Here is a 128,276-nt window from a genome sequence, read left to right on the forward strand (position 1 = left end):
ATATCCCTGTATATAGGCCCCACGGAGCGGGGCCAGTTTAAACCCTAGGGCTTTTATTTGAACAAACTTTGTAGACACCCATTAGAAGATGTTTCATGCATAACATCTAAGGTCTAGCTCGTTGTGTTTTTTTTAAAGAAGATTTTTAAGTTTTTTCTTTACACATATATTTAAAAAAACAATGACACCCCTGGGGCAGGGCCAGTTTTGACCCGAGGGCTTTTATTTGAACAATCTTTGTAGACACCCATTAGAAGATGTTTCATGCTAAATATCTTAGCTCTAGCTCTTTGGGTTCTTTTAAAGAAGATTTTTTAAGTTTTTACTATATACATACAGGGAAATCAATGACCCCCTTGGGCGGGGCCAATTTTGACCCCAGGGCTTTTATTTGAACAAACTTGGTAGACACTCACTAGGAAGATGTTTCATGCCACAAATATTAAACTCTAGCTCCTTTGGGTTTTTTTTAAGAAAAATTAAATTTTTTTCTTTTTTTGGGTTTCCCTGGCAACCAGAAGTTCTGGGATGGAATTTAAATTTTTTGAAAAATTTTTTAAAGGGTGACCAAACCAAAAAGGGAAAATTTTCCCGGGGAATTGGATGAAATTGGGTTAGTTGGGTTTTTGAGGAGAAAGTCATTTAAAGTAAAAAGTTTAAAGGGTGACGGACGGGCAAAAACGATCCCCAAAAACCTTTACCCTTTTACAAAAATGAAGGTGAGTTTAAAAACATTAATCATTCATTTTCATGGGGCCCCAGAAATTCATTGGGAACATCCAAAATCATGTTTGCAAATTTTAAACCCTTTTTTCTTTTAACATACCAAATATTTTCAATTTAAACATTTTAAAAACAGTTTTTAAATAACCATCAAAGTTGTTTATATTACCTTCAAGTTTTTAAACCCAAAAATACCCATGTTTTTACCAAAAAACCCTTTTTTACTGGGACAAATTATATTTTATAACAGTTTCCATTTTATAATAAAATGTAATTAAATAACCTTCATTTTCCAGATTTAAAAATTTTGTTTATAACAAAAGATTTTAGGGAAAAGACAAAATATTAAGTTTTTAAACATAGACATCCCTATTTTTAAAACCCCTTTTAAAAGGGAAAAAAAGGTTTTGAATAAAAAATTGATTTTAGAAAAAGAAAAACTATAAATTAAAGTCTGCAAAAATTTTTGCCGCCAAAAAATAAAATTAAACGAAAGAAAAAACAAAATTTAAATCGTAAATTTACCGTTTTTTCAAAACGTAAGCCGGGGCCCTGTTTTTGTTTTTTTGGCCTTAAAAAAATCCTTCGGGGCGCGTGATGTCATTTCCCCACATCTTTAGATTCATGATAAATCTAGTTGAATCGTAAGGAAATATTAATTAATGACCAGACAATTTAATTTTCACAGGAGGTGTAGAGGAAATTTTTTATGGTTCAAAATACGTAACAATATCAAAAAAAAAAAAAAATGAAAAATAAAGAAACGTACGGCTAGCCAAAAGTTCTAGCCGTACGTGAGTCACGAACGACTAGCCAGGACGCACTGTACGTATTGTCTAGCCGTACGGCACTTTTCAAAATTATATGGAAGTCAAACGTTATAAAATTGTTGATTTTCATGCTTATCATTTGTTGTTTTATTTGTATGAATTATTAAATCATTTTTGTTAATTTTAAGCACATGGATCGAATAAAAAATGATTGGAGTGGAATAAATAAATAAAAAGAACATTGAATGAAAAAAAAAGGGTGAAATGCAAAAATAATTATATAATTTTCAAAACAGTAGATAAATATCGAACATAAAAGCACAGTCAATCAATTAATTAGCCTTGATTAAAAACCTATCCAGGGACTGACAATAGAATTTTAGAATGCCTTTCACGGAACATGCAAACTTTCCTTGATGGACAAACTTCTATACAGTACCGTCGGTAATTGTCGCAATTATCAAGAGCCTAACAACAATCATTTTCAGTGTTTGTTGTTTTTTTTTTCATATAAAAGGTGTCGAAAATTAAACTTAATGAAACAAAAAAGGATTATTATCAAAATTTTGTAAACTTGTAAACTATTTCAATTGGTGTAAATGCAAGCAAAGGCTATTTTTTTTCTCGACATCTTGCGATGACAAAGATCGATATATATAGCGATCAAGGCGATTAATCTCTAAAAAGTTAACATCCAAAGACAATTAATGCTGTTTCTTGGTTAAAATCCTCGCTTAAAGTCATAAAATAACATATGCATTTTCGACTTCCATAAAATTTTGAAAAGTGCCGTACGGCTAGCCAATACAGCTTGTCCTTGCTAGTCGTACGTGACTCACATACGGCTAAAACTTTTGGCTAGCCGTACGGGCCCGTACGCTAGCCACTTCCATTATAAAAACCCTACTAAAACGTGTTCTTAATAGTACATATAATTAATTTTTTGCAGTTTGATTCTGACTTTCAAATTTAAAGGTGTGAACATATGTTATAATTGATGTACACATTTCAAAAATATCAGCAACTGTTTTGAAAAGTAAATTGTTAACATGTCTGTCAACGTATGATGCTGCGCATCGTAATCGTAGCCTAATATTAACTGCAGGCAAATCATTTTTATTGGCTGCTCAAAAAATCTAATTTGCATAATTTATTCACACAATTGCTGGTTCTTACTACTTATGTCTAATACTGCGCATTGTCCATTTTAATTGTTCCTAATTTGCACCAAATGCTCCTGTCACACTGTGTACTGACGATTTTTATTGCTCCTTGTATGCCTCTGTGCCGACAGACCTTTTGATCATGCACAATGTTGCCCTAATTGGTTAATCACCCTTGTCAAATATTCTAATGACGAAAATTTAATAGACATCTATTTTTTTACGCTTCATCAGTGAACTGAATGACCTTAGAGGGAATTTGGTTCCACACCTGTCAAATTGTACTGTAGTAAATTACAGCACGTCATAAAATAGCAACACATTTTTTTCAGTTCCCAATAATCATTTTAAATATTAAGTAAATTTATGATTTTTTGTTTTATTGGATTAAATTTACGGTAGAAGAAATGCGTATCTGTCGGGGAAAGGAATTTGGTAAGTAGATAACGTGGAAAAAAAGCTTTGGGGAACTGGATAAACCCGAGAATATGCGTAATTGTAGGGGAATGGGCAACCTGTTGCTGTTGGTACCAGTTTTGACTGGGTGCCTAAATAACTTTACGGACAGTTTTGTTTTCATACGATATAAGTCTGGCTGCCGATTTTCCTGCGCCTTTCTCATTTTTAGCGTCAATGGCGGAAAATCGCGTCCTCAGCATATTGGATTTAGTTGATATTTTACTTGAAAAAAGATATATGACCGGCGATGTACCCTATATGGACAGCTTGTCTAGCGAAAATTAAGTACAAAATAAAAGGATATATCGTCAATTTGAAGAAGTTTCTCATAGTACCCAAAGTAAATTGATGGTTTATCTTTGAAAATTAAGCAGTCATTGCTTAAATCATGTGGTGGGATCATCAGCAAGCTTGAGTATCGGGCAAATGATAATTAATGTCGCGGCGTCTTCAATTAATTAATTAAAGCAATTCAGTTCCATATGATGTTTTCATAAATAATATATAATGTACGCAATTAAATTAATAAGTTCTTCATCAAGATATATTTCAGTTGTACCAGCGTGTACAACTATACCGGAAGTGGGTATTACACGTCACAATCTCGGTCTCGTCTGTCTCGCGAGAATGACAGAACGCCAAAATCGCGGCGCCCATGAACTTATTTCTCAAGTAAAAAATAGTGTCTTTAAACACGAATTTCTCTTTTATAGGGTTGATGTCAATAGGGAAACAGTCATGGTTCCTCTTTTTAAATGATGAATATTTATATTAGACAGACATCAATCCATCCATTCTTATTCCTTTAAGGCTAAAAAATGCAAACATTTTTTTTTTCTTTTTTCAAAAGCTTGATATTTTTTCTATCCTGTTTCTTTTTTTTTCTTTTTTTTAAAAAGTTATTCATTGGCCATAATTAGCAAAGCCATCTTTTGCTTCTTTTGTGTTTTGGCAATTAGTAAAGATATAGTGATTAATGTATTTTGTATAGGAGTCAAAATACCAGATTGTTTACATTTTGCTTCTAATATCACAGACTATTTCACATTCAGTGCTGTTTTTCAGATGTTAAGAATCTTACATCATGCATACATGTGAACTTTTTTTCGATTATAAAGTGGGAGATTATTCTTCAAAAAGAGGGAGATTCTAAAATTTGTAATAAACAAAGAAGGAAGTTCTGACATCAAAAAATAGAGAGATTTCTTTAATTTGTGGAAAAAAAACCCTTATTTTAAGAAAAATCTTTGAAAATATATGGCTGCTGAAAGTGGGAGTCTCCCGCTGAAAGTGGGAGAGTTCACATGACTGTACATGTTCTAAATCCAATGTCACAACACAATAAAATAAATGTTTGCACTTTCTATGGGAAGAAAAAAATATTCATTTCTAAGTCTTAATGCGCCTTTAATTCATGCATCAACTCAAACTTAGTCATAACAGATTATGTTACTATTTATAGAACATAAAACTATGTATATGTATATCATACTATGTTACTATTTTTAGAACATAAAACTATATACATGTGTTTAACACATGTTTACACCTATAATACATAATAACAAACTCAAATAAAAATATTTTCTACATTCTCCAACATAAAAAAGTTATCTCATTCAAAAACAGAAAAATGACCATAAATGCTAAATATAGAACAAAGAGCAATCTGCACAAGGGAGGTAACTGGGTTAAATCTTTTATTTTTCTCAAGATTTGTGTTGAAATGGAATTGTTTTAAAGTTACAGTGTCAAGAGTGTATGTTATTGTTTTAAACAGGGGTACCATGTTGTATGATATAATTATTCCCATTGTAAAGGGTATGTTCTTGACCTTTTGTTCTTGACCTTTTGTCCTTGACCTTTTATCCTTGACCTTTAACCTGCTATAACAAAAAAGTGATTAGACTTTGTTACCTAGCTGTAAATCTATGGGAGTCTGATCAGGCTCTATATACTGTTGATACATGTAGTTCAATTTTTGTATTTTGATATTGAAATCCCTGAAACTTTGAATGGACTGTTCCAAATTGGAATCAAGGCAAATTCATTATTCAAAGTCAACAGGTTAAGTGAAGTAAATTTACAGTAGAATGCTTAAAAATTCATATCAAAAACATTGTTGTTTTTTTGGTCCAAAAACTGCATTTTTCTTTAATCTAAGTATACAGTGCTTTCACTAATAAGAAAAGAAAATTAAAGTGACTGATTGTTATTACTGTGTTGATTTCTTTAAAGTGTGATCTAAATAAAGAAATATTAAAGTTCGTTCTTCAACATCTACAGCAGACTTAAATAACAGCTAGCGTAACACCCAATGTAACAGCAGACATAGCAGCACTGAGCAGACGTAACATCAGGAAGTGTCTTTTGTTAAAAATTCATGAGAAATAGAGGGAAACAGGACTGAGGGGATCTCATTAAACACAGTAAACTGTTACAGGGAGGGTAATCTTATGTCTGAGTAATATTAATTAGGACAAATAGATAAATACCAACATAATTTTAAATATCAATACAAGTTTCACTTCATTAGCTTCATCAGTTAATACATAAAGGAAAGGACGTAAATGGACCAAACATACGTCTACATTAATAGACGCCACATTTGGATAATAGGTAACTTTATGTCTAAGCCATTTTCACTTAAGTAAATAAGTTTGCGAGACAATGCAAAGAAAACCAGTTCCAATAATTTTTTTAAAATATAGTGTAAGTGGTGGCAGATTAAGATCAAGTTAATCAACTGAATTGTTAAAGGCAATCATTGCAGAAATATTTTTTATGGTTCCATTTTATTTTTTTTTGAAGTTTTGCATGCCATTGGCACTGTGAAGGTCACATGACATTGGCACTGTGAAGGTCACATGACATTGGCACTGTGAAGGTCACATGACATTGGCACTGTGAAGGTCAAATGCCATTGGCACTGTGAAGGTCACATGACATTGGCACTGTGAAGGTCACATGTCAACCCTCATAGGCACTTTAAAGGTCACATGACACCTTTCCAACATTTTCCTGGTTTGAGGGAGTGGCCTGGTGCCAAGCTTGTATTAAATTATTTTAGGAACAAGCATGCGCTTTGGCTAGAACCTTAAGATTTAAACCAAATGCTACCTGAATACCTAGCTCAAAAGAAAGCATTCAAAGCCAATGCCAGGACATTAAAACAAAGAAGTGGGGAATAAAATGTCTTGAAGACTTTGATCTTAATCATTTTCCAGCTTAATTGGTGGAGGAAAACTTGAGGAACCATTCTTTCAGACAAAAGGTGGCACACAAGTAAAGCCACCATCGTTCTGTAACCTAGCTTATTTTTTTTATTGGGTTTTATGTTGCAGTTACACTGTAGAGGTCATATAGAGGAGTAAGACCTCAGGTGCCTTACGTTCCTTATTTCAGTCACAAATGGGCACTTCAGTAGAACCACCAACATTCTGTATGCTTGCAGGATAGCTTTCACACATGAATGAAAACAAAGCCTCTAGCGGGATTTTGGAGAGCAAGTGGTTTGAAGTCAACAACCTTAACCCAACAGCCACATATACCTATCAAAAGCTAGCACAATTCTTACACACAGTAAAGATTAATAATTTTTTTTAATTTTATACAATGAACCACTTTCAATGGAGACCCAAAAAGTATTTCCATCTATGCACAATGAACCACTTTCAATGGAGACCCAATAAGTATTTCACCTATGTACTTTGGACAAATGTGTTAATATGGAAATCTTACTTTTAAGTGTAACAAACCATTTTTTCTTGTACAGTGCTGAAAGCTTGAACAGTTCTTCTGGCAATATTATGAGATATGCATGTAAAATTATGAGACAAAATTGAAAGTACTTCCCAGGCACAGAAAAACAAGAGGGCCATGATGGCCCTGAGGTCGCTCACCTGTATATAGCATCCCCCCCCAACCACCCATCGTTGCAGGGCCAATTTAACCCAAGGGCTTTTATTTGCACAAACTTGGTAGACACCCATAAGAAGATGTTTCATGCTAAACATCTAAGCTCTAGCTCATTGGGCTTTTTAAAAGAAGATTTTTTTTAAGTTTTTACTATACACATGTAGTTAAAAACAATGACACCCCTGGGGCCGGGCCAGTTTTGACCCCAGGGCTTTTATTTGAACAAACTTTGTAGACACTTACTAGAAGATGTTTCATGCTTAATATCTAAACTCTTGCTCTTTGGGTTTTTTCAAAGAAGATTTTAAGTTTTTGCTTTACACATATAAAGAAAATCAATGACCCCCGGGACGGGGCCAATTTTGACCACAGGTCTTTTATTTGAACAAACTTTGTAGACACTCACTAAAAGATGTTTCATGCTTAATATCTTAACTCTAGCTATTTGGGGTTTTTCAAAGAAGATTTTTTAAGTTTTTGCTATACACATATAAGGAAAATCAATGACCCCCATGGCGGTGCCAATTTTGACCCCAGGGCTTTTATTTGAACAAACTTGGTAGACACCTATTAAAACATGTTTCATGCTAAATATCTTAGCCATAGCTCTTTGATTTCTTTAAAAGAAGATTTTTTAAGTTTTTACTATATGCATTTAGGGAAAATCAATGACCCCCCGGGGCGGGGCCAATTTTTGACCCCAGGGCTATTATTTGAACAAACTTGGTAAACACTTATTAGAACATGTTTCATGCTAAATATCTTAGCTCTAACTCTTTTGGTTCTTTAAAAGAAGAATTTTTAAGTTTTTACTATATGCATATAGGGAAAATCAATGACCCCCTGGGGCGGGGCCAATTTTGACACAAGGGCTTTTATTTGAACAAACTTGGTAGACACCTATAAGAACATGTTTGATGCTCAATATCTTAGCCATAGCAGTTTTAGTTCTTTAAAAGAAGATTTTTTAAGTTTTTACTATATGCATATAGGGAAAATCAATGACCCCCCGGGGTGGGGCCAATTTTGACCCCAGGGCTTTTATTTGAACAAACTTGGTAGACATCCATTAGAACATGTTTCATGCTAAATATCTTAGCTTTAGCTCTTTGGGTTCTTTAAAAGAAGATTTTTTAAGTTTTTACTATATGCATATTGGGAAAATCAATGACCCCCCGGGGCGGGGCCAATTTTTGACCCCAGGGCTATTATTTGAACAAACTTGGTAAACACTTATTAGAACATGTTTCATGCTAAATATCTTAGCTGTAACTCTTTTGGTTTTTTAAAAGAAGAATTTTTAAGTTTTTACTATATGCATATAGGGAAAATCAATGACCCCCCGGGGCGGGGCCAATTTTGACACAAGGGATTTTATTTGAACAAACTTGGTAGACACCTATTAGAACATGTTTGATGCTCAATATCTTAGCCATAGCAGTTTTAGTTCTTTAAAAGAAGATTTTTTAAGTTTTTACTATATGCATATAGGGAAAATCAATGACCCCCCGGGGTGGGGCCAATTTTGACCCCAGGGCTTTTATTTGAACAAACTTTGGTAGACACCCATTAGAACATGTTTCATGCTAAATATCTTAGCTTTAGCTCTTTGGGTTCTTTAAAAGAAGATTTTTTAAGTTTTTACTATATGCATATAGGGAAAATAAATGACCCCCCGGGGCGGGGCCAATTTTGACCCCAAGGCTTTTATTTGAACAAACTTGGTAGACACTCACTAGAAGATGTTTCATGCCAAATATCTAAGCTCTAGCTCTTATGGTTTTTTAAAAAAGATATTTAAAGTTTTTTCTTTCGGTTGCCATGGCAACTAGAGTTCTGCATGGAATTAAATTCTTTGAATAATTTTAAAAGGTGACCACCAAAGGAACATTCCTGTGAAGTTTGGATAAAATTGGCTTAGTGGTTTATGAGGTGATGTCATTTAAAGTAAAAGTTTACGGACGACGGACGGATGGACGACAGATGGACGGCCGGACGCCGGACGAAAAGCGATCACTAAAGCTCACCCTGTCACTTTGTGACAGGTGAGCTAAAAACATTATAAACTTTTTGCACAGTTTTGATGGCATATAGTACTGGCAGTGTGTGGAGATATACACATAGAATTCCGAGACAAAAGTCCAGACAGTTATTACAAAAACAATCAACTTCTTGCACAGTTTTTGATTGTGTTTTAAAGTCACAATGACATTGTGAAGGTCACATGAAGACTGTATAGCTTTACTGGTGGAGGAAGACCTCAAGTGCATTCTTTAAGGCACAAACAAGCATTAATATGTAGAACCAAGGATGTTCCATAAGCTAGCAGGACAGCTTCCTTACATGAAAGAATCCAAAGTCCTTGGTGGGATTCATACCCACAGCAGTGAGGGACAAATGGTTTGAAGCCAAATAGACACCCCTCATAAGATTGCAGAATTCTTACAAACAGTAAAAGAGTTATAAATCTTATAAATACGATCTGTATACTGGCTGGACATTAAATTTTCAGACAAACATAGGGGGATTCTTCCTAGTATGTTACATGTAATGGAATATTAGTATATGGGGGGGAGAAGCAATCTGTATGGTGTAATGCATGATGGAAACATAGAGAACAATCTGTATACCTTTTCTTTATAGGACTGTAAAAATATAGAGAGAAAGATTAAAGTCAGAAAACTCACAATACAAAGAAATTGTTTAAGAAATGTATAAAAATTCATAATACAGATGAAACTGGACAATATTTTCACTTATTTGATCCATTTTTCAAATTTCTTTAAAATAGATACAAATCTGGAAGGCAAGTTTAAACAAATTCTATGGAACAGTTTTAATTTTGCCTATATGTCAATATGAAAACTTTGAAAAACGTCTTTTAACCGTTCTTTGCTAGTGGCGATTAAACGAGATCTATGGCTAGCAAAAGTCCGGTTTTAATTGCCACTTATTCGCCACCAGATTTTGACACTTTCTTTAAAGTAAATTGGTCTATAATTAAAAGTTTGTAATACAAAAAACAATTATATTGATAGTAATATAGTATATTCTAACACTCCACGTGATTTTGTCACTTATATAGACAAAGAAGGAAAAAAAATGGTATAATATACATGTATAGCAACAAACCACAGAAGAATTTTTTTCCCTAGTAATAATTTCCTAGTAATATCCAAATCATACACGTCATTTCTATGGTTTTTATCATTTTTTGAAATACTTATGAAAAATGTGCCTATTGTAGACCAATCCACTTTAAACAATTAAATTTCCCATTCATTAAACAAACCATAAAAAGACCAGAAAGTAATATAATGTTTTACCATCTATAGACACATTATAAGTATATACAGACATATCAGTTTTACAACTGTGCTTAAAATATATCCCACAAATTGTCAAACTAAATTTTAAAGGGACTCCACTGAGGTTTTCTGACATTATGGAACTGAAAATATTTTTTTCCGAGATTTGTGTACCATTTGATGAAGGTCAGGACCAATAACTTGTGTGCAAATATTTCGGACATTCACTCACCACTTTTTTTTTAGATTAATCATTTTGATTGAACAAAATGACCCAAAAATGAAAAACGTTGCAACACATTCATCACTCAAATCAGGGTAAGTATTATGATTTCTGTTATTCTGCAGAGTTTTCCATTTTAAGTGCATCTCTTGACATTTGTTAGATTTTCAAATTTCATGTTTTTAGGCCTTTGAACCTCAGTGGAGTTCCTTTAAATTTTTGAAACTAAAATATAAATATATTTTAGACATAATTGAGCCGCGCCATGACAAAACCAACATAATGCATTTGCGACCAAAATGGAGATCTGCCTGAGCATTCGTGCAGTCTGATCAGAATCCATGCTGTTTGATTTCAGTTTCACTACTTGTAATACGGCTTGTAAGCGAACAGCATAGATACTGATCAGACTTAGCGGATGTGCAGGCTGGTCTGGATCCATGCTGGTCGCAAACACATTATGTTGGTTTTGTCATGGCGCGTCTCAATTATATATTACCTGTTCCCCCCTTTCTTCTAAAACTTCATCAACTGCTGTGCCCAAATCTAGCGGTTCTGATGCAACTGAAATATACCAAATTAAAACACTGTAAAAAATAAAACAAACAAACAAAATCCATCTATGATTATTTATAATAACATTTTAACAAAAAGGATAACTGACACAAAAAAGAGTTATCATTCAAAATAAAACAGCTACTAAAGAAAGATAACTGACAAACAAAAAAGTTATCATTCAAACTTAACATCTAATAACGCAAAATAAAAACAAATACAACAAAGATATGAGCAAATTTATAGTATAACATTTAGTATTTCTTCGAGTCAAACCAAGCTAATACAATAAATGATCTAATATATCAAGCAAAACAAGCATTACTAATATTCTACCTACATGTGTATAAATTTAAGCTATATTTAAGAAACATTAAAATTGTACTGTATCAATTATCTTTTCGAGAGGGGACCTCTTTTTCGACACACATGAATATTGTACATAAACAGAAAAAAAATGTACCGAAATGTAATGCTGCTATTGTAAAATTAAATAAATTAAATGGCACTCCCCTAATACAACCCCCCTCCCCCCAATTTCAAAAATAACTTTTGCAGCAGAAACACTAATTCTACAAGTGGACAATTACACTTAAAACTATTTTTCACCATATCAACTAGTTATAATATTGATGATGTAAAAATTTTATAAATTAAAAAAGGATGGTGTAAACATTTCTTTTACATTTAAATTTAAAGGAGTTTCATGAAATTATAACTGACAAAGCTAATAAAGCAAATCATGTTTTGATATTTAAATTTGTGTTGGTTTTTTTTTATCTGTTTGTCCTATGAAATTTTTTATAACAGAATATACTAAAACAAGGTCATACAATTTTCATTTTTTTATTCAAGATATATTAATAGTTAATTTTAATAATTGTTAAAAATGGAGCAGTAAAAAGGTCAATGACACGTATGAGGACTTTGTGGCCTAAAGCCACGCACTTTTGCGTTACTTTGCATGTTACTGTATTCTGTGATTGTTATTTTACTTTACGAGATTTTTATCCAACATACGGACCGGACCACGAAGGTAGGAATTGAAAAGGCACTTTATATATGGTAATGTAACATTAAGAACTATCTGTCTGTTTTCTCTTTTACATTCTTATCTTAGCCTTGATTTAAGCCTTTAAATGCTTCCTTCAGTGACAAAATGCATGTTTTTCGTCTGAATTTGATATGTTTATCAGGTCTTGACACAAACTTTTTCAGCAGGTGGTATGCCGGACCACTGGATCCAAATTCAGGTGGTCCTTTCTGAACACAGGTGGTCCATCTTTTTTTTTTTTTAAGGAAACTTCAGATTTAGAAGAACTACACTTAAAATTGGTGACAGAGACATATTTATTATTAGATTTATAACAACTGAAGAAAACATGTATTTTTTCTATTTCAATCTAATTAGATAGTAAGTCATTGTAATCCTATTTAGTATTTATTATCTCATTGAAAAATACATGACATAACTCATACTTTGGTTAAGTGACTTCTTCCTCAACTCAAGTTAGGGAATAATGAAACCATTTGTGAATGACTTATTTCCTTACTGTTATTCAAATACTCATTGCTATTTCCTGGTACATCTTATAAGAATAATAATTGCTTTTTATAGATTAACATTTTTAATTAAACTAATAAGTTATTATACATGTATTCTTGTCTTTGAAACAATGAAATATTAATGATAAACAGAAAAATTTATTTATTTTTGACAAAGTATTTATAACCTTTTATAACCTTTTAATTATGACTAGATTTATGTGGATTTTTGTAAACATACCTGTATGTATATTTATCTTAAACAGAAATAATTATAGTACTGAACATGTACAGTTAGTATATAACATTATAATATCATTACTTTAGAATTATGGAATATTAAGCAGAAATAAATTTGACGTTCCAAACCAAAAAAGATCTAAAATATCACCATTTTTTTCTTAATAGGTAATAATTAAAGACAAACATTTGTAAGACCCTATTTTTATGTTTGACTATCTATTTAAAGTAGTGAATATGTTTCCTTCACCTAAAAATAAAAGCATTTTAATCTTCTAAAATCAGGCTAATACATGTTTGATAAATGATCTAGCATATAAAGCAAACCAAGCATGACTTTTCAGTATTGTTATATTTTTCTGGTCCTTCGGGATTATTGATGCCATCACTATTAAGTGTGTAGAATTGAGTACCGCTCAAGCCGGTGCTAGGGGGCATGAGGGATGTTGCACTTATTCATTATCCCTCATGTACAGACTCAAAAAAGCACAAAGAATTCAAGACAAAGGGGGTGTTTAATAGGGCAATAATTAAGCGCAATAATTATCAGAAATACGGTAATGTTAATTTGAAGCTGTGCTATATGTGTTCCTGTCGGTCTATATTTCTACATGTTACACTTGAATGTAGGACAAAACCCCACCAGTTAAAACCCCACCACTCAAAATTTTATAGAGTGGACAAAACCCAACCACTACATTTCATAGAGTGGACAAAACCCCACCACTAAATTTTACAGAGTGGACAAAACCCCACCACATCAGTTTTATAGAGTGGACTACACTTTCTTGTAAACATGTTAAAAAACAAACAAGTGTGCATCAGCAGAAACTCTAAATAATGTGTGAACAACTCATCAATAAGGAGTTACAGTTTGTAACACCTTTTTTGCAATCAAAACATCAATAAATAATCTGTTCTGTTCTTCAGGGATTAGGATTAAGTTTTTTGTGTACAGTTTGTAACACCTTTTTTGCATATTGCACATGCAAGATGTACATGCATTGTTAATAAAATTGTTCATTCTTATATTACACAAATGTTATATTGAAATTAAAAAATAAAATGTGAAAAATATGTGTATATTATAATTATATATTATAATTGATCAAATCTTGCCCAATAAGTGGTGGGGTTTTGTCCACTCAATGAAATTTAGTGGTGGGGTTTTGTCCACTCTATAAAATTAAGTGGTGGGGTTTTGTCCACTCTATAAAATTTTGAGTGGTGGGGTTTTAACTGGTGGGGTTTTGTCCGTCTTCCATTACACTTACGATTGTCTGTGTCATCAGCTATAAATATCATATAGTACATATACATAATCATATCTTAATAACTTGTCATCTGTGTTGGTGTTTTTTCTTTACATGCAATTTATTACAACACTATTTAAGGGACTCCACTGAGGTTAATTGACATGAGAGGGTTGGAAATATTTTTCAGAGATTTGTGTACTACTTAATGTTGATAAAGACAAATAATTTATGTGCAAAAATTCAGATCATTCCCTCACTCTGTTTTTCCAGAATCATTCTTTTTATTGTACAAAATAACCAAAAAATTAAAAGCTTTGCATGGCTTTTCACTCAAAGCAGACTAAGAATCGCCCCAACTTTCGGCTTTCTGACCTCAGTGGAGTGCCTTTAAGGTCAGGTGACATTTTCCCAGCTTTATAGGAAAAGGTTTTGTTTTGGCTCTTAGTGAAGGGACATTATGAGAAACAAAAGATGGAAGTAATAACCCCATAAAGTAGGTCTTGTAAGAATGTTAATGCATTTGTTTAGGCAATAGCTGGCACCTCAGTAAATCCACCAACCTTCCGTCTGCTAGCTGAATAGATATATTAGTATCACATATATGTACTGGTATTTAGGTTTTACAATTTCTGGCTAAGAGAGTACAGTATATGCATTTAACAACATCAATACAACAATTATTATTATGACAACATCACTTTGAAAATTACACAAGCTTGCAAAAATATTTGAGTTGTAGCTCAAAATAAATTTAATTAAATGAACATGCTACAAAAAAAGAAAATAAATGAATAAAACATAAAGTTCCATGCAGAAAATTAACACTATGAAATGAACTAGAAAGAACTAAATGTTCACAGTATTCTAGACGAAATTCAAAAATGTATTTGTTTCACACACTAGGTTTTGGTGATTTTAAGCACTTTTTACAGTCTTTTTCATTCACATAATTATAATTATTCAAAGAATTTGCTAAAAATACAATATGATGTTCAAACTTACATAAGGTTTGAAGAAATATCTGACATCAGGCATATCTATCTATCAAGTTTCTATAAACCAAATCAAAAAGAAACTTACCTGATTTTAGGAACCAGAAATCACAGTCGGATATTTTCTTAATCTGCCAGATATCCCCAGGCATTTTCTCTTCCTCTTCCCCTTCCTCCTACAGAACATTATATATATATCTAAGAATATTTTTACCTGTTTATATTTGCATTTAATTATTCAAGCAAAGACTTCTGTCCTAAGAGTTTTTTGGAAATATGAATCTTAGGATTCAAAACTCAAAATTCACATTCACTGTTGTCATTGCAATACCATCTAGTACAAGATTTCATTATCCCATGATAAGCAGAAAACAGCCAATTCTTATGTAAAAATTAGACCCCCGACTTATACATGCTCTGAGTCTTATATATGAGTAAATGCAGTAGCTAAGAGCAAATATTTGGATTTTTTTGGTTATTTTCCATAATTTAAGAACTATTCTGGGTAAAATAGAACAAACTAAGTAGGTAAATTTATTAGCTGATGCTTATATACAAAGTGCAAAACCTTTTTATTTTTACATAATTTAAGAGCTATTCTAAGCAAATAATAACAAAATCATACTTCTTGTTTAGATAGGCCAGCTGCTATAGCGGACATTGTTTTGATGGTAGCTGGGGAAATGTTCAGGATTAAATCTGTAGTTGAAACATCCATATGCGCTCCCTGATCCTTAGGTGTCTTACTGTAGAATGATATGTCACATGGGGTCAATATCTGAAATAATCACATGACACATGTGATCAATACATGAAATATGCATATGTTAAATGGGGTCAATATCGGAATTATACTCATGTCACATTAGATCATTATATGAAATATATAGTTACATTATATCACATGGGTCAATATCTGAAATATACACATGTTGCATGGGGTCAATATCTGAAATATACACATGTTGCATGCAGTCATTACATGAAATATGCACATGGTACAAATGGTCATATATGAAATATTAGGTTAAATTTGGTCACATGGGGTCAATATCTGAAAATACAAATGTTGCATGGGGTCAATACATGAAATATACACATCACATGGGGTCAATACATGAAAAAATGCACATGACACATGGGGTCATATATTAAATATTTAGTTAATTTATGTCACATGGGGTCAATACATGAAATATTTAGTTAAATTATGTCACATGGGGTCAATATCAGAAATATATAGTAACATTTTGTCATATAAGGTCAGTTAATACAATAAATTATTATCATCATGTTATGTCACATGGGTCAATTCCTGTAATATAAACTAAATATATTACCAATATGTTGTCAATATCTGAATAATATACATGTATGTCACATGGGGTCAGTTTCTGAATAAGAACATTATTAACACATAGTCAATATTTGAACAATATTAAGTCAAATGGGGCTATATTTATTTGTGAAAATATATGTAACTCTTAGTCTAAATATGAACTAAATAAACATCATATCACATGGTTTCAGGATCAAATACAAGCAATATATCACAACGACATGGGTTAATATCTTCATTATGAACAGAATTTTTGTTTCTTTGTTCTGAACATGGAACATATCTCAAAAAGATGTTGGGAATTATAAAATATTTTCAAAAGCACAAAGATCCAACATTTCTTCCTTTTTTAAACATGAATATACAAGATATATACCTGTGCCCCGGAGCCCCTACTGTTGTATTTACAGGAGACTATACCGAGGTTTTTAATGGCAGCTGACATGTCCATTGTCTCCGGACTCTGTCTCATCCTGAACACTAACTCCATCTGAAATTGTTGTAAATATATCTGTCTGAAATTCATTTTTTAAAGGGGACAGGGTAAATAAATGATGAGAGCATAATAAAACAAAATAAATATATGAATGAAAGCATCATAAAAGAATAGGGTATTAGTGTATATAATGGTATGAAATTTAAGGGCACTCTAAGCACAGGATACAGTCGACTCCCGTTATCTCGATGTCGCCAGGACCGTCCACAAAAGTCAAGATAATGAAACTTTGAGATAAATAAATAAGCTATAATAAGGGTTTTGACCAACTAGAAACTGATTTTTCTACATCAGGGTTGGACATATATCTATTATTTACATCAGATATGTACTTTTTTATTTCATTGGTCGCACAAAATAAACAGGATAACAAAACGACAAGGACAAAAGAGAACAAAATATTTGACTTAAACATCAAATTTTATTTAAGCTCGATTGGGAAACTAGTTCTTGCAACTTATATTAAACACTTCTGAGTCTGCTTCCTGAAACCAACCAGTACTGGTGTCATATGAAGAAACATGGTCCTGACCAAATTAGGGCTCGAACCAATGATCCCTGGGTTGAGAAGCAGATATCTTAATCACTAGGCCACCACTCCACTTAATATACCAAGATATTAAATAACTTACATCTAACATGAGGGCACTCGTATCTTGTTTAGACTGGTCTTCTATCATGATAATTTCTGGTCTATCTATAGAGACAGATATATTCATCTCACCTGCCACTGGTTCAGCTGGTTTTGGTTGTACCGCAGCAGCTGTTAAAATAAAAAATGTCAATAAATATATTTGATAATTTATCGCTTAAACATATATTCAGTATTAATTTAACAATTGAATAACACCAAGGCAATAAATAAATTCAAATATATACCCTATAACATGGAGATTTTACATGGAAAACTTTGATCGATTGTACTCTGATTAGGTTTTACATCAACTGACACAGTTTAGGTCATATGGCAGCTTTCCAGCTTCACAAGTGGAGGAAGACCTCAGGTACCCTTCCATGCATTATTTCAGGCACAAACAGGGGCCTGTGTAGAATCACAGACGTTCAGGCTAGCTGGATAGCTTCCTCACATGAAACAATCCAAAGTCCCTTTTGGGATTGGAACCCACATCGGTGCTGCCAAGTATAAAGCAACAATTTATTGTTTGGTTTTCCATGCATGTAGGGTAAATGACAAATTTCATTCACTTTCCAGTATTTTTTACCAAAAAAAACTATAAACTATTTTATCTCAAGAATTAAACTCACCTTTTTGTGTTTCTTTGGCAGGAACAGGTGGTGGTTCTACCTCGGGTTGTTTAGGTAGACCTTTCACAAAGAAGTCGGCTACTGACATCAGGAAATCCAGGCATACACACACATACAAACTGCTCATGTGTACATCAACTGAAAACAGTGTAATATTATTACAATTATTGACTAGCTAGCCATTGAATATGATGTGATATTCACCCGTGGAATGTCATACTGACCAGGGTGATAGGTGTTTGGACCAATGAGATTGCAGATATTTTTAGATTATATGATAAATATAATTATTTCAACACCAGGGGTCAAAACTGCTTCACCTGCTGGAGCCCATGACATGCATAGACTCCAGTTATTTAAACCATTCAGTCGCCTCATAAGATCACATAGGGATAAACGGTGGCTGCAATTCTTATGTCTCAACCATAAAAGGCAACCCCTCAGCCAAAAGGGGGAGACCTTGTTTATGTGAATGTGACGGAGGCAAATTGGTTTAAAGTGCCTCCCTCTCAACCAGGAAAACACACGTACACATCATTCACAAAATTACTAGCAGATAATGTCTTACTATTTTTGTCATTCTTCTCCTGTTTAAATGACACATCTATCATATTGAGTTCTTTCCCATCTGTTGTAGACACTTTCTTACTTCTTTCCATCATTCTGTTTACAAGAAAACAAATTTTATATACCAGTAACTTGTATGAATATTTCAGTAGAACTATTCATTTATATGAAAGAATGTTTTGAACATTTAAGTAGACTTACATGACTGAGATTTTTCTAACATTTAATTAGACCCTAGTAACTCTATACCATTTTAAGTAGCTACAATGACTGTTGAACCTGGCTACTTAAATAATAAAAGAACATGTGATGGTTTAAATACATTAAAGTAAACAAAATGACTATTTCATTGAACTTAAAAATAGTGAAAATTTGTCCAAATTAAGTCAACATTAACTAAATTAAGTCAACATTAACTGTTAAACACAATGATAAAACACAGTATGAGCTACATAGAATGAAGAAAATTCAAAGAAGAACACATAATGAGGAACATGTAATAGAAACATATACAAAGAACAATGTATTAAGGAACATATAGTGTGAAGCACATGCAATAAGGAACACATAATAAGGGACATGTAATAAGAGTAACATAAAAAGGAAAATGTAATGAAGAAAATAAAATGAGGAACATATAATAAGGAACACATAACACATAATGTGGAACATGTAATAAGGAACATGTAATGAAGAACATGTCATGAGGGACATGTAAAAAAGGAAAACATAATAAGTGACATGTAATGAGGAACACATTATAAGGGACATGTAATGAGGAACACATCATAAGGGACATGTAATGAGGAACACATCATAAGAGACATATAATAAGGAACACATCATAAGGGACATGTAATGAGGAACACATAATAAGGGACAAGTGATGAGGAACACAAAATAAGGGACATGTAATGAGGAACACATAATAAGTGACATGTAATGAGGAACACATAATAAGGGACATGTAATGAGGAACACATCATAAGGGACATGTAATGAGGAACACATCATAAGTGACATGTAATGAGGAACACATAATAAGTGACATGTAATGAGGAACACATAATAAGGGACATGTAATGAGGAACACATCATAAGGGACATGCAGTGTCTATTCTAGGAATTGAAAAATAGGGGAGATTTTCCCCCTCCATTTCAAAAAAAGGGGGCGATTTTCCAAAATCAAAGGTTGGTGCCAAATATAAACTGCCCAATTTTTAAAAAATTTTCTTTGCCCCATTTAAGGGTTTAAACCCCCCCGGGTTGAAATAATTTTTTTAAAAAGGGTAAATTTTATTTAAGGGGGGGAAGGGGGGAAGGAAGGGGTGTTTTCCCCCCTGAAATTTTTTAAACGAAAAAAAAATTATTCAGAACTGCCCGCGATTGGATTTAAAAAAGGGGGGTTAAGCCCTACAAATAATCCCAAGTTTTTTTTTTTCTTTTCACGTATAATTTGTTTGCCAAGCCTGGTAAATTTTTCCCCCCAAATTTTTCTTGGAAAATTTAAAATTTACTACACCCTTTTAAAATTTTCGCCCCAACTGTCAGGGGCCTAGCACATAGTCCCCCGGGCGTACGGAACATTTCCCTAATTTTCCCCTCAACTCACGTAAACCAGTACCATACGGTACTAAATTATTATAATTAGCTTACAGTTACCTCCCTTCGTTTTCGTGTAAATGTAAACAAAACAACCAAATATAATGCGGGATTGAAGTTTTACGGTTTTATTAACTTTTTTTATAGATGCGCCGATTTTCACGCACATGATTTTGAATTGTGCGCGATCTGTTAAATACTAGCGTGAATCGCGCAATCGCGCGTCCTAGAATAGACACTGGACATGTAATGAGGAACACAAAATAAGTGACATGTAATGAGGAAAACATAATAAGTGACATGTAATGAGGAACACATAATAAGGGACATGTAATGAGGAACACATCATAAGGGACATGTAATGGGGAACACATAATGAGGGACATGTAATGGGGAACACATAATAAGGGACATGTACTGAGGAACATATAATGAGGGACATGTAATAAGGAACACATAATAAGTGACATGTAATGAGGAACACATCATAAGGGACATGTAATGAGGAACACATAATGAGGGACATGTAATGGGGAACACATAATAAGGGACATGTACTGAGGAACATATAATGAGGGACATGTAATAAGGAACACATAATAAGTGACATGTAATGAGGAACACATCATAAGGGACATGTAATGAGGAACACAAAATAAGGGACATGTACTGAGGAACATATAATGAGGGACATGTAATAAGGAACATATAATAAGAGACATGTAATGAGGAACACATCATAAGGGACATGTAATGAGGAACACAAAATAAGGGACATGTAATAAGGAACACATAATAAGTGACATGTATTGAGGAACACATAATAAGTGACATGTAATGAGGAACACATCATAAGGGACATGTAATGAGGAACACAAAATAAGGGACATGTACTGAGGAACACATAATAAATGACATGTAATGAGGAACACATAATAAGGGACATATGAGGAATATCTTATAAGGAGCACATGTTGAGGAACAAGTAATGCAAAACAAATAGAACAAATATTTAGAAACACGTAATAAGGATCGTATAATGAAGAACATATTATGCAGAACATATAATAAGGTACACATAATGGGTGAAATGAAATGAGGAACACATAACTAAGAGCACATACCTTGTGATACCTCCTATTTTCTGAGGACGTTTATCATCCATGATCGTATCTCTCAGTATGACCTTGACATCCATGTCATTATTAGTCATCATGTGACCATCTAGACCCATCAACTCCAGTGCAAACTGACCGAGGCACTTCTTGTCATCATGTAAGTATAGACCTGATGTCTGAAAATGATAAATATTGCCAATGTTTGACATTATAACTAATGTAAAACTGAAACATATTACTTTACAAGGGAATATTAGGATTGTTAAAGGTAACTTTCTAACTTTGAAAAATTTTTATAACTAAATAATAGTACTTAAATTGAACATCAGTTATATCGACATTTTATGACTATTTTTTTTTTTCAGAAATAACAAACATTTCTTACAAAAAAGAAAAGGGGATTGTGTTCTTATAATCAAGGTATTCGCCTCTGATCTGCCACATAATGTTAATTTCAGATAGTGGACTCAAAAGTGATTAAGTTCCAAAATAGAATTTCAAAAAGTTGTTAGAACTGCGTATCATAGAAAACAATATTCAGTACAGTACAAACATAATGTATACATACCAGTTTACTCTCTCCATTATAAAGTGTTGCTGACAGTGTATTAATACAGAAATTAAACTTCAGTTTACACCATGTCTCCTGACTAGTCACTGCTACAGGGGTACTCTCTGTAGATACTGGAAAATATAACATATATCATTTACGTTATTTGATAATTATATTGACAGTAATTAATATCATACCTAACAACAAACCACAAACAAATTATATATCATAATATTATATGTTTTTTTACAATTCTACTCATGAGAGTAAAAACATTTGATTCCCACCAGTAGCTTGACCTGTGACTGTGAGGAAATTCTGCCAAGTGAGGACTTTAAATTCTGCTAAATATGGGAATATACTCTTCTAGTTTACAAAAGGTCAGAGGTTCTAAACAATTGCCATCTTAAGCCTTAAATAATGCAAATAGGGAAACCTGAGGTCTTCATAGAATAGTATAGCTTAGAGTTACCATACAAAATTTACATTGCTGGTGTTACTAAAACATATACATGTTAAAAAAATTTCACCTTGATATCCCGAAATTCAATAATGGACTGGTCCAATACTGAAAACTGGACAAGTTCATTTAAGAAATTTAGAGATTTAAGGTTAATTTTTCCCTGTACATACCAGCAGTTTCAGCAGTGACAGTTTCTTCAACATTTGTGGACACAGCGGTAGTTTCTTCCGGTTTCTCAGGTAACTGTTTCGTCTTATCCTGACCCTCAGACAAATTCTCGTTCAAAACATTCATCATAGCCGTAAAATCTCCCTGACTTATTGTCAACTGAAGTTATATATATAAGTTAGTTTATAAGTTATTATATGTATATCAGTTGGTTTAAGACATTTGAAGTACTGAATGTAAATAATGATTATTTTTCTTACAAATCATACATACATTTTTTTACAGATCATACATACAAACTCGTTTTAAATTTGGGATAAGTTTGATTAAATTCAATTATAGATAATTACTACATGAAAAAGGCATTAAAATATTTCAAATCATGAACTTAATTTTCACTTTTTACAGAGCATTATCAAATTAACAAATGGAAATGGAATAAGGGGCCATTTCTTTTGTTATTTCTCTTGTTTAATAGAGGGCCAATGGCTCCTTACTCTACGTAATGAATTCTATTGTTCTCTTTGTTCTGTTTACAATTTGATGGCCCCCTATCCCTATTTGGTAGTGCAGACAGACGGACGGACGCCAGGGGGTATAACATAATATGTCCCAAAGTCTTTTGGGCATATAAAAATACAACACAATGTCTCCAAGTTACCAACCTTAATGGCTTTGATATTTCCCGAGATGTCAATATCAGGGACGTCATGGAACCAGCTTGAAGCGATATTTCTACAGATGCCAACCGATATTTCGGCCGGTTGTAATAACTCCACCTCACTCTTCACGTACTGGGAGGCATCTACTATAGCCCTGACAAAATAATACAAATGATATATAGTAATGACAAATTATCATAACTGATCTATAGCACAGACAAAATATCAAAACTGACTTGAAGTGCTGACAAAATATCATAACTGATCTATAGCACTGATGATAACAAATGATCTAGTGTGGACAAAATATTTTATTGAGTATTGCGACTATGATGAAGGCTTGCAAAATAACATTTATATAAATGTAGCAAAACACAACAGTCTTAAGTATTGTTCTCTTACCAATTTATGAATATATTACCTCAATTCTGAAGATAATTCACAAGTTATATATCAATACAGATAGAGTAAGAAGCCATTATATAAGAATAAATTTACCTTGACACTTTCAAGTCTGTTAAAGTCACGTTCATTTTATCTAGAACTGCTGGTACCCCATTTGCTGATCTTTTCCCCGGCATCTCAAAAGCATTCTTCACAGACAAATGACCGAGATCTACCATAAGAACATTGTAAGATTTCGAACACTGCGGCATAAAGATAATGGGGGCGTTCATATCAACCGAGAGGGACAATCTTGAAGCCGTCTCCTGTAAGTTCTGCACGGCATCTTGGGAATACTCGGCCAAAGTCTCGCCGGCTTCCTTGATCTTTGCCTGAGCTGCTTGGAAGTTGTCAAGAAATCCCTGTAAAGAAATCGCTAGGTTAAATGTTAAAAATATTAAAAAGTCTGTGTGTTCAAATATTATTCTTGAAAACCACTTCTGTTCATGAATGAACCAGCAAAATCTAACTGAGTCTGCAATATTTTCAAGTTGACTCTTAAGGGCAATCTTTATTTATCTTTTATTTTCGAAGTAAAACTGGAAAATTGGCATATGACCTTGACAGTGTCAGAGTGACTTAAAACCGGACAAAGAAATATATCTTTTAAGTTTACACACTCACCAGCAAATCATTGACATATTTGTTGAGAAACGTGACCTTGATTCGCCCTAACGACACTTCAACTTTCATATCTACATTGTTCATGTTGTCATAGCGATCACCTGCTGTGTTCTCATTCAATATTGCAAGGTTCAGGGCCAATACTTCACTGCCCTGGATTTCTAGAATCTGCATAAATAAAACATAAAAAATTTATTAATTTTCAAAGCAAAACAAATGACAGAGTTTCAAAATAAATTTTCAAGCAGATTTTAGAAATGCATCAAGACAAATATATATATGATATCAATATAGGCTATAATGATGTCACTGGAAAAATATGATGACAAGTAGAAAACTCTGATATAATCCTTGACCTAACCTAAAGATATTGTTCAATAAATGAAGGTGATGTTAAAAGGAAGGACCCAGGAGAAGACAAACAAGCAAATATGTGCATCCAATATTTTTCTATTTGGGAAGCATAAACACAATTACTATAAGTAACTTAGTGATTCTTTTTAACTTATATAGGGTTGCAAAAAACCTACATTAGACTTGGCTAGTATCTTGTCCAATATAGGTATAATAGCAGTGCACTTGTCTAATGAAAATTTAGGATTGTACTCAACAACATATCATAATAACCTCAGAGTATAAATTATATTTACATTACAAAAATCAGCTTGCATACATATTTAGAATCATTCAGTGAATTACTGAAGTCAAAATTTATATGTCACCTTTTGGTATATAATAACATTTAAGGACATGTCTGGTGCTAGTATTCTAAGTACCTGAAAGGGCAGATGGACCCTCATTAAGCCAAGACTACATACAATATACTTACATTAGGATAGAATGTTTCAGGACTTGGATCTCTTACAGATATATCTTTCAGCAATGCACCAACTAAAGTCTGCCTCTCTTGAAGTGTTACATTAGCTTCTATACCTAAAATTCAAATAAAATGGTATTCGTCTTCAATATCATTAAGGTTGCAAAATCAACAAAGCTTGCATAAAACCCATTTAAGTATGGTTAAGACCAAACAAGAAGCCAATTGACCAGTATTTTACAAAAGTGTTGAAAAATGTTAATGTTTGTTCATCATGAAATTAGAGTACCTTTAATTTTGACATCTGTGATAAGTTTTTCCTCTGAGCAAATGGTGACAGAAAACATTTTCAATGCAGCTTTCACCGACATGTCTATCACCTCCGGGTCTTTGGTAAATTCCTCTGTAAATACAATAATACAGATTAATCATCATTTGGATTTTTTGTTTGTTTTGTTCTATTTGTTTCAGTTTTAACGCCAATTTTAATACTGTTTTAGTCATATCTCTGTAGTCAAGTCTACATAAACGACTTTCCTTGATAACTAACCAGTAATTACAGATTCCTCTGCAAGTGACCCACTACTTATCTCACATGATTTCTCAATGAGCAATAAGTGCCAAATGACCATTAGACCCACTGTCCAAGATCATCATCAGGACTTAAATTCCTATATTTATATTTAAGCACAAACAAAAAACACATATCTACATTGCTTTGAATATGATGTTTGAAAAATCCTTACAAAGTATATACAGAATTTCACAGTCACATCTCACCTTGGAGTATTTTCTCACTTATAATTTTGTACAAAAAGAAAAAGTTTCATAAAAGCTTCATGACGAAAACATTAATATTGTTGTTGTTGCTTTGTTTGACTAAAAGACGAGCTGACTGTTACCATTAATTTCCGACAACCTACATGCAATATAGCTTTCTATCCTTTATCCTTTAGCCTGCTGGCAGCAATAGATTCTATAGATGCAACCAGTTCAGACCAAGATACGTGGCACATCTGTGCTGTCTGATTATGGTCTACACTGTTTTTTATTCAGCCAGTACACATTTTCTACTGTCTGCTATTCATGCTATTCAGCCAATTCACATTTTAAAATTTTCCCGTAAAATTAATAAATGGTTTTGTCCAGATTGAAAGATGGACAAGTCCATTCAAGATAATTAGTATAGTCAGGGTTAATCATAAAATCACCATTTCTAATAATGTCATTTAAAACCAATGCTTACTTTTCTTGGTTGTTTTCACTTTTTTCTCCTCAGGTTTACTGTCGGCAACCTTGTTCTCCACCTCGGTAAGTTTCGGAGGTTGTATCGACTGAGCGAACACCAGTAAGTCTAGAATACTCTCCTGATGTAATAATAGTTCAAGGGCAGAGAACTCTACATTTAAACTCTGCTCCGTCTTCTTGTACGTTGTAGCAAACTCCGGACCATCTGTGTTGGCCTGAAGAAAAAAAAAATTGTGTTCATATATAGGAAGTTAAACAAGAGTGTGTTGTTATGTTGTGTTTTATTGCTTGAGATAAATGTGTATCAGTGTAAAGCTTTTTCCAATGGGAACATAGGGAGAATTTAAATAAAACTTTCTGAAGTATAGAGTACATTAAAATCCCATTAGCACAATTACAGCTTAAATCAAATAATAAGATATAATCATCAGGATCTTATTTTAGTGTAATTTTCTTCAAAGTATATACAGAATAAGTGAATATTTCTGCGTAAATTTAAAATTCCATAAATGTTGTATGAGAAAATATTAGTGAATCGTGCAGGGTAGAATTTAATGATACGTTAGTTGAAATTTAAACTAGAGGATATTTTAGTGATTTTCATCTATTCCCCAGTATTTCCACGTCCCTAACTTAACCTTTTATGCTACTTACATGTATTTTAAATACTTGCAGAATATTGATGAAATTATTTTCCATATGAATAGGTTACATACATGTACATGAACTCATGACTTGAGTTATAACAAGAACTGTCGGAGGACAGTAACGCTCGACTATTCGAAAAGTTGTCACAAGGGTGTTTCATTGAGTATAATAATGCTTACCTATATGAATACATAAAATTGTCCGAAAAGGTACAAACCCTTCAGTAGTTATGGAGATACCAGCTTACAAGCAAAAATTTACCTAGAATTTTTAAGTCGAAAAAGGGACATAATTATGCAAAAAAGTAAATCAGAGTTATGGAACTTGTGCCAATCATCTAAAATAATCACAGACAACAAGAGTGTGAAGTTTCAATCCATTCCCTTCAGTAGTTATGGAGATACCAGCTCACACGCAAAAACTTAACCAAGAATTTCTAACTCAAAAAAGAGGCATATATGCAAAAAAGCAAATCAGAGTTATGGGACTTGTGCCATTTATCTTAGATAATCACAGAAAACAAGTGTGTGAAGTTTCAATCCATTCCCTTCAGTAGTTATGGAGATACCAGCTTACACCAAGAATTTCTAAGTTGAAAAAGGGGCATAATTATGTAAAAAAGCAAATCATAATTATGGGACTTGTGCCAATCATCTAAGACAATCACAGACAACAAGAGTGTGAAGTTTCAATCCATTCCCTTCAGTAGTTATGGAGATACCAGCTTACATGCAAAAGCTCATCCAAGAATTTTTAAGTTTAAAAAGGGGCATAATTATGTAAAAAAGCAAATCAGAGTTATGGGACTTGTGCCAATCATCTTAGATAATCACAGAGAACAAGTTTGTGAAGTTTTAATCCAATCCCTTCAGTAGTTACAGAGATACCAGCTTACATGCAAAAACTTAACCAAGAATTTCCAAGTCGAAAAAGGGGCATTATTATGCAAAAAATGAAATCAGAGTTATGGGACTTGTGCCAATCATATTAGATAATCACAGAGAACAAGTGTGTGAAGTTTCAATCAATTCCCTTCAGTTGTTATGGAGATACCAGCTTACACGCAAAAACTTAACCACAGGGACGCCAACGCTGACACCGAAGCCGACAAATGGGTGACTGCATTAGCTTGATTATTCTGCGAATAGTCGAGCTAAAAAGTGTGAAAAACGGTTATTTTATCCCAATGTATGAACATGTATTTCATACATTGAAATTGACTACATTTTCATCAGCAAACTTAAAAGTTACAATAATATCTGACATACCTTCAGGAAATGTACAGCTAGAAGATTAGACTTGCTTCCTTGAGGTCTTGGTGTGTTGACAAGATTGATGGCTGGACCTCGGTCTGTATCTGTAAGAATCAGGTACCATAATATACAAATATTTCAAATTAAAACTTGGAACCATGCCTTAGTATATACACATATATTTCTCATTAAAACTTGGAACCATGCCTTAGTATCATCTTTTTCAATTTTAAATTTGATTGTCCTATTGCATTGACATGACTATTCAATCTTTATGAACCATTATGATAACTTAAGCTCTCGATCAAAATTTCTTTATCTTCTTGTATGAAGAAAAACAAGGGATGTAACTGACATACTGACTTTATACAATATGCATTAAAAAGTATATGAAATTTTTTTATATATATTTTTTTCATAACCTTACTGAAAGATAATAGACACAGAGTATCTCTGAGATTTACTATACATGTACACTGCATGTAAACAGAATAAAAATTTTGATGTTTGAGGACAAAATATTCCCCTGCTAGAATAGCAGGTTTGGTGATGAATTCATACACGTCTCACCCACTAAAATATACTGACAATTTCTTTCAATCTAGGTATTCTGAGATCAATTCAATCCAAATATGTACAAATAATTTACAATCAAGAAACAACAAATATATAGCTATCTAAAAATTCAAAGGAAAAATGTATGTTTTATTGCAAAATATCGTATTTAATGTAAGCATTTTGACTAAATACAAATATTTACACCAGTGAGATGTAAATCATATCACACATTTTTGAGACTGAGTGAAATATTAGACTTTGGTTTCTATTTTAGACAAAGAATGATAATTTCAAAGTAATGTAAAATATTGAAAATTTTCCTGACTGCAATGGCGGACATACATATTACCTTTATTTTATGCCATTTTCATAATTTCTATCTAGTTTTTATGCAAAAAAAATAAAAACAAGGAACATCGCAATGCGATGCAACCAGGTTTTCAGCAAAATATTTCACAGAAGCTTTGTCATGAAGGGGCATTTGTTTTTAATTGAATTTTTAGGAGGAATTATGGCTTTTTTAATATTCCTCAAACAAAAATGATTGAGAAATTTTATTTTGTCTATTCGCCTTTTTTCCCCAAATGTTTTAGAAAGGTAAACAGTACTTTATTTTTGCTTAATTTTTGAAGTTGCGCACTGTAGAAATTGTTCACTATATATTCTGTATAAGGAAAAAATATACAAAGGGCCATAATTCGGTCAAATATTATCCAATCACAAAACCCCGACAATATGTGCCAGGCACTTGATAACAAAGCTTCTAAGAAAGTTTGGTCAAAATCCGTTGAGAAATGTAGGAGGAGTTGCGCACAGAAGAAATTGTTCACTATATATTCTGTATAAGGAAAAAATATACAAAGGGCCATAATTCGGTCAAATATTATCCAATCACAAACCCCGACAATATGTGCCAGGCACTTGATAACAAAGCTTCTGAGAAAGTTTAATCAAAATCCGTTGAGAAATGTAGGAGGAGTTGCGCACAGAAGAAATTGTTCACTATATATTCTATATAAGGAAAAAAAACAAAGGGCCATAATTAGGTCAAATATATACCAATTGCAAAACCCTGGCAATATGTGTCAGGGCACTTGATGACAAAGCTTCTGAGAAAGTTTGGTCAAAATCCGTTGAGAAATGTAGGAGGAGTTGCGCACAGAAGAAATTGTTCACTATATATTCTATATAAGGAAAAAAAACAAAGGGCCATAATTAGGTCAAATATATACCAATTGCAAAACCCTGGCAATATGTGTCAGGGCACTTGATGACAAAGCTTCTGTGAAAGTTTGGTCAAAATCCGTTGAGAAATGTAGGAGGAGTTGCGCACAGAAGAAATTGTTCACTATATATTTTATATAAGGAAAAAAAACAAAGGGCCATAATTAGGTCAAATATTATCTAATCGCAAAACCCCGACAATATGCGCCAGGGCACTTGATGACAAAGCTTCTGTGAAAGTTTGGTCAAAATCCGTTGAGAAATGTAGGAGGAGTTGCGCACAGAAGAAATTGTTTACGCCCGCCCGTCGCCCATCCGCCCGCCCGCCCGCCGCCGACAACCTCAATCTTATAACCAGTTTTTTCCTTCGGAAAACCTGGTTAAAAATATATATATATAAATAAAGAAAACACATAAAACATTAAATGCAACATTAGGCAAAACATATAAGAATTTGTTAGTTTTGAGTAAATATAATGAAGTGGTTTTTTGGGGGGGTTTTTTTGTTCTTTTTTTATTTTGTTACTCTATTTCTTGAAATAAGTGGAATGTTTTAGGTTATTTTCTATACATTTATATATTACTGATACATGTACATATATAATATATATGAACAGATAAATATTTTGTTAGTACACATTCATGCATGTATTAATCCACTAACTATTTAACAGAACATTTGTGACCCACTTCACTTCATCTTATACTTAACTTTATCTTATGTCATCTAATAAACAAATGAAAAGAATGCTACACTGACTTCAATTCTTGTAATAAACACATGAATGAAATGTTACACTGCCTTTATTTCATGTAATAAACATGTGAACATATATGTGACATCACGGCGGGATTTAAAAAAATCCCGATATTTCAACACTGATCCCGATTCCCGATATTACAGCTTGAATTCCCGATATTTAAAAAAAAAACAACATAAAAAAAATCAAACAAAGCACCTGTATCTAAAATGTAAACCGTGCCTCCGGGCATTGATTGTTATCTGTCCATATCCAAAATTATAGCGGATTAAATGTTGAGTCGCTAATTGACAGTGAGGTGGCGTAATAAACAGTTCCTAGACCCAAAGTTATTCTCACATGTTTAACTTATCACATGTCGTGTGTCAGTCAATTGACCTCTTTTGTAATTTGGCAGTAGGAATTACACGCTACGTCATCAAAACTACCCTGTAAATTTACATGTATGAATTCGGTTCAACCTTTGATTTTCTTTGATTAGTGCCGCACTGATAAAGATAAAAGGTGAGCAGAATCATTTAAAGTGGATCATTCAAAACCTGTTTCAGATGTCTAATTAACCTATTTTTAGTGAGTGGGTAATTTTTTGTTTTGTTTAGGAATTACACAATCATCGAGGCAAAAATGTGGATTTAATTAACAGAACGATTCTTTATCTTATGTTACGTTATTTAACTGTCATAGTCTTATGTTCTGCACGTTTTCAAATAGCTTGTGTTTAATTATTGAATGACTGAAAAGACATATAATTCTTCAAACTGAAAATAATGAAATGTGAAAGTGTGACTGTTTTAGGAATAGCCTGTATGACTACAGTACACTTATTTATTTATCTATTTTTTTTTTTTTTGGTGAAATAAATTAATATTGATCAACAATAAAATCATAAAAAGTATAATCATTTAATGATTTTGAGGGTAAACTACTTTGAACCAAATGTGCCAAACACGCATTGAAATTTGAGTCGATAAACAAATCCAGTTTTGAGCCTCAAAATCCAGCTGAAAATCCAGATTTGGCCCATTTCATTTGTCACATGTATGTGTGAATGGACTGTAACACAGGCCTTACTTTATGTAAAAAGCCCATGAATGTAAATTGTTACACCTGGCTTAACTTTATGTAATAAACACATAAATATTAAGCTGGAATGAACTCATGAAAAGGAATGTTATACTGACTTTACTTCATATAAGAAACAAATGAATGGACTATTAAAGTGGATTACACTCATGAGAAAGGAATGTTATATTGGACCTTCTTCAACTAACACAATCATGAAAAGGAATGGTATACTGACTTTACTTCATTGAATGAAATGTTAAAAATTGTTTAAGTGATTACACTGACCTTGCAGCAACTTATCACCAAGTTGTGATGTAACACCATCAGAGACTGTGAGACATGCAGAAAACAGTAATAAAACATTCAATAAGCAACATAAACAATTGAAGCATTATAACATAACTGAAAAGCTATACTATTCGTGAGGCACTTATTTTCATGTTTTTTTTTTCCGTGGATATGTCAATCCACAAATTTAAGATCCAAGGAAATCTGATTTTGTTTGTGATACAATTATTCTTATAATGTTATGTGCATTTTACTTTTTCTGCACAAACATACGATCCACGAATTTAGGAAACCACAAAAACATCTTTATTTACAAAACCACGAAATTTTGTGCCCACGAAATGACATGAATTTACAGTATATAACATAACTGAAAAGCTATATAACATAAGTGTGAAGCAATAAACTATAAACAAGCATGTGAAAATGTATACATAATTATATCATTAGTAGACCATCCTGCAATATTTTGTTTTGTGCCGGATAATTCAAAGCCTCCACGTACCACATTTTTTTAATAAATTTCTATGAATGTGGAACATTTCAAACAATAGTAAAACTTTAAAGGCCCATAAGCCTTGACAGTGCTTATGTTTTTATTTAGCACATTTTTTTTTTTATTGTGGAGTCCTGTTACAGTTTCTAAAAAGCTTCTCTCTGGCCATTTACTTGACACATCCTTGGCCTCTGATGTGTTTTGGCAGTAAGTACAGTTATAGTAATTTTTTATGGAATTTAAAAATCTACTTTGTTTACATTTTTCTACCTTTATCACACATGATTTCACATTCTGTGTTTTTTGGGTATTATTTTTTCAGTTGATAAGCTTTTTAATGTTCTTCAGTCCATTCATTATTCAAACATTTAAGAACACATGTTTGCACTTTCTACATGTATGTCAGAAGGAATTTCTTCATTTCTGAGGCATAATGTGCCTTTAAATAAAAGTGACAAACCACAAATATTGAGCAAGATGGTCTACTTTGTTGACTTTAAGATGTAATGTGCAAGTTAGTAAAATAGTTATTATATATATTACATATTCTATAAATAGACATTATGTCACATTGCTATACATATATTGTACCTTTTTATCCATAAATGCAATTTTTATTAAAATGATAAATTACAAGTTAACAAATGTTATTTAATTTTTGTATATCTTAAATGCAATTGATTATTCAATACCTTACTAGCCTTTAGAAGCTTCAAAAGGCTTTCAATAATTTACCTATTATAAATTATAATCAATAATGTAGACAATTTTCCTTTATGTAGATCAGGCAGAAAATTATCTTTTACTTAAATTATTTTCCTTTTGGTTGATTGCTAATAATTAATATTAAAATCATACCAAAGAGAATTTAATTTTAAATTTCTTCAATAATACCTGTATGTTTTCATCAATCTGATTAAATATTAAAACATACTTTTATATTGTATTTGCAGGTTAAGATACATATTGTTTGTTCATACAAAATAACTAAAATAGACCATTGTCATAAATTATTTAAGTAATGATAAGAATATCCACAATTAAGATCACCCAAATTAAAACCACTTTGATCCAGTCCCGATAGTGATCTCAATTGAGGGCTTTTACTGTAACTATGTATTTTCTCCATGTATGATACATAGCTTTATGTGGATTATTTTATTTTATGTGGATTATTATCCTTTCTGTTGATTGTTTTCGTTTACATACATTATAATTTCTTTGCCCTCATTGTAACATTTCCTATCTAAGATCTATTTAAACTATCTATAAAACAAGCAACAAATATAAACAGACCTATAACCTGAAGCAATTTACAGCCTGGTCAGATATTTTTGAAATGACTTCAAAATTTAAATCAAAATTAAAGTTAAAATCAAAATTAAAACTTAAATTGTATTTTCTATGGTACGTAATTGAATAAATCTGAATGAGAAATGTGTGCGTAGCAGACACAGATGCCCCAACATTTCAATGTTTTGTCAATCTACCAACGGACAGTGTGACAGTGGGATGACAAAAGCAAGTCTATAACACAACCCTAAGTAGGGGCATAAAACAGCAATAGTACTGCCAGTAAAAGTGGCATAATGGGCAAAATTGCTGCATTGCAAAAATATCTGACATCTATTTTGAACAAGGCAAGACGAAATAGTGTGAAACATTAAACAGTTTAATACTAGACTCCAACCTGTAACATACTGGCTCCTTGGTTCATCAGCTATACACATAAAGAACATAAAATACATAAATACATATACGTGAAAACATTATGTTGGCGCTGTGTGAACATATCCATAACAGAATCTGTGTTAACACAATTATATTATTGAAACTGTGTTGACACATACACATTACAGAAGATGTGTTGAAGCATTATCATTGTAAGAAACTGTGTTAACATAGATGTGTTAACACATTATTACCCGTATCAACAAGAGCCCGGTTTGAGCCGGGTGATGCTCCCCGAATAGGTTTTGGACACAGGAAAGTACACCTCTTGTAGTTTCAGAGTTATGTCCGTGGAAAAAGTTCAAAGTGCAATAATTCCAAAATTAGGCAAGGCTGTTACAGATCTTTGCACTGCACTTCTAATCAATGTGATCTATCAACCTACAAAGTTTCTTGATAATATCTCTTATGATTTCCGAGTTATGTCCTGGACAATTCAAAAAGTAAAAATAAACAAAGGGCAATAACTCCAGAATTAGGCAAGGTAGAGTTATGATTCTTGTGCACTGCACATCTACCCAGTGAGATTTATCTACCTACAAAGTTTCATGTTGATATCTCTTATAGTTTTACAGCTATGTCCTGGACAAGATTTTCTAAAAGGGGAGATTATTAAAAAATAAGGCTTAACAGAGTTATAGTTCTTTTGCACTGCACATCTATCCATTGAGATCTATTCACCTACAAAGTTTCATGTTGATATCTCTTATAGTTTTAGAGTTATGCCCCGGACAAGATTTTTCTATAAGGGGAGATAATTCAAAAACCGGGCAAAATAGAGTTATGGTTCTTTGACACTGCACTCCCCCTCCATGCCCTCTACCACTGTATGAAGTTTCAACAAATTATCTCCAAGGGTTTTCAAGTTATGTTCCGGACAAAGTTCAAAGTATTAAAATAAACAAAGGGCAATAACTCCAAAAATTAGGACAAAAAGATTTATTGTTCTTATGCACTGCACATCTACGCATTGAGATCTATTCACCTACAAAGTTTCATGTTGATATCTCTTATACTTTTAGAGTTATGCCCCGGACAAGATTTTTCTATTAGGGGAGATAATTCAAAAACCGGGCAAAATAGAGTTATGGTTCTTTGACACTGCACTCCCCCTCCATGCCCTCTACCACTGTATGAAGTTTCAACAAATTATCTCTAAGGGTTTTCAAGTTATGTTCCGGACAAAGTTCAAAGTATTAAAATTAACAAAGGGCAATAACTCCAAAATTAGGACAAAAAGAGTTATTGTTCTTATGCGCTGCACATCTACCCATTGAGATCTATTCACCTACAAAGTTTCATGTTGATATCTCTTATACTTTTAGAGTTATGCCCCGGACAAGATTTTTCTATTAGGGGAGATAATTCAAAAACCGGGCAAAATAGAGTTATGGTTCTTTGACACTGCACTCCCCCTCGATGCCCTCTACCACTGTATGAAGTTTCAACAAATTATCTCCAAGGGTTTTCAAGTTATGCTCCGGACAAGACAACGGACGGACAGACGGACAGACGGACAGACGGACAAGGCGCCGACTATATGCTCCCCCAAAATTTTTCGGGGAGCATAATAAAACTGTGTTGACAGGAACATTTTAGAAGCCGTGTTAACACATTATCATTGTAAGAACCTGTGTAACACATCAACATCACTAAACTGTGTTGACATATTAACATTACAGAAACTGTGTTAACATAGTTATTACAATGACAGAAGCAGTGTTAACACATTATTATAATTGAAACTGTGTTCACATTTTATCATGATAGCTATGTTAACACATAGACTTTCATAGAGACTGCGTTAACACATTCATATCATTGTAACTGTGTTGACACATAATCATTATAGATGTATATAAGCTGTGTTAACACATGATAAATGTCAAAAGTGTGCTTTAACATATAGTAAACTTATACAGTATTAAAAAAAAGTACACATACTGCAATGAAATATGAAAAATGATTTTGTTAAAACGATATCATGATATTAGTTTTTTTTATCCCCATAAATAAACCACAAGGACATCAAAGTAAAGCAAAGACACTAAAAGACACAAAAGAAAGCATGAAGATATGTAGGGGTGTCAATATGTAGCGGTGTCTAATGTATCAAAAACCAACGTCAAACTGCAGCAGACGCAAAACGGCAAATAACATTTAGCTCACCTGTACACTTAAAAGCTTTCTGGTTTTCTAAAAATACACTCTCACAATTAAAATATGGTTATTTTAATGAAATACTGAAACCCAATTAAGTAAATATATAATATATATAAATTTCTCTCCGGTTACTATCATAAGTTTCATTCTTTAATTTGACTGCGCAGGAATCTATAAGCTTCAAGAATTTCTGGAATCTTTTCCCGGAACTAACCAGTACTGACCAACTAGCGTAAAGTTTCTTGCTCAAGGAAACATTGTTTGAACCTAGGCAGCTCATGATCTCTTATTTACTAAACTGATAAAAACTAAAAACTTCACCACACATCCATTTTATTCCTTGAAAGTTAAATTACTGCTTCTGTAACTTTTAAAGAATTTTGCAAATTGAAAACTGCAAGTTTAAGTCTACACTGTACTATAACTATTTGTCTCGAGTTTATATCAGGTATTTTTTTGTCTTTCTAATACTTAACTAGCCTTCATCCGGTGCAATTCTTTCAAATATTAGAAATAGCAGGAAACTTGGTAAACTTACGAAAAAGTTATCTTTAGATTTTGTTTACTGTAAGTCAATTTCCTACACATTATGTTTTCTTCCTATAAATAACCTAAACTTGTTTCATCTTAATTTCATCAAAGTAATCAGATATACATGTATATAAATAAAGCCTTAAAATATTAAAAATCTTACCATTAACTTTAAGATATTGCACTTGTATTCCACCTAGGAAAGCTTCAGCAATAAGGTCAAAGGTCCTGACCTTGACATCAGTTCCAAGGTCATTCACAGCCAGCCTCAGCAATGGGACATCCTTATTATCCAACCTCTGTGCTATATTCAAGCTTATCTGAAAGTAAAAATAAACTTACCATGAATACCAATAACTTGACCTTGACCTCAGTTCAAAGGTCATTCACAGCCAGACTCAGTAACTGGATGTCTTTTTATTCCAACCTGAGCTATATTCAAATTCATTTATCGGAATACAAAAAATTTGCGAGATTAATATTATAAATTTTAAAATTAGAATTCATCTGTTCTATCATAAACCCAATTCCGTAGAAAAAAGAATGTGCCACAGTCGGGCATAAAATATGCAAATGAGCCAAATTAAGTATGCAGTCACTTCTCTATATAGTAGAGGTCACAACAATATACTTGTTTTCTCTATTTTATTTCTGGGTTTGTGATATGATAAATAAATATGAAATTCAAATTTATGTAGTTTTCAGAATTAAATTCATTGAAATTTAATAAATCCATGTGAAGCTTGCCAGAGGCTGGTCTTACATTTTATTGGTGGTAATTAACTCTTCTTGGGTTTATAAAATTTATTCACCTTGATAAAATTAGCCTGGAAAGATGTATTACTGACATACTTTACATTCTCACTATGTCTGTACTGAGTTTCAATAGTGGACAATATACTTCATTTTTTTATCTTAAAACATTGCATTTTTTGTTAAACTGAGTTCAATTGTACCCATGTTCATACATTAGGAATCATCCGAAATATGTGGTTATAGAGATGTGCATCAATAATACAGTCTGGAATATATATTTATATATATATGTTTTTATCAGATATTTTTTTGTCTTTCTGATATTTAACTAGCCTTCATCCGGTGCAATTCATTTCAAATATTAGAAAAAGCAGGAAACTTGGTCAACTTACAAAAAGTTATCCTTAGATTTTTTATTTTAAGTCAATACCTCATTTATAACAAACTGGAGCTCTATATCAGTGTAGTTAACAAACTCCATTGATTCACTGGTCTGTAACGCTTTCTTGTCGCCCTCCTCACTTATCACTATATTCTTAGCTATCCTGTTCTCGTTCACATCCACCGTCGGTAATACACCCGGTCCCTGATATATATAATACTTGTGTTAATAATTTATAACTTACATGTGTGGATCATGATATATAAATCATAGAATTTATATTCCCAAACCAGTCCTACATATGAATTACAAATATGTAAGTCATGATTTATAAAATATATCAATACTGCTTTTACACAAATTGTAACTGAAACAGATAAAATTAATTGTTTAGTAAATTTAAATCCTAATATTATTTTAAATACAGAACTTGTCTAAGATTTACCTTGATAAATTCTTTACCATGGCTTTGACAAAAGGTTAAGTTTAATTTTTATCATAAGATAAGTAGCTATATGAAATAAAACTAACAGAATTGGTAAAGCAAGACACTGGAAAAGGAGTGGTGGCCTAGTAGTAAAGGTTTTCAACTCTAATCTGATTGACAGTTAGTTACAGTCATACTACTATAGGGTTCTCTCAACATATAACACTAGTGCTTATTACTTAAATGCACTCACTGAACTTTTGATTCTCGTAAGCTGATGAATTTCAAAACTGTTAATTATACATAATGCATTATAACCTCAAACCTACCAAAGCAACCTAATACTGTATAAATGGTTAAGTTAGCAACATGGAAATATTTGAGACTTTTTCGAATCGATGAAAATTGTTAAACTATTCTCTAGTGTGAATTGATGAAAATCGCTAAACTAGTCTATCCTCTAGCGTAAATATCACCCAACCTGTATTAAGTTTTTACGTTACTCCGAATTTGGTGATTCACGTATATTCCAACACACGTAAAGTCGCGAATTTTAAATTCGTAAATTTTTCGACATCCTACATTTGATATCCAGTTATACAAGTACAGTACAAAATACAAAGACTCATATTGCTCAGACGTACCTCGGCAAAGGGGTCGGCTGGTTCCACAGGGGCACTCTCTGGCAGGGGTATACTCTGTACCAGGGACAGAATCTCCTGTAGTCTGTGATCTGACATGTTCAAACTGAGTAGAGGTAACATACCTGCCACCTTCATCCTGTCAATATATGCATATATATATTGTATAATAATATTCCTTTTACCTTGGGCTATATTATTAGAATCTTACATTGGCTGCCGGTACAGACCGGAATATATAGCTTGAGGATGGCTGTTTACGGCCGTAACAAGGTTCAGCCGAGTTTCCGCTAAACAGTTATCCCCAGAGCTAGATATTCCGGTCTGTACCGGCAGCCGGTGTTTGATTCTTTTTCTTGCATTTTACAATTATTTTCAGAACAGAAATTATGAAAACTGATATACTCATCATGCAATGTTTTCTTATAGTAGCATATTTACTTATATATTTTGTATATTTTGTGATGGATATTATATTCCTGTAGCTTCATTACTAGATTTATTTAACCAGAGGCTTGCATAATATAGTTTTATTCAACTTGTTCAATAAATTCAGTATTGAACCTACACTCATTCAATACCCTCTATGTATATCACCACCTCTTGTTTATAATTCCTCATTTTTCTAATAAATTTCTTTTTATTAAGTACTGGAGAAATTAAGATATGGTGATTTAAATCAATAAGTAACTTTACAAATTTTAATCATTGAATAATCAACCCTTTAGTGCAGTAACAACATTAATAACCATTATAAATATCACGAGACTTACTTTGCCATTCTAGGATCTTTATCAAACATACATTTCTGTAACACTATAGATATAGAGATGGGACACAAGATGTGTAAGTTGGAATCCGACAACGACCTCGCCTTCTGCCAGTCTTCACCTTTAACATACAATAAAATAATGTTCAAACAGATAAAACAACTGAACTGTGTAATAAAAGTGATAAAATAAATGCAGATTAAAAGCAGTAACAGAACACGCATATTTTGATAAAGTTCATAAAATCATAATAGAAAACAGCTTTAAAGTCCATATTATTGTCTACAGTCCTTCCATAGAATTTATACAAGCATTGATTTTCCCATGTATTTGAACAGATAAAGATAAAAAATATTACAAACTTCTCAGATGGCATTTTTTTCCCATCTATATGGAATGTGAACAAAATGCAAAACATCTAAGATTGTGTTATTTCACATTTTTTTTATCTATATAAAATATGGAATCGCCTTGCCATAAGAATAAAGACTCAGGCCAGCTTGCATTTACATTGTACAGTAGAAACCCTACTAAATATATCCCTGGGATTAAGACCACCTCACTATTAAGACCACCTTGGTCCAGTCCTATTTGTGGTCTTAAAAGAGGGGTCTTTTTTTTTTACTGAAGTTGTAACCAGACTCTTAACTGTTGGTTGCTCATTTTTTGATAATTTAATATTTAAATCCCTTAAATTGTGAACAGACTGCTCAAAATTCAAAGCATAGAAAATCCATGGCCTAAAATTTCATCAGGTTAAGGGTTAAAATTTATAAGATAAAAGAAATTATAACAAATCAACCTGAAGAAAAGAAAACCTCTCAATTTTACCTGCATGAGCCATCAGTAACTGTACCCTATCCAGTTTTATATTGAATTTATCATAAGCTTTCAACATGACGTCTTCCAGTGACTGGGGACTCTTTGGCCCTTCACTATCATCTGTTTGGCTCTTTTCTGTACCAATCTTCAGATTACCCAGGTCTAGTACCAACTTAGCTACATCTCTGAAAATATAATATGCCAGCATGATATTAAAACCATATCTTAGACAACAAAAGCTTCTGTTAGCTCAGCTATTATCAGTGCTTGACAGTTAGGAAAGGGAAGAAGAATAACCCTGTGAAGAGTGAACTCAGAGTTATAGGACCTGTGCCCATCATATTACATAATCACAGAGGACAAGTGTGTGAAGTTTGAACTCTTTCCCTTCAGAAGTTTTGGTATCAACTTGCACGCAAAAGCTGAACGGAAGTGTAACGCTGAGGCAGACACCTTGGTGAGTACAACAGTTCTTTTTGTTCTTTGAATAGTTGAGCTCAAAACTAGAAATGTGTCCATATTAAATGGCTGCCCCACATATCTACTTTTATATCAGTCTATGGACAGACAGCTGGACAAGTGAAAATCTATATATGCCCCCACCCCCCAAAAGCAGATGGGGCAATAAGTGGTGGGGCATAAAAATTTGATTTTTTTAAAGTTTTTCAGAGAGACAGTTTCAACTTGATAATATATGTGGAATGGAATCTTAAATACATTGTGGAATGGAATCTTAAATACATTGTATACATACAGAAGTCTACTTTCCCTATAATATTCTGAAAAAATTCTATAACAAATCAGGTATTACAGACCAAACATTTGACAAATCGGTCCAAAAATGAAAGCTTAAGTTAAACCACTTAGTAATATGACTGGACTAAAGATTTGCTTAACCTGTGTGTCTATGCTTAACCAAATAATTTTTCAGGAGTGGAACTCTACGCAAATATGGCTGAAGGACAGTAGGAAGAATAGACCCTCACATACATGCTTCTTAGAATTCATATTTTTTGTCAGCATAAATTTACTTACTTATTTTTTGTCCATTTTCCACCATGAGGCACAATAACATAAGAAGGTTGTAGATCTACAGCTATCTCTGTGTACTTCTTCAGGTCTATAGCATGTTGAAGTCCTGTTGCCGACTGTTCCTTTATCTCATCAAACTTGGACATAGCCGCCTGAGATAACCTTTACAAAATAATGTTATAATACATTTATTAGAACACAAATAAGAAGACATTAATTGTTATAAAGAAAAATTCTTTGATTATAGGTTTCTGAAATATAACACTGTATGAACATGGTGATCAATATAATTTGGATAATTAGAAGAAATCAAAATAATACAGTGGTCAACTTTAAGATTCTTTTTAATATGAAGACTGATTGAGTGACACTGATACTGTAAAGGGTTTATGGGGACTTTCTTGTTTTAAGCTTTGCTATAACTACGTATACCATTATTAACCTTTTCTCTGACTATAAACTTGTACAATATGTTTAATTCTAAATAGAGGATACTGAATGAGTGTAAGTTCAATACTGAATTTATTGAATGAGTGGAATAAAATTGCCTCTGGCAAACATAATATTATTTTATTCAACCAGTTCAATAAATTTAGTAATAAACCTACACAAATAAAATATTCTGTTTATCTCATACCCAAAATAAAGACTGTTTAAAGTGATTAAAAAAAAAATTTCATTGATGCATCTATAGTGTAATACTAACATTTAGCATGTCTTTACACTAAGATTGTATAACAAAAATGACATCACGTCTCAATATATATGCAAGACGGTGCAATACCATTTTTTATGGAGTCGCTCTGGTATGTGATAAAGTTTATTTTACGATATGTTATGTTTTCCTTGTACAGGAAGACCTGTGCATTATGTCAAGCATGAAAACTCTGAAAACCTAGCTGGATAACTGACTTAAATGAAAGCATATAAAGTCACAGGCATCCCAGGTTGGACTTAGAAACCACACCAGTGAGATGCAATTGGTTCGGAGTCAGCAACTGAAACCAATCAGCCACTGTGGCCAACCTTCATATTAATATTACCCAGCTCACTGAATAATAACGAAACATTTTGTCACAAATTTTACATTGAACATTAAGTAATCAAATAACTCACTGTTTCAGCTGAATATCTTTTGGTGGTTTGAAAAACTCTGCCATCTGATTGACTGTAATCTGTTATAGAAGACAAAAATCAAACATGTTAAAAAGTTGATTTGTATAAATTTCACATACATTTAGTATCATAATTAATTTCAAGATAAAACCATGTGACTATTTACAAATATTAAACCTTATATAATATTGTTTAAAAAAAACACCTGGACTAATGGATATTACCATTCACAAAGGTGGTGAAAATAGCTTTTATTTAATACAAAAGTCCTAAAATAGCTAATTTTTGTATAAGAAATATTGAATGAAACATTGACTTTGAACTTACAATTGTGACCTTAATTTTCAAGGTCAAGTTTGAAAACACTTATTGCATTGAAGATGAACTGAGAGTACTTACTGCATCAAAGATTAATGGCACAAGTCTGCCTTTGACCTCTGAACTTACAAGTTTGACCTTGATATTTCAAGGTCATCTTTAATAAACACTTACTGCATCAAATATGAACTGCATAGGTCTGTCTTTGACCCCTGGACCTACAAGTTTGACCTTGATATTACAAGGTCATCTTCAAAAACAGGTACAACATCAAAGGTTGACTGCACAGGTCTGTATTTGACCTTTGAACTTACAAGTTTGACCTTAATATTTCAAGGTCATCTTTTAAAAATACTAAATGCATCAAAGATCAACTGCACAGGACTGTCTTTGACCTTTGATCTTACAAGTTTGACCTTGATATTTCAAGGTCATCTATAAGAATACTTGCAGCATCATAGACAATCTGCACAGGTCTGTCTTTGACCTTTGATCTTACAAGTTTGACCTTGATATTTCAAGGTCATCTTTGAAAACAGGTACAACATCAAAGGTTTACTGCACAGGTTTGTCTTTGACCTATGAACTTATAAGTTTAACCTTGACATTTCAAGATCATCTTGTAAAAATACTTACAGCATCATAGATAATCTGAACAGGTCTTTTGTTTGACCTTTGAACTTAAAAGTTTGACCTTGATGTTTCAAGGTCATTTTTTTAGAATACTTACAGCATCATAGATAATCTGCACAGGTCTGGTGTTCACTCTAACTCTAGTGTCACACTGTCCATCCAGTGGGTTGGTCTCAAACAACACATCTAGCAATGATAGCGCCTGTAGGAAAAATAATATTTCATTATCAAAACTTTCAAAATTTATAAAAATCTGGAAAAAAGTAATCCTTTGTAAGCAATGTAAACATCAAAATTAAAATGTAAAATTGCAGACTTTGGTTTGATAAGGACTGTTTATGAGGGAAAATGGAAAAGTGCAACACCTCACACTGTCTGCAAATCAACATTGGACAAAACATTCTCAGTTTGATTAGGCCTGTTCATGAGAGATAATGAAAACAAAGCAACACCTCTCCCTCCTTACGACCTTGAGAAAACTTACCGAACACTGAATCCTTAACCCTTTATCTGCTGAAATTTATTTTTATAAATTTTTGCACAAGGCATTATATTTCAATTATTTCTTTAACGTTTAAGCAAACATCCATGCTATATTTCTAACAGAATTAAAAGTAGAAATTTGTGAATTGTTAAGTGACATGGCTTTCTTGTTACCTAGCTATTTTGTTATAAGTTTTGCTAACTGATTTTTAGGGTTGCCATTTAGTCCAAAATTTTTAAAAATAAAACATTATCATAATTTACAGTATATTTTATATTAAATTTATATGTAAATGTTAGTCTGACCTGTTGTGTTGCCTCTGTCTGAGTGATAGAAGTGACCATCCTAGGTACAAACTCTTCCTGCTGGGTGCCCAGTAATGTAAACTTGTCCATCTTTAAATCTACCCTGTTAAAATAATACAGTAATGTTCAAAATTCGTAAATTTTGATTTAGAAAAGTTTCTTTAACTACAGAAGCAAAATTGCATGATTTCTCAATTAAAATCTTTCACCTCCTGATAGTCATTGAAAAACTTTGATAAAAATGGAACCTATTTTTAATATCAACTTTAAAATTTGCATCATTTAAAATTCTCTTTCCCTTGTAATAAAAGATGCCCAACTATTTAACAAAATATTACTGGTAGATCTAATAAAAAAAAAAAAAAAAAAAAAAAAAAAAAAAACATGCATAAAATATGAGAACAATAATAAAACCTTACATATAAAAATATAAAAACAGTCTAAACATAGAGTGTTTTTTGTTTGGTTTTTTTGCTTGGGTTTCAAGTCATAAAACAGTCTAAACAACAGTCTAAACATAGAGTGTGTTTTTTGTTGTTGTTTTTTTTTTTAATATAAAATGTTTAATATACAGAACCATTATTATTTGAAATGTGATAAAAATGTATCTTACTTGACAGCATTGGCAGCTGGTCTCTGGCCCACTGAGGCAAACACACTCTTTAACTGCATCTTCAAGATCTGTGGTTCCCTGTAAACATAATGAACAATAATCACTTATGGTTCCTGGCTTGATAATTATACACAATGAACGATAAGCATTTCTGGTTCCCTGCTTGATGTTTGGTACTTAAATTTTGAAAACCTCCAAAATTAGGTCTTATAGACTAAAACCGGTACATCTTTGTTTAAACCAGTTTACAAACCATCCTGATGTTTGACTCTTTTTGTTTTAATTGCTATTACAAATTGTTATCAGATATTGTTCCTGGCTTGAAAATTTAAAAGTGTAATTAACTTTTATAATTCTGGTTCCTTGCTTGGTTTTTTGAAATAATATACTGTCATCACTTCTGGTTTATTGCAATTATCACAGCTAAAAAGTGTAAATCAAAACAAAACAACTTACGTCTTTGAATTATCATGAAGCATGACTGATAAGTTATTTAACTTGGTGACCAGTCTTACTGCCACAAACTGTAAAATATAACATTTTTATATCAGTAACTTCATACACTTCAGGTTTTGTTTGGTTTTAAGTTGCGGTCATATGGCGACTTTCAAGCTTTAACTGGTGAAGGAAGCCTTTCTGTGCATTATTTCAGGCACAAACAGTCACCCGAGTAGAACCACAGACGTTCTGTAAGCTAACTGGATAGCTTCTTCAAATGAAAGAATCCAAAGTCCCTGTTGAGATTTGAACCCACAGCAGTGAGGGGCAAGTGGTTTAAAGTACACGACCTAAACCACTCGGCCAGGGATGCCCAATTTAGTAAGTACTGTCACTATGTCATATAAAATTGCTAAAACTATGGTTTTTTCATCATACCGTTATACAGTTTACCAAAATTATTTGGAAAAATCCAGTCACAGTATATTAAAGTGACTAGTTCTTAATCATTGAATAACAATCAGTTACTATTTCATACAGTCTTAATTCCGCAAACTGTAATATTGTTAACACATTATTACAACCTAGGTTCTGCTTCCAATGTTAATGACTAACCTAGGCATTTTACATAGATCATCGTCTTCAAATTTTCAGTTTTGAAATGCTAAAAAGATTCCTAAGCCATGGTCCTACATGTATATTAAGGTAAATACTGAATAATCAATTCAGCTTAGATGTCACAGAAGTATGGGGTGGTGTCATTTCTTATCTCCTGCTCTTACAGCAATTTACAATAACTTTATATTGGTCAATATTGACCTATGACCTATATAACTGTTTTTACCTCCTTTGGAACAGTATAACTATTTACAGTAACTTTATTTGGGTTGATATTGACCTTTGACCTGAATAATTGCTTTACATAATTTTATATGGGTTGTTATTGACCTTTGACCTATATAACTGATTTTACCTCCTTTGGAAGAGTAGGGTCCGCCTCATTTTCCTGGTAACCAATGGCATCGTAGAGTTTCTTCTTCTCTTCTGCATTAAACTGTTCATAAAACTGTTCCTCTAAAAATACATACATGTATAACATTAAGTTTATATTATTATTATTATTATTATTAATATTATTATTAACATAAGTCACTGACAAGAATAATGTTGACATTAAAAAGAAGAAGGCAATAGTCATAATAAAATTAAGGAAGAAACATCCAAAGCTGGTTTCAACTACTCTAAGTTTAGCAAAATTTATGCCAGCGAGGGTGCTTTTCTGTCTGTACGAGTGTATGTCCAAAATATACAAGCAAATGATTTCTCTTTAAGTTAATTTACATTGATGCAGTCAACGATTCTAACCAAAAAAGTACTACTGTCAAATTATAATGATAAGAGTGCACAAACAGAGTACATTAAAAAATCTGACATCTAAAATATACAAAAAACTAACGAATATTTTCCACTTCTCCTTTAGATTTTCCATCACCCTTTTTCTTCCCTCCACCTCCAAACCAACCACCAAACCATCCCGCATTTTTCTTGTCCTCAGCCCGTTTAGCTCCACGCTTGGCCGCCTCCAGTTCTGCTTGCTGACGTATCACAGTGATGTTGAATACATCTAGATACTTCTCGCACTCCTACAATAAAAAATAATTTCGTACATTGAAAAATATGCGTAATGGATTTGCCATTCTTAGAATTTGGACCAGTCCATTCAAAGATTTAAGAGATTTCAATATTTGAGCTGTCAACTGTATAGAGCCGTGTCAGACTGTTCGAGCATGGTGAGGGTAATGCCATAGATTCAAACATTATGTCAGTTTTTACAAAGGTAAAATATCTCTTAGTTTTTATAAGGTTAGATATCTCTTGTTTGCAAGTATCTGCTTTTTGCCAAAATGTAAGTTTTTATATTTGCAGTCATCAAGAAATTTTCATAGGCTAAATGCATGATGTAGAATTTTATAAGTTCAAAAAGGGCCAGAATTCTGTCAAAAGCCAAATTAGTTTTGAGCCTTGGATAGTGACCTACTCCTCAATAATAACATTTCAGCTATGGTAATCCTACTGAGTAAAAAACTTTTTTCTTTTTGGTTTTGTTTGGTTTAACATTGCAACAACACAATAAAAATAAAGGTCATATGGCAACTTTCCAGTTTTACATGTGGAGGAAGACTTCAGGTGCCTCTCTGTGCATTAGTTCAGGCATAAACGGGCACCAGAGTAGAATCACCAGCAGTTCGGAAGCTATCTTGATAGAGCAAAAAAATCTACATCTAGACCTTCCTGAAGATCTTAAATGTAACTCAACAAAACAAACCTGTTTCTTAACAATTGCACTACAGAGGTAATGTATTTGAACAAAAAACTTACATCCAAACTTTTCTGTAGATCTCCTGAAACTTTTTTACTCTCTAGCTTCTTTATGTAGACTTCTCTATATTTGTTCTTCATATCTCTATGTTCTTTCATATATGACCACGACCACATCTTTCTTCTCCGCCTCACTGTCTCCTCCAATATACTTGTGTATGCGTAATGCCACCTGTTTACACAAATAAATAACTGTAATATACTAGTGTATGCATAATGCCACCTGTTTACACAAATAAATAACTGTAATATACTAGTGTATGCATAATGCCACCTGTTTACACAAATAAATAACTGTAATATACTAGTGTATGCATAATGCCACCTGTTTACACAAATAAATAACTGTAATATACTAGTGTATGCATAATGCCACCTGTTTACACAAATAAATAACTGTAATATACTTGTGTATGCATAATGCCCCCTGTTTACACAAATAAATAACTGTAATATACTAGTGTACACGTAATGCCACCTGTTTACACAAATAAATAACTGTAATATACTAGTGTACGCATAATGCCACCTGAATACACAATTAAATAACTCTAATATACTAGTGTATGCATAATGCCACCTGTTTTCACAAAATAATTAATTTTTTCATGGATTTTGAATTCAATATGATTCTGTAAATATAGACTTATTTCAGATAATATCATAATAAACACAAAGGGGCTCTCCTCTTTAAGGCCTCATTACTGCCATAAACAGTTACCCTCAAGCTAAATATTCCAGTCTGTACTGGCAGCCAGTGAAAAACCCTTATATTATTACATATGTACAGTCTAACTTGCCCATGCGACCACGTGTATTAAGCGACTTTTGTCGTAAACCACCACTTTAAATTCCCCCGATCATTTTCTCTCTATATCTTAATGTGTTAAGCGACTTTTGCTCAACGGGACCAGCGACCGCTAATTAGTCACCTAATTGAGATCAATCTTTTCATTAAACGACCACTTTTACCAGTCAAGTAATTGTGTTTTTAGAGAATGCCACCTCGTAACGTCACAAGTGTCAACAATCAAAACACAAGAAATAAACGTGTGATAAACTCTTTTTCCCCAAACCATTTTAGCGTATGCAAATGAAGTTAAGTATACCCATGACGTGTATTATCCAATAATATCGGATAAACAATGCAACGCCCCGCCCCTACTGAGATGTTGTATACGCTTCACTTGTTGACATTTAGTCTGCATTGAATTAACCTTGAACTTGATCAGCAATTAAATTAATCCTAACAATAAGATGTAGTTTGTTTATTTCAAATGACAAAAATACACAACAGAAAACATCTTCACTAATAGGGTTTTCGTGTTGGAGACAAGGAAAAACTACGGAGAAGTTAAAAAACTCTGGAAAAAATGTCTAACATGCACGTAATTTGTCAATAAATATCAGAAAGTTATTTTTTACATTTGCATCCATTTAGATTATCTGAGCGTACAAATTATTCAACATTTATATAAAAATGAAGTTGAAAAACATTCCCACTTCATACATGTCATAAGAAAGATGTCATTTATAAATTTTGACTTTTATATCATGCTGACTGTCTTAAGAGACCGTTTCATTCAGCGACCGTTTTGAGTATTTCCCTTGCGCGGTCGCTTAATACACGTTTAACTGTATCATGTAAGAGGGTGTAATGTAATCTCATTTTTTTTTCAGAAAATACCAATACAGCAGCTCACTAAAATGTTCAATATGGTCCATAATCCTGTCATAAAACTGGTTCAGTACTTATTTTCTTAAATTTTACTTTGTATAGACAAACAACGTAAAACAATGTATCAATTACCTAGCTGTATTCATACATAGCAAAATTAAGGTTTTGAAAATCTAGCAATTGTTGACAAAACACATTTTATCACATTTATCATTTACATTTCAAGGTTACTATCATTTTACTGCTGTCTTTTTTTTAAAGAAAAGTCACATCTTGCAAAAATACTACCAAATAAAGTACATCACCGAAAGGATGACGGAAAGTCAATTTCTGATGAAGAAGCACATAACATATTATTAAACATGGCATACCATGTTCTGATGTTGCCTTTCAAAGGCACACTAGGTTTATATTTCTTGTATATTCCCATCAAGGCCACTCTCTCAAAACCTTCCAACATCTCCAATACATCATTATACTGAAATATACAAATACAAAACATGTAAAACAAATGTTCAATAATTTTGTTTATTGGAATAAACTCAATTTAATTTTTGACTTACCATGCAAAATCAGAACAATAAATTATATCATCTTTCTCAAACATTCTGGTGCTGATATGCTTCCTTCCCTGTAATTCATCAGGGTTTTTTTTTTTACTGAGGTTGCAGTCTAAAATAAATGGAAACTTTTTTAAATAGGAAGACCTAAAGTGCCCTTCTGTGCATTATCTCAGATACAAGCTTGCACCTGAGTAGAACCCCTTTTCAAATTTACATTTATAGAACTTAACCAACTTAATGTGACAGTTACCTGAAGTTTAGCCAGACACACAGATATCTCATCGAAGATTATAGTAAGGAACATCTTGGGCGAACTGTACTCCTGTAGCTCTGGTTTTGTGTTCAATTTCAGATGAGCAACTGATGAGATTGGCTTGATCACTAAAATGATAAAACAATTTTCAATAAAATAATCAAAATTTGTTAAATTAATTCATAAAGTAAATCAACTGAAATACTAGTGAAATTTAGACACTTTGGCAATTTTCATGAAAATTATCAAAATTTGTAAAATTATTTCAAGAATGAACTATTAGTGTAATTTAGACGCTTTGACCCACTTTCTGTGCTTCATGAAGTTAGAATAGTTAAAAAATTCATTCAGCTTCATTAGGCAATTTTGACAAAAAAATTCTAAAGTTAAAAAGGGGCATAATTCCTAAAATAATGCTTTCAGAATTATGTCCCTTGTCTTCCAACTACATCTTATCAGGATGACTAAATACTCTAAGTTTCATGTTGATACCTTTATTAATAATAGTTTGAGAAATGAGTAATATCATAGTTTTTTGTGCAACAACAATGATGATATCATAATATTTAGCTTGACTTTTTTTGATAAATGAAAGGGGAACCAGTCTGTTTAAGAAAAGGTTAAAGGTAAAGTAAAATTGTCAATGATCACTTACAATATTGGAAGTCAGCTTTACTATCAGCAGCTATTGCACCTTTCAGACCAGTCTGTAAATATCACAAAACAAGTAATACATTGTAATAATTGTTCATCTTTGTTTTGGTTGGGTTTTACATTCATCAACACAGTGAAGGTCATATGGTGACTTTCCAGCTTTACTGGTGGAGGTAGACCTTCTTGCATTATTTCAGGCACAAACAGAACCTGAGTAGAACCACTAACATTACTTTGGCTAGCTGGAGAGCTTCTTGACTTGGTAAGATCAAAGTCCTTAGCGGGATTCAAATCGTCAGTGGTGAGGGGCAAGCGGTTTGAAGCACTCTGTCATGGACGTGCCCTTTTAAAATGTGATTTAATTCAATGTTTAACCGTCATACTTCCAAATGTTATTGCTCTGCTATGGTTGAACTGTATTTATGCATTTCTTTACCATAGTAGTTCATAAACTAGTACATGTTATTTCTGCACTTACATTACATACAAGAGTGATTTTTCTAGAATTCTAACTGTATAAATAGATATTTTGTGTCGAAAAGTAGGCTAAGCAAATATAAAATTCCAGACATTTTACATGCAGAAATATAAGCAAATCATGCAAGGTAGAACTTAATGACAGGTTGGTTGATATTTATGCTAGAGGAAATTTTAGCGATTTTCATCAATTTCACAAAATCCACCAATATTTCCCCATCGCTAAACTTAACCACTTATACAGTATTTATCATGGTTTGGCCTAAGGCAGCAAAATGATTCTTCAGTCCTTTGAAAAAAACCTCAGCATTAAAAGGCTTTCAGAGTACACAAGTCAGATATAATAGTGACTAACTAACCAAGATTTCAGATTAGGCCTATCTTCATACAGCTCTGTGCGACTGTTCCAGTACACGGCCAGGGACTCTAGTTTCACCAGCTAAAATAGATAAAATATAAATTATATACTGTATATATATATATATATATATATATATATATATATATATATATATATATATATATATATATATATATATATATATATATATATATATATGTTTCAAAACATACATTATGAAAAAATATTAGAAGACTTAAATATTTTTTCCTCTCTTAATTATTATTATATATCTATGTTTCTATGTGTTTGGTTATAATCAAAACAAATATGAAGCTGCTAGCATGGAGGCAAATCAAGGATGCCAAACAAACCGTGATACCAGAAAGACAACAGACAGCTGACAATCCAATTTGTGTATGCATCCAATACAAATTAACCAAAATCAGTGGAAAAACATAATTCTGTCTCAATTAAATCAATATATTCGTGAGTTTATTCACATATAAACAGACAGCAATGCTACACTGACTGTTTTTCATTATACGTGTACAGGGAAACAATGGCAGAAAATGATTCAATCAAAGCTCCCTTAGACTGTTGATCAATCAATCAATTCATGCTTTCATAGTAGCAAATCTCTGCTTTATAATATAATCCAGACATTTGTTTAATTTCTAATCTCCATTTTAACAACTATAAACAAACCTTGTTAATCTGTGACACAGCTTCTTTGATTATACATGGTTTCCAGTTCTCATCTGTTGTCTACAAAGAAAACCATTAATACCCATTATTACCCATTATTACACATTATTACCCATTATTACACATTATTACCCATTATTACCCATTATTACACATTATTACCCATTATTACACATTATTACCCATTATTACACATTATTACCCATTATTACACATTATTACTAATATTCTATACTACCACTAAGTTGCAATCATGGCCTTCCCACCCCTCAGTTTATAATGTGCATGTTAAACTTTCAACAAAGAAGACTTTTTTGATGTATATCAATAGTATAGAATTTTGAATAATTTTGAACCAGACTAAAGTACCAATTACGCATTTACTTGCCTTACCATATTTACTTAACTTTTTCATTTACACAATTTACACATTTACTCGTCTATAAGATGGATTGCTTATTAGACTTCACACAAGTCAGCTGACACAAGTTATTGCTCTACACCTACATCAATTACTACATTAATTTCAAAAAATTATTTCCAGTCCAATAATGTCAAATACCACTTCAATATTTGTTTCAGACAATGCTGTGCAAGCAAATTTTTAATATAACATTTGAACTATTGTTGTATCTTGCACTTTATTCTTGCAATGATATGAAAAAGAATTCTTATAAAATTCTTTAATAACATCTATATTACTACAATCTTACTCTAAAAAGAAGTTCCTTCAAACTGACACCAATGGAGAATGGTTGTTTAGGATTTGTGTATTTATCTTCGAAACGCACATGGATATTTCGTACTTCAACCTGAAGATTCTTGATGACCTGAGTAGCGAACTTCTCAGCAAATGAATCTTTTTTCTTCTCTTTTGGTTTATCTATAAATATAATAATTGTTAATAATAACACCATGAAAAGGCTTACAAAATACCTGCAGTGAGAGCCGTGTGTCCCTACATTAAAAAGAGTAAAACATGCCACCATGGAGATTGAGGTCTTTTACAGAATTATATACATGATTATATACTATTTTTACATTTTGGTTCAGTTTTAAGTCATGTAAACACACTATTAGGTCTTTAGAGGACTTTCCAGCTTTTCCAGTGCAGGTGGAGTAAAAACTCCATGCATTATTTCAGACTTGAACCAGCATTAGAGTTCTATTTAGTTACTATTGAACTTCTGTAATCAGAAATGTGTGATGGTATTTGAACCCACAGCAGTGAGGGGCAATTGCTTCAAAGTAAGTAACTCTTACCATTGGCATGAAGCCCTAAAGTTATTATGTAAATGATGTGATAGGAAATTCATTTATAAATATTAGCAGGTACATATTTATATATTTCGAAATATGTATATGAAGTCCACATCAGGGAATCATTTAGGTAATTAATTTAGAACTTGTATTTGTTTTGAGGTAAAATCATTAACACCTATTTATAGGTACTTTTCTTTAACTTACTTTAGCAGCAATATTCAACATACTTGGCCATGTCACTACTAGTAACTTTAATAATTAGGTATTGATATACCCCACAAATACTGACTAAAAGAATCATGCACTTTACCTTTCTCTGCCTCCAACTTTTTAGCCTCTTCCAGAGCTGTAAGTTTCTTCTGTTTGGCTGCCTGTTTTTCTTTCTCTTCCTTCTCAGCATTGTATTTGATACCTGTAAATATAGTTATGTCAGAACCCTGTAAAAATAATTATTTCATAAACCTGTAAAAATTAGTTATGTTAGAAGCTTGTAGTAGAGTATTACACTTATGTCAATAACCTTTGATACAGATATATGCTAGAAACTTGTAACATGGTTATCACAAAAACTTTTAATATAGCTATTTCAGAAATCAGTAGTAAAGTTATGTCAGAAACCTATAAATATAGTTATGTCAGAAACCTGTCATATAGTTGTCAGAAATCTGTTAAGAAAGTTATGTCAGAAACCTATAACATGATTATGTCAAAAACCTGTAATAAAGTTATGTCAGAAATCTGTATTAAAGTTATGTCAGAAATCTGTAATATTGTTATATGTCAGAAACCTGTAATATACTTAAGTCAGAAACCTGTAAATAATTAGTTATGTCAGAAATCTGTATTAAAGTTATGTCAGAAATCTGTAATATTGTTATGTCAGAAATCTGTAATATTGTTATGTCAGAAACCTGTAATATTGTTATATCAGAAACCTGAAATATTGTTATGTCTGTCTTATGTTATATCTTAGTTAAGATTTATGTAAATATCTACATCTGATACCAGTACTTATGTCTTATGCATGTAATAAATGTATGTCTGATCTTCCTTATGTTCCTGTGTGATATCAGAGTCAAGATCAAATTTTAAACTCTACCAAGTTTATCTCCAAGACAAACTTAAATATTCAGATATGGTGGTCAATGCAGGAATAATTTAAGATAAGGGTGTGTATGTTTCACAACACCTTTCCTTGCTACCTATCAATTTCAAACAAGTTAAGTAAAAAATATGTTTAATTTTCCTTATCCCATTTCCTTATTTCTTTAAGTCAGGAGCTTAAAGTTTGATACAAATATTATATCATTATTTATAATCTTAGTAGTGTAAGTGGCGATACCTAGCCCCCTGACTCCATAAACAACCAGTATACAGTCAGGGTAGCCTGCAACATTCATGTAGTAATAAGCCATAATGTTTCACTTTAAACCTCCAAAATTTCAGTACTTTGATAAAAAATACTATAAATTCACTTAAATTTTGCAGGCATGAAATTTTGTGCTTTATATTATATATATATATATATATTTATATAATTATATAAGGGACATTATATGTTTTGGGTCTTAAATTTCTATACAGTGTGTGGCTGTTTGTGAAAGAAATTGAAATAATGTAAGAAAATTAATCATAAAACGGACAAAAAAAAAGAAAATTTTGTTGGATATTGACCATAAATTGAACCAAGTCACGAAAATGAGTGTCTTACAAAAACTATACTGATTTTACAGTAAATCCCTTTCATCAACAATGGGCAGTTCCAAATTTCAAATCAGGACTAGTTCATTAATGAAAAGTCAGCTGGGAAATGGATAATGAAATGTAGCAACCTGTATATAATACAGTACAGTATGACTCAAATATTGAATAATCTAATCTAGATGTCCTGGTTTGCAGCAATGCTACTATATATAATACTAGTCAATGAAAGTATACAGCTGTCACAAGTGTCTCTATAGAAAATTGTTACAATTACACTAGAGTGTTACTCTGTTCTGTACTTTATTTATAGTTTTATTTACAAGTATGATCAATATATCACAGGACAATAAAAGTACATCGTGTACATAATCTAGGTCAGTGTCAATGGTGGTAACATTGTCAACAAATATTTATGTTGGCAGAAACTCAACAAATATTTATGTCAGCTGAGAAACAACAAATATCTATGTCGGCAGAATTTATTTTCTGTGACAAGAATAATAATCTTTTGGTTTAATTATTATCAATTTTATTATATTTTGTTCAAATAACACCAGTACTGGCTGGTTCCAGGAATCGAACTCAAAAAGTGATTTATATAAGTTACAACAACTTGTTTCGCAATTGAGCTTAAATTAATATGTTTAAATCAATTTTATTTTAGCTTGGTTGTGTAGAAAGCTTACAATATATATAAATCTTATTTGAACCTCTCTCTCCAGTCTGTTTCCAGAAACTAAACAGGACTGGTGTCATATGTGACCCCAAGATCACAAACTTAGGTGAAAGGCAGACACCTTAACCATTAGGCTATTTTCTTTTTAATTCAATAGATGAAAATCTGTTACAGTAATGAAATACCATAAAATTGAATTGTCCTTACACAGTGTTTTCATTTGTTCATGTTACTAATACCTGGAAACTGAAATACTTTTCCTCTGTAATCTACATGACTTATGTAGACATACATTCCCCTAACTTACATTTTTGATGTCATCTGTTGATTTAATCCACTACCAATTACTCTGTTCTCCTAATTTGAAAGATTGTCAAATGGTAGCAAATACACATTTTTTTTTTAATAAAAGGGAAGTAACTCACTAATATTTAGACTATAACAATAAAGGGAGATAACTCACCAACATTTGGAACTGCAAGGGCGTATAACCCATCTATGGTAGCAATCACCGGCTCAGAATACAAATTCTTCCATGGAATTTTCAAGGTTAAATTTCCTGAAAAATGCAAGAGTAATTTTGTTAATGTTAGTTCATGCAAGGGGTGTCCATGGTCGAGTGGTTAAGGTCGTTGACTTCAAACCACTTGCCCCTTACCGGTGTGGGTTTGAATCCAAACAGAACTTCGGATTCTTTCATGTGAGGAAGCTGTCCAGCTAGCTTACGGAACATCGGTGGTTCTACTCAGGTGCCCGTTCATGCCTGAAATAATGCACGGAAGGGCACCTGTACCTATACTGTGTTGATATGATGTAAAACCCAATCAACAAACAAACAACAGTTCATGCAATGGCAAAAAAAAGGTCATAAAAACATGTTGAAATAATTATTATCAATTTAAGCATGTTGCATCTGGATCTAATTGAAATTTCAGATTATGACGTTTGTTTGTGAGTATTATGCACCTGAGTAGAACCACTGACATTCAGTAACCTAGCTGGATAGCTTTCTGACATGAAAGAATCCAAAGTCTCTGGAGGGATTTGAACCTATAGCAGTGAGGGGTTAGTGGCCTGAAATCAGTAAACTTATCATGGATTTGATTAAAAAAAAGTTATAGTACATACAACACAAATTGGAAAGTAAAAACTTAATTAACAGTAAAAGAAACCTTTTCTCATTTAGTGCAAAAATGAAGAACAATTACCATAAATGAAATACATGTACAAACTAGAGGATGCTTTTGTAAAAAAGCGCATGTCTCCCCCACTGCTGAGAATAACTGTGAATGGAAACAGGAATGGAAATGGAGATAAGATAACCTTTGACCTACTGACCCCATAAACAAGAGGGATCATCTGCTCAATAAGACTAATCATCCTATGAAGTTTGAGGGTTGTAGGTCTAAAGGAACTCTAGTTATCATCCGGAAAGGAGAAATTAACCAACGGTCGCTGTGACCTTGACCTTTGACCTACTGACCATTAAAACAATAGGGATCATTTGATTAATAAGACCAATCATCCTATGAAGTTTATGGGTTGTAGGTCAAAAGGAACTCTAGTTATCATCCGGAAATGAGAAATTGACCAACGGTCACTGTGACCTTGACCTTTGACCTACTGACCCCAAAAACAATAGGGATCATCTGCTCTATAAGACCAATCATCCTATGAAGTTTGAGGGCTGTAGGTCAAAAGGAACTCTAGTTATCATCCGGAAACGAGAAATTGACCAACGGTCACTGTGACCTTGACCTTTGAACTACTGACCCAAAAACAATAGGGATCATCTGCTCAATAAGACCAATCATCCTATTAAGTTTGAGGTCTGTAGGTCTAAAGGAACTCTAGTTATCATCCGGAAACGAGAAATTGACCAACGGTCAGTGTGACCTTGACCTTTGACCTACTGACCCCAAAAACAATAGGGATCATCAGCTCTATAAGACCAATCATCCTATGAAGTTTGAGGTCTGTAGGTCTAAAGGAACTCTAGTTATCATCCGGAAACGAGAAATTGACCAACGGTCAGTGTGACCTTGACCTTTGACCTACTGACCCCAAAAACAATAGGGATCATCAGCTCTATAAGACCAATCATCCTATGAAGTTTGAGGGCTGTAGGTCAAAAGGAACTCTAGTTATCATCCGGAAACGAGAAATTGACCAACGGTCACTGTGACCTTGACCTTTGAACTACTGACCCCAAAAACAATAGGGATCATCTGCTCAATAAGACCATTCATCCTATGAAGTTTGAGAGCTGTAGGTCAAAAGGAACTCTAGTTATCGTCCGGAAACGAAGAATGGACGGACGGACTGACGGACTGACGGACGGACGGACGGACGGACGGACGGACTGACGGACGGACAGGGCAAAAACAATATGTCTCCCCCCGAGGTGGGGGAGACATAAATATTTGTTGCCATTTGCCATTGCAACACCCACACAAAAAAAGTAAAAATCACCCTCAGGCTTTTGCTATTGATATTAATTATATTTAGTTACAACAAAAACAAGAAGAACTTATCTAGCACTGTATGAAAATAGACCTTAAAAGCATTATACAGCAATTATGCACAAAATATTCTTCCTACTTTTTCTTTATTTTTTAACATTTAAACATCTTTAACATTTAACTTCATGAGCATATTGTGAAAAATGGCTGTTTTCATTGAAAAGCCTCCTGTTAACAATAACAATAACAACAATGTTTTATCTAGCATTACATGAACAGGGCTTAAAAAGCCACTATGTTTTAAATTCTTTTTTTTTTTAAATCTTTATAAACATTCTATTGATTTAAAAAAAAATGAACATTAAAAATGATTGATCATACAAACTTAATGTACCATATCATAACTCAGCCTGACATTTATATACATGTCAATTTATCTTAAATCATAAAGCCTCCTCATTTTATGTGCCTTACATGGTGTTATAATTTTGTGGTTATATTATATTTCTTTATATTTTTTTTGGCAGTCCGTCTGTAAATTGAATCCTAATTTTATTAAGCAGATGCTTGCGGGTCTTCAATGCCTTGAAAGATAAATGCCTTAAATGCTCATATTTTCACCTTATTGCAGAAACGGGTTAAGTCCTTCTAAATTAATAGGAGTTTACTTAAGTTATTGAGCTAAGAGGAAAATATGCAATTTATACAGCATTATAAGTTTGAGGTTTTAATTGTTGATTTGTTTATGTAGTTATTTCCTTTGATTATTTTTCATATAAGAAAGTGTCTTTAACAGTGCCTTTTTATATACCTTTATAATATTTCAATATATTTTTTGTCCTTAAAATTAAAATTTATTGTCTATTTGTTTGTTTGTCTGGATTTTTTTCACACAAATTTTACACATTTTGGTCCAACTTTTGCAGTCCACAGTCCATCTACTAAATTAGTTTTCCTGGATAACTAACCAGTAATTTACTAATCTCTCTGCAAGTGACAAACTATTAAACCAACATGATTTCTGAGCCAGAGGCAAGAGACAAAATGGCTATTAGAGTCAAAAGCACTCAATGTCCAAGACCAAATGTCATGGTGAAATTTTGCCTTGTCCAAGGATCAAACCCACAACAGAACATTCCATTACACAAATAATGAGAACCGGTAAGGTTAAAAATGTTGGGCCGGCTGATGTCCGTCTAGTACACTGATCACACCGGTCCAACCAATTGGCACCTGAGTAGGCTAAGCATTGGCTAAGCATTAACAAAATTGCCTTGTTTTTTGTTTGACTATTGCCTAAGTGACAAGAATATAGCATTGTTTTATTTCTCTTTGATGTGTTACTCAACACTTTATTTCATCTATAAAGAACACATGTTATAGTAATTAAATTGATTTTTCCAGTCCGATATATCAAAGAGATGTAATATAAGATACAATTCCAACATGTGAACATTCCTCTATATCTTATATTATATATGAAAGTTTAAACATAGAAATATGCATGGAATGTTTCAATTTGAATTAATATAGCATTTCACAGCTTCTTATGTACTGCATGATATTTATGCTGATTTTTGCTTGCATGTAGATTAACAAAAAGTGATAAAAAAAATCACCAATGTAAAGAACCCAGTCCCGAACATAACCAAGTCCCGCTGGTTATGTACCAACAGCAGGGCAGCAAACTAAAAAGGGTGGAGAGGGTGAAAGGGCAGTATGTGAACATACCAATAACTGTTACTTTTAAATCACAACTACACACAAAAGGTCATTAAGTTAACTTTTAGAAAAGTTGAAGGCCATATTTAATTCTTTATAGAATCAGCTTTCACATTTATTGTACTATTAAGCGCATTATTTAAGGTGGCTGGATATCTTTAAATGTAATTGACATTATAAATCACCTGTCAATTGTCATCAGCATCATGGAAGCAAACCACATACCCCTGTGGGGATATCTCTCACTCTTTGTTCATGCCAAAATTAAACACTAATTCCCCCCATCATATCAAACAGTAATGAAGCTTCCATCTCAATTTAATTTCCCTTGAGAAAATCTATTTATCATATGTTCCTGTAAAACACTGATAATTTGTGAAATGGAAATTTATCTTCACTGTGGAACTAACGCAATAACACAAACAGTATTTCATTAACTCAGAAATCCATATTTATTAAAGTCTTTAGAAATGTCAAATATTTTGATTGAGACTTCAGCCCAGCTAGGACCTCGATAGCGAAACAAGCTCTTGCAACTTATCTTAATCACTTTCCAGTCCACTTTTCTGTGTCAGTATCATAATGGGAAATCATGATCATGACCCAAGTTGGACTCTCAGCCATAATTCCTGGGTTGAGTGGCAGACACCTTAACCACTAGGTCACCACTTCCCTTACATCTAAATCTCCCTCAATAAGTGAACAGTTCTAGACCGTGACAATATAACTTTCATAATGGCATAAGCTTGGATGCTTTAAATTACCAATGGACATCTTGTTGCATACATTTCAATTAATTTAATAGATTTACTCCAGAATAAAGAATATATTTTGGGTTTTTCCCATATTATCCAGGGTACAAACAAATTTTTACAGTTACAGCTTCGAAAATAAGCACAACAGTTTGACTAATCTTATGTATTGTCCAACAATATTGACCTGGCACTTCATTAATTTCCGTAAAGGTCAGGTGATAAACAGTGGTATCTTACGAATATATATATAAATATATCAATATCTTTGTTAACTTCACACGTCAATGAGATGTGGTGTATTGGTATAGATGCCGGAGTACTGACCTGAAGTTCTCTGGTTCGATACATTACCAACACCACGATACCTTACCAACACCACGTTATGAGGACATGCATTTCTTTTTATTTTGAAATTTACTTGCGAGAATTAATTTGAAATCGTTTTAATACATCTGGTTTTTAGGATAGCTTTTAAGTGTTTTTTATACAATTTTATTTTTTATTTCATTACATTTTCTTTAATTAATAAAGATGACAGCACGTTAATAATACAAATTAAAAATACTACACAGATAGAATACACACACACACAAATCAAAACGTTTTGCACGAGTTAAGAGAGAAATGGCAATTTAAAATTAGAAAAGAAAAAATATAAAAGTGGCTGAACCAGGATTCGAACCTATGAACCTAGGTCTATATTCTTATAGTGAAAGCCCTTATTGACTGTGCTAAGAGGGATTTATAATTTAGACCATTTAACAATTGGTTATATACATCATATCGATTTACAAGAAGATAGTAACGTTTATGGAATATACCGACTATGGGGTCAAATGCAAGAGTGCCAGGTCAATGACAATAACCAGTAGTGCACCATGAAGTTGTCATGATTAAGGTATGTTTGTATGGGGGATAAACATAGAAAAACCTATATTTGCCGAGTTCTTGATAACATCTATTGTGAATAAACTAGAACTGCCACTATCATGGCGTGAATACCCCCGCATACCACTTTGTCAGAATCAACAGTGGCCATTAACAGCTCAAGGACAACCTCCCTGCCAAATCTGAGGTTACTAAGCCAGTGCATTGCTAAGTTATGTATTCTACATGCTTCAAATGTGAAAATGTCAAAATCAATACATTGCGGACAGGACATTCTTTAACAATTAAGAAGAAAAGCTTTGACCCAGTGACCTCAAAATCAATAGGGGTCACCTTATAGTCATGATCAACATCCATGCCAAATATGAAGACTGTGGGTCATAAATGGGTGGACAAACTTTTTGAAGTCAAAGTCCCTATGACCTTGATCTTTGACCCAGTGACCTCAAAATCAAAAGGGGTCATCTACTAATCATGATCAACATCCATGCCAAAAATGAAGACTGTGGGTCCAAAGGAATCTAAAGTTATTGGGCAGACAAACTTTTTGAAGTCAAAGTCCCTGTGACCTTGACCTTTGACCTGGTGACCTCAAAATCAATAGGGGTCATCTACTAATCATGACTAACCTCCATTCCAAATATGAAGACTGTGGGTCAAAGGAATCTTAAGTTATTGGGCGGACAAGCTTTTTGAAGTCAAGGCCCCTGTGACCTTGACCTTTGACCTGGTGACCTCAAAATCAATAGGGGTCATCTACTAATCATGACTAACCTCCATTCCAAATATGAAGACTGTGGGTCAAAGGAATCTTAAGTTATTGGGCGGACAAGCTTTTTGGAGTCAAGGCCCCTGTGACCTTGACCTTTGACCTGGTGACCTCAAAATCAATAGGGGTCATCTACTAATCATGACTAACCTCCATGCCAAATATGAAGACTATGGGTCAAAGGAATCTTAAGTTATAGGGCGGACAAGCTTTTTGAAGTCAAGGCCCCTGTGACCTTGACCTTTGACCTGGTGACCTCAAAGTCAATAGGGGTCATCTACTAATCATGACTAACCTCCATGCCAAATATGAAGACTGTGGGTCAAAGGAATCTTAAGTTATTGGGCGGAAAAGCTTTTTGAAGTCAAGGCCCCTGTGACCTTGACCTTTGACCTCAAAAGTCAATAGGGGTCATCTACTGATCATGACTAACCTCCATGCCAAATATGACGACTGTGGGTCAAAGGAATCTTAAGTTATTGGGCGGACAAGCTTTTTTGAAGTCAAGGCCCCTGTGACCTTAACCTTTGACCTGGTGACCTCAAAATCAATAGGGGTCATCTACTAATCATGACTAACCTCCATGCCAAATATGACGACTGTCGTCAAAGGAATCTTAAGTTATTGGGCGGACAAGCTTTTTGAAGTCAAGGCCCCTGTGACCTTGACCTTTGACCTGGTGACCTCAAAATCAATAGGGTCATCTACTAATCATGACTAACCTCCATGCCAAATATGACGACTGTAGGTCAAAGGAATCTTAAGTTATTGGGCGGACAAGCTTTTTGAAGTCAAGGCCCCTGTGACCTTGACCTTTGACCTAGTGACCTCAAAATCAATAGGGGTCATCTACTAATCATGAGTAACCTCCATGCCAAATATGACGACTGTAGGTCAAAGGAATCTTAAGTTATTGGGCGGACAAGCTTTTTGAAGTCAAGGCCCCTGTGACCTTGACCTTTGACCTAGTGACCTCAAAATCAATAGGGGTCATCTACTAATCATGAGTAACCTCCATGCCAAATATGACGACTGTAGGTCAAAGGAATCTTAAGTTATTGGGCGGACAAGCTTTTTGAAGTCAAGGCCCCTGTGACCTTGACCTTTGACCTAGTGACCTCAAAATCAATAGGGGTCATCTACTAATCATGGCTAACCTCCATGCCAAATATGAAGACTTAGGGTCAAAGGAATCTTAAGTTATTGGGCGGACAAGAAAAAACCGACGGCCGGACGGACGGCCGGACGGACGGACAAGCTGATTCCAGTATACCCCCCTTACAACTTTGTTGTGCGGGGGTATAAAAAAATTGTATCGAAGGTAAAAACAAACACGTACAAAAAAAGCGACCACAAAATCATCAGTGTTTACATTATTATTATATAACCTATGAATGCACATATTTATAGACTAGAATGGTAATTAAATGTAAAGTGCAGACTTCCTGCAGACATAGAGAGTGTTTGTTCTATAATTCCACCTTACATCATCATATATTTACCTACAAACAAAACAATATATACATCATATATTGTCTCCACTGCACATATCATATCATTATGCATCAAATATATCTAAATTTTATTTACAACCCAATAGAAAATCATACTGTTCTCTCCCAACTCCCCCAACCTGCTCCCCACTCCAATCCCTCCCCCTTCACCACCTGCTCCCCACTCCACTCTCTCCGCCTTCCCCACCTGCTCCCCACTCCAATCCCTCCCCCTCCCCCTCCCCCACCTGCTCCCCACTCCACTCCCTCCCTTTTCCACCTGCTTCCCACTCCACTCCCTCCCCTTCCCCACCTGCTTCCCACTCCACTCTCTCCCCCTTCCCCACCTGTTCCCCATACTCCAATCCCTCTCCCTTCCCCACCTGCTCCCCACTCCAGTCCCTCCCTCTTCTATCTGCTTCCCACTCCACTCCCTCCCCTTCCCAACCTGCTCCCCACTCCACTCCCTCCCCTTTCCCCACCTGCTTCCCACTCCATTTTCTTCCCCACCTGCTCCCCACTCCACTTGTACCCTCTCCACCTGCTCCCCACTCCACTCCCTCCTCCACCTGCTCCCCTCTCCTTTCCCCACCTGCTCCCCACTCCCTCTTCCACCTGCTCTCCACTCCACTCCCTCCCCTTTCCCCACCTGCTTCCCATTCCATATTCTTCCCCACCTGCTCCCCACATCACTTGTACCCTCTCCCACCTGCTCCCCACTCCACTCCCTCCTCCACCTGCTCCCCTCTCCCTTCCCCACCTGCTCCCCACTCCACCTGCTCCCCCAGCATGAGAAATAGCCCTATGGGAAGTGAGATAGTAAGAAATACGAAAATTCCTCATAAATATCTGTACCCAACCTTAGTCTTTGCACTGCATGTTCTGGGAAATAAACCCCATCTACTTTGGTGTGAAAAAAAATCCTATATTATCGACCTAGAATATTTCACTGCATACCAAAGATAATTTAACATTTCAATATTTTATTGTCTCAAAAATGTAATTTTTACATGCATTCATAATTTCCAATTTAATTTCCTTATTTTATATACATATTTTCTACAATGTACTATGCATGTAACATAATACAGTGTGTTTTTGAGCTACATATTAATTTAACATATTGTTTTATGTATTACTGAGGTTATGACTAACTCCAGTATATTCCTCCCCCACACATGTTACTGTTATATGTAACCTATGCTATATTCAATATATACCTGTTATAATATATGTTTGTTACTTTCCTTGCTGATATATATATATAAATAGTAAATGCATGCATAAGCAACTTTCAATATCCATACAAAACTGTCCTTAAATAAGGTTTACATGGAAGTTCTGAGGCAATATCGCAAAAGAAAAGTTTTTTTTCTTATTTAATCTTTTTTTCATATTATTATCTTTAATCATCATGCTGTGTCTATGTAGATAGCCTATACATGTGTATAGACTACACTTTAAATTATCTCTATAGGGAAGTTTTAAGGCAATATCTATACCATTTGCTACTTTTTTTATTTATTTTATCATTTACAATATAAAATCTAGGCTATAGTATTGAATATGCATGTATATGACTATTTTATATTACAGCATGTTTTGTAACATGTCTTTTCATTGGATTACCATTACGTTTAAATAAACTATATACACTAAACCTAAAACCGATTTCAATTACTTTTATATAGAAAGAGAGCTAGTAGAAAAAAAAACCTGAACTTCAAGGCATTAAAATGCCTGAAAACTTGTATGTATGATTTACTTTTATAATTAAGTAAAATAATAGTTAAAACCAAGTAATGGCATAAGTAGTTCACTTTAACAACTTATAAAAAATGTAACCCAAATCCGATACTTTTAAGTACATCACATGTTATATTTGTCATTTGTTATTATTTATTTACATCACATGAATGTTTAGTCACTCTCCATCTATATACAGACTAATACACTTGACATTTTCCATCTTTAAAGATTATATCAATTAAACTTTAACATTCTTACTGCTAGGCTGCTAGCCATTTGTAAAATATATAGGGTTGCCCTGATTTAAAGGCATTATAAATATTTCAGTCATAAGAAAGGGTAAATATTAATTTTATAGCCTTAATTAAATGGTCTTAGAGCATGTTATAAATTGCTTATCACTGGAAGAAAGTAGCCCTGGATGTAAAATTATAGGTCATAAAAGCAGCAAAATGTAAACAAAGTAGTATTTTGTCATCTAGTCAATATATTAAACATTTGTATTAATTAACAAAATGCAGCAAAAGATGATAATGAGCAACTTTTTGGAAATTTTAACAGGACACACACAAAATAAACAGCTTTTGAAAAATAAAAATAAAAGTATTTCTGAGGCATAATGGGCCTTTAAGCTAAAACATTTTTCAATGTAAGGAGCAGATTGCAATATTCGAGTTCAAAAAATTTAGCAATCATGAAGAAGCAAAGTCGAGCCCAAACTGTTATATAATATGTGTTTATTGCAAACTCAGCAATTTTTCCCATTTTTTAAAGTCCATTAAATATGACCTAGCCCAAAATTAAGCTAACAAGAGCAAGACTACTATAAGACAAAAATGCGTATTGCTGACTCAGCAATTCTTCACACTTTTTTTTTTAAAGTGCATTTAATATATATCGAATGCAGTAATGTATATTTCTGGTATAATGAGTCCCAAGCCTACAATTAGACATCAAAACATTTCTGCACTGTTGACCATCAAATCAATTTATCTGAGATCTGCAATGTCTGCATTAAAATATATCAATACCTTAAACCACTTGTAACAAAACTATACACTGCATTTCCACTTTTTCCTTTGCAATGCAAGCCGAGATTAAAATGATTTTCCTCTTAAACCACATTTTTCCCCTCTTCTAATCTTTTAGGGTCTGTTAACAAAATTTAATATATCAACGTGTAGCTCTCACCCCCTCCCCTGCCTCTCTCTTGAAGAAATTAAATAATTCTTTAAAGTCATACAGATTTCAATAAAATCTAATTTAAATACAAAACTGTTCTTCCCCTTTTGCTGTTTTATTTTTCTCTGAATTAAAAGGGATTGTCCTTTCCCCCTACCTGTGGAAAAGAAGCCTGGCACAGAACCAGTATGAAACCCAGGTTAACGCATCCAACCAATCAGACAAGTCTCTTAACTATTGTCACCTTTTAACCTTTGCCGCCCAGTATAGAGCCAGGCCAGTCTACACATCAATTAAGTACCACTAGGATCTATATTGCCTACTGGTAGCTTGTAATTGAAATCCCTTCATTTCAGAATGAACCATTCCAAATTCAAATTCACGGGCAAGTGTACTACATAAGTTAAGCAGGATATGGATTAAATTTTGTCATTTACGGATCAAAATCCCCTAATATCAATAATGGACAGTTCCAAACTCAAAGCTGGATGAATCCATTATACAAATTTAGTAATGACAGGGTTGAATGTGTGACCCATTTTAATATAAAATGTACTTTTTTACCAAATATGTAGAGTATACATGTGATTTTGAAACCAGATATTAGTGTTACAAATTTTTATATGCATTCCATACATCTAGACAAACTAAAGTGTATGTAAAATTATAAAGTAAAATTATAACAGCAAATTAAATTTTTCATACATCAATTAAAAAAGTAACAAATTCTTTTCTCAGAGCATCCCTATTTGCATAATTAGCTTGCGTTTTCAATTAATTGTTTGAAAGAATTAGGGGGTCATTTATAGATTAGTAAGATGATAAAAAGTTATTTAAACAGCGAGAAAGGAAACTGTCAAAGATATTGCTCAAATTAAGCTGGGATGGCCTTGCAGATTTCCGAACCCAACACTGTAGTATATGTCATATGACTGGTTGAGGAATATCTCATGTTCCCTTCCATGCATTATTTCAGGCATATAAGGGCACCTGAGAAGATCTTTTACGGTGGAGGAAGATCTCAGGTGCCCCTCTGTACATTATTTCAGGCACAAACTGCCACCGGGTGTCTGTTTGTGCCGGAATGTGCCTGAAATAACTGGCTACTAGATCAGTTTGATTCCCCTGATAATCTTTAGTCAAGTTACAATTTGTAATTTCTTATACTACTAGCTTACGTATAACATCGCACGACCTTGACATAAGAACATGTCTCAACAGCACGAGCAACTGAGCAAAGTCTATATTAAGTAACAATCCAGACCCTTCAACAAGTATATGCATCAAAGATACTTGTTCATTTCTTAAGTGTTTCATTTTTCCTTTAAACACCCATATCATTAATTTAGCTTTATTTAATGGTCTATCACTTGAAACATTAAGATTCTAAGTTATAATGTTTAAAGTTTAGCACCACTTGAAAATTGTACAAATTGATGATTAATAACTTATCATAATTAACATTATATCAACCATTATAATATACTTACAAATGAAATATTGAGAAATATTGATGAAATAAAATGTGTATTTCAACTGTCTGTATTTTCACAGTAAAAAATTATTTTTCACTGCAGTGAAGCATATTTTCTGTATTTTCACTGGTATCATGCCAGACAACTTTTTCCTAAATTCAGCCATTTCAAGTATTATATTTTGTTTTAAATCAGATAAAAAAGTAAACAAAGCATGAAGGACCACTTGTCTTCCACAAGGACCACCTTCCAGAAAGACCACCTATCTTTAAAATCCATGGGATCCGACTGACTAATTGCTCAAAACAGCTAAAAAAGAACAGTGTTGAGGCCTGTAAACCTGATCGTAGGAAAATATGACATAAAACTAAAAGTTTACCATGCTATTATTTGTATAATAGAATGGACTTTTCTGTCGAGAGATTTTTATGTCTCCAATATATACATGCAATGGTACAGTAACTAAAATATCTTATCTGAGACATCAAAGCAAATTCCAAGTATCCAAATATCCAATTTTTTAAATTAATTTTTTTTAGTATTGAAGTACAAATGTATATTAGAAGTAAGAAGGTCTCACATAAAGATCTTTGATGTAAGGGGATAGTAAGTACCCAAATACCTGTACTCTCTTCATCGTCAGTTTAGTACAGTAACAGTTTAACATAATAGTAACATCTATTAAATTTAGTAGGACTTAACCTATTTCTGCACTCAGGTGACATCTTGTGAATTTTCCCATATCCTCCAAACAAGAAGGCAAAAATCTGTATATTCAAATGTAAAAAGTCAACTTACCTATATGGCCAGCTTTGATCTTTACTGGAAGATCAAGGTCATCCTGAAATAAAATTGATACAAGTTCTATAAGGAAGTAAACAATTATCTCAAAAACTAGACAATTAATGATCTCAAAGGCTAGACAAATCAATTTGATCTCAAAGGCTAAACAAACATTTTGATCTTAAAAGGCACATGACAGAAATGAATCTCAAATGCTAGTGTTTTCAAAAGACACTCAAATATTGATCTCAAAGGACAAGCAAATATTGATTTCAGAGGATAGTCTAAGTCAAATATTGATTTCATAGAACAGTCAAATACTGATCTCATAGGTCAGTCAAATACTGATCTCATAGGGCAGTCAAATACTGATCTCATAGGTCAGTCAAATACTGATCTCATAGGTCAGTCAAATACTGATCTCATAGGTCAGTCAAATACTGATCTCATAGGATAGTCAAAAACTGATCTCATAGGATAGTCAAATATTGATATCAGAGGACAGTCAAATATTGATTTCATAGAACAGTCAAATACTGATCTCATAGAACAGTCAAATACTGATCTCATAGGGCAGTCAAATACTGATCTCATAGGTCAGTCAAATACTGATCTCATAGGTCAGTCAAAAACTGATCTCATAGGATAGTCAAATATTGATATCAGAGGACAGTCAAATATTGATGTCAGGGGATAGTCAAATATTGATTTCATAGAACAGTCAAATACTGATCTCATAGGACAGTCAAATATTGATGTCAGAGGATAGTCAAATATTTATTTCATAGGAAAGTAAAATACATGATCTCAAAGGACATGTATGTTAAATACATTAAACAATCTCAAAGGTCAGTAGAATATTGATCTCACAGGACATTCAAATATTGATCTCTATTGATCTTAGAGGTCTGTTCAATATTTATTTGATCTCAAGAATGAAAACTGTTCATGTGGCAATCTGACGTGTTAATATTTCAAATTGAATAATGCTTCTATATACATTATAATTATACTGTATATGTAATTAACTACATATCTCTATGAATAATACATATAGTTTTAACCAACCATTATTGGAATATTCTGCATAAATAACTGTAAATATTGATGCTTAACTTGACTAGAGAACTTTTCATTAAGATTACAATATTCTTTCAATTGTAACTAGAGCTGTTGGAAGGACAAGAACTGTCAGTAAGACACTGAGCTTGACTATTCTCAGTGCTTGACAGTAAGAAAAAGGGCATTACTCTGTATAGAGGAAACTCAGAGTTACAGTTCCTGTGTCCATCATGTATGGTTATCACTAAGAACAAGTGTGTGAAGTTTCTAACCATTCAAATTCAATCCCTTAAGTAGAATTTGAGATACCAACTTGCACCAAAGAGTGTCGGCAACACCTACGCCCAGGTGATTACAATAATAAACAATAAAATATGACCTCAAAATGTTTTGCACATGTGTAATTAGCAAACACGCATAAGGGAGGGGTTTTTCAAATGACAATATTAATAATATACGACATCACAATCCACTGTTCACACAATAGCTTAACCACAACATCCTAGACAAAATTAATGATTTGACAACAGCGGGGAAAAAAATGTTTTGATTTACATATCACAAATATAGATATTTGCCTTATGACCCTGTTTGAATTTGTAATTCTTTTTTGATTATCTAAGTGCTAAATTTAAGGTTGACTCGACTCAACTCTACTCTATTCATGGCCTTACAACTTAATTGCTATTGGTCATTAATCCATATTCCAGTGCCAAAATTTAATCAAGGAAAAAATTTATTTTGTTTTTAAATTATTTTGATTTTAAATTATATATCTTAAATGGACTTGTTAATATTTCAATCTGGACTTGACCATTCATAACTTTTAAAAAAATTTCAAAGAAATGGTGAAGACCATGAAGGCACAAACTTGCCAGCTGATTTTGGTCTGCACTGGTTGAATAGTCTTGGTAGTCAGTCGCTGCCAGCAAGTTTATGGGAGTTAAACAGTAACCCTATATTGACTTAAAATAGAAGCAATCAGTGATTTTTCTCACGTTTTTGGGAAGAGGCCCAGGTACGTTAATATATATACCTGAGAGGCCTTAGCCTCTTGATTTTGGGAAAAATTATCGCTAAATTTGCTGACTTGGGAAGTAAAACAGCTGGTTTAAGTTAAGATTTTGGAAAAACTGCATGATTTTAAAGAAAATTTCAATTGGGAAGAGGCCTTTTTTCGGAGTCTGTTATATAAGTAGGAAAATCACTGGCAATAAACAGTATAAAGTTAGGTAAGGTGGCACATTATTGCCATCTGACGTCTGGCCAGACTTTATAATCTTGTCACCTGCTAAATATAAGTATTCTATACAGAAATCCCTTTATCTTATAATGGACACTTCCCAAATCAAAGCTAGACAAGTCCATTTTGCAAATTTAGCGGGGGTAGATATTAATTTACATTGAACAGATATCAACCTTGAACTAAAATCTACTTTCTTTCACTTTTATTACTGGCAGACGAAATCTGCACAATATTCAGCTCAATTTATAAGGTTTTATAACTGCATGGTAAATTAGCAAAATATGCTTTTTTACTAACCAGAAATATTATAAATGATTGTAACACTAAAATATTTGAATAAATACCAACAAAAACAAAGACTATAATCATAATGCCATACTTAACAAGTTTTGTATACTTATATATATTACTAATTATGTGTATAACCCTCACCAAGTTCTATTTACTTATTGTATATAATTATATATATACTCACCAATGCACTTTCCTTCAAATCTAGTTCATTCAAAACAACATCACCTATAAATAAAATGAAAACAGCCAGGTTTATTTATTAGAGACTTTAATAAAACTTGTAAACATAAAAATACAGATTACAATTCCTAATAAAACATAAAGAGGTACAGAAAAAAGCACATGAAATATCAATTTTACATTTTACCATGTTTTTACTTATATAAATATCAGGTTGTCCATAATGCATATCATGCGTATAAATGACACAGTCTCCTTCGTATACAAATAACTGATGTTTAAAAAAAAAGTTTTACCCTATATAAGTGCTGAAAGTTCAATTCCTAAAACTTTGAGTTCGGAAATCTCTGTGGCAATATTGGACCAATAGCACATTTTTAATATTAGTGCAGCATGGCGGAGTGGTTAATGCATCGGACTAGTAATCTAAGGATTGCTTGTCGCAAGGGTTCTTTTTAACCCAATTAGAGGCGAACTGTTATTCCTTAAGCAAGAAACATTACACCCATTGCTCAGTAGCGGTTGGTTAAAAAAACAAATTTGATAGGTATGATTGTAAGCTAATAGCTTCCTACATGTACACAATCAAACTTAAATAAATTCTAAACAAACTTTTTCTTGCATAGTAGACTGGCGTTTCCGTTAGTTTTACCCATGCCGGAAATTTCATTTGGCATGGGGGGTGCCAGATGAGTTGCGTGCTGTACAATGCCACGCTTAGGAAGACGTCATTTTACCGTTATGAATGAAGTTGCAATTTCATACGCTGTTGTAAGAAAGTAGTTACGGTAGTCATGATATAAATTTCCATTGAAAATAAAGATAAAGAATTTAAAATATAATGGAATATGGTAGAATATGCAAGAAAAAATATCTGACATATTTTATGTATGCGGTTCGGATCGGAATATCTGCCCCTCGGTCACCCGCCCAATGGGCGGGTCACCTCGGGACTGATATTCTGATCCGAACCGCAACATATGACAGATATTATTAATATTACAGCTGTCAAATTAAGCAAATCAGAGATCCATAAACCATTAATTGATGCCCCCTTTAAGACACTTCTTCCCCATATGACCTAAATCTCCCTATTTTATAACAAAAATGCAATCAAAGAATTTAAGATTTTGAATTTACTAGCCTGAATTCCAATTTGGAATTTATTCTACTATATATTCAACTAAATTTTCTTAAAATTTTCACTGGCCCGAACTAATTTTCGTTGGCCATGGGTCACTGGGCCAGTGCTAAATTCGATGACTGTAAATGAGGCTATTTTTAACCCTTAGTCTGTTTGAGGCAACTTTTTCTACCAATGCATCCACTGCATGGTAAGAGCTTGTTTGTACATTGTACCGTGGAATAAATTCTGCAAAACACGCATTGGCTGTGTTCCGGATAAAATCCATTCTAAATTAATTATACCAAAGAATGTGTCTTGTGTACAAGGAAACTTAATAATAAACTAAATTATAATTTCTGGCATGTAACTCACAACAAAACAGAGAAAAATTTACTTTATTAAAATCATAACAATGTTAAACTTTAAAGATTTTAATTTAATTTTTATTCTACCAAGAACTGTTGGTAGGACAGCATGCTCGACTATTATCTGTGCTTGGTAGTAAATTTAAAAGTGTCTGGACTGTTAATAACAATTCCATGTTTGTACAGTCATTTTCTTTACAAAATTCATAATTCTGATGTTAAATAATATCTATTTGGGACACTTTTATTATGAAATGGTTTGTGATAATTCTATCAGCTATCAATTCTATGTCACAATTTCATCTACAACAGATTGTCTGTATTATCATAATTATAATAGAATGCAAACATTAATTAACATCCTGGTTCTTAAGAAATGAAAGAAAATGTAGGACAAAATATGTCAATATGTTGAATGCCTCACATAAGACACATGTAAAGGAGAGTTTTTAAAACCACTTTCCTGCAGCTTTCAACTCTTTTTATGTTTTTAATTCTACAAATATATTGACATTGTATAATATGCATGACAGAAACATAATATGCAATACAAAATAGTAATTATCCCCTGATGGAATGTGATAAGAAAACTACAAACAGTAATGCTCTTTCCTGGAATATTTTATGATATAGTCCCTTAAGTAACAGACTTACTATGTAAAATACATGCATAGAAAGACCACACCCATATAACCTAGACAGACCACACCCATATAACCTAGATAGATCACTACCATATAACCTAGATAGACCACACCCATATAACCTAGATAGACCACACCTATATAACCTTGACAGACCACTACCATATAACCTAGAGAGACCACACCCATATAACCTAGACAGACCACTACCATATCACCTAGACAGACAACACCCATGTAACCTTGACAGACCACATCCATATAACCTAGAGAGACCACATCCATATAACATAGAGAGACCACATCCATATAACCTTGACAGACCACACCCATGTAACATTGACAGACCACACATATTAACCTAGACAGACCACATCCATATAACCTATACAGACCACATCCATATAACCTAGAAAGACCACATCCATATAACATAGAGAGACCACACCCATATAACCTTGACAGTCCACACACATTAACCTTGACAGACCACACTCATAAATGTCACAACCTATTGAGAGTTCTGTCTAGACAATTCAGCCAGACTGAGCTGTTATCAAACAAAAATCTTATTAGGCACAAAAAAACAAAATACAAATTTTATAGCCATATAAATACTATACATCTAGTTATGTGTATGTGTCATTAATGTCAAAAAGTAAAACATCATTTGCGAATGTATTCATTACTCTCACAAGGCCAGCTTTTGTATTTGGAAAAAAACAACCTTCTATACATCAAATGAAATTTTGCATCTAACAGCAGATTAATCAATAAGAGCAACAATTTTGGATTTTTAAAAATATATATGTACATGTCATTAGTTATATGATTAAATATCATATGTTTATATGTTTAAATGCATATCATGCAGCCTTGTATTAAGAATTTAAGATAGAACTACAAGGAAAGGAATGATAAAATTTTGGCAATTTCCTAAAATCTTACGCCATTTTTGGCTTAAATATTTATATTCCTTACCGCTTAGACACATTTTTTTTATAGACAAAAAATATAATACCCTTTCAATAACATAAAATACGGAGCATGCAAATGATTGTATTAAAGATAGCGTGGCCTAATCTACAGTTCCCTGTCTAATGTTAACATTTTTCAATGACATAGATAACAGAGATAGGCAACTTTCTAGCCAGTTAAGATATCACGTGTGCCTGCTAAACTTAAAACTTGTAGCAAATAAAACTTATTAACCAGATATCAAAATCAGTAAAATAATACATTTTCTGAAAGCTTACATACGTGTATGAATTTGTCTATGGCTGCAGGTAAAAACATAAATTTACAGTTCCCATTTTAATAAATGATCAATCAAGTTTTAAAGAGAACTGCTTATTAATTTATGTAACAAAACTATACATATGACAAAATAACAGGCACAGTGGGTATGTTCTGCTGTGTTTTTCCAAGTGAAAGGCGTGGAAAGTTACCAATATTTTATAAAATATAATAATCAAATCTAAATCCATTAAGTTTTACTTGCTACAAAATGCCTTATTTTTCAGTTTTTGATAGGCATGAATGATATTTCATTGGAGTATATATGAGCTGCTTATCTCTGTTATCTAGTATTTTTTGAAAATCTACTTTCATTTTCAATTCACTGTTAACTTGTGTCATTCTCTATGCATAAGTTCAAATGCATAATTTAGAAAATTTTATTGTATGACGGTTATATTGTCATTGATAATTTAAAAACGTATATTTTCCTATTTTATACTTTGATAGGATGATTTCTTTAAATGACTAGCATGTGCATTTATTCTCATACCCCACCCACCAAGTTTACATACGCACCTCCCCATATTCCAAGTTTTAATTGGGATTTATCCAAGTTTTCCACAAAGTCTCCCAAATACTTGTTGATCAAATCGGTGACAAGTGACTCGAAAACCATTCTGACAGTCTATTATCAAAATACAATCCGCTAAATCTGCAAAAACGGTAAAACTTCTGACAAATTCGGCCTATCACTTCTTTCAAGCCGACATTTTGGTTGTTGTCGTCATTATGCTAATTAGGTGAGGTCAAGGATGCCACGGGTTCACGGTCGAGTAATCGATGGTTTCCGGTTTCATGTGACTTCTGATTCACTGGATTGATACTAAGTAAGAGCCAGTGTCATGGTTCAAATCATTTGAAGCTGCAACAGATGTCAATGGAACGCTTTCATCAAATTACTTTCAATTTATGTTTTTTCTTCTTTGTTTGAGTAATTATTACCCGCCAAAAAAATGAAAGTTTAACAGGGCGAGTAGGAAAAGCATAATTATGAGATCTATTATAAAAATTCAAAGTCCTATTTATATAATTAATGTTAATAGCTCTAGATTTCTGTTTTATATGAATTATTTAGATGTACAAAAAAAGGCGAAATAGCGTTTACAGTTTCCAAAGAGCACGTGCATGCAACACGTTTTAGGCTAGAATATCTATAGATTGCACGCCGAAGTGCACGTGTAAATTTATATGCATGGTCATATTCATCTATACTGAACAGTTCTCAGTTCTATAGATTTAATTAGAATAACCTGTAGCCTTTTAATTTTTTTTTTCGTTGTTGTTTTTTTATGGATATTATATAGAAAACTTAACATTCAGTAAATATAGCTCTGCTCCATCTGCCAGGGTCTTCAGATACCCTTGTCTATCTAGTTGTTCTGGGTCAGAATGGCACACAATATCTCAACGCTTAGCACTGTTGGTTGGAGTATGTCCCATATGAACTTCATATGGACAGGGGCTGATTTATGAGGTGTAATCAATAAAAATTTCCTGATATTTATCTATATTTTTTAGAATAAAACAACTTGACGTGTAAAATTGGAGGAAGATCAATGGCGGCTACATGACATGTGGGTTGAGGATTTTGACAAAAATAAAAGAAAATATTGCGGCAAAAATTGTGATAGATCTAGATGTCTTTATAGCTCATCTTATGAGTGGCTATGTACTTTCCTATATTTTGTGTGTATGCACGTTTAGTTGAAGATAAATGTGATCAGGATGGGTGTGGAAGGTTTTTCCTGGATGACAGCATTAAGCATTTTGACGAGGGAGTACTCTACGGCATACAGTATTGTAATGTATGAAACTGACACAAATATATTCCAGACTAGTTGGTAAATGTATCTTTTGGCCGAGCTTAGGGAGGGGGGTGGGGGGTTGCAGAACCGAAGCCCGGACCTGAATCCGCAACTGAAGATACATCGATCACTTTCTGTATGTCATATAATATGCATAATATAATTATATATGTATATTGTGCTTATTAGTAAGGAAATATCACAGACACTTAGGGTTTGGAGCTCCAAGCGCCTTAACGTCGGAATAAATTGTTTATTTGTCAATCCCAGTACATACATTTATCTTTTATATATCAGTAAAACTTAATATAGATTCTACGCTGTTTTGAAAAAAAAAATCACACTTTAGCTTCTATTACATACACTGCAATTTCAAGGAGCTGTTTTATTTTTTGTTTGTTTGATTTTTTTTATTTTGTGGGGGTGCAAGTGTGTCTTTTTTACACTGATTTTAAGTTAATGTATTACGGCGGTTAGTCTATTTAAGACAGTGCCAAATGCTACGTGTAATTGTGACGAAAGATATGAAATAAAATAAAAATTTCCACTGGTCAGCTCGGATGTTGGTCAGGTCAAACGTTGGATCAATTGCAGTTGTTCAGTCTTTGGATAAAGACTAATGAATAATTGTCAAGGTATTCCAAATGACTTTGACATTGCTCCATTTCGGTAACATGCTTATTATCTCATTTATTTTTGTCGATGGGAAAAACATATTGTGACAATAAAAACAAAGGTATTTAGCGTTATCATTCAATTTTTCAAATATTTATTGTATTATTAAAAGAAAGTTGAGAATGAAAAGAATTTATATCCAAAGTCTTCTGTCTGGTCAGGCTTCACAGCAACAGGCATCTGAAAATATAAGAACGTATGTCTGATAAATATTTCTTTTGAGGGTTTATTATTATTATTATTAAACATACAGAAGGAGTCGCAAAATGTCGAGAGGGTCATAAATTTGCATGATTTCCCTTAGTTTTGCATGATTTTCACTAAATAAAACGTTATTAACCCCCCCCCCCTAACCCCCACCCCCATTGATAAAGGCATGGGATACCAAACCGCCTCCGTGGTCGTGGGGTTAGAGTCGATGACTTCTAATCCAGTTACCTCTCTGGCGTGGGTTCGATCCCCGGGAGATGCTTTGGTAGTTTAGCGCGGAGGAAGGTAGTCCAGTACTGGTGTAACTCTCCAGGAACGATGGTTAGGAAACTACCCGCCTACATGACTGAACTACTGTTGGGAAAAGGCGTAAAATGAAACAAACAAACAAACAAGCCGTGTCGGTAATAAATAAAGGTCCTAATACAACAAATAGATTTCTAATTGTCATTGCTCTACTGGTGAAAAGTTGCAATGCGAAATAATACCCTTGGCCCATCATCTTGTATGCAAACAAAAGAATGAAAGTCCAGCAGGTAACTGTTATTTTATCTTGATATTGTGATTCAAACATTTAAACTAACTATAAAACGTGCGTTCATAGACGACGAAAAGATAACAACCTTTCTTAAGTGACACACTTATGTTCTGAAACAAAGTTTGAAAGACTTGCACACGTGTATTTATGTTAATATGATGTAAAACTTACTTTGCTAAGATCAAAGTGTAGATCACTCTTTATGTAGACATCCAAGATGCCAAACTGGTTATCATCATCGTCAAACATTTCGTTGTCGTAAGTAGATGTATCAGCAATGTCATTCTTAGTTGCTGTAGTATCAACTTCATCTTGATCTTGGAGATCTATCGCTTCGATGTCTAAGATGTCATCATCTAATTCTTTAATGGCTACAATGTCATCATCTAATCCCTTAATGTCTGCGATGTCATCATCTAATTCAATATCTGAAACATCATCAAGCGTATCGCTGATATATGACAGCTCATCATCTGTTGTTGTGTACATACTTGCATCATCAGAATCCGATGCTATAATGGTATCTTGAGTGTCATTGCAAGTATCTCGGTCTGACATTAACTGGTCTGGTTCTAAATGAATAACTGTGTTAATTATTTCACTATTTGACATTGGATCAGGTGGCTTCCTGTGCACAACTGTCTCTAGTGAATCGGTGTCTGACAATTCGTCATCTATGTTTTCAGTCGAGTCATTTTTAGATTCCAATGGAGCCTCGCTATAAAAGGAGCTGGCAAGTCGAGACAAAAGTCTTTCCACGTCTGTTTCATTTTGCATGTCTTTACGGAACTTTTCGTCAGACTCAGTTCTCCGGAAGTCTCCACGCTCTTTTTCTGTGGCATCTAGACCATTGTTATCTCCTTTGTAAAAGCTTTTCTTGAATTTTCGGGTTGCAAATTCTACTGAAGAAATTAACATTTTACCATCTTTCACAGGAGGTTTTTCTATGGTAACACCGGACCTGCTTCCAATGCCTATATGTAATACAACTTTGTCGAACGTGGAACTAGTAGGGATGATGACGTCATCATTATTGGCATTTATGAGGATATCTGTAACAAGAAAAAAAGTGTCCTTTTTAGAATTATATTGAATGAAATATAAGTAACCGAGTGCATGTATTTCAAACATATCAGTATATGTATCAAATATGACGTTGATAGTTTGCTGCGGGTAATAAGTACTTATTTTCGGTACACCTTTGGCTTTGGATTTCTTGAATTTCCTTGAACCAATTCAATCCATTCAGATTCATAATTAACACATCACTTGTCAACACTTATATATAGTACCACTTATAATAAAAATTGAACCACTATAGCCGTTATATATAATCAATATGATGTATAAGTAACCATTTAAAAAAAATAATTGGTCGCTGTTGGCAAATTTAATCTAATGAACACTTCTGTAACCAATTTAGTGATTTAAAATTTTTTTTTTTTATAAACAATCGGTTTACAGACTGATTAATAGCCGATTTACTGAAGTAAATATGTTACGATTCATTTGAAATGCTGTTATCCTATTTTCAAACACTAAAATGAATTGTTGTACATGCGAATATTTTGTACCCCAGTTCCTTTGATACTGAAGTCATTGGCCAAGTATGGCTGTCTGGATTTATCTGGACTCGGAAAATGAAAACGAGTCTAAGTGGAGTATAACACGCACTGATTCAAAACATTTTCACTCAAGACGGAAATTAATACGAGGCTAAATTTAATAATTATTTATATTTTGAGATCACATGGTTGGAAACGCTGGGAGTTCATTAGTTACAATTTTTAGGTGAGAAATAATAGGTAAAATATAAATAACCATTCAGACGTCCTTAGAAAGACTTTGCGAGCTAGATATCTACTCGTGATATTACAACATGAAAACAGTATATACCAATCCGGCAAAGATTGCACATGTGTCTAGAAACAATCCCACTTTTACAGTTTTTACAAAGTAAAAAATCTCGAAATAAAATCAACAAGCTAAAACAACAGTAACTGTTCTTCAGCATTTCTGACGGTTTATACTAAGCCGAGCGTCATTATGCCATGTTTACCAAATTACCCAATTTGGCAGGTTAAAATACAGTTAAACCGTCTGTTAAAGACCACCTCTGAACGAAGAAACCTCTCTAAAAATGCCACTTTTTGGAAACCCTTCATTTATAAAATAGAATAGAATAACCAACAAATAAAGATCACTTGTCTATAAAGACCACGTATTGTCCCTCCCCTAGGTGACCTTTGTTTACAAGTTTCACTGTGCATTGAAAGCTTTTTTCACATAAAGATAAAGAAAACTTAAACGTTCAAAACGTATTTTTTGTCAACTTCAACACAATGTGGTCATGATTCCGTGTTTGGTTTCCTAAATAACTATCCAGCAATTAAAAATTTCTCCGCAAGTGTCCGACTACTTTTCTGCATCGACGGTTAGAGACAAATGCTTCTTGCAACTTATATTAATCACTTTCGAGTTCGCTTCCTGGAATCAACCAGTACTGGTGTCAAATGAAGAAACATAGTCGTGACCCGAGTAGGGCTGGAACCCATGAACTCTGGGTTGAGATGCAAACACCTTTACCACTAGGCCACCGTTCCCCTTAATTGAATGGAGCCAATGTTAAATTGTTAACTTGCTTCATGAAGGTTACAAGCCCATTTTTTTTAATATACTGGATTTTTGTTAATGTGCATGGTCTTCGACATTAGTAGAACATATTAAAGCGACCATCAGTAAATATCATTTTCCACAATGATATGAAACGATTCATTAAAACATAACATATTTAACCTTAAGAAATGCTGCAGGCCGCTTTAAATAACAATCACAACTGTAGTTTTCATTATTTTATTGTATAATACGGAAAGAAAAGGATTGTTTAAGCAAGATTATTTGTATCCATAGAAAGAACTGTGCAACATGCCCATAAAATTTATTTTTATTTTAGTTACTGTTATTGAATAGAACTGTGAGTTTCATAATTTAAAATAACATGCTCAACACTTTATGTTAAATATAGATCTATCTATAAATACCCATCGAATAAAATAAATATCTTACTTTAATAATAAGAAAATATTAACAAGTTTGACGTTGGCTTTGTACAAATAAATGAACAAAATGCTAAAATACATCCACATTCTATATTTTTATTGCTTTTCTTAAAAAAAATCACATTAAGTAATGACGCCGTGTATTTAACTTAAAATAATTATATAGAAATCTATTCAAATACCTTTAAATGTGCTTTTCGCAGAATGTTTTCTGTCGTTTGGCGGATTTTCTTCCATTTTTGTCAGAATTATTCGTCTCTAGTATTCATAGCCGTTGACATTTTGCGGTTACTATGCTAAGTTAGTTACGTCACAGACAATAAATGCCGCGTCCAATCATATTTGTAGCGTCGTGTGACGTCATGCGTCTATTTTGCGACGGACGTCAAAATTAATTTATATGATAAGCTTTCTCATTGTTTTTAATGGCTTAAAGAGTAATTGATTGGTAAGCATGAACTGTCTCAAATGTTGTTGTTGCTGTTTTTTTGCAGTATTCAAACCCTGCACTTTGAACTTTCCCTAACAGTTCCAACTATAGTCATGCATGATGGCTCTTTCGCTCAAAGCGCACCGGAAATTGGGGTAATAACGTCGATTTTGATGTAAATGTATTTCTGCTTATTTATCGTTTATATTTATGATGAAGCTTAAACTTGACATTGGTCTAGAAGTATTATATCTACATAATGCGTCAATTATTTGAAAATATTGTGAATGGAATAAAATGAAATGTTATTTTTTGGGAGGTGTGCAATCACTTTTGTCTTACATGTTTATTATAGACAGTGATCTCCACTAGGTTCAAAAACAAGTACTACTGGCCCGGAGGTTATAAAGAAATTTTTCAAGGTCTAACTCAGATCTCAGGTATTTGATTGGTCAAGAACCAGCTAAGAATGTACACTGACCAATGAAAATCCTGAGATTTGAGATAGAACTCAGAAATAGTTTTATAACCTCGAGGCCTGGAGTCGGAATATTATTATTAATGAAACGATAATTGACAAAAACTTCGCAAACTTTTTTTCAGAAAGGATATCACAATTTGAGTAGAACAGTTAAAGACCGACATATCAGTTTTCAATTTTAAGTTCACTTGTCGTTGCAGACTCTCACAACACGTTGCAGATGCATGCTCCTCCTACATGCTCTTACTGCATGCTTTTCCCGCATGCTCATACTGCGTGCTCTTCCTACATGCTCTTCGTGCATGCTCTTACTCCTGCATGCTGGACATGCGGAAAAATACACGCGGAGCACGATTTAAATGTTGTTAACGTGTAAACGCGTAAACGCCAGAACATCCCCTTAAAAAGATGAATGTTGTTGCCCAGATTGAAAGATGGACAAGTCCATTTATGATATTAGCGTGGTGTGTGTTAATATATAAACGTTGTGAAATATGTATTGAAGTCGGAAGTAAAACAGAAGACATTTCTCTACTCAATTTTATTTATTTTATTCCCACTGGCAACAATAAAATTTTGCTTTAAAGATACAGAATGTTTTAACGGGAGCTCCACTGAGGCCCAAAAGACTAACAACATAAAATATGGAATTCTTACATAGATCAAGCGAGGTACTTAAAATTGAAAAATCAGAAAAATATAACAATGAAATATGCCCAGAACTAAATTGAAAACGATTTTTTTGTGCGATTCATTGCCAGATTTAAGTGAAAAGCGGTGTAATTGTTCTTCATTTTTGGGTCATTTTGCACAATAAAATGATATTTCTGGAAAAACAGGGTGAGGGAAAGATGTGAAAATTTGCGCACTAGTTACAAGTCAAGACCTACATCAAATGGCTCAAAAATCTCGAAAAATATTTCCAGTCCCATCATGTCAAGAAAACCTCAGTGGAGTTCTTTTAATCAATTACTTTATATCTAACTATTTGTACATAAACCTCATTAATACACAGCAACTGATATTAAAGTGAATTGGTCTACAATTGGCAAATTTTCCATAAGTATTTCAAATATTTGTAAATCACAATAGAAATTTATCTTTTGGATATTCTTGTAAAATATTTTGTTAGAAAATGCTTGTTAGAGAACGCTCTAAGTGGTTTAGTACGGACAATTAAATAATAATTTGTAATATTTTGTTCTGGAACAAATTATTATCTGCTATATAAATTATCGGATATGTCGTAACTCATATATCTCGTATCTCATGTATCTCGCACTTACCAAAAATATCCATACATAATTGGTTTGTTGTTTGACATTATGTATGATACTAAATACCATAAACATAATTATTTATAAAGACCTGCCATTATGGACAAATTCACTTTAAATTAACGTATATGAAAAGTAATGACTAAGAAAATTGAAAGATTTTTTTGGTTAAACAATATAAAAAAAAGCATAAATGACAATGAAATCATCATAGTGGATCAAAGTACTTTAGTACAGTTCGAATAGTATTTATGAATAAAAATGAAATCTTAAATCGAAAACAGCGAAATAAAAAATGTGTCAATATATATATATGGATGTTCAATACAAATACTTTTGTTTAACAGTGTCAGTAGAATTGTTAAAGTGTGCAAGAATAAATCAATATTTTATAAATCTTTGTCAGAATAAAACAGTAAACTGTAAAATTCTTAAAATGTGTCAAAATAAAACAATACCATTCATTTGTTAAACTGTGTCAGAAAAAACAATAACAACGCTATACTGTGTCAGAATAAAACAATAACAATACTAAACTGTGTCATAATAAAAACAAAAACAGTGTTAATTGCGTCAGAATTAATCAATAACATTATTATTTTGTTTCAGAATAAATCAAAAACATTGTTATACTGTGCCAGATTAAATCAATAACAATTTTAAACTGTGTCATAATAAAACAATAACATTGTTAATTGCATCAGAATTAATCAATAACATTGTTAAACTGTGTCAGAATAAATCAATAACAATTTTAAACTGTGTCATAATAAATCAATAACAATTTTAAACTGTGTCATAATAAAACAATAACATTGTTAATTGCATCAGAATTAATCAATAACATTGTTAAACTGTGTCAGAATAAATCAATAACAATTTTAAACTGTGTCATAATAAATCAATAAAAATGCTAAACTATGTCTGAATAAAACAATATATTGTTAATCTGTAATAGTATAAAACAATAACAAAATAACAATGTTAAAATTTGTCAGAGTAAAAAATATTAATGTTAAACTGTGCTAAAATAAACAAATTATTGATAAGCATCACCAGATTAAAAACAATTAAATTGTTAAACAATGCAGAATAAAACGATTAAATGGTCAGATTAAACAATTTGTGTATTTTGCCATATCGGAAAACAAAGTAAAAAAGTGTTAAAACTGTAAAACGTTCCACGTTGCCCTCAGCTCCTTTTTAAAAGGAAAAATGTAACTAAATCACACAGTTACGCATTCCATCATTGGCTCAGTTTAACAAGTTGTACACTGAAAAAAAAACCAACAGAAAAAAGAGTAATTTTAGTGAAATATTATTGACAAAAATACGGTACGTGTTTCGCGCGCGCCGATAAGAGCGCCCGGTTAGGTAGTGTACGGTATCAAACTGGCTGTCGTGTGCGTGTTGAACAACCTATGGATACATGTAATGGGTTTAAGTTCTACTGCGGTCACGACCGTGTTTCTTACAACACGACACTTGAACTGGATAGGTCATGAACTGGGACCCGAACGTTGTTCTAATAAGCGTGTATGTATTCTTGACAAATGAGCTTAAAGGTACATTATGCTTCAAGAAACAAATACATTTTTACTTCTTTGGAAACGACAAACATGAATTTTATAATGGTTTTAAAGAATGTGTGATGTTTGTTACGTGGAGAAAGTAGCGATATATATGAAATAACTGCTTAAGCCGGTGACGGTAACTTGCACTTTCCATTACCGTCCATAAACAGGCTCAATCAAACCGAACCTGCAACATTTTCACTTTCGTCGTTTTGTGCGTTCTTTAAGGATCCTATATTTCTCTCTATTTTATCATGAAGATAACAAAATGTAAATAAAGTAGTATTCTGACCCCCACACAAAATACTAATTCAATGTAACTGTACTTATTGCCAAAATAAAAATATAAATCGACATATAGAAAAATCTTATTGCCGTAAAAATGCAGTACCTTTGCATAACCCCTTTGTTAAAATGACGTCATCAATGGCGTAGTCACTCTTCAATCCAGAGCCTCTCTCGCACTGTATACCCACTGAAAATGCGTTGTCTATAGGTTTGCCACGGATATCTAACATGAGCTGTTTCCATTTATCGCCTTGGTTACCTTTAATACGTTTTATTTCTGTGACTGTCTTTGATGTAGATTCCTGTAAATAAAAGTCTGAGATTTACTGATAAAGTAGATCTATGCTAGTAAATTTTGTGGAAAAAAAACACATGAAACAAAGTGCAAAACAACTGGAGTAAGATCTGAAAATGTCAAATCATGTCGTTCACAAATTAAAGCTGCTCATAAGAGCCGAGAAGTTACAATTGGGGTTAATTGCAGAAAATACATACCTCAATAAATACTGACATGTATTTAATGTTAGATCCATACATATGGTACCAGAATTGAAGACAGTAATGTTGGTCCCCGGGAACGTCTATATAGAATTTAGCGACGTCGCCGCTTTTGGCAGGTGGGTTCGCCTCCAACAGCAAATACTGTCCCCAATCTTTAACGTAAAAAAATAACAATATACATGTTTAATATATAGCTGTTGTAAAAACCTCTATTTTTCCCTTTATTTTACCACATTTTCATGAAAAATGCAGTCTAATCTGACAAAAACTATTATAATTGCTGTATAAAAGTTTCTCAATTGAAATTACCGCCAGAGTTACAGTGTAACTAAAGTCAGTTTCATGTGACATACAACCAGCGTTATTTTACTTTAACTAAAAACCAGCGTTATTAAACAAAGAACCAGCGTTATTTAACTTAAAGCCAGTGTTTTGTATCACTGTTATCACAAACAACCAAGTGAACGTTATTTAACTACGAACCAGCTTTATTCAACTTAGTCAGCGTGAATTACCTAAGAATAATTAAACGTTATTGAAGTAAGAAAGAAAGAACCAGTGTAATATAACTTAGAGTCAGCGTTATTTAACTAAGAACCATCGTTATTTAACTAAAAACAAGCATTATTTAACTAAAAACAGCGTAATTTAACAAAGAACTAGCGTTATATAACTAAAAACCAGCGTTATTTAACTGAGATCCAGCGTTATTTAACTCAGAACCAGCGTTACTTAACTGAAAACCGGCGTTATTTATCTGAGAACCAGCGTTATTTAACTAAGAGCCAGTGTTATTTAAGTTAGAGTATGAGCCGTCGACATTTAACTTAAAACTATAGCATTATTATTATAAATACATTATATTAGATATAACCAATAATTTGCCGTACATAGTTAAAAACAAAGCAAATTCAAATAAGCGTTTCTAAAATTATATAATTATATAGGCCAGTTGTAATGTCTCATTTGAGCAATTTTGTTTTTCAAAAGTTAAAGTTTGATTCAGTCAACGAAACAAATAATTTATCATCTTTTTAGATGTCTTACAATGTCCTGTCGTGTGGTCCGATTCCGGGCCTGTATGCCACGTATCCGTGTCCTTGTGATGCCGCGTCCAAGTGTACCTCTCCAGACCCTCGGACCTCCAATTACACGTCGGCTCTTCGTGGTATTCAAAATCGCAAGCCAAAACTAGATTATCTTTAAATAAAGTAGTAAAAGAAAACTCCATGTTGTATAAAATTCGAGATATATTTCTATTTAATTTTTTTCTTGTAGAGCTCTACTTTATTTTTTAAAATAAAATTTGGAATCTTTAATCCTTACCATGCTTAATTTCTTATATGGACTTGTCCATCTTTCAGTCTGGACTGAACCATTCATCAATTTTAGGGATAATTTAAAAATATTTTATGACTGAATAGCAAACAGTGCAGATCATGTCAAGACAGCACGGGCATGCCGGCTGCTATTGGTCTGCACTGGGTCTCATGTGTAGATTATGTAGCCGCCAGCAGAAGTGTGACTCGTTTAATTACTTACTGTAGTGATTATAAATTATAATAATAGTAAAGAATAAATTCATAATATATATAGAATATGGAAAAATATATCCTTCAAATTTACAAACTCTTTTATCTTGATTTTTTGTCTCGAAATCATTTCGAAATAAAGGGTTAACACGAAATCACGATTTTCTTTTCTATGTCAGAGGTTACGTGTACTTATTAGCTTGGATGAAATATACTTGTTGATAAAAGAAACCAAATAGCTAGAATAAAATATACTTGTAGGAAAAAGAAACCAAATTTTACCTAGCAAAACACAACCGGAGTTATCCCATTCCCCGGTACCTAAACACGATATTTTGTCCTTGTTAAGTTTGTATCCGAGGTTACAGACAAGGACTGTGGCCGTAGCACCCACACTGACGTCATTATCATCATCAAGTTGCACGCGCCCACCAATTATTTTAGGTTTGTCGCTGCAATCTGAACCAAATAAAATCGCCGAGTTGAAAAGTTATATTGGTCAATTATGAGAATTTTAGGAAGCTTATACTGTATTACTAATTTAACCTTTCGTGTGAAGTTTTAACTACATTTATATAAAATGAAGTTTTAACTGTTTAAAATGAAGTTCTAACTTTTTACTGGTAAAAAATCTAAGTTATAAAGTGGCATAACTCTAAAATATTACTTCCAGAATTATGCCCCTTGTCCAACAACTACACCGTGTCATGGTTAGCTAATAAATGTATGAGCTACACGACGACAACGACGCCGCAGCTATCATAATATAATCGAAAAAGACGAGCTAACTAGTTACAAGTAAAATGGTTTCCTGCGGGGAATGATATAAAGATATTTCATTTAACTATTTTCAACATTGTTTTGGGAGAGGGGAATAAATAAACGTTTGTATTAGGAATATAGTTGACAATAATCGATCAAAATAGAAGAAGGTCTTTGGAAACTGGTGACCGTTGATGACCGGAGAAGGTCGAACATAAAACAATTATTTCTTTTTAAGAAAATGATTAAATAAGCCTACCATTTTATGAATAATTCCAAGCAAAAAAATAAAATAAAGTAAACACACAAGTTTACGCAGAAAATATCTCTATTTATTATGGCAGATGCCACTACGAATATTTTAATTTTGTAGATTTTCAGTATAAACAATTTATTGTTTGTAAAATTTGAGATACAATGATAATTTTCAAATACATCATTCAAGTTTTTCCACCTTAAACGGTAAAATAATTATAGAAAATTAGAAATATCACGTAATAGTTTTTGTTCTTAATTAGGTGTAATTCTGACTAATTCCCTAGAGGTTATTCCGTAACGTACCGACAAACGGTATTTAGCCAGGTTTTCGAAAAGGTCAATTAACCAATCGTGTACGGTTTACAGATCACATGCTCCTCCATGTACCGAAAACAGGTCACGTGCTCCTCCATGCCTCAAAAGTTAAACGCGTACCAATACCCTAAAAACAGGGGCCTCCGTGGCCGAGTGGTTAAGGTCGTTGACTTGAGATCACAGGTCCCTCACCGCTGTAGGTTCGATCCTCACTTGGGTCGAAATCTTTCATGTGAGGAAGCCATCCAGCTGGCTTACGGAAGGTCGGTGGTTCTACCCAGGTGCCCGCTCGTGCCTGAAATAATGCCCGAAGGGACACTTGGGGTCTTCCTCCACCAATAAAGCTGGAAAAAATCGACGAAAAAATCTCGGCAGAACGCTCTAGGATGGCCCGACTTGAGTGTACGGTCGCCCATATGGGCTTTCCGGCGGCGACCTTAAATAAACGCATTAAAAAAAAAAAAAAAAAAAGCGTACCAATACCCTGCGGTCTCCAGACCGCAGGGAACAATAGACAGTAACGGCGTGCCTTATATAAAGGTACTTCAGTGAATACTTACATACTTTAATACATCTAGGGGCTTCCCATTTACCATTGGCTTGGCAAGTTATTTTCTCATTCTCGGCCGTATAGCCATAGTTACAGTTAACGACAGCGGCAGCCCCGAGTGTCGAGTCTGTTCTAACTTCTAATTTAACACTTCCGTAATACACGTCCGGTACCGTACCACAATCTGCCAAAAACGGTTTTAATTTCTTAAAATATCTTAAGCACTTACATATACATAAACAGGTACAGATAAAATCTGCTATCTTGAACTGACAAATATAGCGATTTAATATTACCCTATAGCGACACGCCAAAGATCGCAATTTCAAATAAAAATGACATATCTATTTTCTTATACAGTTTCACCTCTGCAGAGCGACCCCTCTGCACAGCAACTATCTCTTAACAACCACGGTATAATTTCTTCCCAAAGTGGCATTTTACAGGTCTTTTTGTTGACATGATTTCGATATTTTTTATTCAAGATAATGTTTTTATCTATTTTCATTAATTTTTTAGTACTTAAATATGATTTTATTGAATATAAAAGTCAGAACATCACCCTTTTCAATATCTTGAAAAAAAGTAAAAGAGGCACATGGGTTCATAAAGGTCATATGGCGATATGGCGGCCAAGTGCCGACATTTTTACCTGTCGGAAACTATTAGGTAGTTTATGTTCGTAATAAGATTTTTATTTGCCCATCCTTGGCTTATCAACAGATTACATATAGTTTTATCAAGGTATGCTTCACTTTACTTCATGGCATGTTCGATGAATAAATACGAGCGTGTCAGATGCCTGGCACGATTATTGGTGGACTTTCCCTACGGGGTTATCTTCAGCGTTCACGTCATGTCATAGTATATAAACGGGTACACTGAAGGCCATAAGCTAATAACAAACACTTTGTTAATGGGTAATACAGTCTATTTACAACTATAAAAGAATTATAACAATTAAACGTTTTATGCGTATAATATTTTAAGCACAGACATGCTAACATATATTGATTAAATGAAGAAAACATAAATTTGTCAGAATTATAAATAAATTCCGGATAATCCTGGATCAGCCCTTATAAAATGATAAACTATGTTGACAAGTGTATGACGCAAACGTTAAAGTTTCTTATTTTAAATGAATGCATTTTTTTTAAAAGTATAATATGTATATTTATAATCTTACACGATAACTATATATACCATGATGTTTATTTTACCTGGTGGAGAACAGTATGGTTTTTCCCATTTACCGCTAATAAGACATTGAATAGTGGCTTTCTCCGGTTCGTATCCCTTGTCACACGTGACTTTGGCTTTAGCTCCAATCTCAGTTTCCGAACGGTCAACAAGCTTTACGTCACCACGTGCCACTTTCGGTAAATCTTCACAATCTGTTAAAAATAATGAGTACATATGTGTTATGCTCCATATCCAGAATTTATTAATGAAAAAATACTGTAAATCACTTTATATTCGCGTGATCTTTATTTCGCAAAAAACCTACCCCCGGATTATTTCGCGCATTCATGAATTCGCGATGGCAGGGTCAGAAATTTATATTCGCGATTATTTAAATTTTATTTCCTTAATATAACAGGGTAGGTTGAAGTTGTCTTATACTATGTCGCTCTTATGCAAGGTAAATGGTAATGGTGTTAATAAGAGACGGTTTTTATTTATTTATTTTATATTCAAAATTGTAATTGACTTTTTATGAACGTTTTATTTATCATTTGTCAAATTTGTTTTTTGTTTGCAAATAACGTATTTGATAAAACGTTAAATGTTTGTAAGAAGGTGTTATATACTTGTTTATAATACTTAATCTACCGTATGAAAATTGCCTGTTGATCACTGTTTTACCGTAAATCAATTGTCATCTAAACAATATGTGTTCACATTTGTCTGTAAAGTGCACAATTTGCGGATATTGTCTCTTTTTGTGTTTTACATGCTTGTATTCATGAGGAAAAATGAATGGGAAATATCTTTAACCTTCATATCTTTATTATGATGTATATAAAACATTACACATATTAATTATTTGCATTCAGTTATTGATTTCATTAAAATGTATTCACTTTATCACAATTCGAAAAAAAATATCATCAGATTTATTTTTTATAATGTATGTATATAATGTATGTTATGTTATAAAATTTACGCGGCATCATGAATTCGCGACGCGGCCGATTCGCGAATAATAGCGAAAATTAAAACATCGCGAAAAATACCGGATTTACGCCATATCAAGAATTTCTTAACGAAAAGTAAGTGTTACGTTCTCCGTATGGAGGTTTTTTATGATAAGTAAGTGTTACGTTCTCCATATGGAGGTTTTCTTAATGAAAAGTAAGTGTTACGTTCTTCATATGGAGGTTTTTTTATGAAAAGTAAGTGTTACGTTCTCCATATGGAGGGTTTCTTTATGAAAAGTAAGTGTTACGTTCTCCATATGGAGGTTTTCTTAATGAAAAGCAAGTGTTACGTTCTTCATATGGAGGTTTTCTTTATGAAAAGTAAGTGTTATGTTCTCACTATCGAGGTTTTCTTTATGAAAAGTATGTGTAACGCTCCATATCGAGGTTTTCTTTATGAAAAGTATGTGTTACGCTCCATATCGAGGTTTCCTTTATGAAAAGTATGTGTTACGTTCTCCATATCGAGAATTTCTGGAGTAAAACTATGTGTTACGTTCAATATCGAAAAATTCTTGAGGAAAAATATGTGTAACGCTCTATATTCAGAATTTCCCAATGAAAAGTATGTGTGTTATGCTTAATATAGAAAATGTCTATGTGAAAAAAAAAGTTGGACAATTTCTTTTAAACTTTGCTTTAAACATACTGAACAACTTATAAAGGATATTCGAACAGCATAATATGACAAGGTCAGGGAAGAATCATGATAATGATTCAAAGTAACTTTATTTTCTAGTCTTTTATTTTTTTCGCTCAGAAAGACTTATTCAATTAATTTCGTATTTAGGTGAGTGTATCACCAGTCACCTAGCAACATTATAAAATCAACGTTTCTTCGAGTACCTGTATCTATTTCACCTTTAAAGGGACTCCACTGAGGTTCAACAGATTAAAAAATAACAAAAAGAAGAAGTAAAATTGACATGATCATGGAAAATGCGGACCAGTCCACTTTTTAAAGATGCTTATTGTTTACCTCCACATGATCCTTTTGAGAGAATCAAATCATCAATGGCATAATCTGACGTCACTCCTTTACCTCGACTACCCTCTACAGTAATACTGAACTCGTTAGGAACTTGTTTGGATTGGATAGGAATCATGACCTTGTGCCATTTGTTACCTTGGTCACCTTCTATACGAGCAAGTTCTCTGTGTTCCTTGGTAATGATATCCTTGAACATTTCAAATAAAGAAATCATGACGTCATATACCTTCATTCTAGCCAGCTGCGATACATCACGAATTTAGCGAGGGATTTGCTCACTGAACATCGCACCCGCTTGTTGAAATTCGCGCTATATGACAAGACTCGGTTTCAGGCGTTCTTTTTTACGTTTTCCATCGTCTGCTTAAATTACCCATTTTTATAATATTTGAAAAACAAATGGACAAGTACTTAGTAAGACATTTCAAATACATGTAGCCATCTAGTATTGATTTTATACATCTATAATATTTTGCTAAGCAGTAACATTTTATCAATATCTTCAAAAATGTTAACAATATTCGAAACATTACGAAGAAGTGACCATCGTATTCTGACGAACTGACTTGAAACCCTTCATATTTAAATACGGAAATTACCGAAAAACCTCCGAAAATTAATCAGTCTCAGGTCAATATTAACAAACAATACGTATATTAAAGTAATATTGTAAACACTCCACAAACCTTTATAGTGATGGCCAAATAATTTATACTTTCACCATACACGTGATACCAAAACGAAAAACAGTATTTGATTTCTCCAGATATTGGGCCCAGCCGAACTTTTGCAATCTCACCATTTTTTCCCGAGTTTGCATCTAGGTAAAGGTAATGGCCCCAGTCTGTAAGTTGAGATAAAATTTAAGTGCAACAATTAGAATTATTATAAATAGGCGCTATGGCGCTATACTTTCAAATTGTGTTTTTAGGTTAAAAAAACAAACAAAAGTAACCATTTACATCGCCTATTTGCAGTTATACAAATATGATTATGATATCTTTACCACTTTTGGCATGAAAAACAGGGTCATCTGTTATGAATGTGAAATTCTAATTTTAACACTTCTCAAATTAATTGATCGAAATGATCATATTGCAATATTTGTAATGACAGATTAAACGTTGTACTCTTGCAAAAAAGTAGAATGCAAAAAAAAATGTAATTCAGAATTATCTTAGAGGATACAAAATGAAATTTCCTTGGATCTTAGTCATTGAGCCCACGAAAACCATTTATATAAGTGCTTCGCGAATAATAATGATTTTGCGGAAGTTAATATCATACAGTTCATGTGCACTTACACTTGCCAGTTGTGTGGTCGGAATCGGGTCCAGTTGACGGGGTATCAGCCTTGCCACTGTGACGTGTCCAAATGTAGTTATCAGAACCAAGAACCGTTCGCCACCCACACATGGGAGAATCTCCGGACTCGAAATCACAGGCGTTAACTACAATATCTGTATAACAAAATACAAAACAATGAGCTATACAGGTGATAGAAATTTAATGTGTAATTTGAAATAGAGATATCTCTAAATAATTTATACTTATACTTTGAGCTTATCTTTATTTTTGGTTGGGCTTTACGTTTCATTTACTGTAAAGATCATATTGCCAACTTTCAAACTTTACTGGTGAAGGACGACTGAAATTCTAAGACAAAAAAGGGATATACTTTTGCCGAAATATATAACAAAGCTATGTCCTCTTCCCTGAACCCGACGTGCTGTAAGCTAGCTGGATTGCTCACATAAAACAATCTAAAGTCCGCAGTGGTTAAGGGGCAAAAAGTTTGATGTCAACGACAAACAAAATGGCAAAATTTTGTCACGTGTGAGGGTGTTTTTTCGCTGTGACGTCATATCAGTTTAGGAAATGCCAAAATGGTGACCACCATACATGCTCATCAGTGCCTGTAGTCCTTAAGTCCACCTCCGTGGTCGAGGGGTTAGAGTCGATGACTTCTAATTCAGTTACCTCTCTTGCGTGGGTTCGATTCCGGGGAGATGCTTTGGTAGTTTAGCGCGGAGGAAGGTAGTCTAGTACTGGTGTAATTCTCCAGGAACGATGGTTAAGCTACAGTCTCACTTACATCCCGGCAGAGCCCCGGCAGAGCCCCGGTAGACGTCCGGGGTGATCCTGGAACGACCGGGAGCAACCGGGGTACATCCGTAACTCTGCCGGCAACGTCCTGGATGATCCGGGATGATCCGGGAACATCTGGCATTCGACCCCGGATGGAATAAAATATTTAATATCACCGGGGTGGTCCGGGATGATCCGGGAAGGTATAGCTTTGCCGGCATCATCCTTAGCTCTGCCGGGAACGACCGGGGTGATACCGGGAAAGCACCGTAGCTCTGCCTGCACAAACCGGGGATGATCCGGGGTATAATATAGCTGGTAGAGCTACGGTAGAGCCCCGGTATATGCCGGCAGAGCCCCGGTAACTACAGGCAGAGCCCCGGAGGATAAAGGTAGAGCTACGGTTGATCCCGGTAGAGCCCCGGTAGAGCCCCGGCAAAGCCCGGATCATTTCAAAAAAATAAGGACAATTTGTGATGATTGAACTTGTTTGTATTAAAAGCCTTCCCATTTCCCTTCTATCCAGTATGGCATAAGGATTTTTCAGAAAATCATCATGAATTACTATTCTGGAACAATAGATATTATATTAAATAAAAACTATGTATCAAAGTTATCATTTTCGGGCGTTTTCAATCCACCGGGGTTCAACCGGGGCTCTGCCTGGATCGTCCTGGGCTCTGCCGGGGCTCTGCCTGGATCGACCGGGGCTCTGCCTGGGTCAACCGGGGCTCTTCCGGCGTCATCCGGGAACGACCGGGGCACCGGCATGAACCGAAGCTTCACCTGGGCTCTGCCTGGATGATCCGGAGCGCATCCTGGGTGGTTAGTAGGGAACTACCGTAGTGCTGCCGGGGTAAGTGTGACCGCAACAATAATTTCATCCCGGATCGTCCCGGATCATCCCGGTAACTTACCGGGATGGTCCTGGGCTCTGCCGGGAGTAAGTGAGACCGAGGCTTTAGGAAACTACTCGCCTATATGACTAAAATAATGTTGGGGAAAAGGCGTAAAATGAAACAAACAAACAAACAAACAAACGAACGTAATCCTTAAGTCAAAGATATTGCTTCCCCCTAATTGTTTATGAAGTTTTTTTTATTACAATGTAATTAGTTAATCACATACCTTTCTTTACACAAGCCCCGGTGTCCCATTCTCCGCTTGACAGACATAGGATATAATCTTTTTTCTTTTCGTAACCAATGTCACAGTGAAGCACAGTAGCTGAGGCGTATATTGCTCGTTCAAGAGGATTATCCAGTACAGCTTTCCCGTTTTCAACATGAGGTATTTCACTACAAACTTTTATTTTAATTCAGTAAGAATTATATGATCTACATGTATATATACGAACATCAATAAGCATGCAAAACAGACAATCTCTACTGAAATACATGTAAGTACGGAAAACTTTCAAATGAGAATTAGTAACAAGAGATCTTCGTAAGACAGCACGCTTGACTTTTATCAGTGGGGTTGATGGTCAATTACAAGAACGCAAAGTTTAAAAGCAATACCTCAAAAGGTATAGGAAATAAGTGTGGTAGTATAAAAAACTTAACCGGAATTCTAAGACAAAAAGGGACATACTCTTGCCAAAATCTATAACAAAGCTATGTCCTCTTGCCTGGAAGTGGGGATGATGTTCACTAACAAGTATACAAAGTTTCAAAGCAATACTTCAAAGGGTATAAGAATTAAGTGGGGTGGTACGAAAAAATTAACCAAAAGTGTGACGTAGACGTGAGTAGGATAACTCTCCCTATAATATAGATATAACAGTCGAGCTAAAGATAAATATTCAATGTTTTACCCACATTTCACACAATGTATAATAAATTATTTTTATACTCCACATAGAGGCTGTCAAACAAACATTGATAACTGTTTTTAATACATGTTTCAATGTCACAAAACTCTTTCGTTACTAAAAGAGGTATGAAATTACATTATTTGAATATAGGCCTTAAACATGAAAATAATTGAGTTCAATTAATATGATGAAATCAATCACGCTTACATATTTTCTTGCAGTAAGGGTCCTCCCATTTGCCACTGGACGAACATTTGATCGGCGAAGTTACAGGTCTAAATCCAAAGTAACATTTGACCGAAGCCGTGGCCCCAAATGTCGTTTTACTTTCGTCATCAAGGGCAACAGTGCCTTTGTCCATATCAGGTAACGGTCCACAATCTTCAACAGAATATATAAGATATGTGACAGGACATCATGTCAAGTTTTATAACAAACAAAAACCCGACCACAACAAAATGTTTATTGTTTCTTATTAGTTTTGCACGTTTGTAACCTCGCTTTACACTGGATAATCAAGGCCTTTTTTATAAACTATATAGTATATACACTGCTGCTGTGAATTTATGAAATTATTTTCTCTTTTCACATATTTGCAATTGAAGTTGATACATGTATGATAACTGTACCTTTTGGAGTGCACGAGCTTGTTTCCCACTCGCCATTCAGTTGACATGTTACGAATCTTTTCTCTTTAATGAAACCACTGTCACAATCAACTTTGGCAGTAGCTCCAATGCGATTATTGTTTGGATCATCTAGTACCACGCTGCCGTTTTTGATCTCCGGTAAAGGGCCACATACTAGGATATTCAAAATTTCAACGTTTAGATAGTTTACTTCTTTTCCTGTGTGATAACTTTTCTTGTCAATGTTAAATCAAATTTCAAAAAGTACATTTAAACAGAAGTTATTTGAATATCACCAACTTTTAAGTGAAATACTTGGAATATCTGATGAAGACAGAAAAAATAATGGAATATCTGACGAAGATCGGAAAAAATAATATAGAAATATCTGATGAAGATAAGAAATATAATGAAATATCTGCTGAAGATAGGAAAAAAATATTGGAATATCAGATGAAGACCGGAAAAATAACGGAATAACTGATGAGGATAGTACAAATAATGGGATATCTGATGAAGATCGGAAAAATAGAATATCTGATGAAGATCGGAAAAGTAATATCATTATTAAAAGCATAATTGACTAAAAACGACAAAAAAAATTAAAAAAAATAAAATAAACAATTTATTCAAAGTTTGAAAATGACAAATATATAGCCCCTTCCCCTATTTTCCTCACCGTTTTCAATACATTCGGGAACTTCCCATTGATGGTTCGGCAGACATTTTATAATGCCATACTTAGATTTGTAGCCTACGTTGCATGTGACTGAAGCGGTGGCATCCAGAAACGTGTTACTTTGGTCATCCAAATCAACATCGCCGTTTTCTACATCAGGTTTCTCGCCACAATCTTTATAAAATTGAAAAATACAATTTTATAAGTAAATTATGAAATCACCTCTGGGTGAAAGGCATTTCAGTTAAGTGACATTAAGCCCACCAAAGGATATATAGTGTGTGAATTGATGGATTTAATAATAAGTCTACATTAATTTTGCTAATTCAGCTGAAATTGACAACAAAAATGAGCATAATGTCACTTAGATTTCTTGAAACGCTTACGTAAATTACTAACGTATTACTTACTGTATTGTTAGGAAAAAACACTTACTTATTACTTATGTTTTTTACTAAGGATTTAAAGTGCCATTATGCTCATCCAAATGTAAATGGTCAGAGGACAGGTAAAATCAAAATAACTCAATATTTTGCAATACTAGTGTCAATTTTATATCAATATCGCCAATGAAATTCCTATAAATGTCAACCAATAACGTTTAATCTTTTATGAAGAGTAGAGCAGCCTTGTTATAATTAAGGTCGATATTCTGCATTGTCTCATAAACGTTTTTCATCATCAATTATTGGCCAATCACCATTGTAAAAGTCAATTCCTAATTTAAAGGGATACTCGGGCAAATGAATGGTATAATATCAAAGTAATCATAAAAGTCGGTTTTTAAAGGTCCCAGCAAGTTTTTTCTGTGTAAATACTATAAAATGTGTATTTGAAACGTAAATAAGGCTACATATATACTCATTTTGACATCGAAAAAATGAGCATAATGTCCCTTTAATGTACATAATATAGTGTAATAGTGTAATGTAATTTTATATCTAATGTAAGATAAAGTCATACCTATCTTTAAACAGGCTCCGTCCTCCCAATCTCCAGTTTTCAGACAAAGTATGAAATCTTTCTTCTTCTCAAAACCCAAATCACATTGTACTGTAGCCGAGGCAAATACTCCTCGTTCAAGTGGATTATCTAACTCAGCTTGTCCGTTGTCAACATCAGGCACAGCATTACAAACTGGTAATAATTATTATCATTTTTGGTCAATCTTAAATGTTTAAAGCATCAGACCTTTTTTTAAATATACGGGTATAACGGTTAATCTATCATTATTCACAATTTATACGGGTATAACGGTTACGCTATCATAATTCACAATTTATACGGGTATAACGGTTACGCTATCATAATTCACAATTTATACGGGTATAGCGGTTACTCTATCATAATTCACAATTTATTTATGCGGAAAAAATAAAATTCGGTCTGCTTCTGGTTGAATGTTGAATTCTGCATAAGCCGGTGCTAGGGGGCGTGGACGCTAACTTGCACATTCCAGTACCGTCCATGAACACGCCAATCAAACCGTGCATGCAACATTTTTCGTTTAATCGTTTTGGGCTTTCTCTAGGGATTCTGTTTTCTTTGTCAATTTTATTGAAAAGTAATTCAGGTAATCGCAAACAATTTGAGATGTTGGATATAAAAATCTGTTGTTAGTTTGTACGAAAAATAGACAATTCATCATTATGTAAAATGTTTACAAATTTAATATTAGCTCAACTCACATATTTTCTTGCAGACAGGTATCTCCCATTGACCATCTGATGAACATTTGATCGAAGGATTTTTTGTCCTAAATCCCGAGTCACAAACGACTGTAGCCGTGGCACCAATGGTCGTTATACTTGACTCATCCAGAACTACCTTCCCCTTTTCCATATCTGGTACCGGTCCACAATCTTTGAAATAAAAGTTTTGAAATAAAGGTGATTAAGGCCACTTCAAGGCCAACGTGGCAGGATCAAATTACTCCATGATAATGCACCTGCGCACCGGTCAGCCTTGATTCAAAGCAGAGAATTGAGGTTTTACTACATCCTGCTTATAGCCCTGGCCTCTCTCCTCGTAGCATTAACCAGTCAAATCCGCCACTTCAATATGATTTACATTGAATGTGTGCTTTGTAGTAAAACAGCATCAGCATGATACAATTTGTATTTGACTGTTGACTCGATATTGTTTGTTTGTTGTTTTACGCTGTTTTTCATCAATTTTGTGATATTTATGCGGGTGATACACCTTACTTTATAACTTACCGAATGTTACCATTTCATTTACATAAGTGATATATCATTAAAACTGAAAAATACTTAAGCTTTAAAATGATAAAAGACTACTACAAAAATACTAGAGCTAACACTAAGGTGATTAATAACTCCCCAGCAACCTTGACCTTTTGAAAAGTAAGTGGTGTTAAGCAAAATTTGAACTCAAGCTATAATTTATGAAGTTGAACTATGTACAAGAATTATTTCAATTAATTACAATCCCAAACAACGGTCTTCATAAAAGCTTACTTTATACTAATTTTGAAAAATAATATCTGGATCCTAACTCTTATCCGAAAACCAGTTCCAATTTTAGTAACAGTGACCCTAGGGGTTCCATTTGCAATCCAAACCGGGGTTTTCCACATAAGGTTACTTATGGTTGCTAAATAACCAGTCTGATTATAATATTTCAATCTTAACTAATATTATTGTCAGGAAACCATTTTTCTATTTGTAGTAACAGTGACCTTGACCCCAGGGGGTCAAAAAACAAACCCAAGTAGGCTCTTCATACAAGCTTATTGTATACCAAGCTTGATAACAATTTCTCGTTCCTATATATTCTTATTGTCCGGAAAAGATTTTTTCTATTTTTAGTAACAGTGACATTGACAATGACCTTAGAGTTTGCTTATTATCCGAGCTTAACAGTTGAACTAGAGTGTGAATTATTTAGAATATCTAGGTTCCATAATTCTTTCAAAAGCCATGTTCAATCCATGGGCATTAGAGTGACATATTCTGCTCTGAAATAAGTGTAAAAGTTTCAACCTATGGCCTTCACTAGTTTTATAGATACCAATGCTAAAACTAGACTTAAGTTTGACGCCGGCACCTCGGCAAGTAAAACAGCTCAATGTTCCATATCTTCGAATAGTCGAGTTAAAAATAGAATGCCATGTTTGTCCTTACCGATCTCTACGCATTTTGGAGTTTGCCATTTCTGTTTGGGTAGACATTTAATTGTGTCACTTTTAGCATTAAACCCTTCACTACATCTCACAGACGCAGTGGCATCCACTAGTGTGTTAGTTGGGTCATCCAAAATAACAGTGCCTTTCTTTACACTAGGTGGTGGGCCGCAATCTGTTAAAAAAATACATTTTATAATTTTAACATCCGAATAAGACCAATCAAATCACTTCTTTTATTTAACGTTTGAAAAGAGACACAAAATGGACGTCTTGCCTCCATGAAAGAAAATATGAGAATGTAATATTAAGCGAGTCGAGGAAAAGTAAGTAAATAAAAGTCATCATGTTACAGAGGTAAAAAAGGACATCATCTTGTCAAAGATGGAAATTATGTTCGTTCACCCTCAATGAGATATTTATTTTAGTATTCCAAATATAGTAGTATCTAAAATATACACATTATATATAGACATAATTGCTTAACCCCGGCGCGTGAAATTCTGTATAGAAATATAGAAATTCAATCTATGGTCTAAAAGGATTGCATACTGTTTATCTTTTTTCATTAATTAATTAATTAATTGATTAATTAATTAATTGATCTTTTCATTTACCATCATCCCCTGTATTCACGGAACCTCCACCGTTGCCCCCGAATGGCGGTATCACAATAATTGTTGTGTTGCCTTCACCGTTACCATTTCCATTTGTTTCATTTTTACTTCCAGAATTATTGTTGCCTGTGTTCTTTCCGCCCCCTGATCCATTTTTACCGCCATCGCCTGTGTTATTTCCGCCCCCTGATCCATTTTTACCGCCATCGCCTGTGTTCTTTCCGCCCCCTGATCCATTTTTACCGCCATCGCCTGTGTTCTTTCCGCCCCCTGATCCATTTTTACCGCCATCGCCTGTGTTTTTTCCGCTGCCGTTTCCATTTTTGCCTCCATTACCTATGTTACCACCTTTACCGGATCCACCTTTTCCGCCATTTCCTTCTTCAGAGTCTTTATATTCCTTCATTGCCTAAATTATACAAAGACAAACTATTAACTTAGTAACAAGCGATTCATCTAACACGATATATCTATATACAGTAAACTCTACATACAACGAAATCGCTTACAACCATATAACGCATATGACGATGCTCTTTCTCTGTTTTGACTATTTTTTTTTCAAATTGGTTGCCTCTCCAACATCAAGACCAACATCAAATGGAACAGTAATGTCAAAAAAAATATTTTCAGTCCCGTCATGTCAAAAACAAAACACATCAGTGTAGTCTTCGGATAAAACACTGATATCTCTAAAATCGCATTTTAAAAAAAAAATAGGCATAAATGCTTTTTTCTATGTATAACTAAGTATATAAAATAATAATATTTAAGAAATAACAACAAACTCTACAAGAACAGAATACTGTTGTTAGTAATGTTTACGTTGTAGATTGAGTCTGTGAAGTAGGACAGCTGTGTAACTTGAAAGTTTTCACCAATTTTCTTGCACTGACTGCCCCCTGAATAAAGTCCTCGTAAGTACAACTTTCTTTTCTGACACAGGATAGGAGAGCCCTGGTCCACCTGTAATAATAATTAATAAAATGATGATGATTGATGATGATGATGATTGATGTGATGATGATAATAATAATAAAATAATATAAAAAATAATAATAATAATGATTATGAATGATGATGATGATTAATAATAATAATAATAATAATAATAATAATAATAATAATAATAATATTATAAAATAATGATGATAACATTTAATAATGATAATTAATGAAGATAAATTGTCATTTTAAAAAGTTATAGAGCTTGACATGACATGATAGATTTTTTTTTACATTTGACCTTTGAATGTGACCTGGATCATTGAGGGTTTGACTTGATTATTGTGCTCTACGCAATAGTGATCATTATTTGCCAAGTTGATTTTAAAAACATTGCAGCGGGTTTTAAATGTTATGGACAAACGAGAATGTAGGACTTCTAACAGTTGACCTGTAAAGTGTGACCTTGACCTTGGGGGGAGAATTAAAAAATTGCGTCTGACATTTTGGGTTAAAGATGGCAATGGGGGGGCAAAAATATTTTAAAAAAAAAAAAGAATTTAAAAAAAATTTTAGGGGGCGAAAGTTGTTTTACATTTGCCTTTTGGGTGTAATTTACCCTTTGGGGAAAAAACCAAAAAAAAGTCCTTTTTATTTTTTTAAAGGGAAATTGTGTAAAAATTTTTTTTAAAAAAACCTTTGGGGTTTAAAATTATTGCGGAAGGAAAAATTGACTTTATAACTTTTGCCTTTACCCTTACCCCACTTTTGGGTGCAACCCAATTTTTGCGCTTTGAATTTTTCCCCTAAAGGGGGATCTTGTGCCAATTTTAAAAAAAAAGCGGTTTAAAAATTTGGATAAAAAAAAATGAAGACTTTTTTTATTTTTGAAACGGATTTAACATTTGCTTAAATGCGAACCCTTTACCCTTGGGGGCAGCAAAACCCAATTTTTGGGGCCCCCAAATGCTTGTTTTGGTGGTCATTTTGCTAGTTATTTTTAAAAAATAAATCGCTTTTAAATTTACGGACCGAAAAACCAAAAAAAAAAAAAATTGATAAAAAAAAGTTTTGTTTTTATTTAAAAGGTTGGGGTTTAAAGAATACAAATTCAAATAAAAGTGAAAAAAAACATTTTGGGTACAAAAATTTCACCATTTCTCCCCAAAAAAAAAAGCGATTCTAATAGAAATTAAGATAAATTCTCGATTTACCCTGCAGGACCCTCAAATCCCTACCTAATGTTTTTTTCATATTAAAAACCTGCAAAAAATATACAATCAAAAAAATACCCCGCCTTTTGCAATCGTAAAATTTCTTGCCGGTGTTCAGCCGTCATAAAAAGATTCTTTTTACTTCAACAGTCTTTTGTTTTTGGTATTGTTAAAGAATTTGAAATTAGTTTTATTTCTGATTTATTGAATTAAAATTTTAAAAATTTATTTATTTCCGCTGATGTTTTACCCCAAAAACTTAAAAAAATTTATTTTTTTTTTTATTTACTTTGTTTCTTCTTAAAGCAAGTTTGCCCTTTCATGCTAGGAAACAGGTTTGGTCTTGCCCCCTTGAAGCTCTTGAAAGACTTTTATGGACCTTCGTAAATAGCGATTGATCTAAGAAAATGTACAAGACAGTAAAACAAGATTGATTTTTTTTTTGCTTATTTCTTTTTTTCCCTTAATTTTGGAAAAAATTCTTGGGTAGGACTTTTTGCTGTTATTCACAGCTGTGCTGAATACCGCCACTATTAAATTACGTTTTGAAAAAAGCGAACGGGAGCATTTTTGTCGCCGGGGAGTGCACGGCGGCTTATAACGGTAAAAAGTTTGTTTTACCAGGTATTTGTTTGGAAAACCATTTTTGCAAAGTTTAAAAAATTTAAACTAAAAAAATTACAAAATGCTGATAAAAAACCCAAAAATTCAATATATTCATATTGGTTTTTTGCGCTGAAAAATAAATTTGCGCGAAAAAAACTGAAAATTTGCAAAAATTCCCCGGTTTAAAGTTCTGGGTTTTTACTTTTTTGATAGGGCCGAGGGGGTTTTGGGACGGGGTTTTTAAATTTTTGAGGATGGAGGAGGGACGGACCGTTTCGGGACATTGAGGACATGTTTACTTAACCGGGAATTTTTGGTTATTGATTTTAAAAAGCTAAAAACCGTTGCCGGGGAAAAAAGGATTTTCCCGTAGGTTGGGCCCCAATTACAAAACCCTTTTTTGAGAAAAAAAAATTTTGTATTTTTAATTTTCTTATTAAATTTTCCCTTTAAGGTGGAAAAATTAATTTAATGATGTCTTTTAAAATTTTTCAATGTTTCTTTAATATCTATCTCAAATTTTTCAAAAATAAATTGTAAAGAAAAAATTTCAAAAAAAAAATTAATTTCGAAGTGGGGTCTGCCATAAAAAATGGCCCCGCCATGTTTAAAACCAAAAAATGGGTTTGGACCAGGGTGGTCCAGCCAGCCCCGCATTCCCCGCTCTAATCAAAAAACCATTTTGGGGTTCCCCTTCAAACCCCGGTCAGTAGAAAATTTTTAGCGCAAAGGTTCTAATTTTGCTGCGCGGTGCGCAGGGTGGTCGGAATTTTGCTGGGCGAAAATTTGTTGGTTTTGTCTTGGGGGGTCTAGGGGTATTTTTCCCGTTAAACTTGTTGTTTTATTCATTTTTTTTTTTCCCCGGAATTTTCATAAAATGGTAGGGCCTTTTAACATTTTCTTAAAAAAAAATTTTTTTTATGTTCACCCTTTTCGGTTTAACAGTACATACATTTTTAAAAACCCTTTTTTATATTGTTCGATTTTGTCAAACTTAAAAGATATTTTTTCCCCTTAATTTATCTTTATTGATTCCACAAGGAAAAATGGTCTTCTTTTCTGTTTTTGTACTAGGTGAGGTACAAATCAACTTTAAATGGCTGGGTATTTCGCCCTTTAAACTTGAAGTACACTCCCCATCCACTTCCGGGTTATTTCATGAAGTAAGAAATGAATATGGTATGTTTGTTAGGAAAAAACGTCCCAAAACGCCGAACGGCGCGTTTCCGACTGTTTGTTTCCGCTAAAAAAACCACAAAAAAGGGCGTTGCCGCACTGTCGTCTTTTCCCCTAACAAACCCCAAAACGGCGCGTTGCCGCACTGTCGTCTTGCCGCTAACAAAACACACAAAACGGCGCGTTGCCGCACTGTCGTCTTGCCGCTAACAAAACACACAAAACGGCGCGTTGCCGCACTGTAGTATTGCCGCTAACAAAACACACAAAACGGCGCGTTGTCGTGTGATGTGTTGTCTCGATGTCACATTTTCGTCTCAAATAGAAGGATTGGCTATTTGTATATATATAAGCCAAGCGACAGGGCGACAAGATGACAGTGCGACAACAAGCCTTTTGGCGTGCTTTGCTATCGACAAGACAAGGTGACAGTGCGGCAACGAGACGTTTGACGCGTTTCGCTAGCGACAAGAGGACAATGCGACAACACGCCCTTTTGGGGGCTTTTTCTAGTCAAAGCGACAAAATGACAGTGCGACAAACCCTTTTGGCGTGCCTTTTGCACAAGCCGGGGACCAAAACCCGTTTGGTGTGCTTTGTTCGGCGACGTGCGTGCGCCGCGGGTTTTTGGGTGTTTGTGCGGAAAAAAACCAAAAGTGCCCAAAAAGCCCCTCTGGCGTCTTTGCTGCGACAAGCCCAAAAGATGACCGTGCGACAAAAGCGTCGTTTGACGCGTTTCCTTTGCGACAAACAAAAAAGGGGATAACGATTATATTTTTGGGTTTTCGCTATGAACCAAAAATTTTTACCCAAAATCAAACACCATAAAAGAATCTCCAAAATGACGATAATACAATTTATAGTCAAATCATATGACAAATAGATTTTGATGCACACAGCATAAACATTGTTATCAGCCAAAGTTAACTTTCTCCGGTTTGTTATCTCAGAGGAGGAAAGAAAGATTTAGGTTCATTAACTCCAAGTAACCGAGTTATCTTAGAGCAGGATTTTGTGTACTTTTGTACTTTCCAAATAAGTTACTCATTGGCCAGATACTCGAACCATATTTTTTTCTTCCGCTTTTTTGACAAATACTACTGTTATAGTGATTTGGTATTTTGTATGGACGTTAAAAAACTACATTTACATTTGCTTCTTGAATGACAAATACATGAAATAATATCACATGTAGCGCTACTTTCTTCAGGTAACAAACATCAAACATGCCCCAAAATCATTATTTAGATGAAATCATTTCATTTTTGTCCTGTTGAAAGAAATAAAAGTTTATTCGTTGCTGAAGCATAAAGTGCCCTTAATAATTCATTTTTGAAAACAAAGAATGTAGTTGCTTTCGGATGAGTTCGTGTTTAAATTCTATATACCATTTATTACATGTATCAGTATTTATGAATTATGCAATGACGTTTCAGAGAAAGCATAAGATGGACCTTTACATGTTTTATCTATTTTTGTAGCAAACAGAGGGTTTATGATAGCAAACTCTTACCACAACTGTTTCAATATTGTATTTTATTTCTTTCAGTGTAGTTTTGTAGTCAGCTGGCCTAATGACGACTTTAAATGCATCTAAATTTCTGTAAGAGAGAGAAAAAAAAAAAACAAAAAAACAACAAAAAAACTAACAAACAAAACAAACAACAACAAAAAAAAAAACAACAACAACAACAACAAAAAAAAAAAAAAAAAAAAAACAAGTAGAAGATAATACAAGATTCAACATGTGATGTCCCAGAAGCAACATTCGCTACTTTTCTTAGGATCAGGAATTTTTTGGAGGACCATTACGCATTAACACTGTCGTAACAAATTAGACATTTGCATTATTTGTGGCACATATGCTACATATTTAAGGCCATACAAATGATTCTAATGGTCTTACTTTTGATCAATACAATTCTTTTCTGTTAATATCCAGTTCTTGCCAAGAATTACACCAGCACACACATGCTGTTTTCCTTTCTCTATTCGTGAAATAATGGACCAGTCTGCCGCTTTGTCGCCACCTTTTACTCTCTTCGCCAACGAGCCTCCTAGGAAATATGCAAAATGTTAAGGCTTGAACATGAATTTAGGATTCACTATGAATAGCTAAACACCTGAGTTGGTTTTCATTGATTTATAAGCGAAAATAGGAGCTTCTTACATCTTACACAGACAAGTGACCATGATATGTGGAGCGCTTTGAAAAGCAAGCTAGTCTTTGATATATAAGCGATTAAGAGTCGTAATTACCTTATGTACAAAAAGAAACCATGAATATATTGAGCGCTTTGAAATAGCTAAAAAAGCTGGTTTTCTGGGGAATTTTATAAGCAATAAGGGGCTTAGTCGTTTAAGGCAATTGTCATGGTATAAACCCTTTCATGTCGTATGAGGGTTTTTCGTATGAAAAACTTTTTCTCGTACCCATAGCGTAAGTATGTTGTATACAAAAAGTAACCCCCGAATATTTGTAATCGCTAGAATTATTTAAAAGAAACCCAAAATTGGGGAAAGAATTTTTCTGAAATAAAGCATTAAAAGAGATTAATTTCACCTTAAATTTTAAAAAAGCAATAAAATAAAAGCTATGGGAAAATTTTAACAATCATAAAGGGGTTTTACTGTTTTAAGGAATATAGCCTAAGTATGTTAATCACAATGCTGATATGATTTTGTTTGATATATAAGCGAGTCAGGGAACTCAGCTCTTTCTTTATGTGCTTGTAGTATAAAGGCTTAATGACAATAGACAGTTTCGGATGAAATGGGTAAATTTATGCGTACATTAAAAAGAATTATTAACATTTGAAATACACCAGTGATAGTAAGTGTATAATGAACGCCACAACGATCTATACATGTACATAATACTTTAAACAACTACCATATATTTATAAAAAGATACAAACATTTGTTGAAAAAATACTACCATTTATTACATGTTTTAAGTGGACAGTGATTTCACTTTGAAATTGTAAAATATATAATTTTCACAGAAGCCGGACTAAATCTGAATGCGGATGAAAAGAATTTAACATTACGTCAGAAATACACTTTTTCTGAGCAAATAGAGCTGGATTATGAGGAGCACATAAATATCTGCACATGAATATCTCCACTTGAATATCTGCACGTGAATATCTGCACATGAATATCTGCACATAAATATCTGCACATGAATATTTGCACATGAATATCTGCACATGAATATCTGCACATGAATATCTGCACATGAATATCTTCACATGAATATCTGCACATGAACATCTGCACATGAATATCTGCACATGAATATCTGCACATATCATTTAAAATACATGTAACGTTATTCGTTAAAATTTACAAAATCAGTAAAAATGGCTTAATAACCATACAAAAGCATACAAGCATACAATAAATAAAAAAATAATTCATGTTTCGTATGTAAGATCAAATAATATTTCACTTATGATCACCAGCTCTAATATTTTCACTCGTGACTACGCCTCTCGTGAAATTATAACATAAGGTATTCACCCTGTGAAATATATTTCGATCTTACATGCAAAACAAACAAATATTCTCTATATATTTATCAAGGCTGAATTGACTGATCAGCGGATTTTGATGTTTGCTTTAATACAATATAATATTATATATACACTTCTTAGCAAACTTAATCGTAGACTGTACTTGGAAAAAGCTGTATACTTGTTGTTTAACCAAAATTAGTTTAATAATAACTCGAGGATGAGTTGTTTAGTTGTTATACCTTTCTTTGCAGAATTTTGTACGCCAGTTGTGAACTGAAATAAAATAATAAATCGTAAACGATGTACATAGAAAAAAATCTGTAGCATATCTCAAGTTTATATTGGTAAATTATACGCTATTTACGCTTTTGAAAATAAATTATATCGGTTATGAACTTTCATACTTTATACATTATCCTCGGGCAAGTTTAGTACTTCTAATCTACGGAGATATTATCTTATATTATTTTCATTTACTTTCAGCAATAAACAACTTTTCTATTCTGAAATAAGAATGGATAAAGTATAAAAATATTCGACCGATGGATATACTTACATACCACAAATATTTATGAATGTTAGTAAATAAAGTAAATAGCTGCTGAGTTACATGACATGTTATACACATTAAGTGCACGTCAAAAAGCAAATAAAAGAATTCAAATAATAAGCCAGTATCAAACTGACATATACTACAAATCAAAAAAGAAATCCCGAGACAGTTTAATGTATTATCACAAGTTAGCATTACTTAGTTTAATTACTCAAACACATTAAGTCTTTGCTCGATATCTCCAAGGCTGGGTTTCTCCAACAATTGATATCTCCAAGGCTGGGTTTCTCCAACAATGGATATCTCCAACGCTGGGTATCTCAAACTTATAATCTATGCAACTGAATTACAAACTGCCAAAAAGTACTGTTTGAAAGTTATCTGTATCTTCAATGGATACTTTCGAGTCTGTCTTTTAAATAAACTTCATTCCTAGTTCAAAGAAGGCTATCAAGATATATATTATCAGTCAGCGTCATCTTTAATATCATAAATTCAAACATACAGCATGGAATGTTAAAGTCTCTTTGACTAAGAAAGGTATCATTGACTTCGAACAAGACATGATGAAGATTGAATTGATTAGCGATAACAAAACGACATGCTGTAAGTAATCATACATCTGTCACATGGCGCCCAATAAAAATAATAAATTTTAAGCCAAATAAAACTACACAAGATTTAAAAAAAATATAAGGATCGAACTTACATCAGATTCTTCAACAACGAGGTCGTAGACAAGCTGCCTCGACTCTTTTGGAGTATCCGGTATCACAGCGGCTTCTCTCTGAGCAAGGCCAATAACCAGCACCAAACAGGCGACTGAAACAAATACTAAATCTTTTACAATACTGCACGTTTGTAACATCGCTTTTCATTGCATAATCATGTTGTTTATTTAGTTTTATATATACGGCTGCTGTCAATGCATGAGGAAATCTCACTTTTTTCTCTTTTGCGGCTCAGGCTATATTTGCAAACAACCGTTTATATATACGATCATATAACCTGTCAAAATCTTTATAACTGATAATATATACATGTACAAGTACATATTTTCACCTTTTATACATGTATAGTTTTCTTTAAACACATGTACCGAATTGTTTTCGTGCCTCTGAGACTTTAATAAGAGTCTTTATGGAACAGAAATGAGAAATGGCTGGGGAGTTCCGCGAGACAATTTACAGATTATACATTTACAGATTAACATGTTCGATTCCCGCTACGAAAAAAAGTGCGCTTGATAGAGACGGATTATTCACAAAATTATATATTACGAACTATTTACGCATGCCAGCTTTTAAGATACTTGGGTTTTATTTAAGAAAATTTCTATCATTTTAGTACAGATAGGTTACAGTAGAGGTCATTTGCTCCAAGTGTAACCACATGAATATTGACATCTTTGCGCTTATTATTTTTGTACATATATTTTGCTTCGCAATATGTATATGATATTAGAATTGGTGCTACGTAAATGTTCTTTCGTTTGCATAAATGTACTCGATAATGTTTAAATGGTAAATTTAAATTGGACTAAAGGTGAAGATTATTTTTTTAATGAATTGTCAAACGCTTAGATCATATTCCTATCTCTCTACATATATATAGATGAATATGCAATAAGATAATACAGAAATATATTCAGAATTAGATTGAAAATAGATATAACAACAACAACAAAAACAACAAAGAGAGAAAAAAAAGAAACAAACTAAAACCAAACAACAACCCCCTAAAACAACAACAACAACAACAACAAAAACGAACATACCAAAACAACATACAAAAAGACTAAAAATACTTAAGTGGAGTCGCTTTAAACAAAATTTTGTAAAGCCAGCCTCCTAGCATGCTTACTAATATTTACATAGATGAAGCCTTGCCAATGGTTATATTGACAAAAAAATGTCAAAGATAATGGATTTGTGCTCATCACCAATGTGGCTAGATTTGTCTAGGTCGCTTGGCTTGGTTTCTAGGTAGCCATCGCGGTTAGGCTAAAGAAATAAGTTTTGTCTCCAACCATCTAGTAAAAAAAAGCCACACACCCTCTTACTCGCGTGCATTTTTAAAAAGTAAATAAAATTTTACCTGTCAAAGAATCCATTACAGAAGAGTTCCGCGTGCTTTGACGGTTAATCCAAATATGTTACCTACAAATGACCCATACATACAAAAAGGGAAAAAAAATAATTAAAAAGTTAAAAGATTTTTTAAGCGATGAGTTTTTTTTTCTATTGTAATGAATTTTGTGCCTGACGGACATGATATGTTCACAACTATCGTATAAATTAATTAAATATAAGGTATTTCACAGCTTTTACTAATAATGTCATAATTATAACATATATGAGTTGAAAAATTTGTTAAGGCATATATAAAAGTTCATATGTTGATGGAATTGTTGATATATTTTTAAAAATCAGAACTCAAATGTTTTATGATTCGTATGGTCTATTTTAGATGAATATCCAACTGTGATTTAAAAGAAACACATGAATCGAGAGCCTGCTTGCGACACATGATTCTATCCGTGCGACAAGTGCCGACCAATATCAGCCAGTGAGAAGTCTGACCATGGTCATCGTCGGATACCCACGGCCGAACCATTAACATGCATGTTATGTAACATGTTTGTCAATCGTGGGTATCCGACGATGGACCATGGTCTGCACTGTTTGCTATTATTTCAGTAAATATCTCGAAAAATCAAGTGAAACTCATTTTAGTTTAATTTAGCACCTAAAACTGACTTTTCTCTTAAACCTTATATCGTCTCCTTAACTAAGAAGAAACAAACAAACACGATTATCATTTCATAAATTCATATTTAATTGCGGAAAACACTTGGGTCGCTATACCGCCTGTATTTGGACAGTCCCACCGGAAGTGGCCGAGGTTTCCACATGCGTAGCATGGCCCTGATGCTGTACCGTAGTTCGCGCCTGAAACGCCGCCTTTTCCTGCCCCGTAGAATCCACGAAAGGACTGCATTCTCGGAAACGTATGTTGCTGCCCTGATTGAAATGAAGGTGCAGGTGCTCCCCATGTTTTGCTGTGATAGTAGCCAGATGTGTCAGGACTATTATCGTAAGACTTGCCGCCCTTGCCGCCCCTGGAACTCGACCTTTTTCGTTTAAGCGCACGATTTTCTGCCTTGTTGATTTTCGCATCATCTTCTGAGTCGCTTGCGATTGAATTTGCCTCGTATGATCTGACCGTGTCCCAGCCCCCCGGGACTTCCGTCGGCGATTCTGATCAACTTGTTGCGCTTTCTCAGTTTCTCAGTGAGATCTGATAACAACTCCTTCGAATAAAGGAATTTACAATGTTCAAGAGCCCAAACAGCCTGTTTGGCTAATTCTTCGAGCTCTGAATTGAGAATAAATTGAATCTTGTCACCCTGGAATTTCCAGACGAGTTCTTGTTCTGATCTCAACTTCTTGACTTCTGAAGCCACGTTGAAGCTGTTGCCCTGAAGTTCTTGTTTCAATGATTGAACTTCTTCCCGCTGAGTTTGTAATTCGTCAAGAACTCGTTGAAGTTGGTTTTCAACCCGTGAAGTTTCGCCCGGTGAAGACAAGCCGCCATTTATGCCGCCCTTTGCCACGTTGTCATTTTCCATCATGCAAAAATAATCGACGTGTAGAATGGTCAGTAACCCAAAGCTGAACTGACACGTAACTTGACTACCGTTACGCACGAAAACTTCGTGCGCTAATCGCGACCCCTATCGGAGACTTTACACGATTGAAGGGAAAATAATTTCTTTCTAATTCGTCTGCTCAAACGAAAGAAATTATATTTTAATGAAAATTACCATTTTTGACTAGTTGTTTTTGTAGTATATACAAAAAGTTTGTTGACGAACTTCGAGACAGTTATCACAAGAATTCCAGCCTTCGTGTACCAGTTCCTCAACCGTGGAAATGGCGCTTACCTCCTCCAAGGTATAACTTGCATCTTCGTAAACTATGGCTATGACAGTGCTGATGTCTTCAGGAAGCGGAAATTGGCCGCTCTGGGCGGTTTCATAACATTAGCAGATTAGTTCTTTCTACGTGAAACATTGACACCCCCACCTGACATGGTGCATTTTCTCAATAAACTAAATCCATTTTTTACGCGATTTACCCAATTAACCTAATTTTGCAGTAGGCTCCTTTGCTCCTGTCTCAAATCACAATGCATCTCAGCCATGTTTACAACCAGAATACAAAACCACATGTATTTAAATGACCTGCTTAAAGTTCATTGCACGTGAAAGTCGTGCGGAAATAGACTGGTGGTGAGAAAAATCGGTAATCATTTCAACGGTATGTTATACATGTACTTTCTCGTGCAAATCATAAATATGACCCTCCTATTAACTGATAAAGATATATAATTCAAGTTTGTTTCTTAAGTTCCAGCGCCTTACAAAAGTATCGATAATCAAGCTTCTTATGAATTACTTTTTGATAACAGAAATGATAATATACTTTACCATGGTCCTTTAATTTTGTTTTCTAAATTGATGATAATTTTTTAGAGTACAGGACTGACTGTCTATCTATACTTGGTCCAATCTTCCAAGATGTTATCAAAGTTGCCATCGAGTTGCTTATATTGGCGAAGTGTGTGCGATGCATATACAATTTACGTACATATTCAAATTTCAATGCATTTAATCGACGCTATGATTTGTTATTTTGATATGTAAAGAAAATCTACTATCTAGTAATTAGTTATTGTAAAAAAATAATGACAGCAATAGCCGACGGTTTAAATAGCTTTATTGCGACATCATTTTATCTAGCGTTATCTTGAAACGACAAGAGCAGTTTTCAAGAATCTTATAACTCTGTTTATAGTATCTATGTTACGGAGTTTACCCTACTATCTAAGTTCCTCGGTTTCCCCTAGAATCTAGGTCCCTCAGTTTTCTTTCCCTAGAATCTAAGTTACTTAATTTCTCCATAGAATCTAAGTTATCGAGTTTTTAAGAATAATCCGCAGAATCTAAGTTATTCAGTTTTGCAGAATCTAAGTTACTCTGGTTTACTGAATCTAAGTTATTCAGTTTTCCAGAATCTAAGTTACTCAGCTTTCCAGAATAATCCATAGAATCTAAGTTACCCAGTATTGCAAAATATTCCACAGAACCTCAGTTACTCAGTTTTCCAGAATCTAAGTTCTGGTTTACTGAATCAAAGTTATTGAGTTATTACTCCGTTTTCCAGAATCTAAGTTATTTCGTTTTCCAGAATCTAAGTTTCTCTATAAATGTGTTGAATCCCCGACATTATAGCTGTTTACAACACATTCTTCATCGGTTGTTCTTTGAGTCTGTGTATCACAATTTAGACACTTTGATAATAAAGGGAGACAAATGGCTCCCGCTGTAAAAACCGTTGCCCCGGCCATATAAAATGCTCCAGCGTAGTTGCCTGTCGTATCAGCCAACATACCTACGAGGTAATAGAACACATTTAATATGACTCGCTTAAGCCGGTGCTTGGGAGTGGGGGTGGTCGTGAAAAATGTTGCATCATACATAATATGACATAGACTGGCCAAATAAAACCAAGTCTACGATTATTTAACTGGGTGTTGTTTTTGTTTGTTGTTATTCTTACGAAGGATCTGAGGATCTCCCATTTTAAACATTTTGACTGAAACATATAAAACACAAAAAATCATGAGGAACAACAACCGATGTTCGGATAAAAATGAAACCTTTACAAACGCCCAAACACGGCCATTCTGAAGGCCATTGCAGGATAAGTTTCATTAAGCCTGTGCATGGACCGTGGTTGTGAATGCAAGCTACCGTCCACACCCCGTGCAACGTCTTAAGCAGTACTGTACAATTATCATGAAAATGGTAAATTATATAGAATTAAGTCACAATCACAGATTTGATCACATGTGATAAAACCATAAATAAAGAGAATACTATGTTTCTATTTCATATATTTATCTATTTATCTTTACTACTCCGTATTTTGGCATTTTCAGTCTGGTTTCAAGATTGTTCTTCCTTTTGGAAAACTTCACTTGTATTGAAAAAAAAAACAGAAAAAAAACAACAACACCCCCCCCCAATAAAAAAAACTAAAAAAAAAAAAAAAAAAACAAAAACAACAAAAGCAACACATAATGTTATAAGACAAACATAAATAAATGAATAAATAAATAAATAAATAAATAGATAAATTTAAATGAATAAATAAATGAATGAATGAATGAATGAATGAATGAATGAATAAATGAATAAATAAATGAATTAATAAATAAATTAATGGAGTGTACGTAATACCTGCCAGTGGAGCTCAGAGATGCAACGCCTTGTAAAAAACAAACCATTCCATAAAACGAGGCCATCTGCCCGTCGTCTGCTAATTTCAAAGATATGATTGGTTGGCAAGTTATAAAAACAGCTGAAATCAGACGTCATTATTTTTGAAAATATTTATAACCAAATACAAGTATAACGGTATTTTTTTCCACTCCACAATACCAAAAACACAAAACAATTTACCACAAAAAGTGTGAATTTTTTAGCTAAAGTTTACCATTTCAGATTAATAATATAATATCCGCGATGCTATTAGATGTACATGTATATTGAAAATGATATTCAATATCAAAACATACGCTTATGATATTTGATATTTGGTAGTCTAATAAAAAAATGCAACGAAATTAGTTTCGGTCACTAATGAGGCAGATACATGGAACAAGAAATCGTAAGATTTTACATAGCCTATAGCTACACTAAAATGTTCTGAAGAAGAAGATTTTATTCTCAACAACCACTTTTTTGAAGCCCAACAGATAACTCCGTTTATTGTCCCCGAGGAGGTAATGAATTAGGTGGGTCATTCCTTAAATCAACGCCGATGCTTGAATGATAAAATATGTCACTATATCGTACTTACCTATGGTAAGTCCAAACAGACCGCAATACATTGACAGCGGTATAAACGTTGTATATCTTGAAACAAAAATTGTAGCAACACCCCCGCGTATTAGCCATCCCATGTTGAATTTAATAGGTTTCAGCCAAGGTCTGTCTATCAACCAACCCGCTGTTGCCCGGCCTACTGTGTTCGTGATTCCAATTATAGAAATCAAAATGGCACCCTCTTGTGGCGCATTCCCATGCCGCCGGCAAAGTCCGGGAGAAAGGTAAATGGTACATAGAAACCTAAAATTTGAATAAGATGAAAAAACTGTATTTAGGAAACCTTCATTATTACAATTTTCTGTGTTATTGCATTAATTTTTGAATAGTACCTTAAATACTAAGTACATTAATTTTAATATTAAATGGCAGTGTGTGCGCGCGTTCGTGTGTGTGTGCGCGCGCATACGTGCGCGCGCGCGCGACTCTCCCCTCTCAACAATGTCAAACGAAGCAGGTCGAGGGGCGTGGGTAAATAATGTCACAATTACTGCCTTATTGTATATGTTTTGTTATACTGACCACAATTACGTAACGTAAAGCCCAAAAACGTTGTGGGTTCGCATCCCGCTAGGGACTTTGATTTTTTTATGAGAGGAAGTGGAAGCTATCCAGCTTGTTTACGTCGTTCGGTTTACTTAGACTGTTGGAGTTACTGTCATCCCAGGTACTACTTGTAGCCCCCCCCCCCCCTCCAGTATCCCTTGAAGTATACATGTACTTTTTATTCCCCGACACTTTTGAAAACTACTTTAAACAAGCAATTATCATAGTATTGCAAGCAATCCATAAGTCCCCTACCGGTTAGAACCCCAGCAACATTCTGATTTCAATTTTACCAGTGAATGAATAACATGAATGAACTTAAATCTTTTGAGTTCTAAGTTTGTCTATTTCACAGTAATGTGTTAAGTTTCCCTGCCTAGTAAGGCAATTATGTTTATACAACCTTGTCATATTATTACGATGTGGGATTTTAAAGTAAATCCTATAAGGAATGAAGAAGTTGGAGTAAAAAATACCAATTTCTCGAAAAAAATCTAAGTTCAAGGGGGACATAATTCTGGAAAAAGTCTTGCTAGAGTATTTAACCTTCTCAAAAATGTTGAGTGATAATAAGAAACATATATATGAAGTTTGAAGTAGATACATTAGGAAATAAAGAAGTTATTTAAAAAAGACAACATTTTTTTCCATAAAAATTCTAAGTTCAAGGGAGGTAATACTGATAATTTTTGTGCTAGAGTTGTAAACCTTGTCACTTATGATGTGGTTGATGACCAGAAACTTATATTTAAAGTTTGAAGTAAACACCTTAAGAAATAAAGAACTTATAGTGAAAAAGCTGAAAAAATTAAATCAGAAATCTTGAAATCCAGGCTATTTGTTGCCATAGCAACCAGAATTTTCAACATAGGAAGAAAAGAAAAAGATGTGCATAATCTGCAGACTGCCATCTACCCATATTTTATGTTTCATAAAAATATTTTCAGTACTTTTTCAGTTATCACTAGATCCAGTTTATGTGTTAAATTTGCCATATTTTCAGACTATTTGTTGCCATAGCAACCAGAATTTTCAACATAAGAAGAAAAGAAAAAGACGTGCATAATCTCCATACTGCCATCTATCCATATATCAAGTTTCATAAAAATATTTTCAGTACTTTTTGCGTTATCGCGGGATCCAGTTTTGTGGACGGACGGACTGACGGACAGACAGACAGACAGACAGACGGACAGCAGAATTTTCAACATAGGAAGAAAAGAAAAAGATGTGCATAATCTGCAGACTGCCATCTACCCATATTTTATGTTTCATAAAAATATTTTCAGTACTTTTTGAGTTATCACTAGATCCAGTTTATGTGTTAAATTTGCCATATTTTCAGACTATTTGTTGCCAAAGCAACCAAAATTTTCAACATAGGGAGAAAAGAAAAAGACGTGCATAATCTCCATACTGCCATCTATCCATATATCAAGTTTCATAAAAATTTTCAGTACTTTTTGCGTTATCGCGGGATCCAGTTTTGTGGACGGACGGACTGACGGACTGACAGACTGACAGACAGACAGACAGACGGACAGACGGACAGACAGACAGACGGACAGACGGACGGAGGGTAAACCTAAAGTCCCCTCCGGTTAAACCGGTAGGGGACTAATAAAGGGTATCCGGAAACGCTTTATGGAACCTAGTAAAACTAAATAAAACCCGGTTTAACTACTTTTCAGCTTTTTCAAATATGCTTTATATGGTTTAAAATATTATTTTTAGCGCATTAAATTCACGGGGGCGTTAAGTATTTTAACTGATCTTTATTCAAATTTTCAGCACAACATTGTATACACTTAACTTTTTTCGTATTATTTTTACCAAGATTGTAAATATTTACCCTACCTATTGCGCATAGAAACAGGATGCTCCATAAATGATAAAGCACGGAGTTTTAAACAACTTTAACTCGTTTAACGCTTCTTGAATGAAACTACATTCGGATTGGTTCGGATTATTGATGCTTTCCGTTTGACCAGGTTTTTCATCATTTTCTAGTGTGTTTAAATGCTTCAGAAGGGCTCCTAAAGGAACGCAATTCAGAACAATCGCTGACACAACCCACACTGCACCTTGCCACGTATACTCCGCAATCAAAGACTCCATAAGTGGTGCAAATAAAAACCCACCTACGCCGCTGCCACAATACGCTAATCCCAAGGCAAGATCCCCGTTTCTTACTAAAATAACGGCCTATCATTACTATTGATGCAAGATAAATAACACCAAGGCCACTGCCTGGAAATAAACACAGACAATAAACTAGTTTAAAGACTTTAGATTGTTAGGTATTTTTGTACAATCAATAGTCATATCTCAGGAAAGATTTGTGATAAAGCTGCTTGCCTGCAGATGAGCAAAACATATCAAGAAAATCCACATTGAGCAAAATGTACTTATATTTTAAGGAAAATACAGATATCAACAATTCAAGGACTAATTTATATGTTATATTATGTTATTTATGACTGACTTTGCTGTATCAAGTGATAATACAGAACAGGGTTGACTGGTGGTTGACATGTTGGTGGCACATTTTGATAAAAAAAAGCAAATAGCATGATAGGCGTAAAGCGTGTTTTTAAGCTTGTGCCAGCTTTGACAATCTCCTGGAATAAGCCCCTAGGTTTAGCACAGTCTGTATTCTATACTGTAATATTCTACACGTACAAATGAGTCTAATACCTTGTACAGAGGGTAGGTTTGGGAAAAACCTGTGACAAATCATTTCATTTTACAATCTATATGTAGTGGCGGTAGCCACGAGTGAAATATGATAATTTTCAAAACACAGGAGGATGAAAATGAATACTGTAGTTTTAGCAAAAAACTTGAATTTTCTGTATATTTGATACATTTGATTCTTTTTTTTGACATTTCAATTTGAAAAACATCCGATTAAATTGTGTGCGTTGGCTGAATTCAGAAGAAATTAGTCCGGCAAGTCACTAGTGAAAAATATTTTTTTTACAGTGAAAATATGAAAAATGAAAATACGCATTTTATTTTATCCATATTTCTCAATATTTCATTTTCAAGCATATAATAAAGAAAAATTTGTAAAACTATACCGGTATACTAATCAAAACTTATCTCTTTGTAAAGGATTTTTAAAGTTATTAAAAGTACACATGTACGTAACATAAGAAAATCTTTACCAGCAATAAGTCCGTAGAGTAGAATCATGAGATAAATGTTAGGAGAGTATGTGGCTACAAACACAGCAAAGCCTGCCAGAATGGAGCTGCAAACAGATAATCTTTGTGCCCCATATCTTGATACAAGCACGTTTGCAACAGGACCTGAAAGTAAAAAGAAAACATAAGTGTACGTAAAATAATGACATGCGTGACTTAATGACACATTAACATTCAAAAGTAAGTAACTACGATATAATACAACTAAATTTTTTCTCCCAGTCACAGTTACTTTGTCGTATTTTCGTGTTTACTCTTGGCGCCCCGCAGAGCGGATGTACTGCAAATAATCATATTGTAGTATTTTTGTGTTTTTGTCCAAAAATATAACATGAAATAAGTCAGCAACCCTATTATATACAGACAAGATAACAGGACAAATTTAATCTAGTCAGCTTCAAGAATAAGTTTTAAAATTTACAGATACAGTAAACTCCGCTTATAACGAACACATTGGGACATTCAAAATCTGTTCCTTATATCCGGAGTTCCTTGTAAGCATATAGCGAATTAGTTCCTTGTATCAGGAGTTTTTATAGCGAACAGATTTACATATAACGAACTGTTTGTTTACCGTCCGCCATTTTGAAGAGCATTTGATTAAGAAAATTAGTCGTTTATTTCTATTTTAGACACAATACCCGAAACTTTTTGGAATTTGAAAATCCTTTGCTTTTTCATTTTTAATTTTACTCCCTTATTTGTTTCTAAACTCAGTATTTTTCGTTTTCTTTCCATGATTAGGAATAACCATGATTTTCGATTTTTCTTTCCTTTTATATTGAATATCTTCTAATATATTTTAAGAGTGACTTTTACTTGTGAAAGATATAGATTTCTTCCTTTCATTTAAATCAAGCGTACTTTGTTGTTTTCAATGGATTATGCTATTACTTACTGCGATACAAATTCATTTTAATAGATTTCTTGAAGTATATACAACAATAAACGGTACATTTGAACAAGTGCCAATGAAAACGAAAGTTGAAAATGCGGGATCTATTTACGGATAGCCGATATTTTGGAGTTCGTTATAAAAGTGTAATTTTCTGTACTTTTAACTAAATTGGGACTAAGAAATGAGTTCCTTATAAGCGAAAATTCCTTATAACCGTGTTCGCTATAACCGTATATTCTTATATTAAATAAAGAAGGGCAAAATTCGGGCCAAAATAAATTGTTCCTTATAACCGGAAGTTCGATATAACCGTGTTCGCTATAAGTGAAGTTTTACTGTAATACCAAAACTCATTCTTTGTTGTTTTCAATTAAAAAAAAACAAAAAAACAAAAAAACAAAAAAAAAACAAAAAAAACAAAAAAACACACACACAAAAACCCACAAAAAAAAACAAAAAAAAAAAAAAACACAATAAAAAACAACAAAAACAACAACAAAAAAAAAACAGTCAATCAATCGAGTATACCTACCAATGCATAGAGTCGCTCCATTGAACACTGATATAACCCACGAGGTCAGGCTTTTCTCTCGGCCAAAGTACTCTAAGAGCTCGGTGAATAATATTCCGAAAGAAAATGAAATTCAATGAAATTCCATCCATTATTACCCCAACCATAAAACCAACAAACATTACCAACAGTAGTGTCATTCGGAGAGCGAGAGGGAGTTGTGAGCAGGAGCAGTTTAGGTTTGGGGATTATGACGTAATGTTAATCTTTTGAAGTGGTCTTCGAGTGTACTTGAGAGGTAGAATATCCTTTTGAAGTGGTCTGCCAATGTACTTGAAAGGTAGAATATCCTTTTGAAGTGGTTTTCAATGGCACTTAAAAGGCAAAGTGTCCTTTTTTAAAATGTTTAATTAAAAATAAAGATGGCGGATATTTGCATAATTAAAAATAAAGATGGCGGCTAGTTCCGTAATGAAAAACAAAGATGGCGGATAGTTTACCTGGCAACCAATGGGGAGAGTGATGCATGAATGAGTGATTATAGGCAGTATGTGTGTGTATTGAAATGTTTTCTCAATAAACATTATTGATTAATCTCAATTTAAGCTTGGTTTATTACTTTAAACACAGAAATCCGTGTGCAGGATTGAATTATTATTATTATTTTTATTATTATCATATTTTTGTGATTATCATTATTATTAATATTACAATTATTCTCTTTCTTCTATCATAATCATTATTATTAAATCATGGGAGAAAACCTGGCAGAGAAGAACGGCTCAATGTCGCCCATTGCAGATTAATGTGCATGTTGGAGTTTCATTACAAACATATTACGCTAAGGCAGTGGTGAACAAACTGGAAAAGGTCGCGCGCTTACTTTATGACGGCTGCAAACACGAATACCTGTCTCAGTTTAACCACTCGTGCATGATGCTGGGCCGGGAAAGCAAGCTCGAGCACTATTTCTGGGACGTGACTGAAACATTGGACGACGAGAAAATAATCGAACAATGGTACAGATCACAGACATACACGGATCACGACCGTGCCGTCCTGGACTTATTCGTGCTGAAATACAGATGTAAGGACTACAGAGAGACAAGAATGAAAAACAACAACTGGCAGGGAAGCGTTTCTGAAAATAGCCCAGACATTGCTGTCTATAGAAAAGCAGTAAACAAAAAACAAAAAATGGCGGCCAAACGAAAATGAGTTAACTCCCGGGCACATTTAAATGTTGGTTTTACAAAAATCGCAAACAGTGCGTACTTACCCTATAAACTTGCGTTTTTAGCGGGAGACAATAGATTAAAATACTGACACCCGCCATTTTGTTTTGTATTTAACCATTATGTATTACGGAAATTAATTTCAAATGGACGGAGATAATGAATTCCATGTGCTACTTTTGTGATTGATGTTCTAACTTGATCGTCAAATCCACTTTAATGCAAATTTGCCTTAAAATAATGATGATAATAATACTGACTAGTAATAACAATTTATCCGACATTTCACCATGAAATGTGTATAAATAAACCAAATTCTATTAAAATATGACGTAAATTTGATTATTATTAAAAAAAGAAAGGAAAAAACACATGCGAATTGTTACTATAAAGCCAAAAAAAATATATTGTATTCAATATAGTCACAATGAACACGCGCGAAAAATATGACGTATTGATTATAAAAAAAGAAAGAAAAAACACCTGCGATTGTTACTATAAAAGCCAATAAAAAATATATTGTATACAATGCAGTTACAATGAACACGCGCGAAGTTAAAATAAGTGATGGGCTTTTGTCAATTTATAGAGTTACTGATCCATCAATTGATTCTTTTCATATACATAGAAAAAAAATCTGATTTAATACTGTCATCTTCTTATTAACTGATGAACATCTTATACATATTCAATTTGGTGCGTATATTAATATTTTTCTCTATATGTATTAAAAGAATTTTGACAATTGACCAAAAATAGATGTTTTCATATTGTGTCAATCCATTTGTCTGCCACTTTTGGTAAGGGAGGTAAGTAATGTAAATTTGGGAATTATACTCTATGTATCTGTAAATCAAACATTTTCAATTTATCATGGATGAAATGTGTTCCTCGAATGTGGCGCTGGTTTTAAATGAAACGTTACTACATCGCGAAATAATAGCTCGTAAAGTGTCAGTCGAACACATACGCTAGAACGAAAAATTATAACGATTTGAATATATTTTGCCGACTCTTTGTCATCCGGAACATCTTTTTAAAATCTCGTTTATTCTTTGATATATTTAAATGTAAATATAACAATATCATGAACGTTTTTTTACGTTACAAGTGACAGTGCCATTTTTTATTGAACATCCTAATGAAATTTTCAAAAATTTTGTGACTAGAAGAGAGGTCATATAGGGCGGCATCCATTTAGAAAATAACCACTGAACAGCATGCGGTTAAAATTTGACATGAACAAATGAACTGTCAACATGGTTGGTTTGTATGTACATAAAAAGTAATCAGCAAATGAATAAGTGTACATTTAGCTCTTATATCTGACATGATTTTGGTCATTTTCAACTCGATATACATGATTTGTTCATTTAATTAGATAGAATAGTTCAACATTTCCGAACATTTACTTCTTACTCGTTTATTGATAAACTGTTTTTAAGGTAGGTTAAAACGAAATAAAAAATTCCCTTACCGAAGTATTCCAGAACGGATCATTATTATTCATTGTCATTTTCTTATACGTCAATAGAAAAAAAAGAGTTTAATAAGAAGGAATCTGAAAAAGGCATACATTTCGGTTTAAGTTTTCACAATAGGCGATCGTCCATTTTTCGCTGGTGACGTAAATGATATTACTAATACATAAAGAAAATGGACGCATTCAGTTCAGTCAGAAACGTTTACTTTTGCAATTTGCAAATACATGTACATTCAGAGAAATATAATATAAACCATTGTCACTCGAACCTATGCAAACTGGAATCATAACACTGGGCCACTGTTAAACACGATATGATGCTTTTATTAAAATGTTGATGCGCATTTATATAGTTTAAAAAAGTGGAAATTAAAACAGTTTCTTATAACAGAACATTATTCCGTCGACTTAAAACCGTTTTTTAAATTATAATTGTAAAATGTAGAACACTCAAGTTTGCCAATAATATAAATGGCATAAAACTGCCAGAAAAAAATCAAACTGAAATGTATCTTAACCGATAAAAATTTGAATTATAAGATGTCTTTTCCGGAGCTTTTGTAAAAATGAAACTGTAATACTGGTCTGTTTAATCGATGTCCGTCCCTGTCATAGTAGCTGCGTAGACAAGGTTATGATTAAGAAATAATACATTGTTTCAGCGGTGTTTATCGGCTATTTAACACAGGTTTGGAGTTTTGATGCGTAGAAATTGACCACGAAGGCAATAGGTTGTGAAAACTATCTTATAGAGGTAGAAGAAAAAAACAACAACTGAATCTAACGAGTCTCGAATCTAACTAGTGTATATTGGCAGTTAAAACACCGGTTTCGTTGTGTATAGTGACACAACCACGAATGTATCGTTCAAAACTGTCCCCGTCTGGAACCATGACTGATGATATGATGTTACCGTAATGTATGTCTAGTTGTGAAAATGTTATTGTATCTAACTAGCTCACTTGTATCTCGGTTTTGAAAATCTGCTATCTCACTTAAAAGATTGTCTTCTTATAATTCTTCCCTCTTTTAAGATATCTAATTAAGGCAATAAGCCTTTGTACACATACATGTATACATGAACTCCAAAAGGACATGGCATTTTAACAGGCCATTTGTTTTTAAGATAGCTGATGTCTATCCGATAAATAGTAGCAGCTGAAGTTTATGTTTATATTCTACTTGCATATATATGGACATGAATATTGCTAATTATTTAAATACGTTTATTTCTCACGTTGGTATCGATTAATTACGATTTTTTTCTCGAAAATTTATGCACTTTATATACCAAAAGAGTAAATCGCCGGAAAATGACCTAGCCATGCGGAAGAATCCTTGACAGGTTCCTTGGATTAGGGCTTTAAAACTTTAAACATGTAAAGAAGACCCTCCATAATTGTACAAAATTTAATTTGCAACGGAATTGGTTGAATGGTTTTTGAACGGTAGACTCGTGAAAATGATGTTTTTCGGGAAATTTATATAGAGAAAGAACAAATCGCAATGCAAAAAAATGACCAAGCCATGCGGAAATCTCCTGGACTCATTACTTGGGTTAAGGCTTTAAAACTTAAAACATGTAACAAAGACCCTCCAAAGTTGTACAAAATCAAATTTGCAACGGAATTTGTTGAAATGGTTTTTGAACGGTAGGCTCGTGAAAATGATGTTTTTATCCGAAATTTATATAGAGAAAGAAAAAGAACAAAAAAGTGCAAAAAACTGATCAAGCCACGCGGAAATCTCCTGGACAAATTACTTGGGTCAGGGCTTTAAAACTTCAAACATGTAAAGTAGACCCTCCAAAGTTGTACAAAATCGAATTTTTAACGATATTGGTTGAATGGTTTTTCAACGGTAGGCTCGTGAATATGATGTTTTTTTTCGTAATTTATATAGAGAAAGAACAAATGGCAGTGCAAAAAATGACCAAGCCACGCGGAAATCTCCTGGACATATTACTTGGGTCAGGGCTTTAAAACTTAAAACATGTAAAGTAGACCCTCCAAAGTTGTACAAAATTGAACTTTCAACGATATTGGTTGAATAGTTTTTCAACGGTAGGCTCGTGAATATGATGTTTTTTCGTAATTTATATAGAGAAAGAACAAATGGCAGTGCAAAAAAAATGACCAAGCCACGCGGAAATCTCCTGGACATATTACTTGGGTCAGGGCTTTAAAACTTAAAACATGTAAAGTAGACCCTCCAAAGTTGTACAAAATCGAATTTTCAACGATATTGTTTGAATGGTTTTTCAACAGTGGACACGAGAAAATGATGCGATTTTTTATGAAAATTTTTTAAGACTTTATATAAATAAAGAACAAATCGCAGGTTCAAATAGCGACTATTCAACCTGGAGTAGTTGCTCTTTTTAAATCGAGTTAAATTTCTGTGCCTTTAAGCCTTATATAGGAGTGAAGAAGAACCCTGTAACTTGAACAATATACTAGATTTTTATTTTTAAGTACGTAGCGTTCATTTTGTAATGGCTAACTGTACATGAGATCCATTCCTGCAGGATCGAGCTCTCTCAAGCGCGTTTTTGTCACGCGCACCTGAACTGATTTACATTTATATGAAGTTGGAAGACCACTTTATGAACGGTTGGCTCAAAATTATGATTTTTTTTCTCGAAAATTTATGCACTTTATATACCAAAAGAGTAAATCGCCGGAAAATGACCTAGCCATGCGGAAAAATCCTGGACAGGTTCCTTGGATTAGGGCTTTAAAACTTTAAACATGTAAAGAAGACCTTTTTTAATTGTACAAAATTTAATTTGCAACGGAATTGGTTGAATGGCTTTTGAACGGTAGGCTCGTTAAAAG

At 33.5% G+C, this 128,276-nt stretch overlaps 3 protein-coding genes across 3 annotated transcripts; all 3 read right to left on the minus strand.

Annotated features, from left to right (window-relative positions):
• Window positions 1-9,576: 9,576 nt before the first annotated feature.
• On the minus strand, window positions 9,577-76,898 carry LOC132713379 (intermembrane lipid transfer protein VPS13A-like). The gene is made up of 47 exons (XM_060695948.1): window positions 76,680-76,898; window positions 72,731-72,774; window positions 69,963-70,005; window positions 57,133-57,228; window positions 54,600-54,701; window positions 53,740-53,909; window positions 53,027-53,086; window positions 52,334-52,417; window positions 51,503-51,554; window positions 50,845-50,975; window positions 50,403-50,509; window positions 48,354-48,525; window positions 47,431-47,617; window positions 46,948-47,048; window positions 45,993-46,060; window positions 45,537-45,614; window positions 44,924-45,026; window positions 44,232-44,336; window positions 43,184-43,242; window positions 42,071-42,229; window positions 41,045-41,220; window positions 40,217-40,334; window positions 39,447-39,582; window positions 38,424-38,579; window positions 37,401-37,557; window positions 36,713-36,739; window positions 34,503-34,532; window positions 32,314-32,358; window positions 28,436-28,524; window positions 26,518-26,734; window positions 25,561-25,674; window positions 25,284-25,387; window positions 24,455-24,622; window positions 23,885-24,192; window positions 23,390-23,540; window positions 22,727-22,883; window positions 22,109-22,224; window positions 21,547-21,716; window positions 18,822-18,916; window positions 18,254-18,391; window positions 17,620-17,750; window positions 16,868-16,981; window positions 15,778-15,930; window positions 15,241-15,328; window positions 14,179-14,196; window positions 11,064-11,128; window positions 9,577-9,678 (listed from the first exon to the last, which is right to left on the minus strand). Exons 1-47 carry the CDS (start codon window positions 76,777-76,779, stop codon window positions 9,592-9,594), a joined length of 5,349 nt encoding a protein of 1,782 aa, XP_060551931.1. The 5' UTR covers window positions 76,780-76,898; the 3' UTR covers window positions 9,577-9,591.
• Window positions 76,899-78,720: 1,822 nt separating this feature from the next.
• Window positions 78,721-82,740, minus strand: LOC132713380 (uncharacterized). The gene is made up of 3 exons (XM_060695949.1): window positions 82,633-82,740; window positions 79,563-80,443; window positions 78,721-78,823 (listed from the first exon to the last, which is right to left on the minus strand). Exons 1-3 carry the CDS (start codon window positions 82,685-82,687, stop codon window positions 78,749-78,751), a joined length of 1,011 nt encoding a protein of 336 aa, XP_060551932.1. The 5' UTR covers window positions 82,688-82,740; the 3' UTR covers window positions 78,721-78,748.
• Window positions 82,741-85,632: 2,892 nt separating this feature from the next.
• Window positions 85,633-112,813, minus strand: LOC132713378 (sushi, von Willebrand factor type A, EGF and pentraxin domain-containing protein 1-like). The gene is made up of 24 exons (XM_060695947.1): window positions 112,700-112,813; window positions 111,312-111,424; window positions 110,289-110,322; window positions 108,435-108,585; window positions 108,042-108,129; window positions 103,413-103,553; window positions 102,588-102,996; window positions 101,972-102,145; window positions 100,514-100,687; window positions 99,789-99,962; window positions 98,826-98,999; window positions 98,147-98,320; window positions 97,725-97,898; window positions 96,830-97,006; window positions 94,918-95,073; window positions 94,300-94,457; window positions 93,602-93,800; window positions 91,642-91,815; window positions 90,429-90,602; window positions 88,816-88,992; window positions 88,049-88,201; window positions 86,996-87,153; window positions 86,604-86,802; window positions 85,633-85,912 (listed from the first exon to the last, which is right to left on the minus strand). Exons 1-24 carry the CDS (start codon window positions 112,713-112,715, stop codon window positions 85,893-85,895), a joined length of 3,741 nt encoding a protein of 1,246 aa, XP_060551930.1. The 5' UTR covers window positions 112,716-112,813; the 3' UTR covers window positions 85,633-85,892.
• Window positions 112,814-128,276: the final 15,463 nt, after the last annotated feature.

The sequence above is a fragment of the Ruditapes philippinarum genome, unplaced genomic scaffold (assembly GCF_026571515.1).
Source record: "Ruditapes philippinarum isolate M1 unplaced genomic scaffold, ASM2657151v2 ctg1982_1_1_1_1, whole genome shotgun sequence".
In the NCBI taxonomy this organism is placed as follows: Eukaryota; Metazoa; Mollusca; class Bivalvia; order Venerida; family Veneridae; genus Ruditapes; species Ruditapes philippinarum.

Excerpts from the sequence above, each read along its gene's own strand:
- LOC132713379 (XM_060695948.1), bottom strand. The coding sequence starts at position 76,779 with ATGGTTTTCGAGTCACTTGTCACCGATTTGATCAACAAGTATTTGGGA. Across the intron at positions 32,359-34,502 it reads AAGGAGCCAGTATGTTACAG|TCTCTGATGGTGTTACATCA; the intron begins GTTGGAGTCTAG and ends CATGTCTCACAG. Across the intron at positions 9,679-11,063 it reads TAGAAGAAAGGGGGGAACAG|TCCTATAAAGAAAAGGTATA; the intron begins GTAATATATAAT and ends ATATTTTTACAG.
- LOC132713380 (XM_060695949.1), bottom strand. The coding sequence starts at position 82,687 with ATGGAAGAAAATCCGCCAAACGACAGAAAACATTCTGCGAAAAGCACA. Across the intron at positions 80,444-82,632 it reads TGCGAAAAGCACATTTAAAG|ATATCCTCATAAATGCCAAT; the intron begins GTATTTGAATAG and ends TTCTTGTTACAG. Across the intron at positions 78,824-79,562 it reads TACACTTTGATCTTAGCAAA|ATGCCTGTTGCTGTGAAGCC; the intron begins GTAAGTTTTACA and ends TTATATTTTCAG.
- LOC132713378 (XM_060695947.1), bottom strand. Across the intron at positions 98,321-98,825 it reads TCCCGAATGTATTGAAAACG|TATGTGGCCCTTTACCGGAG; the intron begins GTGAGGAAAATA and ends TGAATATCCTAG. Across the intron at positions 93,801-94,299 it reads ATTTGGCCATCACTATAAAG|GATATCATTACCAAGGAACA; the intron begins GTTTGTGGAGTG and ends GAAATGTTCAAG.